The 144,179-nt window shown below is 31.7% G+C and overlaps 6 protein-coding genes and 1 non-coding gene across 10 annotated transcripts; 2 read left to right on the top strand and 5 right to left on the bottom strand.

Annotated features, from left to right (window-relative positions):
* Positions 1 to 22,435: 22,435 nt before the first annotated feature.
* Trnam-cau (transfer RNA methionine (anticodon CAU)) lies at positions 22,436 to 22,507 on the bottom strand. Its single transcript has one exon. It is a non-coding gene; the product is annotated as a tRNA-Met (tRNA).
* A 33,897-nt stretch (positions 22,508 to 56,404) lies between these two features.
* On the top strand, positions 56,405 to 58,850 carry LOC116766330 (protein ARV1). Of its 4 annotated transcripts, none has more exons than XM_061522858.1 (7): positions 56,405 to 56,780; positions 57,025 to 57,144; positions 57,294 to 57,427; positions 57,689 to 57,804; positions 57,882 to 57,947; positions 58,015 to 58,179; positions 58,686 to 58,850. In XM_061522858.1, exons 1-7 carry the CDS (start codon positions 56,688 to 56,690, stop codon positions 58,796 to 58,798), a joined length of 807 nt encoding a protein of 268 aa, XP_061378842.1. In that variant the 5' UTR covers positions 56,405 to 56,687; the 3' UTR covers positions 58,799 to 58,850. The 4 variants fall into 4 exon arrangements, with proteins under 4 accessions (XP_061378842.1, XP_061378841.1, XP_061378843.1 ...); XM_061522857.1 differs by having other exon boundaries at positions 57,671 to 57,804; XM_061522859.1 differs by having other exon boundaries at positions 57,668 to 57,804; positions 58,038 to 58,179.
* A 2,462-nt stretch (positions 58,851 to 61,312) lies between these two features.
* LOC116766339 (uncharacterized) lies at positions 61,313 to 62,899 on the bottom strand. Its single transcript, XM_032656170.2, has 5 exons — positions 62,800 to 62,899; positions 62,520 to 62,659; positions 62,238 to 62,448; positions 61,958 to 62,048; positions 61,313 to 61,854 (listed from the first exon to the last, which is right to left on the bottom strand). Exons 1-5 carry the CDS (start codon positions 62,801 to 62,803, stop codon positions 61,743 to 61,745), a joined length of 558 nt encoding a protein of 185 aa, XP_032512061.1. The 5' UTR covers positions 62,804 to 62,899; the 3' UTR covers positions 61,313 to 61,742.
* Positions 62,900 to 63,548: 649 nt separating this feature from the next.
* On the bottom strand, positions 63,549 to 66,266 carry LOC116766556 (uncharacterized). The gene is made up of 5 exons (XM_032656445.2): positions 65,948 to 66,266; positions 65,619 to 65,799; positions 65,316 to 65,536; positions 64,191 to 64,321; positions 63,549 to 63,909 (listed from the first exon to the last, which is right to left on the bottom strand). The coding sequence occupies exons 1-5, from the start codon at positions 66,089 to 66,091 to the stop codon at positions 63,723 to 63,725; spliced, it is 864 nt and encodes a 287-aa protein (XP_032512336.2). The 5' UTR covers positions 66,092 to 66,266; the 3' UTR covers positions 63,549 to 63,722.
* A 161-nt stretch (positions 66,267 to 66,427) lies between these two features.
* LOC116766557 (uncharacterized) lies at positions 66,428 to 70,491 on the top strand. Its single transcript, XM_032656446.2, has 5 exons — positions 66,428 to 66,720; positions 66,877 to 67,048; positions 67,455 to 67,675; positions 67,869 to 67,999; positions 70,008 to 70,491. The coding sequence occupies exons 1-5, from the start codon at positions 66,589 to 66,591 to the stop codon at positions 70,192 to 70,194; spliced, it is 843 nt and encodes a 280-aa protein (XP_032512337.2). The 5' UTR covers positions 66,428 to 66,588; the 3' UTR covers positions 70,195 to 70,491.
* A 3-nt stretch (positions 70,492 to 70,494) lies between these two features.
* On the bottom strand, positions 70,495 to 74,651 carry LOC116766558 (uncharacterized). The gene is made up of 4 exons (XM_032656447.2): positions 73,822 to 74,651; positions 72,138 to 72,357; positions 71,472 to 71,664; positions 70,495 to 71,150 (listed from the first exon to the last, which is right to left on the bottom strand). Exons 1-4 carry the CDS (start codon positions 74,452 to 74,454, stop codon positions 71,009 to 71,011), a joined length of 1,188 nt encoding a protein of 395 aa, XP_032512338.2. The 5' UTR covers positions 74,455 to 74,651; the 3' UTR covers positions 70,495 to 71,008.
* Positions 74,652 to 79,630: 4,979 nt separating this feature from the next.
* On the bottom strand, positions 79,631 to 143,435 carry LOC116766301 (protein O-mannosyl-transferase TMTC1-like). The gene is made up of 14 exons (XM_032656117.2): positions 143,146 to 143,435; positions 111,152 to 111,329; positions 88,160 to 88,233; positions 87,231 to 87,365; positions 86,450 to 86,620; positions 86,164 to 86,353; positions 85,761 to 85,882; positions 84,876 to 85,031; positions 83,667 to 83,780; positions 83,447 to 83,590; positions 82,783 to 82,982; positions 82,013 to 82,157; positions 81,123 to 81,240; positions 79,631 to 80,391 (listed from the first exon to the last, which is right to left on the bottom strand). The coding sequence occupies exons 1-14, from the start codon at positions 143,433 to 143,435 to the stop codon at positions 80,095 to 80,097; spliced, it is 2,334 nt and encodes a 777-aa protein (XP_032512008.2). The 3' UTR covers positions 79,631 to 80,094.
* Positions 143,436 to 144,179: the final 744 nt, after the last annotated feature.

Genomic DNA, 144,179 nt, shown 5'->3' with positions numbered 1-144,179 from the left:
AAGCTAGATATTTTGTTTTAATCTTTTCAAGACAAATTTTTGGAGTTTAAAAAAGTGGAACCTCTGTTGGACATATTCAGCAATCCTTTCACGATTTCAGTTGAAAATGCGCCAGAGTCAATGCAGTTAGAAATTATGGACATTTAAAACGATCAAGATTTACGCAACAAATTCAACGAAGGAGACTTGCTGAACTTTTACCGCTGCATTGATAAAAATATGTACGAAAAGTTGCGCATAAACGTTCTGAAATGTGCCAGCTTATTTGATTCTACCTACATATGTGCACAAACTTTTTCAATACTTAATAATAATAAAACAAAAATTCGAAACCGCCTTTCAAATGAAAGTTTGGAAGCAGTTTTACGTGTTGCTGCAAGGAAATTTGAGCCAAATATAAAAAAGATTGTAAGCACTATGCAGTGCCACGCTTCAAATTAGTAAATTCTTTTAGAATTTTAATAAATTATTATCAATTCTTTATTGTCTTTAATTACCTATACTTCTGGCGGCCGGCCTGCCATCAGTAAATGATTTGCCCGAGTGACCACTAGTTTTCACAAGTCTGTGCAACCATGTCGTAAGTGATATCATTACATAATATATATCAGCCACACAATATCCAAGCTGCTCGGCGGCTCACGACTCATAACTGCCTGTAAACTTCTCTCAGTTCCGTGACTCTGAATAGAGAATGCTTTGAATAGAAAATATTTAAAGGATATTTTCCTCGACGGTGAAGCAGACAGATGAAAGAATGTGACCGGAGTCAGGGATTTCACGTATTTTCATTCATATTTATAAATATATCATATAAGGACAGATCGTCACATTAAATATTTATATGTATTGAACATAATTAACATTTTTGTGTTTTTTTATTAATAATAATGATAATAATATTTATTCTATGAACTTAAATGAAACCGTAAAATAAACAACTGTATTAAATTTACAAGAACTCGTTAAAGAGCTGTTGAATGTAAGAAGTTGGATATTCTGAACTTAGAAAGAGTTATGTGGGTTATCTCTAGACAAATGTGTGACACACGACCATTTATCACTGACCCTTCCTGCTACCACATCATAACATATAGTATTAACATTGTATATTGGTTAAATTTAGGAACTCTTTTATGGAGATATAATTTAACAAATATACATATAGTAGGCCCAGAATATTATCAATTATTCCTGGCACAATATCATAACCTGTATCTTTGACGTATGTATATGTCACTGACTACAGTACACAGTAATGCTGTCACTAAGTCGTCATCAATCCGTAATGTGTCTCGTGTGTTTGTTGCGGATTAGGAGCGATGTAGAGGTTTGTTGTTATTCAATTGATGTGATTTATAATTGTGTTGTTTACTTTGAAAATAATCCAGATTCAACTTTAAACCATTACATTGGACTCTGATATGTTTACATATATTGATGAAAATATAAAATGTTACAACAAAGTAAACATTATGAAATAATATAAATATTTTGTTATGTAAGAATATAAATGTCACAAGGGGCGTGTGTTTGTATGTGTAATTAACCACCATCTGTAATAAGCGAGAATCATGTCTTTGAATAGGTTTGAATATTTTATTACCTCATTAAATAGACCGCGCACGTCATGCTTATGTTAGAAATAAATTTATACAACATATTATTCGTTATTTGTTGTTACGAGAAATTAAAACAGATACAGCTTACTCCTCGACATGTTTCAGGTCTTTACTCTTTAATTCATAATATTATAAGTTTGACGAATATTCTGAATCACACCGAAGCCTTTTCAAATAAAAGTTTAGTTGGAAAAAAAATTCGCATATTATTTATTTTTTAAACACCGTCAAAGTATCGATTAAATTATCCAATTTAGTTAACGTTCGGATTTGACTCTAATTAATGATGGCGCCTATGAAATTAGGTAGACAGCTGCATTTTCCCCAACATAGCAATAAGTATTGGATAATAATACTAAAACTATCATATTTGATTTCCAACTAAATATTGTATGGTTCATAGTCGATACACTCTTTACATTTTATATTGTCGTGACATCGTAAGCAAATGTGTTTCTACGTGAAGTACTCAATATTTGCCCCTTGAATGTTGGCTCTCGAAACCAATGAAAATTTAAATTATAATTTAAAAGTAGGAATGGTTTTTGAATACATTAAATTTCTATATTTATTCAGAGCGAGGAGAGTTTGCGGGAAGCCGTACAATGGAGCCGACCGAATGCTTTTCATTTTATACATGGCAGCTTTAAGGAATATATTTTAGCATAACTTCACTAGTCTCGTTTTGTTATAAACTGAAATATCTATACATATAATAAAATCGTTCACGGGGTCAATTCTGGACATTGAAAATAAATGAGAATAAATCCCTATTAGGGGTATTCCTAGAAGAAACAGATGCCAAAAATATATTTTTGAAATTTTTGTCTGTCTGTCTGTCTGTCTGGCTGTCTGTTGTACTCTTATAAATTAAAAACTACTGGACGTATTTCAATAAAATTTCATATGGGGGTTGCTGATCACCTGCTGCAACATTTACCGCGGGAAAATGCCTCATTCCCATGGGAATATTTTTAAACTACTTTTGAAGCAAACTTATGTAAAGTTACTTGCATTGAATACTTAATGGGTTTAATAATGACATGTTGTATTTAATTAATGTACTAATTTCCGAGGAAAAATTCAATCCAATCGGTTCAGTGGTTTAAAAGTTTTTATGCCAATGGCAGCGCCACCTACCGGAATTTGTTGTAATCATCCTGAAAGCCAATTAACTACATTTACAAGATAATTAAATCATATACAAGGTGGTTAAAATTTTACAAAAGATGCAAATTTTAAATAGTATTTAACAGGAATTAAAAATCAATAGACAGGTACACACCACAGCGAAGTAAACAAATTTATATTTTGAGACCATGCCGACAACAGTGTCACCTACCGGGTCTAATAGTAATAGCATTTAGAACTAACTCAAAACTCTGCTTCTTATATAGATAATTTTTTAACCAAATCAGCCCAGGAGTTTAATAGCTTTCACACCAACAGCAGCGCCACCTACCGGGTCAAGCTGTAACCGTCCTGAAATGAAAAGAAATATTTATAGGTACATACGAATTACCAACACACTTACGCCCGTTATTCCTAGGCCTTATCAGTGGTTAGCAAAACACGTACACAGCGTGAACTTATATGAAGATATTTTGTAATAAGGTACATTTTGTACGCGAACAAAGTCGCGGGCACAGCTAGTTATTAATATATTAACTCAACAAAATGTTTTTATGTAATTTCTCCAGTACAGTAATATTCTTATGCTGTTTTACGAATATATATTTATGTTATTGCTCCTCTTTATTCAATAATATGTTAAAAGGTACAACAATTTCACGCCTTCATAAAACTCAGTTTTCCGGATATCACTACGCGTTTTTTATTACTTTACAAATACATTATCTCGACGTTTCGGTTAATTTGCAGCAATTGTCATCACGGACAGACGACATGAGGGTCGTAAAAAAGTGGTAAATTTTTGTTTAATAGGAGTACAATAAGATGTTCAGTATTCACATATCTGTTGTATATTCTGATGTATTTTAAATTTCATGAAAATAATTTGGCCTGATTGTAAAAAAATAAATGGGAATTGTTAAGTAAATAAAATAATATTCATTCTAATTAAGGAATCTGATAGCTTGAGATGAAAAGATTAGTAGATATTATATTTAAAAAGTTTATTTATTTCCATATTCTTAATTATATATTGGCGTAATTATTTTATGAAGAAGAAATCAATTCTGTCATGAGAACTATGTGTCCTTAAGCGCCCGGCTTATGATGTTGCATAAATAGGTAATTTTAAAATGACTACTTTGTAAAGGCGCATTAATTTTTTTATATATATAGTAATACCTAATGGTATTTAAAAACAATATCTGCATAAAATTTATTGTCATATCTTTTTCGTAATAATCTATCACTAAAAAGCGTTGAAGGACTTTCTGATAGAAAGCTTTTCCTCTTGAGACCAACAAAGCGCAGAGCTCTCACCGATAATTACCGAGTTCCTTTCGAATCTCTATTGAAACGACATGAATGTAAGAGAGGACTCACTTTACTATTGATTATATCGAAAGAGCTGGCTAGAACTAAATATATTATATAAATTGAGATCCAGTTAAAATTGTGAACTGTACTCTAAAAGTTCATAAACGTGATCGTTATGTCAAACAACGTTATAAATGTTTACCTTCACTTTAAAGAATCAATAAGATTTTTTGCAATATGAATCGGTATCTGAAACGTATCACAAAAGATTTGCGTTATAATAAAATCCTACATTCTATGGATTTGTTAAGATGACGTCTTTTACACCTGATGTTTTCAAAGTGGAATTTAAATTTACTTTTCTGCAGTCGTTTAGTGCTCATTGTTTTAAACTGTCAGGCGCTGTCTTAAAGATATCATAGTGGAAAATATGATGGATACATTCGAGATCCAATGTTAGTAATGCCATGGTTACTGAGGTGAACCGAACTTGTAGCTGAGAAGATAATCCTGAACTGTATTAATTCCTTCCTAACAGTATTAAGTATTGTTCTGATGAACATATTGAATGTCTTGTGAACTGCTTTGTTCATTATATCATTAAACTGCTGCACACGATTACATTACGCAGCGTCTGCTCAGGGAGATAAGCTCATATGTAGCACGCAACTGTGTGCTGTTCTGTTCATGAAGTCTAATATCATTTTCAGTGGATAATTATTTGCGACGACTGACGAACACTCCTACTTTTTTTGATATCAATACTTTGGTCATAAATAAAAACATAGGTTTCAATTACTTTATGCGACACATAATTTAATTGAAACCTTTTCTCATGCCATCCCATAATATATGAACATAAATTATTAATACTTTTGTTTTTAACACTAAGTCTTGTTTAAACATAGTCAAATATTGAAAGACGCTGTACTTTTTACATAATTAAACATAAAATTTTATGTAATATACAACCTAGTGTAAAATATAATTTCGCTGTTTCATTCTTTACTACCAAAGTTATGGAAAGATCTTATTTCAAAACAGTGTGAGGTTAATTAAAATTTTGCGGTAGTTACAAGTTTTGTACTTGGCGGTGAAAGCGTACTCGTATATGACAAGAGTTGAATTAGATTCTAGAAATGTCACACAAAACCAACTTTGGATTGTTAAATTCTGAGTTATGAGTTAAAACAATCTTATTGACGGTTTTGGTAAGTGTAAGTTTTACATTTGGTATTTATAAGATGACTAAAGGTAATTGTTTTTATAAGGTAAAGAAAATATTAGGTCTTATTAATTTCTTAGAGCATAGGAAGTATTAAAAATAACAACACAGCATAAAGAGACATATCAGTCATATGATAACATTTTAAGTTGACAATAAGCTTATAGTCTCAAATATTATATAAAAATGATAATTTATCCTTCAGTCTATTTAGGTTACCGTCGTTTCAATTATTGAGTTATTTATTTTATAAGGTTTTATTAAAACTCGTGTGAAATTTGACAACAGACTTAACTTTTATTTTACTCTTATAAAGAAACCACAGATAAAAACAAAACACATTATTTTGACACAAATATTCTCATAGATGGCGCTAATGTATATTTTCTTACTTATATTCTATTACATTTAACATATTTTTTCTAGAACAAAATGCCGGTTACTGCACTAAAGTTATCGCATTTGGATTTGTCTTAAGTATTACAAGACTACAAAAATTGTTAAAATAAACTATAAGATTGTAGAGCAACAGAGCTTTGAATACTTACAATTCTGAAACCCCATAATTTTCTTAGAATTTCTTGAAATTCTTAAAAAGGTTGACAGCATCTACCTGATGTATTTCTTTTAGTTTTTGGTCAAAATTTGGCACAACAATAATTTGTGAAGTGAAATCTTTCAAATAAAATGTTCTTTAAAGTTCATTTAAGTCAATTATTTTTCTTTTACACAAAAAAGTTACGTTCTTTTTTCTTTCATTGAAATCCTGTAACTATAGAAATATCAAGGAGATATTCTGGGACTATTAGGAACACTCAACCTTTCTTGGAAAATAATACCTATTAATTGACATTTGTGTATTTTTGGACAGAATTAACAAGTAGGTCAAATTAGACCACATCCAGTAGTGAAGGTTTACAGTCGTTCCAATATTAAAATATTATTTCTGATAACTTTCGTTAAACAAACTTTAGCAGTGGCGTGGTCTCCATACTTGCATAACAGCACCACATACCTTACCCTCCACCTCTAGCGCCGCCTTCTTGCCAGGGAGATAAAAGCCATAATCAGTATTACTCTCCATACAAACATGTCACATCAAACCTCGTGTTATATACAGAAAATAATTGTATGTGTGGGTAAAGACTTATGTATGTGTTATGACTTGAAGGCGTCTAGTAGTCTTGTTGTTATCCGATTCATTTGTGTCGTCAAAACTGTACCGTTTATTGTAAAGTAACTATTTGTGTTAGTCGGTTTACCGTTTTGAATTTTTTATTTTTGATATTCTTTGTTGATTTGACTTCTATTTACTGACTTTTAAAGACTGTTTAAATATAACTAAATACGATCATACATTTTGTTTTTCCAGCCCAAATCTCACTGCCCGCCTCTGAGGACAAGTTTAGGTTATCTTTAATGTATTAAATAACGATGATATGCTTATATTTTTATATTTTTTACTTGTATGATATTAAAGAGCGATCTAAGAACACGTCTCATCTGCCACAAAGACTACCCAAGCACATTTCTAGGCCATTACGTTAGCGCTCTGAGTATTTTTGAACCAGGTATCAACATTTGATATAATATTTGATAGAACAATATTCCTATACATTTTACATTACTCTGTGTGTGATTAAATAAATGTATCAAGCCATTAATACTTGTTGAGGAGTAATTTGAGATAGTAATGAAATGTTTTATTTGTAAATAAATTAAATGAGAACGTCTCATACCTGGTCCATTAACACTAAGTGACGGTTTCGTCTCAGTTTTCATTCACACGTCAGATTTAAGTAAAACATACTTTTTGTTAATTAAATTGTTCCAAACTCAATCAATTTCAATGTTGATAATAAATGAGCCTTAATATGTAACAAAATTATAAATCATATTTAGAAGTTACACAAATCCTAAAATTATGAATGATTCTTGTCATAAACATATTTTTATTATCTATTTAACTTTGACTGATTTTTATTATCACAACAAATAATGTTTATGAATTGTTACACTCAAAGACGGATTTCCACTTTAATATTCATGCATAATACTCAATCAAATTACAAGTCACTCTCTTTACAACTTTCAATAGTTTCTCGTTTTCTGAGAATTATTCTTACAACATTAAAAAAAATAGATTTAATAATAATAATATATATAAAATTTTTATAATACTATGACATATATTACGCCGACAACACTCTTATTTAATTTATATATTCTATTAAAATAGAAGAGACGCTTTGAATTATCTGTCTTCTTTATTTAATTTGCAATCCTGTTTTCTTTTATCTAAACTGTCTCAAAGCTAAATCTTTTTATCGCAGCGTTTAATTAATTCATTTTACAGGATCGTCGGGAAGTAAACCAAGTCACAGGAATAATTATATGTTCTTAAATATTATGTAAAGTTTTTAATTATTTTGAAGATATTTCAGAAGTTTTCAGTTAGAATATTCGCTTTTCATTGTTTCGTTCGACTGGAATCTGTCTACTTAGTAAAAAAAGATAATCAACATTCTTTTATTTACAAAGAAGTTAGTCGGTAAACTTCTTAACCACACGTTAAACTTTATAAAACTAATAAAAATTATTCGTTATAATATTAATTTAATTAAAAACAACGGTTTCCTGTATGTCGTGATGCTACTATTATACATACAATATACATATATCGTCCTTTAAATTACAGTCATTCAAATGACACCAATTACCATACGTGTGTATTTCAGGTAATCGGTGGAAACGACTAAACTGAATTTCCCCTTAAGTCTATCCTCTAGGAACGAGTAAGCCTTAAGAGTTATGTAACTATGCTTACATAGATAAGTCTGAATATAATTTGTCCATCAGACTTTCCCTTATGCACTGATCATACAATAGCTACCTAGTAATAGAAATGTTAAGAACTTCAAATAAATTGTATGTGATCTGTATAGTTTACTAACAGGCAGAAAAAATGCAACGTACAATGAATTATGTATTGACTTGTTACATATGTAAATTGTCAAAATAGAGGCACTTTTCATATTGGATTAACTTTGATAAATTTATAATAAAGATCTTATTTGTTTGAATCGAACACTTTCCCCGAGGCTTTCACTTGAATACGTACGATATGAAATGGTTTTACGTCCTAGTTTCATAAAACCACATGTAATATTGTGACATTCATTCCATATTTACGAACTATGTGTGTTTGCGGCTTCGTTTTGACTGTGGTAGTATAATTTTTTATTTATATAGAAAAAAACACATACAATTTCAAAATAAACTAGGACTAGATTTTCCGATAAATTTAAATTTTAACATAACGAATAAAATATTTATTCTTTCATTTCAAATGTATATGAATTGCTTATCATAAGAATTAATTTCAATTTTTAATATTTATAATAAAAGTGCAATTATATCCCATAGTATTCATAAGAGACAAAAGCTTTTTAGTTTTTTCACAACAAAAAAGGAAATTCAAAGCAACGTTATATTTCATAAAGTACTATCGATCAGTTTTGTATCTGAAACAATAAATTGCTTTATGATTTAACCCTTGTTAGGAAAGCAGCTTGAGTGCGGGTTACATTACATTTCCTTTGATTTATTAACATTTGGATGAATTAAGGAATAATAACGGACAAGACAAAAACAGTTTATAAAATGAGATCTAAGATTTTCGCGAGTATTCATTTAAATGAAACTAGTGTTATTCGGATTTACTACGCGGATTTTATTATTTAAATTTGACGAGATGACTCTCGTCTGCCCGTGATCACGGTTGCTGCAAAGTAACCGAAACGTCGGGATTATGTAGTTTTTAAATAATAAAATCCGCGTAGTAAATCCGAATAATACTAGTTTCATTTAAACAGTTTATAATATTATGAGATTAAACGTGGAGATATTATTGGGTCCATAAACATCACCAAAGAACGTCTGTAATAATAAGTTGACCTCTATAATCTGGCGTAGTACTCTGGTGGAATGCAATCTATTTATTAAGCCAATTAGGTATAGTTGTATTGTGATAATTGTTGGAGAAAAAACCAATTAGTTTTTCCTAAATGTCGTTGCTACTTAATTTGTTACCTCATTAAGAGTTACATAACGAGAGCAAGCCGTTGTTCTTACTTTAGTTCCATAATATTTACTTTAAATAGCAAGTTGTTAATAAACGAAAACTTGCAGAGAAACTTTCAGAAAACGAAAACTTTCAAATTAAATATTTTACAATAAAGATGAAAAACATTACACATAATGAAGACTTAAAATATTTTATTCGGATATAATCGATATTTGTACCTAATTAATAATTTGCTAATATATTTGGTTATAAAATGTATGTAATATTTCATCTTCCCCTCCTTTATAATTTATAGACGTCTTCTCTAACACAGTATGTTACGAATAAGCCATAAGAAGATAAGCATGGTAAATCGGCCCAAAACAGATATCTAATTCATTATTTCAGAGTACGTTAATACTAAAAAATCTCGTATAAATGAAACTTTTTACAATTTTAAACCGAAGTTTAAAACATCTGCCTGTAACCGAACTGAGCAAATCGAAAAAATGAAAACAATTACGCAGGAAACTTGTGAATGGATTGAATAAATTATTGATCGGTTAAAAATCGGTTAAAGATCACTTTAATAAAACTTGATCAACACTTTCATACCGTCTTAAATTTAATATAATAAATCGCTTAGTGAAACCAAAAACCATTGTTTTATTTGTACATAATCAAGTTGTGAGTTTTGTTAACATGAGGACTATAGATTTTCGCGAGGTCATTAAATCTCTTATTGTAATTTTATTTCTGTGCTCTGGTTACTCAAACAAGGTGATATCAAAGATTTTACAGTACCAGAAAGATCATTTGGTTTTGATTTGAAAATATTGTGAAGAATATATAATCATTAGAAAAAGATTATTGCCAGATATACTACATCTACATATATATATCGGCGTTCTCAATTTTAATGACGGGTGCAACATGAAACTAACGAGGCTGTCATCAATTATTATAAAAACTTATTGGTAGTCATTACCATTGTTAAGAGTAAAACGCAATCAAAGACTATTTAAAAAGGAGAATAGAACTATGTTTGCATTTTGGTATAAATACGACGTTTGGACGCACGACAGCAGAGTTCAGTGAGTGCGGACCATCGAGGAATGTGATTATGAAAAGCCTTCCAGGAATACAAGGACGTTTAGGAGAATTGAAGTTTCGTTTCAAAATATCATGAAACGTACTTAAAAAAGTGACATTAATGACGTCAGCGATGCTGGCGTCTCTCTTTGTAAAAACAACGAATTTGTATTAAATCCGATATATATGTTAAGAAGATCTCATACAATTAGATTTTTTCTATTCAAACTTAATATAATCGATATTTTAAAAGGATAATGGATTAAGGGCCGTTATATTATTTATTACGGAGTGGAAACGCTTACATGCGCTTCTTTCAATAATCAATCACCGACCTGTGATTAATTGAACTTGGTTACCGCAACCTACGATAGCTCCCTATAAATTATTACACTAATAAATACATTTTCTTTAATCGTCCGAGGGATAAATACTATCTTTTATAAACAATGAATTTAATATATAGATTTTTATACATACTATTTATTTCCATGTCTCTTCACGGAGCAAAAAAAATTTATATTACGAAATGGGGGATAAAAAAAAATTGTTTCATTATAATTTTTTACGATTAATTGAATGTTGTTCAAAGTAATCCCAGATTTTTTTTAACATTTATTGTTTTCTTCCGATTAAAATTCAAAAAGTACTTATTTATATAAGACTTGACACAAGCAGTCAATAATAGACTAGAGATTAAGGAATATTAATACTAACAACTCCTTTGAATTCATAGAGAATTTTGTAATACAAAGCAGTAAGATACAGCAGCTTTTAGAGGATCTCCACAGTATGTAAGACAATTTAGAAAGGCCCATGACTTTGATAATTATATTAAAAAGTCTTAAAAAAATAAGTTAAATTACATTGTATGCATATCAATAATTTCAAAATAAAATTATGACGCTAAAATAGTAACACAATACGCATCCCACAAAAAATATAAATAATTGAAAGGTAGTACTTAGACCTTTATTTTAAATCGCAACTTTTTTGATACTTATTTTCTGTGGTAATATTGACATCCTATATAGCTAAGAATTCTAAGTATAATATTCTAAGTGCAGGATCAGGACAATCAATGAAATCAAGTCCTCTGATACATACAAATACGTAGAGCTCTTCGAAAATGCGGCAGTTGATACATCTTAAACCGAAAGATATCACTCCAAGACCACTAAAGTGGAGAGCTGACCACAGCAGACTACTTAGAGTGTGTTTACTTAGATGTTAACACTAAAAGGATTATTACTTTCAAATTATAAAGAAACTGGTAATAGTAAATACAATAATTCCGTGATATCCAAAAAATGAAATTATTATATGGGCGAATGAATATCATTCTCGGTTATCCATGTAATGAATGAGAAACGTACATGAACATTTTAATATGAAGTGCGTTACAAAGCAGTTAGTCTAATTCCTGGTCTTTTATTAAGTGAATGAATTCTGAAGAATTTTTACTACAACAATTTGCTTCGATCACTTTTTCAAGTGGAGCAAACAGTTTCTCATAGAAGGTTTTAATACAATTCGTATTAATTTTATAACGTTTAAAAAACAAAAACAACTTTTATAGCTGAGTGATAATAAGAAACATCAACTTTCATCATAACGATAAAAATAGTTTTAATAAATAAAAACTGTCTTCCAACGGGAATCACAAAGTGAAAACATTTACAGCAAAGTATTTTCATTTAGTGAAAAATAAATTGTCAAAAACGAATATTTATTAACATTTATTTTCTGTATCAAAATCAAAAAAGTCTGTAAATGTCTTCAAAGCGGAAAATTGCAATTTAAATTTCAGACCTCGATGTTTACTGCTATATAATTAAACTAGGGACCAGCCCCGGTTTCGCACGGACTCTTTACAAAAAGCCTATTTAATTTTGAGAATTATTAAATTTATATTATGATAACTTACAAATGGTACGTCTGATTTAAATGATTTAAAAAGTCCTTTATTGGTACTGATGTAGGCTTGAAAACGAAGTAATTTATTTTGATAAGACTCAGTACCGTACCGTATTTATGAAAATAGCTTTCCAATAAACGCTTTAGAAATTACAATTTTTAAAAGTTGTAAAATGAATATATTACGTTGTCCTTAAGGTATAGACATATGCCACCGCGGATTTTTCGTTAGACCTATATAAGATACACAATTCTACCATACATTATTTTGTAATATCTCAAAGCCTTTAGGCAGCGTTTTCGTTAAAAGATCTCAGACGGTTCATTTTTTCCCGACATGTTCAAAAAATATCGTTTAAGTACACACAAGTAAATACAAAAACTTAACAAATTATATGCGAAAACCTCAAAAATCACGCTACCGAGTGGTGATAACTGTTTGATAATCGGTGCAGTAGTTTTTCCGTTTATCACGAACAGACAGACAGACAGACGCGGCGAGAGACTTTGTTTTATAATATGTATTGTCGTCAATAATATTTCGTTATGTATAATTTCATGCCACTGTCGTTGTTAACAGCTATGTTGTAAGCTATCACGAGGTATATTTTATAACGTTATTAAAGTAAGATTTTTCAAAATTCAGGAATGGGTTCGTAACTCAGTCTGGACTTTGATTTTACTAATAATTTGTGCTAAGTTAAAAACTACCAAAAGTAGTCCCCCCATCCTTGTTTTCAATAACAAAGGATTTCCAACATATTTGGAACAGGTGCGAAAATCGATTTCGGGATGCATCAATTCTTATGATACTTCTGTCTTTAACTGACATAGTTTTGAAAGTAATTTAATAAATTTTGTGTAATAAAAGGTATATACTCTGTGGACCTTTTATTATAAATTACAGTGTTTTTTCTTATATTAAATATAAAGATTACAGTCAAAGTATGCTAAATGCTTAACATTTAATGAATTGAAATAGCTTAGTTTGTTACAAGCACTTTAAAGTTTTTTCATTACAAAAAATTGCTAAACTGTCCAATTAAATATAAGCAGATTTTTTAAAATTATTATCTTATTTATTACAATTTAGTTAAAAGAGCTATCTATTAGGACATATATATGATTGTTAATGAAAACATATGTGAGTCGAGTCACTTACAAAGTATAAACAGACTTTTGAGTATAGAGGGCAGGTATCGCCAAAGTAAATATGATGCTCCACCCTTTAATATTAAACATGTCATGTCTAACCACATTTATACGGTGGAATTACATAAGTTGTATGGGAACTTCAAAGTTAGTTTTCTATTTAGAGCTCGCAGATGGTAAATGAAAACAGATTTATATGTAGCATAGAGAACTGAGGTTTTCAGATATATTTTCCCTTTATTTTTGCCAACTTCCTGTGTTTACGTCAACTAGCCAAACCTCATATGGAAAAGAAGTATATTTATAGAACTATTAATGTTTGCTAAAATCCTTGTTTCAACAGAAGTTTTTATGGTACTAATGATCTTAAGCTAAACATTTTAACTTGCTAAGTTAAAATTAGAAGAATCTAGGCTAACAAATTTCTTAGGTTTACAGATCGGAACTGTACACCAATCTATGTGGAGCTCGACCTATGTTGCAGTACATTATAATTTAAAGTCAATCGATGATATAGTACGAAGCTGTTTATAGTTAATACATTTAAAACATTCCCTGTACAGAATGGTTAGGGTCACCAGAGACCACACAGGAAGAAACTACACTTGCTTTAATGAGATCTAAGACTTTCGCGCTTATTCATTCATTATTACGCGTATTTTATTATTTACAAAAAAAAAAACTACATACTCCCGACGTTTCGATTACATTCGGTTCATGCACATCTCGTCTGCCCGTGATCACGGTTGCTGCAAAGTAACTGCTTGCTTTATTTTGGTTCAAGTTTTCAAACTCAAATCATTTCAGAATTTATCAAAATCACATCTGATAGCACCCCGATCAAAGCTTCCATTGGGTCTTAAGTTCATTGACTCATCGGCAATAAAGCATCATCAGAGCATGCCTGGCATCCATCCATCGAGAAGACATCCATATTTGTACTTTATTAGCAGGCTGCGACCTATTCTAAAGTTTTTAAAATGATATCAAGAATGAAACCTCTCGAAATCCTTACTTGGTGTTAATATTGCTTTTTCAATTCTTAACATGTAATGTAAAAATAAAAATTATGTTGTATACTATGAAAAAAAGATACATAAAATTAAGTTCATCGCAATTGACAACGCATCTTCAACACCCCTTATGTTGCAAATGTCCACGGTCGACGGTGACCCTTTCCCATCAGGTTGGTTGCGGCTCGTTTGCCCCTTTGGTACATAAAAAGAACCTAATTATTGTTACAATATATTAGATAACGTTCAAATCTATTTCAGACTTGGTTTATTGATTCTCCTTTGAAAGCATTCCTAATTTTCTTTAATATACTCGTAGATATTAAATTGTTACAGACTAATATCTATAATCTGGATGAAAGACTGTGTGGAGTTTAAAGAGATTCCGTTCTGAAGTGAACAAAAGAGGCGATAAAATCAAATGTAGCTCGAAACTGCTAGTGGAAGTGAAATTGGATATAATATGCATTATATTACATGACACAAAAGCATTTTAATAACAGAATGTCACCGAAGAAAACATGGAGTACAAAAGATGACCCATATATTTATTTAGGCATTTAATTGTATTGTGAGTATAATAAGTGTTTTAAGTTGTATCGTTATAGTAACACCAATTTAAGAGGAAAGTACCTAATTTAGGGAATTTATGTCTGTTTCAACGATTTATGTTGAAATTGGATTAAGAATAAAACGGTTTCGAAACACTTACCTACTTACATAAAGTATTCGCCAGGAAGATGAAGTTCTTGGTGCTATTTTCATGTGTCAAATCAGAGCAGCTATAGAGGAACAAGTTTCATACAAATGCGTTATGTTTCTACTAGACTGTGACTACTTGTATTTTTTTGTAAAGATATACTTTCAGCTGGATGAGGAAAAACTCGAAGAGAATGCGGAGTGTTCTTGCCTGGTTCAAGGAGTTGGAACGATTTTACTTATTTTTATAGCCCGTTAACGAGGAACTGGTACATTGAGTTAACTTGAAAGTTATAAAATATCTTACAATACATTGATGTCGTTTGCCCAAACACGATAGTGAACATCACAATGTTCACTATAAAAAATATTCACATAATGAAATTTAAGACTTTCGCGAGTTTTATTCATTTAAATGAAACTAATATTATTCGGATATACTAAATTTTCACATTCACATCTCGTCTGCCCGTGATCACGGTTGCTAAATAGTAACCGAAACGTCAGGACTATGTAGTTTTTTACAAAAATAAAGCACGCGTAGTTTATCCGAATAATATTAGCTTCATTTAAATATTCAAATAGCTTTCTCAATAGTCCGAGTTGAGAGACGGAAAGCTATCCATTATAACCTTATGAAGGTTTACACTATTTAAAATAAGTAAGAAAAATAATATAACAAATATATGCTCTTCCTAAATATTTAAATTTAAAATGTAATACATAACTGACTGACGTATATTATGAATATTTTTTCATAGATTTTTAATGTGTTTTCAAAATTATGTCGACCTTAAATTGTGAGTTAACCTATTTTGTAAGCGTTCAAAGTGGGATAGAGCCAACAATTTAAATGCAAATAGCTACAAGTTTGAATACAACTCAACGAAGTCTGTTTAATGAGCTTATAAATGTGGTGTAGAAAATAAAGTTCGTTTGATAAAACATTTTGATGGATAGTTTTATTTTTGTAAAGAAAAACTAACTTTTTATAATTCTATTGGTTAAATTATTATATTCAGAAGATGTTAAAAAAAATGTTTGATTTCAACGAAAGAAATTGAATATATATTCTTAAACTTAGGAACATTCAGTGTTGATGCTTCTAGATTTTTTTAAATAAAAAGCAAAAATGACTTTTACTGCCTAAAGTCTTCATTTCAACGGATTTTATGATTTAAAACAAAAAAAACTGGGTAGGTACAAGTTACTCAATTAATTTTAAAGTCTTTCGACTACTAGTAAATGTAAACATTTGTTATATTAGTGTATATTAACAGATAACTTGTACAATTACAGTCCTGCAATTTTCAGACTTTACTCGTATATGTTGGTAAATGTGTTTTACGACTTTAGATTTACATTTTAAAATTTGCACAACAATAAAATACATAAATTTATATTAAAATTACATTTTGCCCACTGCTTTTTCTGTGTGGACTTCGGAATTGGGCTCAAAAAGAAATGAAAAAAGGACATATGTTACAACAACCGATATTACTCATACGCGAGATGATAAAAATATTATTGCAAGATATAGTCTTCTCAATGTATTTATTATACTTAATACCATAAACACTAACATTGTTTTCTTGTAAACGTTAATAAATTGATCACCTTTTGTGCTTGATAAGGACTAATTAAATTTCCCAATTTCGTTTCTATTCGATACAAGGAAAATAAAATGTTTTCTGTCTCTATTTAATTAATCCGTCGGAGTGATGCTGACAGCGTCTTTGGAGATTAAACAAATTAGAGGAACGAATTTATTTAAATAAATAATTGTTTTATCTCATTGAATTACAGGCAGAGGTACAAAGATTACATTATGTTCGTTATTTTAAATTAAAACTCCACGTTTGTAAGCATGAGAAGTATGAACATTGGATTTGATGTAAATAACACAAAAACGTTTACGCTAACAGTTGTGATACTGACCCCTTTTAACGATCCAGAATTGACTATAATGCATTAATCGTTTCAATTTTTTAATTATTTATCTTTTAAATATCTTATAAAACAAATCAATTATGATTTTTAAACAAACGTCTGGAGTAGTGGACTAGATAAATGTCACAAATAGTGTGACTGCATCTACCAACCAACAAATTATTGGTACAGACTTACGTCACAAAAGTTACGAAATATATTAACGGTTTAAAGTTATGTACAAAATGATAAGCGAAATTTTACTTGGCGCAAATAGTTATGAAACTTTTTTGGCTCTCTCCATTGTTGTTCTGTTAATAGTTCAACTAAATTCATATAATTTATAAACACATGTGTGTGCTCGGAATGAGTATTCGTAATAACAGGCTTCATTCGTACAATGAGCTCGCAGAATGTCCGAACAAAGAGTCTATAACATTCCCACTAATACAACCAATTAACCCTCAATAGCTGTTTTTGTTAGTCTCTTAACTATTGTAAATATCAGACTCTTTGTTCATAACCGTCTTAAACATTTAGAAAAATTAGTTTAGAAAATATAAGATTATGGCCATGATTTTATTGAATAAAAAATAATAATCAGGTATAAGATATATTAAGATATTTAAAAAATCCTTATCAATTCCTAATATTGGGTATTTGCATGAAAATGATTTTGCAAATAAAGTTCAGTTAATAAATTCTTTGATACACATAAAATACGTTAGTAAGATTAAAATTTAATTCTTACAAATAATTTTTAAATAAATAAATGTGGTCCAATATGATATAAAAATCACGTGATGTAAGACGTGACGTTATTGGTCTGACGTCATTGTGCATATTATTGCGTGTTTATAAAAACATTCTGTGAGAGGATTGGCGGGAAAAAAATTTAATGGAATATGTACAATGACGTCACATACGCAAGAGAGAGCTACCTTTTTATTAGGTAATAGTTTAAATTTTAACAATTTTATTATTGTTAAACAAAATTTAAATATTTATAAACAAAAAAAAAATCATAAAAATACCTATTCATGGTGAGAGAGCCTAGCTGTGGTCGAATTGCTGCAGCTCGAACATGGGCTGGCTCAACCGGGGAAGTACCACCCTCTCACAGAAGATCGGCGTGAAGCAGTCTTCAATGGCTGCGTTTCGTCTCATGAGTGAGATAGCCGGTTTCCCTTTCCTTTTTCCCACCCTTTTCCCTTTTCTCCACCTTTCCTCTCTCTCTTCCCCAAACAAGGATGGCAACGCATCCGCAAAATTATTTTGCGGATTGCCATGGACGACGTTACTACCTCCATCAGATGGACCGTCTGCTCATTTCCTCCCTCCCCCCCCCTTTTTCATCGTAAAAAAAATATATTTAATCGATTGAAAAATCATGCAAATACCCAATTAACGATAACATCTATAGAATACTTCGAAACTTCGAAGCTCATAAGTGTTTGACATAACAATGACTACAACTAAATATATAATGTATTAGGTCCTTAATTTACTAATTTCTTTATGTTATATCAAAAAGATTTCATTGCAATTATAAGTTGGAAAATTATGAATTACTTATATCAACAGTATGTCAAGCTATTCGAAAAAATAATAGTAATCTCAAACAAATTCTCGGGACAAACATGTTCCTTAATGTTTTCTTAACCACAAAAGAGAAAAATATAATGGCATATAGTGAAGCAAATGTTCTTCCTCATATCCTAATATCATATTTATAAAATATAATTAACGTGACATAATACACAGAAGAACATTAACTTATATAAGCCCAGCGGTTTCAATTCGTTACTACAGGAGTTTTATATTTATCTCTAGCGTTATTTTATTATGTAAATATAAGTAACTGTTATCTTCTAAAGGAATAACATTAAATATAAATGTTAAGCTTTCCAAATTATAACACTGTTCCACTTTGTCTCTGTTTATACAAAGCGTTCTTTGACTACAGACACCAAATCATCTTATCAAACAACATCTGCAATGCTTTTGAAACAATTGTCTTTGCTCAGAGTGTTATGTTCGTTCATCTACTTATTTATTTCCAAAGTCATTAACTAAATTTAACGAATATATCCAAAATTTTAATTAAATAAGTATAAAATATCACACGTACATACATCTTAAAATATTTTTTATATTAAAAAAGTAATAAACAAATCGTAAATTATCATAATTTAATAAAAACCCACTTGTCAGATTCTATCGCCCATTTTTGTTTCCAATATCAAATGCCCTTTTCTGGTAATCTTCGTCTTTTTCTATGTCCGAATAATTACAGAATACTTTCAGTATCTGATAAGAAAATGTAATTTGTAAATTTTTGCAAGTCTTAAGGAGTTCATAACAATAATCTCTCTTTAATCACCAACTGTTTTGTCACGATTTTACATTATTATTATTTAAGTATTATTCTACTCATCTCAATACAAAATATAAGCCTTTTTTATTTTAAGAAATCGCTTAAAATTTAAATAAAAACCCATTTAACCTTGTTTAATTTTGATTATTTTGTGATATATTTTTTTCAAGGCGTCATCGGTGACATTCCCTGGCAATTTAAGGCTGAGGTCAATTGAATTAATTCAAACCACAGTTTTAGTTACTTCTTTATGGTTTGAGAATAACGTGACGTAGTTATGCCTTTAATTAAGGCGAAAAGTTGCGGCGATGGTAGACATATAGACACTGGACACTTTTTAGTACGAAAAGATTACATTTTATTTTGATGGATACTTTAAAAGGTACTTTTAAAGGTAATGAAATATTTGGATTCTGTTTGTTTTTCTGAATCTTTTATTTAAAGCAGAACAATTAAATGAGTCCAGTTCAGTTTGTGATTGTCATTACATTGCAATAAACTATGTGGAGTACCCTCGAAGTTGGAATTGTAAGAAAGAATACAAAGACCTTTTTGCATTTTCATTTAAACTTAAGATACATAAGTAGACAATACTAGCCATTGTTAATCCGTAGCCATAAGCCGTAGCCAAACAGACTCTTATAAATTGTTTCTATTTCAGTCTCCTTATTTTTTATAAAACATACCAAATAAAACTATAGAAAGATAAACTAACAATCTTCTAAGGATGTAATATATCAAAAATATATGAAAAGAATATAAAGAATTGTTTAATAAAATAAAGTTAACCAAACTAAGCCGTGGAAATGCTTGTATATTACAAATCTTTTGAAAAATAAATATTTTTACGCAAATTTTTGTTTATTTCATCATTTTCTAACACATATAATAATTTTTTTTTACTATTTATTGCGAATAGTAATGTCCTGAGCTACTGCAACTTATGGAAATTTACTCCGTACACATTGTAAGCCTTCACGTTGATAACATGATTTCATCAATGATCCAATATTGATAGAACTCTTAAAAGCAAATTAACTTCTTTAAAATATTATTGAATGTTCGTAAAGAAATCACTTACTTTTATTTGAATGATATTTAGTTTAATAGACAAATATCTGCTAAAAATATATCGCTAGTTTATTCAACAATGACTTGTTATTTGGATGCCAGGAGTGTGCATTCAGTAGTCCATAATATACATACAAGTACAGTAGCGCTCAAAGTGTTTTGAAAAATATGTTTAATGGTTTAATTAAAAATAAATATGAAACACCATAATCATTTATTTATTTTTTTAACACCTTTTGAATAAACTACTGAATAGTATCAAAATGGTGCTTATTCGTAATAAAAGAAAGTTTAATTATTAAAATATTAGAAAAATGGTGGCTCAAAAGTATTTTGACATTTTTGAAAAAAGCTAATTTAAAGCATAATTATTATTTACAGCAATAAATATATTAGTATTTAGTGGCATATCCTTTGGCTTTTATGGCAGCCTTGCATTGAGTCGATTAATTTATTTAATCGGCTTACTGGACTTTGATCCCACTCATTTTTTAGAGTTTCAAACAAAGCGTTTTTATTTGGATAATTTTGGGTTTTTACTCTAAGTTTTAATTCTTCCCAGAGATTTTCTATAGCATTCAAGACGGGATTTTGACTTAGCTACTTAAGAACTTTAACTTTTTCAAGATTTAAGTCACTATCATGCTTTGATCTGTGTTAGGGATCATTGTCTCGTAGAAAATACCACTTAGCTGACATGTGATGTTTAGCATATGGTAACATCTGAGATTTTAATATATTTGCATACATGAACCGATCCATTTTCCTTCTATTCGAACTAATGGTCCAACTCCAGACCGAGAAAAACATCCCCAAACCATCACATTCCTGGCACATTTCGTCACTCCATAAAACTTAAGACCTTTCTAAACTTGACTACGATATATGCCGTTTTGCGAACTCAAGACGAGACTGCCTGTTTTTTTTTCGATATTAAAGGTTTTTTAGCCGGTCTTCGGCCATGTAACCCTTGGACTTTTAAGCGTTTGACAGTTGAAACATGAATATTTATTTTTCTCGGAAATCATTTTTATCATTACAGCGGACATCCGTATATCATTTGCTGATAATTTTTTTATAATATGATCGATGTAAGAAGAAGTTTTTCTTGGACGGACTTTATTTCATAAGCTAACTAACTGTCGAGACACTTTAAACAACCGAGCAACTTCTGTTTGTTTCAATCCTTGTTTTAATTCATTTATAACGGCTTTTTTGAAGTCACTAGAATATTCCCTGTACTTAGGCATATTGAAGTAGGCACAACAAGTAAATAGACGTAAAAATTAAAACTAAGGAACAAGTAATCTGTGTGAGTTTATCAAGTTAAATGCGTCTGAAAATACTTTTAAGCTCACGGTAAGTCAAGTACGTTCGGCGGCGCGGTGTTTAAACAAACAAGTTGAAACAAGATAACGATTAAATAGTCACAGTTACACTACTCTACATTATACTGAAAACATTTACCGATAGGCTTTTATTTTAAAAAAATATTATGTTGTCAAAATACTTTTGTATGTATGAACATAATATAGTATAAATATGAATTAATTACTAAATGGCATAAACAGCAATTGTGAGCAATAAAATAAATTACTTTCGTCAATCTTCATATGTTTCTGATATATTTTATGACATAAATAGTAATGACATAATTTCGTTAAAAAATTAAATTGTTCCGATTACTTTGTAAATTTAATATTTTGTATTCAAATCGACGATTTCAATATTTTTTAACTATCACTCCCATGAAACACAACAGAAATATTATCTGAGGATGACAATTATGCTATTCAATTTTATGATTTATTTAACAAAATATTCTAGCAGAGCGTGGTTTCGATCCACGGACCTCTGGGTTATGGGCCCAGCACGCTTCCACTGCGCCACTCTGCTGTATACCTATTCTTATAAATCAGGAATAATTATTAAGTTATATGAAATCAAAGTCTTTGGTGCAGTGATTTTTATTTTACGTTATTGATTAAACAACTAAAATATTAAACCAAGGCCTGACATTATTGAAAAGAAAATGTTTTATGATTGAATACATACTACATATGTATTTGTTATAATTTTGTTTTGGTTATTTGTAAAACATTTCTCTTTTAACCAACTGTTTATTTTAATAATGTATTGATATCTTTAGAATTAATAATGAAATCCGCGTGGATTTGAAGAATGTGGAAATGATGGTTAGGTAGAGAGGGGAGCTTGGACGGTGGAACTGAGCGTTTAACGCACGTTAGATAGGGGCCCCTTAAACCTACACCTGGGTCGCAAGTACCAGACACTGTTGTAGCTCCTATCCCTGCAACGCGATGGACCCGGCACCCGCACGGGAATCCATGAAATGCTGAGACGTTTCGTTTCATATTCATCATCATCATCATCAGCCTATCGGAGCCCACTGCTGAGCAAAGGCCTCTTTCTCGCATGGAGGAGGTTTGAGCATTAATCACCACGCTAGCTCAAGACGGGTTGGCGATTTCAGTTTTATAATTTGAAATTATAACACCAGGTTTCCCCACGACGTTTTCCTTTACCGTCTGTCAATGGTGTTTAAATACTTTTAGAAAGTACATATGACTCAGAAAAGATCACATTGGTACTTTCCAGATTTCGAACCCGAGCGATCACGTATGAGAGGCGGGCCTTCAACCGGGCCTTTAACCTCCAGGCCACCACGACTATATATATCATATTACATGGTCTTACGTTTTGCCCTTTGTCAGTATTGTTCTTATTTGTGGAATTACGAAGTTAAACTGAATAGTATGTAAATAGTTTATATCCTTTACAGCTGAAAAGTACATAAAAATTATATGGTGTGTTTATCCGAGTATTTTTGTTCATTTTACATAACAATTTAGATATATTTTCAGCTATTTTAATACGAAATCACCCAACAATCTCATGTCTTGTTTTGAGAGACAGAGCCGCGTTTCTTTGTCAGATCAAATTTATAAAACTGTTGATGACACTCCGTGCTGTTCAAATATTAGAAGCGATCTTCTATCTACGTAAATAATTCAATAACAAATATTATTAATAAAGATTGACCGATTGACCTGCAAATCAAACATCGCAAGTGGAAGTGGATCGGCCACACGCTTGAAGGGACCCGGAAGGCATACCGATGCAAGCCCTAGACTGGAATTCCCAAGGAAATTATCCCGCCCTAAGCAGACCTGGTAGCAGACGATCATTGCAGAGGCCAAAAAAATCGGAAAGACTTGGAGCGACATGAAACACGAAGCTCAAGACCGAACGGGAGGGACGTGTACAGGGCACAGTACACTGGGCACATTTAGGGGACATAGGACTAAGAAGAGAGAGAATAAAGATTGAGCAAACGAATTTCAATAAAAATACAACACAGATGTGATAAAAACATAACGAGTTCAGTTAATAAGTTTATATATATACATATATATATCTTTGTATGTAATATGAATGAACAGTTATTTATTAATAGAATAGGTATCCTCGTAAACGTATCTGGAGTAAATTACATTTCTTAATATCCGTTTCGCGTCATCGTAAATCTTTGATGTTAGCATGAAAATGTCATCACATTAATGAACATATCTTACATATTATCTTAGAATATTATTATATTTTCTCATATTTATCTTAGAATTCATCTCTAGATAAGTGTTTAATGTACACGTATTTTCTCAGCCGGAATTCAAACTCAAAAACACGTAAAAAATATTATTTAACCGCTACTTGTCGTCAATAAAGAGCAAACCTTCGTTATTGTTTCATAAAATTTGGCTAAAATAAGGTTATTGTTTAAATCTCTTGAAACTATTGAAGAGAGATCTTTAACGTAATACGTAATAGTATGACCACACAAAATGAATCATTGAAATTGTTTGAACCCGGCAAGCTTATTATCATTAGCTGATTTCATCTTCTTGTTACTATATCCACGTTATATTGACTATTTCATATTTAATATCGCGTTATATTTATAATTTGCAATTATCTTATGTTCTCAGTTGCGTGCCCTTAGTCAAAGTTGAGGCATTTGACATCTCGTCATGTCGTGATCCGTGACCCGTGATGACGGTTGCTGAAAAGTAACCGAAACGTCGGGAGTATGTAGTTTTTTACAAAAATAAAGCACGCGTAGTATATTCGAAAAATATCAGTTTCATTTAAATGGATAAGGATGTCGATGAAAATATATTTAACATTTCTGGAATATGGAACGATATAAACAATTAATGCATATTTTATTCTTTTTATACAACTAAAGTAGAGCAAAAATTTAACGTCCTCTAAGCCTCTGCATTGCGCTCCACAAATAATTCCTATTCAGCAACAATGCTGTGAAATATTGTTCATAAAACAGTTTTTGTCGGGAAACATTTTTATATAACAATTAAATTTTGTTGTTGAAATCCATCCATTATTTTGTATAATTCTGAAAATGTGCAATTTCCTAGCTGAACTTTAACTGTATACTATTAATTTCGTACGTGATTTAGCTTTTTGTAGTATTTTGTAGATTCATTTTGAATTAGTAATAAACAATGAAATAATAAAAAGAATTTCAAAAACTTTAACATATTTTTTTTAGTAATACAGCTTTCTACTGGAAATTGGACGAATAATAATTAATTTATTTATATTTTTACGCTTTCCATTTAAGTATTAAACAGACTTTGATATAATCCGATTAAAAAGATTTAAAAATAATTTATAAAACAGATTCGATCGATTCTGTATTTGTTTTTTAAATTTCATCGGGCGACTTAAGTCGAAGGTAAAAAATTGATTGACATGCATATGAAAATCTTAAAGACACAATTTTTTTTTGAATTGCTGTTTTGAAAAACAGATTCAAATCATTAAAAAAATCACTTTAAATAGAGATGCAATTTCTTCTGCTATTTGATAAAGGTCTGTATGAAACGTATATCAATATTCATGTTTACTCCCGATCGACCTCTTGCCAGCACAGAGCACATGTACGCTTGATTAATTTAATTTGGCCCCGGATCAGTTCATTTGTCGATATAACTTAACTGAATATAATGGTCATGTCTGATTTCATAGAATACATTACATCTAATACCGAAATTTTAAAACTCCGACTGTTACTTTTTTGTATGTATGAAATACATTTATTTTTTTATTAATCGAATATACCGACAACAAAACCGATATAACAGTTAAAATTTCTTTAAGTTGACGATCATAAATCGTTATTAAATTACGCTCCGGAGACTGACGTCAGCGTTATAAATGAAGCATTCATCTTAATTTCATCACGGTTTTTTCTGAAAATTCTGTATAAGACTTAATTACTCGAGGTCATGACCTCCGACGCTCCTAGCTTAAGTAAGATATTTTTAATTTCGAGTAAAACAAATAAAGTAACAGGATGAACAGTGATTCTCCCTGTTCAGTCAGTTGTTTGAATATCTGAGTCAGGTGACAAAGCACATCACTATTTAGAGATATTTGCAATAGTCACAATAATTACAAAATAAAAGTTCTGTGGGCGGTTTTATCAGATAATAAAATTTTCGTTATAAAACTATTATGTAATAATTCTAGTATTAAATTCCTTTCACTAATTTCTTTTTTATTTACATTTAAATGAAGCAATGGAATGTTATTCTGTTAAACCATGAACTAATTTGTCCTTGTTGTTATGTCTCTTGAAATGATCGAAGGTTCGCTAAATTATTCGTTTGAACAGAAATGTTGTTTTATTTTTAAATTCTTTTTCCAAAGAGGACATTGTTATTGTCATTTATTATAGATGGGAATTTGTTTAATTTTATTGCATTCATAAGTTAATCCCGGATCGTGTCTCCTCCATTCTACACGACACTGGCAGAATATACTGTGCATGACTTTGTACGAATGAAGGCCACATTTAAGACAACCAACCAATAGATGGAAATACACCATTCATGAAACCATTCGTTATAAAGGTGGCCTTTAATTATTTGAAACCATAAATTTTCAAATTCCGTTATAATTGATAATTGGTTCCAAAACGTACGTTTTAATATTTTTACATTTCTTTCCATTAATTGTTATAAATATTAATCATATTTTATATAATTGTTTTCTACATGAATTGTAAAACTATAATTATAATACTAACTACTTGTAATAGTTTTAATTATCTATTCCTAGAGCGAAATATTCATGATGCTAAATAACCATCAATCAATTTTAATTCAAACAAACCTGTGATCTGCGAGGTCTCCAACTAATTCAATAGAAGAAGTAATCAAAAGTTTAAAGAGATAATTCACGGTGAAAGGGATTCATCATAGTCTGATCGTAATGATTTCATTTTATTACTGTAATAAAGATAAATTAAATAAAGTAAAAATATTAATTTATTTATTTTTCTTTTTAACTATTTCTAAACTAAAACTGTAACAAATTTATTGTAGTCTTTATATATTAGGATACAAGTTTGACTTTTTTTTTTTGTAACAAAACAAACGTTAAACGTAATCATCAGCTTAATTTCAATCGGTTACGATTATATCCGTAACCGAAAGTAATTGAAACGTCGAGAACATGTATATATAATAATAACATACATTAAATGACTCGTAAAAAGAAATTAAACTAACATTCTTCAAACATCCAGCTTACCTTAAAAATAAATATAGAATATATTTTAGGAAATCATAACCTGACCAATGAATTAATGGACAAAGAAACCGCTTGCAACCGTGATCTTTTATAGACTCATATTAAAGTATTGTGCTGTGTATACTGACAACAAAAACTAACAATAAAGGTTTCAGCGCCGTCTTCATATTTTGAACAACTTGTGTTGATTGATGTACGAGGATTAAATTCAACTGCAAATAATTATTTTACATTTGCGGTTGTAATTAGAGACAGCGATCCTAAATGACATCCATTTGTCAGAAGTATTAACTCTGTAATAGACGCGCTGGAACCTATTGTAATTAATATACGTAATATTACTTTGTACCGTCCTCTCTCACGTAATATAACTGTAATAAATAAACTTATTCAAACTCACTGTCATAAGATCTTATCAATCATAACATATTGTAACCCACAAATATTGCGGTAGTTTTATAATTTCAAGTAAAAAACTTCTGAATAACTTTCACACAGCCTCTCACATTCAGATTACATGTATCGTATCCTCGGTAATGCGATAAATCATTCAAGAGTTATTGGTGTTCCTCGGAAGGGAGCATTCATCACACTCATTGATCAATTGATAGCTATTTTGTTGCAGGAAGCAGGAAAATCAATTTAATTATTGGGGTACTTATTGTGATTCTTTAGAAGCAAGTCGCAGGTTAAAATACATGTTAAAATTTCCAACGATTCTTCACAAAAAACAAAAGGTTGAGAAAGTAGAAAAAAAGTATAAATACGTATATATATATATATAGTGCAACGGAATTTGGCCAAAATTAATATATATTGAAATTAGTTGTTGATTTTCGTAGTTCCACTTCTAACTCGTGTTTGTTATCATATAATTCAATATACAGTCGTGAAGGTCAACAGTCGGGAATATTACAGTTTACTTAAAACAATATTAAAGCGTTTTTTATTGTTTATTCTATTAATATTTGTACTCTGTCCTATTGTTCTCAATGAGTTTGAAAACTAAAAATAAAATGAAGGCCATCTAACAAGATAATGTAACAGATATATTTTATTTAATATAATCTTGTTTTATTATCTATCCAAACAATTGTACGTTGTAAATATGTTTAGCCAGATTATTTTTCTTTATGACTTTTATTCATACTAATGATAACTGTATTCAAATTCAACTGGTTTTATTTAAATAAAATATAATTTCTCATTTCGAAAATTGCTGAAAAACATTTTTTATTTCTAAATAAATATTGGTATCAAGAAACATACGTTGTTCGATTGTGAAAATTAAAAGTTCGACGAATAATTCTGTTTTTAATTTCATTGAAATAAAAAACTCGAGGTAAAATTTAATTTTAACAGATTGCCTAAATATAGATATTGTTTCTTTTTGATACTAACTTTTGAAATTATTTTATTTTTCGATTCGTGTTAAATTTCAAGATATCTGCTTAACTTTAAAAACATGCAACTAATTCTTAAAAGTGTCAAAACTAAATCCAAAAGAAAAAAAAAATCCTTTATTGTCAATAATAATAATTTGTGGCGTTAATATCTTTTACTGTTTTTTTTTCTCGGTTGAAATAATGTTTTATCCAATAGTAGAATCATTCTATTCGAATGCTTTGTTTGATGATCTCGTAATGTTTCTTTCAACCTTCAATAAAAATTACTTTTTACTTAGCTTTGTAAGATAATAAAATACTGATCGGTTCCGCTCCCACACGAATAAAGTATAATGTTCTTATAATACTTTTTGTTTGTTTGATAAGTAAAAAGTTCCGTTACTGTTTCTAATATCAATTGTTTTTACTATATACTTTTATAATGTCTGTCTGTATTTTGATCTATTTCTGTCGAAACTTTAAATAAAGAAAGATTCTTTTAACAAAATACTAAATACCATTCTATGAATCCTAGGTTTCTTTTCAGCGTTCTTATTTATATTTTTAGAGTTCATATTCCTAATAAAAAACCTTTCTAAATTAGCCCTCCACTCTTGAAATTCACTCAATATTCCTGGTGAGTGGTCATAGGTAATTTTATTTACCATATCTAAAAAAGTCCCCTTTGCAATCAAAGTAACGAAAGTGGCTAATGGAAATTGAGATAGCGATACAGAACCCAAATTTTCATAAAAAAAGACTTTTCATCTTTTTACAAAAGCACAGCGAAACAAGATATACACCTAAGCCACATGGCACCCTAATTTTGCCTAAAAAAATAAGACTTTCTTTGTAAATAAGACAAAAATTTTAAAGATTTACAATGTTTTGTTAGAGTAACCTCTTTTTCAAAATAAAAAGATAGACTCAACCAGAGGTGAAAAGGGCTTCAAAACTTTACAAGTTACATTTACTATGGAATATGAACTGCAAGAGACATTTCTATACCCAAACCTTTTCGTTTCTTTTCAAAATCACTCCTATTCAAGATACCGTGCAGGTGCTGCCTAAAACAAAGTAACAATATTTGTTTTGACAACCTATAAAGAAGATGAATCTTCAAATAGTGGTTCCAAAATATTATTCTATTATTTTGTTTGTCACAACAACAGATACAATTGTTATCATGGTTCAGATAAATATGACACAAGGATCTGTTCTAGTTATCCTCAATATGTAGATGCTGAAAAGCAAAAGTTGTATTTTTGTTGACATACACGAGAAAAATTGCCTCCAAAGGGGTGTCGAAGGAATTAATTTGGAAGTTTCCTGATGCAATATCACATGAAGATCAATATTTCAGACCTCGTAATACATATGTAGTTAAACAGGAAAGGTTCCAAAGCCTGTTTTTCAAATAAACAATGTAGGGATGTTTTTTTTTCGTTCTATACTCTGAATTGTTATGATCTGTGTTTTGTTGTTTATTTTCTGTGGTATTCGCATCGTGATTGGAATGTGACAGTTGTTTCAAGTTGCGGTTACATACTCATAAACAATATTTTGTCATTGTCATTGTGCTTGTTTATATTTTTGTTTGTTTTCAATTCTAAAATGTTGGAGTCATGTATGATGGATATCTTAATTAGGTTTTTATAACGATTTTTTTATAGTTTGCATATTATATGTATGATAGTTTAATATTAAGTCAAGTTACAATTAATAATGTTTTACCTCATAATTAAAATTCCTGTAACCCCGTACGTATGAACGTATATAGAACTTTTTGATATAATTCCAATCTTCTCACATTTTTATCACCACAGCAGTTGACTTCAATCTGGTCTCCAAATTATAGCTAAAACCTTTTCTTCTCTCCTTTCTTTGCAATATTCTGGATTTTACACTTTTACAAAGCGACAAGATTATTAAGAGAGAAACTTACATCTAACTGTAACCACTTGTCTTTTCATACATTTTTACAAACTTCTTCTAAACCAACCTTAGATACTTTTTGACGTAGATATCCCCTATTTACAACTTTTAAATGTTTTTCGGTGTTGCAATCCTTTTCATAACTTTACTATTGTATTTTCCTACTTCATATTTTCCTCCCGATAAATTTTTCCGTCTTGTGACCCGCTACTAATGGAAGACCTAAATACCTGCCTAATTAGGTAATAAATAAATAAATTTAAGTCCTTGCTCTCATCTTTAAATCTTTCACTCCTTCCTTAGATGTAACTCACTTTCCTCTACGCACTGCACCTACTCTAACAAGGAGTGGATAGTATTGATTCTTCAGGACTTCAGTAATGCATTGTAATCAGTGGAACTTGTCATTTTGTTGGGCAATCTATACTTTCTTTATCTCCGACTGTTATTAACTTCTTTAAATCGTCACTCTTCAGGCTTCGACGGATTAATTACGATATCTCTGATTGTATGTACACATTTGCCGTGGAACTAATAAGTTGCGTTCTATCTCTCTCATTCTTTTCTTTTTTCGTTATCAATATTTCTGATTGTTTCTCCTCGCTACCAGCTTTTCGCAAATGATTTTCACCTCTCTGGACATGCCCAGCCTTCTGAAGTTAAAGCACCAATCGCGGCTACTAATGAGGAGCTATTTTTATATACAAGTGATCTCTAAAGATATAACGGTTTGCTAATTAATCAAAATAAATAAAAGGCAATATTGATAAGAAAGCAGGTACATGTCGCTACAATCTTATTTTTGCCTAAGATAAAGTACTTATTATTATTAATGGATTGTCGTGTGTTTTGAACAGCTGAAGTAAATAAAGTAAAAAGACGAATTCACACATCCTTATGTTCAAAAATCACATTTTGAAAAAGGGACAGTACTGCAAGACATAAGATGCCACTTTCGTTAATTCTATATTATCATATTTTTTTTTATTGTCTTAACAATTTGAGTGAAAATAGAAAGCGTCAAACATTTGGCATTACTTAATAATAACTCGAAATTTATATGTCATAAAAGAGATTAGTTATTTGGAACTGGTATGTAGGGGACATCCCAAAAGTGCGATTTTGGCGAAAATGCCCATAAATTTTTTAAAGGTCTGCAAAACTTTCCGCCTTTCAAAACATAAATTATTCTTTTGCAATCTCTATTTCATTGATTGCGGTGAATTTTGCTACTCAGATGTGACTAGTGAGCTGCTTGATAAATAAGATTGGCTTTCAAATAAATGCAACTATTATTATCTTCGGCTTGCCTAAATGCCATCTTTTATGTTAACTCATTTTATTGCATCATTGCATTGCATCCTAAATTAAATATTGATGAGCAATTCATTTTATTGAAAATCAAATTTAAATATTAGGACGATAATATTTTAAATATACTTTAGTTAAATATGAATAAACAGTATATATTCAGTGTAAACGACATTAACTGCTAGTGTTTAAAATCTGGTTTTCAGATAAAAAAAATGGTTAAATAAAATTCGACCTATGTTAAATCAACATGTGTTAAATAAAAATCAACCTATTTTTCATACCTTAGAATAGCTTTCATTCTTCTTCCAAGTAACTTTTAAGCCATGGAACACAGCTTCAGTGTAAAGGCTTAGGTGAGAAAAGTAAGGATAGACCATTAGTCTGATTGCAATAATCATTTTAGGATATACTTTACAATTTAATACTTTAACCGACATTAATACTTTACATTAACCGTGATCAAGGTCAGACTTGCTGAAAGTGTCTGTAAGATAATCTAGTTTTTTGTCATCTGTGGAGAAATAATTGTTTAGTTTTTCTTGATACTTTTCAATTAAAAATCCTGATAATACTTTGTTAAAAAAAAAGTCACACATAAAAACATGTGGATGTTACCAGTTAGCTACCATTGGCAATTCTTTATTTCGGAGGGCCTAATACCTTTACGATGATAAACAAGTATGACTGAGATGTAGTAATGTGAACTGTGCTCTCACTACAACAACTTAAAACTTCGCAAGAAAGTAAGCCCATTTTTCAGGCCAAATTGATTGCCATTCTTTTACAATAGGCGGGTCTATAGAAACTTTATTGCAACTATTAGACATATGACAAACAAAGGTCAAGCAAGCGTCGGTACAAGGGTTAAAGGAACATATCGCAAATATTAAAACTAAGTGTGCGTCGTAGTCAGCAGTATGTGAACACACAATGGACAAGCCAAACAAATGTGAGTTATCTGGTTTGGTAAATCACAGACCCTTTGGTACACAAAAACTGAATATATACCGAGATTCATCTGCGAGCAACTCAAAATAAAAAAAAAAACTAATTTCAATACAGAAAACGTCTGCCTTTTTTTAATGAGGAAAGGAGGATAAAAACCGACGGCCTACCCGATGGTAAGTAGCCACCGTCGCCCACGGACATCTGCAACATAAAGGATTTTGCGGATGCGTGGCCGAGCTTTATTGTGTTAATTATTTAATACCTAGGATACATAAAAAATATGATACCTCAAATAAGTACACATATAGCGCTGGAACGGTAACAGAAGCAGTTTAAAGATTATATTAAAATTATTACGATGCAAATGAATAAAATCCAAGCGTTCTTAATTATTTTAAATTGAGTGACCTGGTGTAAGACCTATATTTAATGTTTTGTTTTACATTAAGGGAAATCCATTATAAAGAAACAGTATAGAAACATTTAAAATAAATTCATTAAATTTTAATATTAATACCTACATATATATTTTTTTCATTTTAACCATTTGAGTGTGTATTTTACACATTCAAGTTTTTTTTTAAGTTACTCTGATCAAAATATTGGAATGTTATGTTACTAACAGCTAATTGATTCTAGCTAACAAAAGTAAAAGCATCACAATGGTATAAATTATTTAATCTATACTCCCATGAAACTTTACAATAGACAAGTTGAATTGGTTCAAAGTCATCATTCGATAGAATAGAATAGAATTCTATTATCCAATTTGAGCAAAGTCAATTTTGCAGTCGATCGTTGGAATCGAAATGTTGCAGTGACTTCGTGTTTGGCGAGATCACATCGAATTGCTTAATACACAATAACTAGAAGACACTCGTCCAACAATACATTATAGAAAGTATTCCCCTTGATAATATTATGAACTTTCAATGAAAAGCAATTGTATAAAATTAAAACTTGCAAAAACGAAACTCTTTAAGATCTATCCACAATTTTTCGTATTATATAATGACTGAAGTTATTAACAAAACTTTAGCAGTTGACCAGAGTATAATATTTAAACACTTCAATAGACTCTTTGGTAATATTGTATCAGGAATAACAATATAAATAATTTTACAACATAACAAACCCCAACTGACACTTACTATAAAATTGTTTAGCCAGCATATAAGGAACTTTAAAACAGTCGAAGGTATGTTTCTGCTAAAATGGGGCTCCGTCCTTTAAAACTATTAATATAAAAGCGTGTTGTACTTATCATATGATTAATTCATTATCAACTTTTCTTTGGAACCAGACATAGTATACTTTGTATTTTTATATTAATTTATAAGAAAAAAAAAATATTTACCAACAACAATAGCCACATGCAATGTTATCTGATATGACCTAGGTTTACGAATAATTAGTGGATTTAACAATTTGTTAAAAGTGTTATCAAAGAAATAAAAATATTTATAGAGAATATTAAGGTTGTGACAAAACTATTAATAACGAAAAACAAGTAAAGAAATACGATAAAGTTTAAAACTGTGTTAGACTCGTGACGTTTCGTAAAATAAAATCAACAAAAGGAAAGCTTGGAAAAAAACTCGTTACAAATTTAAAGGCATTGTAAAGAAATGTGTATATTGTATATTTTATATTTTATGTCTTGTCTGAAAAACTATTTCTGTTGTTTGCCTTTTTGACTTAATGACTACTCTTATAAACCTATTGATTTGAAAGCCTTTTATTCATCAACCCATCTATTGGCATTGTATTATTTCTGAATTAACAGAAGTTTATCTCAACAAACATGCGTTTTACGATTTCACACTTTAAAATTCAATAGGATTGTAAGATTAAAGTATTTCTCTTTCATTACTTAATGCAATATCTCCATACATGTCGTAAATTATAAGTGGACAAAATTTAAATTATCTTCAATTAGTTACTTTTAATATAAGTTGAGCGTTTTGTTATATTATAGGGATTTGTCGCATGACGTATTGTAGCCAAAGAGTAAGGCTTAAACGAAATAAGCTGGGGTCGTCTGCCAGCATATGACAATGTTACGTATATATTTTAATATAAAATACAAATGCGTCTTCTCGTTGCATAAAACCACAATACAATTTCTTTTCTGCTCGTTTAAAATTTTACTTCTTTTAAAAAAATATTTTAATTTATTATAACTCTTGGTATAATTATGATACTATATAGAGAAATACTTTAAAAATGATTAAATATTATAAGGATCTTAAGTCAGATATATCCTCGGATGTATTAATACCAAGTATGAAGACAACAGAAAAGCATAAATGTCTAGACATTCTTTATTAACTGTGGTGTTTCGGTCCTAACATTAATTGTTTGTAATGATTTCACAATATTAAGTTCTTATTGAGCGTCTTAGAGACAGTTTTGAAACACTCGTCAAACCTGACATTAAATATCGTCTTCTAAAACTCAATAAAAATATTTCTGTTAGTTTATTACTCACTCCATAATGAAAGAATTTGTCAATTGGAGCACATAAGAAAAAAACAAGGAAACGGTATTCATAACAAAGACTTCTTTGATAAATCAGTCTTGTGGAATTTGTAGTTGAGTATAGACTGATATGTATGTACATAGTAGGTACATTTTTTTACAAATAAGTAACAATTTTTTTTCCTTAATAATATCAAGATTTTTAACATGTTTTGTTTGTTTAACAAAAAAAAATATTTTGCTTTTTAATATATGTATGTAGTATAAGAAAAGAAAGGTAATGATAAAGAAAATTTATATTAAGACTTTATTTAAGTAACATAATAAGCTGAAATTTCCTTTGTTACTGTGGAATAAAATAAGTTAACTTATCAACGATCAACTTCTCGTTAGTTAACCCCAGTGGCGATAAAAGGGCTCTGAAAAAGTAATTTTCTTACTTGGCGGGTCAAGTTGTAATTTGTTGTAATAGACTTCGCGTCTCCTGTTTTTATTATGGGATATTATTATAGAAAAGTAGGTTATTACAAATTCAGACTTTAAAGTGTTTTATTTTTATTCTAATAAATAATAATATACTATAGAACGGGTATTATAAATGTTAAATGAGATAAACGGGTTTAAGAACTATATTTCCATGTTCAAATTCTATAACTCGTTTTACACGTTATAAGGATAATTATTAATACATAAGATTTAAAATTATATATTAAATTTAACATAAAATATTTACGCTCGCGGCCTGCCCTCAACTTTACATGGTACGTCAGATATTTTTTTCTTATATTATAGCCTTTAGTTTAATAGGCATTCTGGTCTGAATCGTTTTTTGCATTTTAGGCATCCTAAGTTTATCTATTTCGTAATAATGTCGGAAATAGATAAACTGGTAAAACTAACACTTTGACACGTTTTGACTTCATCGATTGCTTGAATACCTAGAGACATCACCGAACCTTGCACTTCAGCGTAATAACTGCATGTACTAACTATGTCTGTGAGTTCTGTTCTCTGGCGTAAGACTCTAATTGTGTCTCATATCAGAGAAATATCGAGCATTACACGCTCCAAAGCTCGATGAGTAGCTGCGAATAATGGTCGATAGTCGAGGTTCCGATGGTATTGAAAACTACAAACGGAAAGCATACTGGATATTTTCTTCGGTCTTTTGTACATTTTGGTGGAGTTGGTAGAATATGATCCATAGTACTTTTAAGTCTCTTCAGCCATCCTTACAAATCGCTCTGTTATCAGGTGTAAAATACCACTTATCTACGGTTATTTCATCTGTTACTAACAAAAAGATGAAGTTTTTAAGCAAACCCTTCATGCAAGTTTAACAGATACATTGTTACTTTGTTAGAAAACAAGTATGGTTTGCCCTCAATGTATTTTTCAATAATATCGTTGGCCAGGTCCAGCCAATTTTGACCTACCCTGTATGTAACGTTATCGGTCCATCTACAACCAAATTCTTTCTGGTTTCTAGTGACTCGGACCATTTAAAGATTCTCAATGACTCTAATTCTACAACATGATCAGCCCACTTTCTTTTCTTTCTAGTGAGAAGGTGATCCATCTGTTACGTTGGTTGCCCTCTAAATTTCTACATTTCTCACTCACTCTGAATATTTTGCTTAAACCTGCTAACGTAAATCAAGAACCCTGTCTGAAGATACTAACTGATAAATGGTCATGTTTCGGTATCCACAACAATTTTCTTTAAAAATAGTGAGAGTTAGAATTAAAACTACTTAACAATATTTTTTTCAGGTGAAGGCAACTTTCCTGTCTACTTTTTCGTGATTCCTGGTTTTTAATTAATGAGGATTGGCTCACCTAGATTCTTCTCAATCAACTTTAATATTTCCTTGTTATAAAAATCTTCTTGAGTATGAACTAGGAAAGCAGTAGTCACCACACAATTAAATCCGCTGTCCACACTGATGCATGAATTAAAAATTTCACGAATTACATAAATTTATAAAGTTATAAATGTAACAATCAAATTAACCTCATATTCGAGTCACGTGTCACAATCCTGTAAGCGATCAATTATCTGGCTTGATTGCGTTGCGTGTTTCAAATTGAGAACCAAAGATTAGTATAAATATGGAATAAATCTACACAATGCTTACACTTTGTCTGCAGATCAACAATCATAAACACCTTTACAACTGTGAGTACCGGATTGTATCTAATATATATGTATATATGTTACTGGAAACTTCTGTAAGATCTCAAGAGGTATGTTTTTAACGTATTTGTCTTTTCAAACTTCACTTCTAAGCCAACTGCTTCACTAACTACGAAGGGATCGTTAACTGTGTTGTTTATTGTTATTTGTTTTCAGAGAAAAAAAAAAAGATGTCGTTGACGAATCTCCGATCACCTATGTTTATATATATTTCCAGTCTATTTGATACCTCATTTTTTACCATAATAATCACTACATTTTATTTTGGAAGATTGCAACTATATTACTTGTCGATCACCTTCTATCCAGCTTGACTCTGCTTGAGGTGAACTCTGGAGCTGGTGAGCTGTGTTTGCATTTACTTGTAGCATTTACTTTTTTGACGTATTCGGAAATGCTAAACTCAACAACAGTAAAATTTAGCATTTTGAGGCAACGGCTCCATCTATAGACTTATGTAAGATCTCGTTTCTTGATTTTTATTTACTGGAACTAGACAGAAGTAAAAATATACTATATATACATATATATATATATATTTATTATTAAAATTTACTTTTTACTTTTAAAACTAAGTGATTTACTTTTAAAACTAAGTGATTTTTTACCGTCACCAATAACTTTGTAGTCTTTAGGTGGCATTGGGAAATCTGGACTATAATAACACATAAGTAGTAATCTTCACAACATTAACGCAACATATCATATCTCTGTAAGGCTCACTTTTGATGTAACAATTATCTCGAAAGCTGTAACAAACCTTTTACACTTAACGCAAGCGCCAGGTGCTACATTCATATCAAACATATTCCTAAAGTTCTGTCATAAATATTAGCAACCGACTGCTTGCCTGAAACCAATCCTTTTTGGGCACGCTTTCAATTGATTGAAGTAGTTGGTGTAAAATTATGAGATTCAGGTATTCTTTTACACTGGAAAAATTTTACATAAACAGTTAATACACACATCCTAATATTATAAACATATTTTATATTTATATACATATGTTAGAAAAACAGTTATTTTACTTTGATTTACTGACGTTAGTACAGATATTTAGATATTTGTAAAAAAAATATCGGTTTTCATCGACGCGAATCATAATCTTTTGGTAATATAAGCAGAAACAGTTATGTTTCTCATCACGCCAGTTGGGATGCCTTTCTCCGTATCTACCTCAAACCAGTGACCATCAAATATTTATTTTATTTATATTGACAGAGGAGCTTGGACAGTGGAGGTGAGCGTTTAACGCGCGTCAGATAGGGGCCCCTTAAACCTACACCTGGGTCGCAAGTCCCAGGCACTGTTGAAGCTCCTCTCCCTGCATCGCGATGGACCCGGCACCCGTACGGTGAATCCATGGAATGCTGAGAGGTTTCGTCTCTCATAACATTTATCTACAGGCTAAAACTTAAAACACTCTGGCCTTAGCAGACGATTTACCAATAACTTAAAATATTTATTGCTTTATCTGTTTATAACCGGTCTAACGCTGGATGAAAAACTGAAGGTCTTATAATGATGTTTTATTACTTCCGATAAAATATTTTTTAAGTTAAACTACTAAACAACAAAGCCATTAATTATAATATCATACCATTCGGTGAAAATTGAAAGTAAAAACTATTTAGTCATAAATAGTTCACGAAGACTTCAACAACAGTGTCAGGATACAAATAAAGTTTCTTTAATTTTTGAACCATAAAATAGCGGTTCAAGTGATAATAAAAGGTTTAAGTATTAAGTACCTTATTAATAAATAAGTTTTTAAATCCGTATCATAATGATATCATTATAAAATATATATCAGCCACACAATATCCAAGCTGCTTGGCGGGTCACGACTCATAACTGCCTGTAAACTTCTCTCAGTTCCGTGACTCTGAATAGAGAATGCTTTGAATAGAAAATATTTAAAGGATATTTTCCTCGACGGTGAAGCAGACAGATGAAATAATGTGACCGGAGTCAGGGATTTCACGTATTTTCATTCATGTTTATAAATATATCATATAAGGACAGGTCGTCACATTAAATATTTATATGTATTGAACATAGATTACATTTTTATTAAATTAATAATTTTAGTAACTTTCAAATAACAAATTTGAAAACTAAGTTTACAAGGGGAAGTTGATGAGTAGTGGAATGTACAAAGTTTTGTTCCGAGCTTTGAAAAGAGTTATGTGGGTCAACTCTGAACAAATGTGTGACACACGCCCATTTAACATTGACCCTTCTTACAACCACATTGTAATGTATATTTTATAGTGCTTAAATAGCTGGACTAATAAATAGGTATAAAACGATAAAACTAAGCTATTCATGGATATTACATAAAATACATATTATTTTGTTTTTGAATGAAAGTGTTTAAACTACGTTTTTTGTTATCTATTTCATTATATTCGCATTTTTGAAACAGATATGACTTAAACTATTTATCAACAAATCTATTCTATTTACAAAAAATAAGGAACACATTTAAAATATTACATTTGAAAATAAGTGACTAAGCTGACATTAAAAGAAGTAAACTTCTTCCCTAAAATCTATAAACCCATGATATTATGTTATATGGGGTTTTCCAATAGGGACGCTTGAACTTTGACAGCTGATTGCGGCCATGTTGTTTGAGTGACAGCTGTCAAATGCAGTGTGTTATATTCATTCCGTCCTCCCAAACCACCATGGTAGGTTACAGTGTCGAGCAGCACGTGCAAATCATAAAATTGTTTTATGAAAATGGGTCTTCAGTTCGAGCAACGTTCCGCGCACTTCGCCCGTTTTACGGTCGCGATGATCGTCCTGCCGAGTCGACTATCCGTCGATTGGTGGACAAATTCGAGTCAACCGGGTCAGTTAACAATCAGCCGGTTCCCGTGCGTCAACGTAACGCGAGATCTGCCGAGAATATCGCCGCTGTGCGCGACAGTGTCCTCGAAAACCCGCGGCAGTCAATTCCGCGTCGCGCACGGGAACTCGGCCTTTCGCAGACGACAACTTGGCGAATTTTGCGTTGTGACTTGAGCCTGCACCCGTACAAGATCCAGCTGACCCAAGAGCTCAAGGTTAATGACCATAGACAGCGCCGTGTGTTCGCTGATTGGGCATTAGAGCAGTTGGAAGTTGACGCCGATTTTGGCAAAAAAATCATCTTCAGCGACGAGGCGCATTTTTGGATGAATGGCTATGTCAACAAGCAAAATTGCCGTATTTGGGACGAGACCAATCCACACGAGGTTCACCAAGTGGCAATGCACCCGCAGAAAGTGACTGTTTGGTGCGGATTTTGGGCCGGAGGCGTGATTGGTCCGTATTTTTTCGAAAACGATAATGGTGTGGCCGTCACCGTCAATGGTGAGCGATACCGGTCGATGATAACCAACTTCTTTTGGCCTGAAATCGAGAATATGGATCTGGACAACATGTGGTTTCAACAGGACGGCGCTACGTGCCACACAGCACACGCTACGATGGAAGTTCTGCACGAGCAATTTCTGGACATGGTCATCTCGCGCGGAGGCGACGTGAACTGGCCACCGAGATCGTGCGATTTGACCCCGCTGGACTTTTTCTTGTGGGGTTTTCTTAAGTCGCAGGTCTATGCCAACAAGCCGCAAACCACCGATGCCCTCAAAGTCAACATACGCCACGCCATCGATCAAATACAGCCCGATTTGTGCGCCAGAGTCATCGAAAATTGGACCTTTCGTGTGCGCGCCACCAACCGAAGCCGTGGCGGTCATTTGAATGATGTCATATTCCATACATAATGGGGTCGATATCCAAATAAAAATTTCGCAAATATCTTTCCTACATGTATTTTTTTTTGCATTTCAAAGATCAAGCGCCCTTAATGGAAAACCCTATATTATATTATGTTATATATTATATTATTTTAAAATCGCCTTCGCTGATTGTTAGTAGTTGATATTATTTAGAAAACAAAATGTAATACGTAGCCGAGACATTAAAGTTAGTTTATATACTTACAGGAAATTAAATTTATATAATTTGCGATAATATATAACACAAAGGAATCTTCACATGACAGTAGAAAAAGTAACTAATTTGTAACAAATTATTTTGAAATATTGCATATTTTAGATGGATAATGTATTGTTTAAGAAATATGTGCACGTGATTAATTTTTTTTTGTATTTAATTTTGCAAAGATTGGATGAAAATTAAGACTTATTTAATTGTGACATAAAAATTAAGTTTATTTGACAAAACAATAATATGCTTAATACATTAACATGTAAGTATAACTTAAAGAAAGATTCTTTACCAAATACTATTCGGATTGTTAATTTCTCGTTTAATATATTACTATTTTTTTATGTTAAGGTTCACGAAATATTATATTTTTATATTATGTTGGTCATTTATCAATATATTTTAGCTGAATTTATCTCTTACTCCTATTTCTTTGTGTTGTCCAACAAGCTTCCTTCCTCACAACATAAACAGAGCCTTGCCTGTATCAGTCTTCCGTATACTTTCAGTTTCACATAAAGATAGCTATTATAAAAAAAAATCTACTGTAAACGTAGTCCTCATAAGAAACTTTTTTGATTCCAAAAATAAACCCATTTAATTAATTAAATATATTTTCTTTAAACAAGTTGTCGTGGAAATTCAATGTCGAGTTATTAATAGTCTCTGTATCAATAAAAATAACAATATTTGTCATAAAATTCGATTTCTTTAATATACGATAATATTTGAATACATTTATCCTCATTATTAGTTAACAAGAAACGTTTGTAAATACATTGTAAGTCTGTGAGGGCTACAATATTATTTCAATGTTTAAGGATACAAACATTTTCAATTTATCTTCATTCACTGTAAATAAAAACAATCGAAACAGAACAACTTTAGGGCGAAGTAGAAAACGCTTAACACAGACGAATATTCGCACTGACGAAGGTAAATAAACTGATATTGTTTCGGTACGAATCCAAGCAGAAATTATTTTTGGACCAAAAAACTTCTTAACTTTCAATAACTGTTGTCCGTATTGTTTAAATTGTAAAAACTGAATGTGCTCTTTCTCATTACATCTGTAATAACCCGAATATAACGAGAACCGATTGTATGAGACATTTTAATTACTTACTATAGAAAATTATTTAAAATGAATGAAGGAGGAGATACAAATTGGTGCACCGATACAAATGGATTTATTCATCTAGTGCAGCAGTTCCCAAAGTGGGCGATAAAGCTTGGTTGGGGCGCTGCAGGCCTAAAAAATGGAGGCGTTGTGAAGGCCTAGGGGTGAGGGGTGATTTTTAATTTCATTTATCTAACTTATTGTGGTTTTTGAGTAGATCAAAAAATTATATATATTTGAAAATTATTCCTGACACAATATCATAGCCTGTATATATCTATGTACGTATGTATATGTCACTAACTACAGTACACAGTAATGCTGTCACTAAGTCGTCATCAATCCGTAATGTGTCTCGTGTGTTTGTTGCGGATTAAGAGCGATGTGGAAGTTTGTTGTTACATAGCATTGTGATTCATAATTGTGTTGTTTACTTTAAAAACATTATGGGTCTGTGTGTTCAACTTCAGTTTTTGGAATATTTAATCGCTCCATGAGTTTCTTATTTTTTTAATTAAAATAACGTCTTCCCATCCTACGTATGATCCCGTCAGCGTAAAACAGACTAAAATTCTCACAAATTGCCGACAAATCTATTTTATATTTATTTCTTTGTTGTAGCACAAATATAATAAAAATTTACAAAAAAACTCATTTCATACACACATAATAAACAATTTAAACCTTTACGAAGTAAGAAACGCTTATGGATCAAAGCTCTGTTTTTGAATACCTTTAAAAAGCTTATCTATAGTCATACAGTAATATAAAAAAATACTATATATATATATATCGTATATGTATATCATAAAAAAACACACACAGAAATAATATATATGTGTATTATGAAATAAATTCATGTCGTTGTTTAAGTGTACATGTGTGTGTAAGTAAGAAACAAGTGGAACAAGCGCCAGTCATTTCCCAATCGGGAGTCTCCGAGTTTATCACTGACGAGTTTTTCTCTTCAGTAAGGAAAGTACACTTATCATGATGCCCCGAGATCTACTGACACTGATTTATGGTTCACTTGATTTATTCAACTTGGAATTGAGCTTCTTTTGAATGTGTTTGAATATTTTATTAACTTAATAAACAGGACCTTTGACGGGATACTTAAAATGTATAAGTGTTTATGAATTAAACTATGATTTACGTTGCCATGCGATACATTAAACTTCATTTTATCACTTTGAATAAATATGTATTGGTGTAACGCTTGCCATAATAAAATACTGATTGTAATTAAAAGTTTTAAGTCTCTTATATGTATGTTAGAAGCTATAGTGATATTTAGATGATTATATCTTTGTTAAAACTGTAAATTTAGTATTTTTGCTTCATTTATTTGTACATTTGTTTGATCGAGGGAAATTTTTACTTTATAACTAAGACCCCCTAACTACTAGAGTATTGTATAACAATAAATCTAAAGTTTAAATATACGAATTTATTTTGTATGCGTTTTGTTATCTCTATAATTGTTTCCATACTAAACAGCAACGTCGTTTAAAATAAAATAAACAGCAACATTTAAATTATAAATTAAGATGAAAGCTTTGTATTAAGTGAATTTAAGTATTGCATGTAGGGAAGGTCATTCAGGCTATTTACATTTAACCAATTTTGGAGATATGTAAATAATGTATTTGCTCATGGCTATAGTTTCGTACTTCTCATATAAATTGAGTTTAGTTTCAGGCTTCTCGGATGCCCCTCGGAAAACTGAGACTTGAAATACAATTTAAATGTAGAAATATTTTTTGAATTTGTTGAAAATTACTTCAAACCTAAGAGGTCGTTCCGAAAGCCACACAATGGAACCGAAGAATGCTATTCCTTTTGTAAAACAGTGTTAAGAAAAACGTTGTTGTATTTATTCTAACAGTGTTATTCCACTAAAATTTAAAACTATAGATGTATATCCAAAAGCAATAGAAATATGTTTTTTATTCAATAAGTTAAACAAATTAGATTTTTATTAATTCGTAAATACAAACGTATTTACGAAATTATAATCAGTTGAAAACAATATTTTGAATTTTGTATATTGAAAAGCCAACGAAACAAGATAAATATTGTATATAAACTTTTCTTCAGTGTATTATTTGATTACATTCTTAATTCTTCTTTATTTTTACTTTTACGATACAAACAAAGCCTATATTATCCCGCAAACAGCAAACATATCAAAAGAATTTAACTTTTGATCTTAAAAAGTTTTATAGAAACGAAGTTGTTTAGCTTGTATTTATTTTACAGTTAGTTTTCGATATAGATTGTATTAGAATAGTAAATTTTATGAAACAATGGACATAATAAATTCATATTTTAAGAATTTATAACCTTGTGAAGATTAATTACTGCAGACAGTTACATTATACAATATATTACAATATATTACAACTTCAAATTGTTATTAAAACGGACATTTAATTAATACTATATTTCATATTCTTCACGTCTTCCACGGAGGCCGAACAAACTTTTAATGGCTAAGAAGTCTCTGATTTAAGGAATCTTGTATTTCCATTCACGTAAAGCAAAAGTTTCAATGGCTTTTGAAAATAAACATCCTACATCCTTCAAACATTCTTGAGAAACGCACCTATTGGTCTTTACGTTACTACTTACGTTAATATTTACGTTAATACTTTTTCATAGGTACTTTCTAAGAGTATTTAGACACCACTGACGGACGGTTAAAGAAAACATCGTGAGGAAACCTGGTCATATAATGTCAAATTATAAGATTGAAATCGCCAACCCGTCTTGAGCAAGTGTGGTTAATTGCGATTAATGCTCTAACCTTCTCCATGTGAGAAGAGGCCTTTGCTCAGCAGTGGGCTCCGATAGGATGATGATGATGATGATGAAGATCCTTAACCATAATATATGTAGGTATATAGTGAATGGCTCTTTGTTCAAGAGACAACTTTAATATTAGTCGTCACCAAAAAAAGGTGTAATGGGTTTTAAAATAAACATTTTGAAACGAAATATATTTGCGTTATATTCTTAGTATTTTTTTAAAGTTCGTATTAGATGACAGAGCATTCAAACGTGGTGACGTCATTTTAAATACAACATGGCGACATATCCAATATGGTGGACTAGATTTTTTTAAAGCACTTCTACTAAAAGATTATTAAATGAAGGGCTTCTAAGTCAAAGTGAAAAAAATTAAAAAAATATATATATTTTATTTCATAACTGTTATTATCAATAGATATTATCTATAGATGAATACATGACGCTATCACAACATTTAAATGATTTAAATCTTTAAGTGACACTTTTGTAGGAAAATCAGTAAATTAAATAAGTGTTGATTGATATCAACCATAAAAATATTGAAGCTTAGTCAATAAGAATACTTAAATCCCTATTCAGCGGTCTCTTCTGGTCTTGTCTATTACATTCACATATTTTTTATAGATTCTGAAGCTCCAACATTAATTTAAATTTTTTTTTCAGCGGACAACTGATATTATTAAAGGTTCAGATATACCTTGGGAAATATTTGTTAACAGATTAAACGTCTGCTAGCTGGTCGTCTTAAATAACTGATTGACAAAACATTTACCGAATACAATATTCATATCTCGTTCTCTTCAAGGTTTCCTTATTTTCAATCCCATTGTTATTCCACTTGTCCGTAGAAACAAATACTGAAAATCTGTTATATTAATGAACTTTACATGAGATTTATCGCATAAATATTGCAGGTGCAAGAATTAAATATTTTTCAAACATAAATTTATTTAACAACAGGCGCTTCTACTTCGGTTGCAAAAAAAAAATACCTAAGATATGTTTGTATAATTAATTTAAATTATTTAAATAACAAGCTTATATAAAGAAATCAAAAAATACATTAAAATACATCGACGGCATTGTATTAGATTAAGTCGAAAAGTTAAAACTCAACTTCAAAAATCGTTTTGTTACTCTATAAATCCTCCTATTCTTGGTCCCTTCATTATTCAAATCATTGAAATCGAGAATTTATTTTTAACCTCGTATAATATTTATTGCACAATACGAGCGGATTATATATTATTTTTAACAAGCAGCGTTTTTACGGCATTGTAATGGTTGAAAAGTATCATTTAGAATTCCATTGAAATATCTAACAATTGAAAGTCTTCTTTAAATATTTTTAAAGGATAAATAAAAATACGTTTTATTCAGGGCGTTATGAATTTTTGGCGTTTCCTTAAATGCCCGCGTAATAACAATGAGCGCGGTAATGAGTCCTAATTGTGTGTCCAGGGACTTGCTGTCGTACCTTCTTGCTGTTTAAACAGTTTTAATTTATATACAAGCACGCTAAAAAGATATTCAGGTGAGAGATTGGAAATATGTTAGTTAAGTATGATCGTACCATATTCTAGTTGTTTAAGCCTAGTTCAGAAACTACTAAACTGAACATCATGAAAGCTTTTAATGTATGATGATTTATAGTGTAAAACATGAACGTGCAATTTGGTGCCGTGAAAACAGGTAGATTTCATAGAATAAAAATACCTCTATATTTATGTTCGTGTAGACACAGCATTAATCAAATACGCAAGTGTTTTTTTAGGTGAGGATTTAACGAACAACACATTTAAAATCCAAAAAACCTTGAAAACGTGTTTCATGTATTTCTTTTAAAGAATGATTGATATCATTTTATATAGAATAAAAATTTTTGTTAATGAATGAGGCGAGTCAACGAAATGGGTCATAAGTATGTATATGGTTGTGTAGGCGAGCGTGTTCAAAATTCGCTTCTAATAAGTTTGCATGTTCTATTAACCTGCCAACTTATTGGGAGCGGAATTAATGAGTTTGTATTTAAGATTAAAGAAAGTATTTCCTCCGACTTGTCAATCTATCGAGTTGAATAAAAAATGAAAACTTTAAAGTAAGTATTTCAAGCAAATTACCAATTAATTAAAACGTTTTATAAAAGAATCGTAATAAAAATTTCCGTCTCATCAATAATATAATTAATGTAACTAATAAAATATTACAACATTCGACAAAAAAATGCCTGAAAGCATAAATTCGAGTTGTATCTCGTTGTAAAAATGTGAATTACTAACAAATTTAAAATTTATAGCACATTCTAAAACTTTTTTAATTTTTATACCTATATGTGATTTTAATGAGAAACATCGAAGACATTGTGTGTTTTTTTCTAATTTCAGAGAAAACAAATTTCACATGTTAAAATGAAGATGTTTTTTAATCATTAAGAAAATATGAAATTATTATTGTAAAATACATTGAACTCATTCTAAACTTGTATCTGATGCTAACGACATCCTAACTACTGTTTCCTTTAAATGACATCTGAGGTTTTAAAGGTATAATTGCAACATATATAAAATTATTAAAGAATCTTTATTGTCATATCTTTTTCGTAATAATCTATCGCTAAAAAGCGTTGAAGGACTTTGTGATAGAAAGCTTTTCCTCTTGAGACCAACAAAGCGCAGAGCTCTCACCGATAATTACCGAGTTCCTTTCGAATCTCTATTGAAACGACATGAATGTAAGAGAGGACTCACTTTACTATTGATTATATCGAAAGAGTTGGCTATCACAACAAAAAACTTATAGGAATTGAGACGCGATTTCAATTAAAACTTCCATTGTTAAGTTTAAAAACATCACAAAGGCTACTTTCATTCCTCCATCAGTTTTGGTTCTACTACTAGCAAAATATACATAAATTATTTTATAGCAAAATACGTGAGAAGCCACACAGTTAAAGCCGCCTTTGTTCTTATATATAATTACTCTATTAACCAATAGTATCAATGGGTTTGCCAACTCGATACTCACATTGAAACCTTGTCGACGTTAAATGTAAGGAGATTATATATTTTTTTATGAGACCTCTATTAGCTATCACATGTTTAATATTATTTCAATAAACTTATTACTATTGTTTTTATTCATTATTTGTTGATATGAATAAGATAATATTTGTAGTCAAAATATATACTAAAATTAATGTTGAACAAACAAAACTTAGGTCTAAAGTCGACTCAAATATTTGATATAGAAGCGAACTATGCATATAATAAACAGATTTCTCGGTATAAATAAACTAATATAAAAAATATTTAAATACAGTTAAAATGTTAACGATACCGCCAACTAGGAGTCCCGGGGAATCTGCGGAGACTGGTAAGAAATGTATATATCAGTCCTGCGTTTAGTGTCCACGTTTCGGTTCCGTAACATATCTATACAAATTATAAAAAAACAAAATTGAGGTAGTTACGACAACCCATACAATATCCTAAGGACATATAAATAAAGTTGTTAACTTTATTTTTAGAAAAATTAGTTTTCAATTATGCAAAATCACAAACACTCGTACGTATTAAATACATCGTTTGTTGCATGAACTACCTGATCAAGAAACAAAAGATAAAAGAATATTTAAATGAATATCAATTCTTTTACCTTCACCTATCTTGAATGCAAAACACTTTAAAACCTCATGCCACTACATGCCACTATCAAAGTTTTCAGTCGAATCTTGAATCGAAATTAACCGAAAGAAGATTATTCGCGCTGAGAAGATCGTTGGACGAGTCTCTAGGAAACTTATGTGCCTACTTAAGTCTTAAAACTCTCTAAGAATAAGATGAGTGGTTCATGTAGCAAACTATTGAAGACCACGCGAATTATACCCACTGTTAAGGTGCTATCGGGATTTTTTGTCTGATTTATATATAACAGTTAACAAATAATTGGCATAAAGATTTTATTTATTTGTATAGTTGAAAAAACATGACATAGACTATAGATGGCGCTGTCTCTTGATATTATTGTCTCTTAATATTTGTTGCCATAAGCACACTTTCACTCCTCTCTGAGCCTAATTCACAAGTTTCGTGTGTAAGTCATGGAGAAAAATAAGTTAAGTATATATCATTTCTTACTCCACAATGCGTTTCAATACTAATTCTTCTTCTAATAATAAAATTTTACATCTGTAAAAAATACTCCTAAGAAACCTTTATTAGTGCCACGGAGCTGTTGAAAGTACCTAATACTCTATAAAAACCCCTCAGACTAGGCATTTCTGACTAAAATCTTCCTCTCCTAAATGTTGATATTGCTAGGACTACACCTTAAGGGGAAGTTTTTTTTAAACCTTATAATAAAAGACAAGAAATATATAGCCAAGTATTTGGCCCCCGATGTTGCAGGCGTAGCAATGGCAATTTTTTGCTAGCGTTCACCAATATTTCCTGCACCCAAAATCTGTTCTATGTTTTTTCACAAGCAAATCAGATTTTTTTTAATCCAAAAAATAAATTCGGTATTTAGGAATTATATTAATAGTGAATTTAATTTAATGTATACAAAAGCGTTTATAACACTCCAAATTACTTGTAATTGGTGCACCGTTAAAAAAAAATTCTTTTCTATTTAAATATTACGTATATGCGGTTACTCATGTGTGAAATTAAATAAAGCCAAAAATAATTTGAGGATTTAATTTTATCTGAAGCATATTCAAATTACTACATTAAATAAAGTAAATGAGAACCATTCGTAGCGGCACAATTAACACAAAGTAAACGTTTCATCGCAGTTTTCATTTACATGTCAGATTGAAGGACAACAAATCTGCAACTATGAATAAATAATTTTTAAATCAATTCGTGTTGCTGGCGACCAACAAAAACCAAACATCATAAATGTGTAACAAACTGTTTTAATTTAATTTGGCCAATTACATTATTCTTGCTCTACAAAAATGTTTTTTTTTCAATATGATAAATATACCTATTTATTCATTTAAATGAATCTAATATTTTTCGGATATAATACGCGTGCTTTATTTTTTGTTAAAACTACATACTCTCGACGTTTTGGTTACTTTTCAGCAACCGTGATCACGGTAGTAGTAGTAAGCGTAGTATTATATCCGAAAAATATTAGTTTTAAAGTCTTAGATCTCATTATACCTATTTAATAATATAATAGAGGTTGATTACGTAATAGGTTGGACCATAAAGTTGTGCGGATTACAAAAAAAACATAAAAAGAACTATAGAGCTTGAAAAGAAAAAAAATACTTATTATAAAGAATAAAAATGAGAATTTTATTTTCTAAAATAATATCGCTGAGATGTTTGCCATCTACCCGTACACACTCTTCCAACCTAGCCCACAAATTCGTGAAAACTCGTTGGCTCATGACTTGTTACATCAGTTTTCTATTAGATATTTCGTTTGCAACTGCCAAAGACTCGTTAGATGTATGGGATGTCGCGCCATATTGTTGTTACTTTTTTTTTTGGTGTCGGGTTCGAAAATCCTCATGGACCCCCGCCGCCCTCGGGGAAGGGCGAAGGGGACTTTCAGACTCTTGCGGCGTATACCAGTGACCGTAAGACCTCTATGTAGAGTTTCCGGCACGAGGAGTAGCCCCCCCCCCACAGGTTGGGCAGCAAGCGTGAGAGTGTAGAAGCTGTTACCAACAACCTGGGGGCGAACCGTGTAAAGAGCGGCCCGATCTTGTTGAAACTAGTTTCTGCTGTTAAAGGCTTCAAAATTATGCAGTTTGTGGAAAGAAAACACTTGTAACATTGCTGTGTAGCGATCTGAATTTAATATTTTCGAAGACATGTGATCCGATGATTCCATGAGCCCACATGGATGACCCAACTTTAACTTTAAGCGAATGTAAAGGTCTTTGATGTTTCAATTGGGGATATTCTTTGGCCAATAAACTGACAATTTTGTTTATTAACAAGTCCTCTTAAATGAAAATGAGCTTCATCCGAGAAGAGGAAATTGTTCAAACTTTGAAAACGCTCTAACATTGTTTCGCAAAATGTACGACCTAAATGTTGGTCATTTGGTTTCAATTCCTATACCGATTGGAGTTTATGCGGGTGAAATTTCAATTCTTCTTCAAAATAGACCTAAAGGATGTTCTGGCGAGCTCAGCTGATTTCTTTCGGTCCGACTGCTGGGGATCGCGCCGTCCCTCCGTTCTTATCGACCTTGAAACCCGAAGACTAAAACTTTATGACCCACGGTCTAATCAAACTTTCACTCGGACATTGGTTTAAATCTTTTTAACTAAAGTAATACTGAAATAGACGCCGCGCAATAGTGCACGAAACACCATTTTTGTAATATGCTTTAACACAAAACGCACGCTGCTCATCGGTAAAACCCTCCATGGCAACAAAATTTTTGAGAACCAAGCTACCTATTTCCACCACCCGCATCCCGTCTCGCGTTCCTGTGGCGAGTAATGTGATTTTGAAATTTATAGGCCCTTATGCTCCACCTTGTATATAAAAAACTCATATATATATAAAATCTCTTATATATAAGAAATAATCTTATTTTTTAAAATATAAGTATAACAGTATATTTATTTACACGTATATTCATTCTAAACTTTTAACTTCTTTTAATAAATTGTCCCTCTAACAGTCTGTGGCTCGCTCGGATGGTTAAAATATCTGTCACAACTCACAGTCGAGCGACTACCTACCCTATCTTATGTAAAAGGGGTTTTTTGACATAATAGATAATATCTTGAAGAAGGTTTGCATCAAAATAATTTATAAACCACATAAAAAAAGCGAACCAATTTTTTGAGAACAATTAAGAGAATCATTCTTCACAAAAAGCGGGTATATACATGTGATCGGTTGATTGATCAATCCAAGAATCAGAAAACCATTAGACATCATACATTTTTTAACATTCTTGAAGTGCTCACTTTCTTCTTACAAACTTGTAAAATATTTTATTTTAACGTCAAGTTTCAAGTTTGAAGTCCTACATTGGATAAACGAAGAGGAGCTTCGATACAGTGGTCCAAGAACATATCTCAGATAGCAAACATAGGTGTGAGTAGCAGGCAGCAGTTTGGGACCACACAGTCATTAAGCCAAGGCATTATATGGGGTTTCAGAAACCACAGATCCTAGCTGATGAAGTCAGGTATAGACGGAGATTAACTCTGAGATCCTAATTTTAATAAAGAAAAAGGCTGCCAATTATTTAACACCTGGGATTCCTTCCTCAGAAATATAAAAGCCTATACCATAAAAAACGAATTTTAGATGCTACCTGAACAGTATGGACGAGAAAATTAAACAATTGTTGTTGAGATCAAACAAGACAGACTCTTTGATCACGGGTGCTGCAAAATAATAGAAACTTCAGGTTACAAGTGGAATAACAAAAACAAGTTAAGTAAATCCATAAAACTACAGCGATATTCATAATTTTCTTTAGAGCCGTTAATAACTCGGCAATTGTCTCAAAGGATATATTTACTTCAAATGTTGCTTTAGATCCAATTAGTACCTCTTAGAATTATTTTCTTGACAATTAATTTAATTTGTAATATTGTGTTCTTTTATTCAGGGGATGTCGCCGAGTGTAATGTTTTTATAGCTGTATTTAATTAATTCGTCTGGCAACACCGTTGGGAATAAACGAAGCTGGCGGAATAATAATACATTTTAGACAGCTAATTAATATTTTGATAAAATAAGGGTAGTTTGTTAAAGAATCATTGGGTCAGAATGTGCTCGTAGGTTTACAAGTTATGTTTATGGTCATTTAATTGGTTTACAATCTCTCAACCTCATAAAATACGAATAACGTATTTATTTAAGAAAAATCTTCTTTATTTCGAGATACTGGAAGCATAAAACTAGAATATTTAAAAGAAAATTTTCATCACTAACTGTTTACTGAATTACGTGACTATTTTACAATATTCATAATAAAACTTTTTATTTATTTGAAGTGAAATGTTTGCCTTTTATTTACGGTTCAATACATAATAATTTTATGTTGACGTTCCTTAATTTTTCTTTGAGAATTATAAAAATGTTTATTTTTTTATTAACAAGGATTTCATTAATTTCAATTTTGTTCCTAAGATGAGTAACGACATTTTTCTTCTGTATTTTCTAGGTCCAATCATTTCGAATGATTAATAAGTTTCGTTGTGAAATTATAAAATTATTATACAATTTCTACTTTTCACATTTCGTTCTTAATTGTGGTAATGGTAATATTATTTAGGGATATAATGTTGACATCACGAACCTAGCTCTTGCGAATACTCTAATTACGCGAGGTTAAAAGTCAGTGATTGCCGCACAAATGTTGATTCAAATCCAACACGTTGAATTTGCTGATTTTGAACACGGAGCGCTCTCATATTGGAAATTGTGGCAGTCCAGGTTTTGTGTCACCGAAAATGCGTGTAAGCGAAGCCGATAACGAAGGTTGAAACACGGTTAGGTATTTTGCTCTTTCTATGCGCTCGCAAATGAACATTTCGTCCGTTCTATTGGCTGCCCTGTATCATAATAATAGCTATCTTTCGGTCAGAGCTGTTGTAAAAGTGATAAATAAAAGTGATGAACATAGATATGATATATATTTTAAAAACCGGCTAGTATCTTCTTTATGTTTCTTTATCTATTTAACTATTTATAAAAACTTGTTACTGCTCTACTCTAGAAACATATTTTCAATCAAATATAACGTTATTTTGTTCTCAGTATAATTATAGAAATTTAAATTGTGAAATTATAAAATGATGTCTCGGAACAGTAAGGAAATCTTAAAAGAGCAGGAAAATATTCTTAAAAAATGGTTTTTAATGAGAAGTCTTGTGTTACAATTTCAATATTAGTTACTAATATATCAATATTTTTAATTGCAATGAGGTCTTCATTGCAATTCATTGAAATTCAGATTTACACGATTATAAAATACATAAAATTTTTATTTTTACGACTTAGAAAAGAGTAAAAGTTATATAATTTTATATAATAATAATAAACGTTCCTTTCATCTAGAATCGTTATTGAATGAAATCAAAGTTCAAAATAACTCGTATGTAATTTTGAACTATTCAAAGTAACCTCTTCCGCTACAGACCTATTACGCACTGAATAGCATCGCCATTAGCGTGTGTAGCTCGTTAACACGTTATATATGAATATTGATACAATGTGAATGTTTTATTATATGTTAGGACACTTACTGGAGACCCGAACTATACAAGAGTAGTTAGAAACGTTAGAGGTAAATAATTCACACTTTAGCAGTTAACAAGTTTCGAGTGCTTTAATGAAGACTAGACATAAAGCCGTTAAGTGCTCTGTTGTTAGTTGTCTGAGCGAACATTGTGTGTTGTGGATTACTATCAACTTGTTAGTTTGTTTTATGAGGATACACTTAACGTGGACCTGACGGGGGAGTGAATGGAGCTGAATTAATGAATAGCTGACTCCCGGTGGATACCAACCCTAAAAATTAAGGTTAACATTGATTATCAAGATCCTATACATCGATAAAAATAAAGTCATAACCAAGTCAGCAGTTAATTGATTAGTAGTCAACATGTAACGATTTTTAATTGCTTCTTTTAATGTTACTCAATAAATATAAATGATATATTAAAGTCAAGATAATTACATTTATAATTCTTATTATTATGGCAACATTTCTGGAAATTTTAATTTTGTTTTGGCCAAAATTACGCAGTATTGGTAGCGATATTATTCAAAGACGGTAAAACTATAGGCGAACGATTAAGTGTAAAAGAAAAATATTATTATATAGGGAGACGTAAGTGTAGCTTCCTAACATTATAAGGCTAAGGGTAGCTCTTGAAAGCTTTATAAAATTGTTTTATATTTATCGACCATCTATCGTATGTCGCAGCCGTTGTACTGCGTTGAAACTTGAATTATGTATTAGGCGCTTGGTAGAGCAGCCATAGAGAAATATGTCGGTACAATGCGAATACTGAAATTTAAATATACTTCTAGAACCACCACAAACTGTTTGTTGTATGTGTTGCTGACGCCTGCTCCTTTGCTTGCATATTATACGCCCATCAGCCATTATAATACGCATTATTAATTATCATTATCACTCGATTTCTCGAAGATCCCTCAATTATATGCTGGCCCTAAAACAATGGAATTACTGAACTGTAGTTACTATACGTGAGTGGTCTGTCGATCAAACAAATGGTTTGAAAATTATTCCTTTAATTAAAGGGATAATAATGTAACAAATATTTAATCGAACTGGGAACTTCCTGATTATGAAGCCTAGAAAAAGTAGGCAAGTTAATATTTATGATATTTCGTTCCAGAGGTTCCAGAGGATAACAGAAACAAACTGACAAACAGATAGACAGACGAACAAACATTTTTAAAGTAGGATATTTGATGCAGGTGTCGTGTATGCCGTCATATGCGTCTAATGAAACGCTGTTATTTTCCAATTACAAACGGAAATTTATATTTATTTAAAGGAATTACTGTCTACAGAAGTAACTCAATTTAAAAAGTAGGTATGCAATTTATTTGAAATTCCAAACAGCAAAAATTTACATGAAATGTAGTTATAATATTTACTGAACTTCAAAATGGATTCATTATTTCTAATACATTTAGTTACTAATTTATTTTTTTATTATTAGTGACATCTAGACAACTGTACAAATGTCACGTCCGTGCTGATCTGCGCCACTGTATTGAATTAAATAAATACTTATTTTTTGTAAAGATGGCTCTGAAATATTTGGTTAGAAAATATATGCCTATTATAATGATTCTCAACATATCTCATTATTTTTACTTTATAAATATTAAAATTTTAAATATATTCTAAATTATGTGTAGCAATAACTAACAAACCTCATAAATTTTACACTTCAAGCGACAGAAATGTGACATTTCGCGATGTCATAGTCATACAATCCCTTAGGTGACGGCTATCGCTTTCAAGTAAAGTAAATAAATAACTTCTAAACAACGAATAAACGTTATGAATTTTCCGAACAATATTTAAAAATAATTATTAACCCTAATTCCGTTGTTACACTACCTAACCATAAAAAATCCGCCAAGTAATATTATCATAATTATAACGGTGAAGGATCCTTTTCGTTGAACTTTTATGTTATTTTATATCATCAACAATCAATGAATTTATAAAGATAACATAGTATTTAAAGGTATAATGGAGAATAGGTACAAATGCGTCAATTGTGGCGCCGCAGCCGGCGCTTTGTATCGAACGTATGGACCTTCTGTATTGAAACTTACAAAGTGTGTAAGTGAAACTTTCATACTTATAACTTTATTTTGTGCTTGATACGTTGTACTGTATAAAAAATTATTTATTATATTTTTCAACTATCCATGCAGGATTTCTAAATATTTTCCGTAATATAATTAATAACATACAGAATTTATCCAAATGAGTTCAAAACCTAAAAAATATACACAAATAAGAACTTTAGCACCAATAATTCTATTAGGCCGGTATTATTACATATTACTGTTTATAATTCCAGGACACTTGTAAAGGATTAGTGGACAAATATATAGAATATGACTCGGTCATAGTCATGATTGACCTGGTGCTGATGTCCAAAGCAGCACAGAGACATATCATTTACAATACAGATTTTAAGGTATTTTAAACACTTTTAATTTAGATGTATATGAATTTAATTGTTACAGAAACATTGTAAGAGTAATAGTTTTATTCAAAACATCTTGCAGAGTACATGTAATTAATTATAAAATTCTTAGTGTGATGTGGTTTAATCTTTCTCGTCAGATATATTGGAAGCTGTTCATCATCCTCATGATGTTGGAGACTTATGGAGTGTGGAAGAACGACAGCCTTTTTAACATCGTGGTCACCACAGTGTGTGACATTAGAAATAAATATACACTTAATACAACCCACATGTAAGTCACATTGTTCTGAATAAAGTTATGTAGAATTCAATTATAAAAGGATTTGAGATTGAATTTACATTCTCATTAAAAAAATAATTTGGTAAACGCAACATACGCGTTACTAAAGATATTTTTATTGGATTATAACAATATTTAACAGAGAAATATTTAAAGATTACAAGTGTTTATGATATTTGTGTGTTTTGACGTAATTTTTACGTAATATATTTGTATAAATAACTATTTCAGTAGCCTACCGATAGATTTCAGTTTACCTGAATCATACCAAAGCAAATGTCGAGGGTGGGAGATCGAAGACAGAGATGCTGTAGACCTCTTCATATGGGAGAAGAACTTTTATATACAATTTATATCTACTTTCATTGGTATATACATATATATATAAATACATAAATAATTTCTACTAAATAAAGTACTTACTGCATTTAAAGTTACATTCCAGGCATTGTGATATTTATTGTATCAGTACACGTCACTATGAGTATTTTAAGGAAATCTAACTATGAAGGTTGGTTTATACGTACATTGGATAAGCTCCTTATATTTTTAATGGTTATATTTGTATTGTTTTTTAGTGTCCATTAAACGTATTATACAGTGTTTCTCGTTATCTCAAACGAGTCTTCTGTTGACGTTGCCTATGTTGGTATGGGGCCACACGGACACACCGCACACCAGGTTGTTGCATTATACCTTAGTGTTTGGATACAGCCTCGTGTTATATTACAATGTGTTCTACGGTAAGTATTTATAGTTTTTAGGCAGCCCTAGTAGGTTTTTTCAAATTTGGTTAGGTAGGAAGAGGAGCTTGGACAGTGGAGGTGAGCGTTTAACGCGCGTCAGTTAGGGGCCCCTTAAACCTACACCTGGGTCGCAAGCCCCAGGCACTGTGGAAGTTCCTCTCCCTGCAACGCGATGGACCCGGCACCCGCACGGTGAATCCATTGAATGCTAAAAGATTTCGTCTCTTAGTGTTCCTCAATCTTGACTAATAATAAGAAATAGTGAAGTGTTCCGTTCAAGAAGCTTTTAAATATATACATTGTTTCTATTCATGAAAGTAAATATTTAAAAAAAAAATCGGAAAAATTATAAAATATCAGTAGTTTTCGCAATTCAATGATAGACTTATCTATCCTTAATTATACTGTATAGAAGTTAGGATTCATTAATATCCAGTAAAAAAGTTCTAAAAGAATATTATAAGCCATGTATCTGTATTAATAATGTGAATTTATTTTTCCAGTGCTTTATCAAGGACCTAAGATATTTATCGTTGTAGCGCTTTTAATGAGCAACTGCCTCAAATACCTGGCAACGTTCCATGCTACACCCATGATACGACAACTATTGAAGTGATTCTGTATTATATGTTGATATAAGTCAATAATATATTAAACTATTTAAATAATAGTTTGCTGTAACCACCCACTTTGAACCTAACTTGTAATAACATATATATGGAGAATTGATTGAAAATAATATACATTTATATCACAGAGTATTTATTTTCAAAATATAATGAATTTAACACTATTTCGATTCACAATTTTCATACAGAGACTTAGAAGAGAAATCACGATAAATGAATTAAATTAACAATTACAATGCGGAAGACGAGACAATACATTTAATACTTATGACAGTTGATAACATAACGGAACTGTCTTAAAGCTATACAAAGAATAATAAATAGTACATGCAAAAATAAATTATACCAACATATATGCTATATACAGGCAAGAGCATTGTTGTGATATTGATGACGTAAATCATCACTACTTACATATAACAATACTTATAAATTAAAATACCCTTCACATGCTCTCGTGATCTTTACACATAACTTGATGGCATATTGTCTTTGATGCTTTTGCGAAGGAAATAATTGAGTTTTGAGATAATTTTGACTTCAAGGCCAGATTTTATCTTCATTTTAATAGTTTTTTCTTTAACGTTTCCTAATTTTTTTATATATGGGAAAATATTATTTATTTAAAAGAAGCATTATCAGTCTCCCATTGATATAGCTAGTAGAAAAAAATATTTGAACTTCTTTACATATTTTTTCAGCAATAATTGATAGCAAATAAATTCTAAATTATCCTTGAGGAACATATATTTACAATATATTAAAGACTTTTGGTGACAAAAAAATCTAGTCCTCAAGTTACAAACAAATAACCAAAAATATATATTTTATGAACATAAAAAATTCATCATCAAAAAAATTTATAACACATTAAAGCTGAAATTTGTTAAAGCATGTAAGATGAATGCTTCGCTGGTTTTTACATTAATACCTACACACGAATCTGTAAGAAGCTCAATAAAACTACAGAAGCCAATATGATGGTGCCGTTGCAACACTCGGAATAGATTTTATTATTTATACATACTTGATAACAGGAAAACTTGCTCATAAACTCAGTCAACAATATTAATATATCACTTTGTATAATGCACTTTACAGTAACTCTATGGAACTAACGGCGGGTCATCCTGACCGATCATGACGTCCTCATACATTATGTCGTGGTTTCGTCTTAAAACAATTTTCTGACGAATATATTCTATTAAATTATACTTCCTTATAACTAACACGAGGCCGGCGGCAACTAGTGCGATAGTGAATATGGAAACGACTGCGGCAGTCACGTCGTGATCAGAAGCCGGTTTTGAAAATTCTGATATGCAATCATCTCCATCCTCAACAAAGCCTTCTAAACACTGGCATTGCAGCGTCGATTCGTCACATTTTTGATTTTCACGGCACGAATTATTGAACTTAGAGACGCTGCAGGACAGGATATTCTCTGTTAAAAAGAATAAATCTCTCGTATCACGTCCTGAATAAATTGATTCAATTAAATAATTGACTACTTACCAGTGTTCGCATAATGCATAAAACTCAATATTATCGTGGTAATTATGTCTAAACTTCTTAAACCCATGTTTATTGCGTTTTAGTTTTGAGGACACACATCACAATTTGTAACGGGACGATGAATTTTTTGTCTATTTTGCTCACCGAAACTCTTAAGATATCAGTCGCGCAAGCAAAACAAATGTCATCCTGTCAATATGTGACCAGTGACGCACATACATGGCAGGACTCTCTTATACAGCGTTTAGTTTCTGCTTTCTACTTAAGTTAGTTAAAAACGACAGGCCGAAGAAAATCTAAGAATTACTCCAAACTACGTTTATTAATTAAAATTAAAGACAATGCTATTCGGTGTATGTCTGTATAATACAATGGTTCGCAAAATTATAATAGAAAATTTATATGATTCATAAGTTGCGATAAGTTCATTCCTAATAAATGTACATACTTGTTTGTATCGACGGAATTCTATATTAATAAACATACTGGATTACGATGACAAATTGAAATGAATCAACAATATTTTTAAAACTGATCTTTATTACAGTTTAAAACTAAATACAATATCCGAGTCTTAGTAAGAATATATTAAAATGTAGTCCCAAGTAATTGTATTCCAATTTAAGTTATTTTTATACTTTTTATTCACTGAAATTATAATTTAAGTGGTAAATATATTCAGAAAGCACTGCCAAATACACATATCACGGTACGTTTTTGGTTTTACTGAGTTTGTTCTTTTTGTTTCCAACAGTAATGGACAGCGAAATGAAGACCTTACTTCACAAAAAGTGTTTAGGAAACTGGTTCAAGTTGACACTTTACTTTTAGGAGGTTGAATGAAGGAATATTTTTACGTACCTGTACTGCATCAATTGAATGAAGCTTTGCAACAACATTGCCTATGATGAAAATTCATATAGCAAGGCAATTGAGAACGCTATTAAAATAGCAAGGAAATAAAATATAGCAAATCTGATACATCTAGTTTATAGCAAAAATTGACGCAGACATGGTAATGTTGGGTGGCTATTGGATAGGTGCTGATTTTATACATAAAACTCCCTAAGATCTAATCTAATTATTAAGGCAGATTTATCTTTAAATAATCAAGATTGATTTACTGCTCGAACCCTTTTTTGTTTTACGGAAGATTCTTGTTAATTTAGAGAAATCGTTATTGGAATGACTTTGATAGCCCTTAAGCTGCTTGGACATTGCTGCTACAAAGATTATGCTTCCAAAGAAATTATTGCTTTTGAATTCTTAAACAATTTAATAATTGAAGTGCGTTACTAATAAGCGCTCCTACAATGATGAATGATGATGATTCTAAATGTTTTCTTTTCATATTATAATAAATCTTATATTTATATATGTACAGTCTTTTACGGATTAATAAAATTGTAGTATCTATTAGAAGTTATATTCTTCTCCGGAACCATAAGTGTATTTTTCAGGAAGAACGTAATCTGCGGGATCATGACCGTAGGCTTCAATTCCTCCGTTGCCGTCACTTACACCTTCCCTAAAACAATTTAATATATATCTAGTATAAATTAACTAAGGATTTTCAATGTTAAAAGTTAAAAAAGTAGCATAACTTAATACTTTTCCGAAAATCAAATGACCTTAATTCTGCGTGTCCTCTTTCGGGCTTTGGTTGTCTTTTCGATTTTTCTTCCTCAATTTCTTCAGCCTCAGGTTCTTGATACCGTTCAGCTAAAAATGTTTAATTAAAGCATTAAAGTCAAGCACGACTCATTCAATTTAAACAAAACTTTAGTGCCACCAGCCTCAAGAACTTTTATTTCAGATTAAATACTATTTTCTTGTAGTTTATTTCTTTTTAATGAATTAAAGCTATCCTAATAACGCTACATTACAGAAAAGGTTTGATTGTCTGTTTACCTTTCCTTTCGTTCTTATGGCTGTGTGCCCCTGCTTGACCTTCATCATCGAGTCCAAACGAGTCTTGAGTCTCAAGCTCGTAATCATCTCCTGCCTTTTTATGGTAGGAATCGAAATGTTGATATCCCTTCTTGCCACCACCGTTCTTCTTACGGGAGTATCCAATCACACCGTCACCCTCACTTTCATAGGACCTCTCGTAGTTATCGGGCTGAATAAGAAAATATATGCAGATTATACCATTTCAAACAAAGCATTTATGCGGTTAACTGGCTTACGTACTGGTGCTGCTCTGACTTCCCGAACATAGGTTCCAACAGAGGTCGTGTCATCTACCATTTCCAAATCTGTAAGTATCGGCACAGCAACTGCTATATGCAGTAATCCAAGTAAGAAGAACTTTAGTCCCTTCATCATATTAACTGAAAACAAATGACCGTCAAACATCACTTTTGCAGGCTTTTTTATTCCAAAACCTTTTGCAATACAATATAGCGAAGTGGGGGTTGTAACTTTTTTATTTTGTTTATTACTATATACATAATGTTTACATAATACCTACACATGTACAATAACTTGCTATTCGATACCGCAGTGCTTTAGAACTCTAAAGTATTTTCCAATTCTTCTATTTTATATAAGATTTGATTGCGATTTCTTACTCTTTCACAACTTTTTCTTACTGACCGACTACAAATGCGATAGTCGCTTACTTATTTCTAATACCCTTTTGTCGATACAATACTTCATATTTTTTGCTCCACTACAATAGTCCATGAGCAGTTTTGTGTTACGATATAGAAAAGGCCAACTCGTATAGACGAATGTACCAAATGTGCGAGCATTTTAATTTTAATAGAATTATGTACATTTATCGGGTTTATTTAATTTAAGCTATATTATCTTTATTTGCCATCTACCTATATGTATTTCATAATAAGTGTCAAATCAATAAAATCAATAAACAAATTTCATTGCTTAAGATGTTTCGCAGGCGCAGCAAAAATTTTATTACGAGTAGTTGTAGTTTTATTTGATGAAATTGCTAAACCAATAAACGTGATACAATTTAGTGATTATAATACAAAGAACCAATAAAGCATATTGTTTAGTATGTTGTAAACTGAATTCGTAATATGATTTGTTGTAATTTTTTTTTCATAAAAGATAAAATTGAACATTTGTTTAAATATAGATAGAACTAAAACAAGAAAATTGGAATGACAACAAAAAAAAACAACAAATTTATACTTATACCTAAGGAACATCTTTCTAAGGACCGGGCTATATAAAGGCCGACTATAAAACACATTCAATTTTTCAATTATTTATTGGCTGTCACCAGTTTAAAAATTATGTATAATGTTACAGGGTACATAACGATGATCTAAGCATATAATGATGTTGTTAATAAATGTATGAACTGTAATTAACTTCGTCGTCATTTATATGAACTCATAGATTCCGTTGTAGATTCTTAGAAATTTATATTTTTTCAGCACCAGGAAAAGCAGTATACACGGTGACATAATTTTTTTTAGTTTCCTTCTTCTCGTTGCTCGATTTTTCATCCTTATTTAAATCCATTCTGTACACCCTTATATCAGCCGGTAAAACTTCATAGTTAAATGCGTATTCCCTTTTCAATTGCAAATGTTCCAAAATCTTTGCTCTGCGGGAAACCGCATACAATTATTTTTACGCGTAATAGCTTAAGAAGATAGATTAATATAATCACATTTCCATAAAGACAAGTTGGAAAAAATGGAGTCAAGCTAGCATCACAATATTTATTGTACAATTTTAGGAACTGAGTACTTTGGAATCTATGTGGAATCTTTTGAAATGTATATGTTTCCTGCCGAATCAATCTTTGGATCAAAACAATAGTATAACCAGCCATCTATGTAGTATATATTACTTATATTTTTCAACTCATTGTCAACTACTAACATTGGTTCATCGGTGACATCGAACCGTAGCAGAGGAAAGCCAAGTTCACGACCGCGGTGGATGGACTTCTTGGCTAGCATGTAGACCACTTCTGCAGACCGGGGAGAGTCAGGCGGCACCAACAGTATAACCTACAAGGAAACCATAATACCTTTGAAACATAAAAACTCCTCCCAATTAAATATAAAGAATATTTAATTCAGCGACTCGAATCAGTAAAGCAATTGGTACTCGACGTTTCGGAGGCTGTAGATTCGAATGTTGCTTGTGTCTATCGACTTTTCTTTCTGTTTGCCCTAATTTCTGAGAGAAGCATATATAATAATAATAATAATCCCATCGATGTATATTATAAAGGAAGAGCTTCGCTGGACGTAGCATTGATGGTTTTCTATAGATTTACTGATTAGTATGGGGGTAAATACATTATAATTAAAAATCTTTTTAAATCCAAACAGTTTTGTATATAAACCTGATTTGGAATTTTTTTATATGGAGTTTGATTACATAGGGCGTACGTCATCATGGATATCGGAAAAAACCTTACCTTAAAACTTTGTTGATCTCATTTTAGCTTAACAATATTTTGGACGGTTCACGTAAGAATTAAGGAAATTGCAAATATTAAATTAAATAAGATACAATTTAAGACGGAAAATCCGTTGTTTTGAAACGGTATAAATTAATTATTGTCGGTTCCTAAGCAAACACAGGAGTTCTCTTACTAAGCCCATTAAGATATACATTTTTCTTGACCATTTTTGTAAATATGAAAGGTGGCAAACGAGCCGTCGGCCTACTTGATGGGCAGTAGTGATCGTCGCCCATGGACATTCGTAACATAGATGTTGTGGAAGCGTTGGCAACCTTGATTGTTGAGGAAAAGGGAGAGGTGGGAATAAGGAAATGGCAGGAAAGGGTGGAAATAGGGAAAGCGCAACCGGCTCTCACTTATCGGATGAAACGCAGCCACTAAACGCCACTTCACGTCGATCTTCTGTGAAAGGTTGGTACTTCCCCGGTTAAGCCGGCCCATGTTCGAGCTGTAGTAACTTGACCACAGCTAGGCTCTACCACCTAATGTATTGCAAGTTATGGGAAAGTAAATCAAATTCTACAACAAACCTGCAATATGTTTTGCACTCTATATTTGTCATGTAATTCTGGCGCCCTGAGACAGTGAGCTGTGAACAACATCATTTTCTTTGATTGAATACATCGAACACATTTTGCCCACTTTTCCAACAGCGAGGCATCCCAAGGACACACGCAGGTATTGATAGCAACTCCGCGTATTTGTGACCAGCCACGTTTACCTTCTTGCTGTTCAGCTAACATCGAATGTCCTATAATTATAATTGTACTTTTTAAGCAACACTCTTGTTAGTTTCTAGTAATTGTTCAGGCTACTCATGATTGCGGATGTACCTTGAGCGAGGGTTCTAGCAACGAAATCTGACATCACAACATGGTTGCTCGTCGAGTTCTGGTTGACCAGCCCCGGCCAGGCGAGACGCACGTTATCCTTTACGAACCGTATAACTCGCGTTATGTCCGCGGGACGGGCGCGGCGCACGCGCAGCACTGGGTCGTCAGCTGTTCCTTGAACCTACAAAATTATATATATTAAATAAACTTCTACTAATATTTTGTCTGTTCTTAAATAAAAATACGTATAGAACTTATCAAATATATCATTCATGATGACGTGATCTCAAAATTAATTGTAAAACATATTTTGTGTGTGGGTCACTCACCATGACTTGCTTGGATGTTGATTCAACTTTGGTTGAATCTGCATAGTTTCTATAGAACTTACAGATTCTAGACTTGTCGAGATCTGTTCCTTTGATTACGCTTCTGCTAGAGAATAGTTTTAACAAACAGAATTTGGAAGGCATGCTAAAGTCCAGAACTTGTAATTTTCTCTAGACTGATGAGATTACAATCTCCCCTATTTACGTTTGTTGAACATGATTTTTGTTATTTTAAGCGTATTTATATAAAAAATATTTATTTTATGTACGGGCCCATGATGACAGCAGCTTTGACAATTAGATTTTTAATGTTGTTAATTTTGGTTCTAATTTTGAAAAACCAGCCAGGAATACAGTTTGTGCAGACATCCATGTATTATGTTTTTTATATTGTATGCGATTTTAATGAAAATATATTTGAAATACTTTATTAATATATCATGTGTACCTACCTTAATTTGGTGTTCACAATTTTGGATTTATAAAGATAAGAAAGAAACATAAAATGGAAACTATTTAAAACTAAACACGTCCGGCTATCTTCTGTCAGTTGTAATTAGTATTCAATATATCTAAACATGCTAAAATAAAAAAAAATATATAAAATTTCTGTACAGTTATTAAAGATGAAGTGAATCACAATGAACTGCATCAAAGCCCTACAAAGCGGTATATTTTCGTTTCGGTCACTTCCAATAGTAAATTTACCCTCAAAGCGGTTCAGGAGAAAATTTCCCTGCGATGTGTGCTGTCATACCCCTTATAAGAAACCGGTATTTTTTTTCCTTTTTGTCCTTTAACCAAAAATCATTAAATTTTCTTTAACCATCTAAAATTTTAAGATAATATCTGTTCTGCAAGAAACCTTATAATCGATTTAACAAGGTTAAACAGGTTTAACTAGTCTTAACAAGCTTACTTGTTTTCAGTGTTTTGACATAAACAGCGTTACTATTGAACGAGCAACTGATAACCATGGCAGACTAATAAAATCATTTCTCTATAATCACTATTGGCCGAGAGAACCCAGTGTCGTTGGACTCTGGATGAGTCTTGACTGTCCCTACCTTGAAATAATCACGGATAGATATTCTTTTTCTGGTAAAGAAGGTTTTTTGTAGTATTTAATTCTCATTATCAACAGTGATTGGTTCATTACGAGTATAGCGATTAATGCTGGGATTACATAAGGGAAGAAGAAAAGTAACATCCGACAAACATTCATAGTTTTAAAGAAATTTACATTCTTCATATTTATTTCTAATTTTTTAGCATTGTTCATTTTTACCAACGTTTCAGTTACTTTTTGGTAATCTTAATAAAGTACAGACAGGATGAAAGACACATGCTCAAAGTAAAACGAAAAAAAATACATAACTGCACTGTATAGTCGTGAAAAATCTTGGATTCATATTTTCTGAAGCTGATTATATCTTCTTTTTTGTTTGTTAAGATTTATTTCAATCACAACCTATAAATTAATATTTTTTTTTCGCCTTTTTGTTAGGCGACAGGTTCCTGGCCTTTGAGTTAATAAAGCGCACGAACGAAAGAAATTTGGCGGGTGTCTGCGTTGCTAACATGACATTCCCATGGATGATCGGCGAGCTCGAAGATTGGGCACACTTCACAGCATCCCAACCTGAACGAAACAGAATGTACTTCATTGCCCATTGCTTGAAGAGTCCTAATTTATTTGCGAAATACAACGTGGACTATTTGTATGATGTAAGTTATGTTACAATCCTTTTAAACAAATTTGTTTAAAGCATACCAGTAATGAAAGGAATTTTAATGAAACAAACAAATATTAGTTCATCGATATTATTGTGGCGCATTATAAGTATAGGCACAATTATAATGCAAACAAAATATAAACAAGAGACAGTTTAATTTTTGAAATATGTATGCTTTTGGAAAGGTTGAAATTCTTGGAACATCAGACGAGGTAGCAGGTCAAGGTGTTGGTCGGCTTCTTCTGCAGACAGTCCTGAAACACGCAAACGATCTCCGACACGCAGTGGTTCAAGTGATTGCTGTTAATCAATATACGTAAGTCGGATTCTATGATAGTGACCAATTCGTACATGTTCAATTCCTTATGTGTATTAATTCATATATTTTGATCTCCCTTCTTTAATTATTCGTTTTACACACATGTGTTGGAATACTTCCGCACAATTTATGAAATAATATAATTCAATGTATGTTTCATGATGTGCTTAAAGAATACTAGTAGACCGACAGACCTTACATAAGTTAGACCAGAACATTCAGACCAGGGAGCAGGGTAAGGGATATATGGGGTTTTCCAATAGGGACGCTTGAACTTTGACAGCTGATTGCGGCCATGTTGTTTGAGTGACAGCTGTCAAATGCAGTGTGTTATATTCATTCCGTCCTCCCAAACCACCATGGCAGGTTACAGTGTCGAGCAGCACGTGCAAATCATAAAATTGTTTTATGAAAATGGGTCTTCAGTTCGAGCAACGTTCCGCGCACTTCGCCCGTTTTACGGTCGCGATGATCGTCCTGCCGAGTCGACTATCCGTCGATTGGTGGACAAATTCGAGTCAACCGGGTCAGTTAACAATCAGCCGGTTCCCGTGCGTCAACGTAACGCGAGATCTGCCGAGAATATCGCCGCTGTGCGCGACAGTGTCCTCGAAAACCCGCGGCAGTCAATTCCGCGTCGCGCACAGGAACTCGGCCTTTCGCAGACGACAACTTGGCGAATTTTGCGTTGTGACTTGAGCCTGCACCCGTACAAGATCCAGCTGACCCAAGAGCTCAAGGTTAATGACCATAGACAGCGCCGTGTGTTCGCTGACTGGGCATTAGAGCAGTTGGAAGTTGACGCCGATTTTGGCAAAAAAATCATCTTCAGCGACGAGGCGCATTTTTGGATGAATGGCTATGTCAACAAGCAAAATTGCCGTATTTGGGACGAGACCAATCCACACGAGGTTCACCAAGTGGCAATGCACCCGCAGAAAGTGACTGTTTGGTGCGGATTTTGGGCCGGAGGCGTGATTGGTCCGTATTTTTTCTAAAACGATAATGGTGTGGCCGTCACCGTCAATGGTGAGCGATACCGGTCGATGATAACCAACTTCTTTTGGCCTGAAATCGAGAATATGGATCTGGACAACATGTGGTTTCAACAGGACGGCGCTACGTGCCACACAGCACACGCTACGATGGAAGTTCTGCACGATCAAGCGCCCTTAATGGAAAACCCTATAGTTCCTTTTTAAAAACAAAGATCATGGGCATCAGTAATAAAGTTTTCAAATTTCAATAATAAATTGTTAATTTTATATGTACTTTCCGCGAAATTATCATAATTTTTTCAACGAGTCTTTTCCTGACGATAACAATCACAATAACACAAAAAATTCAAATAGTTCTAGCCGTTCACGAGTGATGGCGTGACCAAGGGAAATATGGTTTAATTTATATATGTATACGTACATTGATGTTGGCCGCGACTCAGTTCGCGTCAATTTCAGAGTTACAACTGTATTATACTCCGCCTTGGAAATCGTAAATTACCAGATTTTGGACTTCATTAAGTATTTTTTTTCTCTTTTCGGTGTCGTTGTTCTAAACTAGTACCCGCCAATTTTCAGCCAAATCGGTACAGTCGTCCTTGAGTTATGTAGTGTTTCTATCACGACTTTCTTCTTAATAGATATAGATGTCAAGTAAAATTAATATTTTACGGATTTTACTATGCGTATTTGATTATTTTAAAAACTACATACTCCCGGCGAGATCGTCTGGCCGTGATCACGGTTGCTGAAAAGTAATCGAAACGTCGGGGGTATGTAGTCTTTTAAATTAATAAAATACGCATAGTATAATCCGAAAAATATTAGTTTTATTTAAATGAATACTCGCGAAAGTCTTAGATCTCATCAGATGTAAGGTGCGAAAGGATAAATATAAATAAAATCAACTGTATAAGAATTCATAGCACTTATAGTAGTTAAAAAAGACTGTCTTTTAAGAGAAAGTCAAAAGAAAATGATATCTTTTAAAATAAATCATCTTACAGTGCTAGGATCTGTGAAAAGTGTGGGATGAAACGAGAATGGTCGATGGATTACTCGGAGTTCGTAGACGACGCCGGTCAAAGAGTGTTCTTTCCACGGCGGCCGCATCATACGGTTGCTGTTTATGTGAAACATTTTGAACCTTCACTGGGTGGTCGCTTACCGTGCAAACCCCCATACTTGAAGTAGACGATGGCTCAAACGATATATGAGTTCCTAAGGGAGAAGTATTACGTGGTGGTAGACTTCATTATGGATATGATTGACACGATTGTGAACTTCATTACGGGTAGATCTGACAATGCATTAGACCGCTCAGCGAGACGAGCGCGCAGAGCTATCGAGCGGCTTTAAAATTTTAAGTTTGCTTTACTATATTTTCGATATACCCTTATAATTAATAACAATATATTATATAATAATTTTTTAAACTTATTTTCTAAAGCAATTTTTTTATAATTAGAAGATGAAAATAAAGTCTTATTTAAAATGTATTTTTTTAATAAAAATCACTCACCGTCCATCTTAATTAAAGACTACAGTTTTCACAACTGGTATTGAAATATCGGCATGTAGTACAAATAAATAGAAAATGAAGTTGTTTGTAATCTCTAAAAAAGTATCAAATTAACTGATTGTACAATCTTATTATAAGAAAAGAAAGTGTGAACGACCTTACCGCGGTTACAACAGGTATGATTTGTTCCAGTAAATTGATCGATAACATACCGTTTTTAGTTCAAATTTAACTTTTAATATTTTTATCACTATTAATAGGGAAGTTCGTTCAAAACAGCCTACATTATAAAATGATATCAACACAAGTTAGTCTTTAACTATACATAATAAATATAACCAACCAACCAACAATTTAAGGACCAAATATTATAACATTAATCATCTGACTTGTAATAATGAAGAACTTCAAAAAACTCACTACTACCGCAACAACTAGGTTACTACCATACCATAACTTATCGAAACTATTAAAGTTAAGTAAATGCTAATTCTTCTTGGCGTATCCCCACTGGGAGCTTCCTTGTTTGCCTCCTTTTTTGCCATGTTGTGAATGTTCCTGGTGATGTTCTTCATGACCCTTTTGTCCTTTGTGTCCTTTGTGGTCAGCATCCAGATGACCTTTGTTACTGTAGAGTAAAATAATTATAAATCGCTTGTAGTCGTAGCTTGACGGCTTAAACATTTCAGGAAATAAGTTTTTTTTTTATATATTGGAAATTTGAAAGATAAGTAAATATGATTCTAAATTATATAAATTCTAATAAAACATCCGCTAAGCCCAAATAACACCTATTGGCTATTATTTGAATATTAACATCAAATTATTTTTTTAACTTTTTGACAACACTCACGTCGTAAGAATTCAATCGCTAAAATTACAAACTGAACTTCTATCAGAACCATTCGCTTTCATCTTTCTGTTTGGATGTAACAACTCTTGGTCTCACCTGTAGCCTTTCTTTCCGTGTTGGACGAAGTCATGTCCAGCGTTCACGTGTGTGGCCTTCTTCTTCCCACTCTCGTTACTGGCGTGTTTGGCGTTGAACTTGCCGAAGCGATGGTGTTCACCTCCCTTGTGATAATCGTCGTAGAATTTGTGCTCCTTGTGGAATTCGTCCTTGTGGTATTTGTTGTGATATCCTTAATAACGGAATAATATTCAATATAATATATACAAGTTAACAGCAACGTAACGTAAGATAGAATATTACAATAATGTTGTAATAAAACCTGACAAACACAATAGGTAAGCAATGCAATATGTCTTGGAGTTCCACTCCAAATATAATTAGATGATATCGTAATGTACGCGATCTGACCGACTCAGGTTTTTTTTTCTTTGGAATCTTTTGTTTGAAGATAAATTTTGCGGTCGAGTGAAAGCGGAGCAGATTGTTACATAAAGTTATTTGCATCGATCAATTGATTGCATTCTGTTATTTTATAGTTCTGGAGTGTTCTAATTCGTTTCATTTTCCCGTTAAAATAATACCAGTTATTGTCTTATCTCTGACGATAAACATACAATATATATGAATATTTTACATTTCCTTTAACTTAGGACTAGGAACTAGGAACATTTTATCTCGTTAATATTTCATATATGTACGTACCCTTTGTTTTGTGTCCTTTTTTGTGTGCTTTCTTCTCTCCGAAGTGAGCCCCTCGTTGTCCGAACGCTTCTTCCTCGTGGCTGCCCTTGTGGTTAGCTCGGTCATGATGTTTTTTCTTTTTTCCCGCAGCTTCTTCATATTCTTTTCGATGATTTTCATCTTTTTTATGACCTTTTTGACCTTTGTCTACGTAATGATTACTGTGAGACCCTTTATAGTTCTGTAATAGAGAAGCATAAACTATAATAATCTTTATTTTTGTGGAAACACTATTAGTTTTTATATTTAATTTATGCCTAAATTACTATTTTCATATTGGAACTAGTTTAGAGTGTTTGAATTATATTGTACGTAAATAAACACGAAATACTCCAATATAAATAGAAGGTAAACGCCCGCAAAACTGTTACGAGTACGTTTCTACTTCCCTATAATATCTACGCTTTCCTAAAACCAACTTCACACTTTGCAATATCAATACTAGTTTGTTGCTACATTCTATATATCAATGTTATGTAATAATATAAAAAAATAATAATGAGAAAAGTTCTGTTAGTTGCGTAACATGTAGGAATAACAATAACACATAAAAGTTAGTCCTAACTTAAATTTATGATTGACTCTCTAAAACGTTAGTTTTAGATTTACGAAAAAATCGTAAACGACTATTTATCTACATCATTTCTTCATTACTTATACAGTACATAACAAATAATACTCTTTTGTTTTTCCAACTTGTGTTCTATATATATTTTTTTTTAGCTCAGTTAATCGTTTTCATTGGAATTGATACTTATTATTTTATGAGCTTAAAAATAATTATTATGAACTCTGAAAATATATGGAAAATAAATTAAAATACGTATCACAGCATAAGTTTATAAAAATATCTTTAGTATATTAAACATGTATTTAAACATAAATATTTCAAAATTATTCTTAAATGTTTCTTTTTAATATTCATTAAAAAAAATACAGTGTATTCACGAGTATCTTCGTTAAGTACTGGTTAATATTGTTACAAGGAACCTGCAGTAAATACCTTCAATCTTTAGGAAGGGAAAATCCTTAGAGGATGTTTAGAATTTTTGATTTAATGTTTTAAAGTCACGGAAACCTAAAACTTTGAAACAGAATTTTGATCGTGTTCTCTGATGTTACCTTCAGGCGTGAGAAATGTTTGTAACAAAATACCTTCCATTTGTTGTATCGAAATAAAAAGACGAGTCGTAACCGTTAAAAATATACAAAACTTGATAAATCGTATAATACTTATTACTTTTATGTTATTTAAAACTAAAGTTAACCCTGATGACTCCTTTCTTTCCGAGTGATCTATACGAATATAGTTGGTAATGAAATAAAACAAAAAATCTCTTAAGAATGTCGAAACCGGTTAAACAATTTTAGCGAAAATTAAATTTACCTGCCGCATTGTTGTTACGTCACTGTAACAAAAAACTCATTAAATTTCAAAATATTAACCTGAACCTTGAACGTTGGCGGTAAGGAAAAAAATCAACAAAAGGTTGAGGTAAAATATGAGATTTAACAATTCATTTAACTTACCTATAATTTGTGATGTTATACAGAAAAATATAATACTTAAACCGTGACATTGTATATACGTATTGTCGGGTATGTTGTATATATATGTGATGTAAGTATCAGAAAAAATACCTACCTTCCCACCGCTGGCGATGTAGTGATTGCCTTGATTTTGATGTCCACCTCCTTTGGAATACCCGATAGAGTGTGGAGCCTTTTGTTGATGATGATTACCAGCTGCCGGAGAAGAATCCGCTGCTAACGGTTCATTGGCGTTAGCGACATTAGTTACGTATGAGGACTGAAGTGCTGGTGGTTCCACGAGTTGTATTGGATCTAATGCTACAGGAGTACCGAATGTAAGTGGACTAGCTTTCAATTCGGGATTCAGGCTGCGTCCTTTAGGTGCGGGTACGTACACTTTATGGTAGTGTTCAGCACTAGCTGCTAACATTTCCTCAAAAGGTGGAGAAGGTAAAGCAGCTTCATTAGTAGCTTCATGGACCTCATACTGGTGAACTTGCCGTGGTCTCCTGACGTTCTCCACTGAGCGCCTTTCCCTCTCTCTATCTGGTGCTTCTTCCTCGCACCGTCTTTTTATTCTTATGTGTTCTTCAAAGGGTCCCTCGACGTAGGTTTCGCGCTTAGACCTGTCGTGGTCATCGTAATCATTCTGATCTCCTAAATCCTCTTCTTCCACCCAGGGTTCGTCTGCTATTTCAGCGACCACGATAGCCGCGAGGGTGAATACCCAGATAGCAGTTCGCATCTCGGACTGTGCCTCTGCTTACAGTTTTTTGTTATATACTTCCCACCTTTCACTGTTGCCAACAGCTCGGTATTGCTCTATAGCAGGTGTAACTGGAGTTTATATCGTTTTGTGTCCGCACATTTTGTCAGAGTTGTTTGTTTAACGTTCGTACACGACTACAGCGGCAGATGAACTGTGCGTGGCCGATGTAGAAAGCGTTCATAACACGATACGAATGGTTTAACTTTTTGATTTTTCAGTGAAATTAAATATGACGGTCGTTAATAATTTAGTTTATACATGTTTACATTAATAAAAATTATGTTTTGACATTCTGAAAAGTCACTTTGTTTTTAATTAAACTTACGTATTTTTTTAAATATCTATTTTTAATGAGGTAAATAAATATTCATAGCAGCAATATTAAACACTGTTTATATATAAAATGTAAGTTTATTTGTAGTCATTCAACAATAAAATTTTTGATTGTCTAATAACTTATATTTATAGTCTAAAGATATTTTTTATTAAGTAAGAATGCTCAAAGTTTGTTCTTATAGTGTAATGTTTTAAATTATATACATACATACATACATATACATACTATAGCTATAAGAGATATAGTTTTACTTGAAGAAAAACAAGATAAAGCATATTAAATTAACTTTTAAAAAATTATACAAAAACTATTCCGAAATTAATGAAATTCGACGGATCACCCTCGAATCGAAGTAAAAATTTAATTGCAAATTTATTGAACCTTATTGTATTCCACAATCATCCTTGACAATAATCGTTAAAATTATTCGTACTTTTTGTATTATATTGTAGGCTCGGGGTCTTGGAAATCGTATTAATTTCACAATAGTGTCCCACTTTCTCAAATTTAAAAATACATTAGGTATCGTTAATGGTATTAAATCAATTTAAGAGATAAAACGCATGACTTGTCTTGATGGTATTTTGTCCCTTCTGGGTTGAACTGATCTGGATATAAGATTTGTATTGAAACCATAAAAGTTAAGGGAAAATAGTGAAAAAGGTGCAACAATTTCCACGAATAATTCACTTAACTAATGCAGATGCTGAATAACGTCAGGTAGATTTGATTATTTTTTATATTGTAAGAGATTGATTCAAATTACCATCTTCAAAATAATAATTTTCATAAAGACCTTCTGTATATAAACATTAAAGATGATGCATTTTAACTCTGAGATACTAAATTAGTAACATCAATAACGAATAATACAGATATCACTTAAAAGTTTAACTGCATGTTAAGGAATCCTAGCAATATAATTTGAGTCAATGAGAGCAATGTTTTGAATCGAGTCGCCGGCGACAAATTAAGAAACAATTAATTGACGAAATATAAGTTTTTTGCACAAATTACAAAAGCACCAAAGACTGATGTCTGTAATAATTGCGATACAATATAGAACGTGGGCGAGGCGTTGCGGACTGAGGAATCAGATAAATTAAACATTACTTGTTTACATCTGTTACGTAAAAATATTTGCTTCTTGGACTGTAAAATAGAGAACTTTTTTATACATTAAATGCGATTTTTAGGCACTAGAATTGTCAATTGTCAATGGGGTTTTATCGGCATCAATAAATATGGATAATGAAGATGAATTTTTCATTCATAAATTATCGTTATACTATTAATTTCTATCATTTTAAAGTTGACAACGTTAAAACCGTTGGCGTTTAAGTAAACAATGTAAACAATACGAGTTGTATTAAGGATAAATACCAGATAAGTTAGTGCGAGTCACAGCTAGTATTCATTCATCAATGTGTTGAACATGTTCCACGCGTTGGACCGGTGGTTGTGCTGAACGAGGCGGCCCTGGAGAAGATAATGGCCACCCGTCTCGTTCGGCACCTGGAGGAAGGCTCGGGCCCGGGACTGTCAGAGTCCCAATTTGGGTTCCGAGCCCGTCGGTCGACCGTCGATGCCCTCAAACGCCTGAGGGCGGTGACGGAAGAGGCGGAACGCAGAGGAGAGGTAGTGTTGGCAGTGTCGTTGGACATCGCCAACGCCTTCAACAGCCTCCCACACAGCGCGATACAGGTGGCACTCGAGTACTTCGGAGTGCCCCTGTATCTGAGGAGGCTGATAGGCGACTACCTCTCCCAGAGGAGGGTGGCAGTCGAGAACCGGAGGGGGTCCATAGAGTGGTGGACAGTCGAAAACGGCGTTCCACAGGGTTCGGTCTTGGGACCTGTCCTGTGGAATGTCGGGTATGACTGGGTCCTGCGGAGTCGCCTCCTCCCCGGGATGGGTGTCATTTGCTATGCAGATGACACCCTCGTCTTATCCCGGGGACGAAGCTACAAGGAGGCGGCGCGGCTGGCCGAGGTCGGTACTGATCTCGTGGTCAGCCGCATAGAGAGGTTGGGGCTTCGGGTCAGAATCGACAAGACCGAAGCCCTCCTCTTCCGCGGGACTGGGCGGAAAGGACCCCCGCCGGGTGCCACCCTTCTCATAGGAGGAGGGAGGGTCAAGGTGAGCCCGACCATGAAATATCTGGGGCTCACCCTTGACGGAGGGTGGACCTTCGTGCCCCATTTCAGGGAGTTGGGGCCGAAGGTCATGAGGACGGCAGGTGCGCTGGGGAAATTCCTCCCGAACCTCGGAGGACCCAGCGCAGCTTGCAGGCGGCTATACTCTGGGGTCTGTCGGAGTATAGCCACGTACGGTGCTCCCGTTTGGGCTGATCGACCGATGAGCCGCGGGGTCAAGGCCCTACTGCGCTCGGCGCAAAGGGCACCCGTGGTGAGGGTGATTAGGGGGTACCGTACGGTCTCCTGGGCCGCAGCGACGGCTCTTGCTGGCGATCCGCCCTGGGATCTTGTGGCGTCGGTTCTCGCCGAGGTGTTCTCTTACGTCTCGGGTAGGAGGGCTCTCGGAGAGAACCCTTCGTCAGAGGAGATCCGGGCGGTTCGCCGGCAGGGGGAGTCGCGCCTTATGCGGGAGTGGGGGGAGGACCTGGCGGGCCAGCCGTACGGTAAACGTACAACGGCTGCGCTCCGTCCGGTCCTAGAGCGTTGGATGAGGCGGAAACGCAAACCCCTTACTTTCCGTCTGACGCAGGTTTTCACTGGGCACGGCTGTTTCGGTGACTACTTGTGTCGGGTGGCCAGGAGAGAGCCGGGAGGAGGCTGCCATGAGTGCGGCGCTGCGGTGGACTCAGCCCAGCACACCCTCGAGGTGTGCCCGAGATGGGCTGCGCAGCGCCAAGACCTTGTGGCGGCGCTCGGCGGAGTGGGCTTGTCGCTTTCGAGTGTCGCGGAGAAGATGCTTGAGAGTGACAGGTCCTGGATGGCGGTGTCCTCCTTCTGTGAGACGGTTATGTCCACGAAGGAGGCATCTGAGCGGGAACGGGAGGTTGCGGCTGATGCACCCTCCCTCCGCAGACGACGGACGGGGGCGCGCCGGGGGCGATATCAACGCCTCCTCCAATAGCGCCCCTGCACTCCGGGCTGGGGTCGGGCTGGTAACCCGGCTCCTGTGAAAGCCCGGCGTCGTCGGGGCGGTCCTAATTGCCGGGATCACCCCCTTTCTCCGAGGGAGTAAGTCCGGTCTTTGCCAGGACCGGCCAGTCGCTGGTGTGCCCTGTCGCTGACAGATCCGGGGTGCACCAACATAGCGGCCGATGGCTTTCGCAGTGGTTTTAGTGAGTAGGGACCTGCCCAGGTCGAGTTTCACACATCCTCTCCGGCCCCACCAAGGCCGGTGAGACGGCTCGTAAAAAGAGTTTCCCTGCGTCATCAAAAAAAAAAAAAAAAATGTTCCACGCGTTGAAGAGACGCGTGCGAGATGAAAACGGAAGTGTTACAGAATTCTAGCTTTATTATTGTAGTAAATTAAATATAACAAAACAAAAATGCTTTGGACTATATACGATTATTAATTAACATCTATCAATAAACCTTAACAAAATGCCTCCAATCAAATAGAATGCATTTGTACTAGTTATTTTCGGAACTATTTTTGAACTTAAAAATAAATGTCATTGTATCTATTATAGTTCGATTTAGTAAAAATAATCGAGCACTTGAGACGCTCATTCAAATTATGTGTTGCATTTTGGTTTCAATTAATCACTTCCTAAAATATAACAGGTGTCTAAAATGAAAGATTCTTTTAGACTACATAAAGACAGAAAAGATGTTACTTACTTTTAGGTACAGAATTTAGTAACGGAATTACTTAAAATATTTAAATTTGTCAACCAATATTATTGTTTAACATCCGAGTCATTAAATAAAGGCAAATGATTATGATGATTGTAGAGTATAAATAGTTTACAGACAGACTGACAGACATTCACGTATCGTCTGTCCGTGATCACGGTTGCTAAAAAGTAACCGAAACATTGGGATTATGTAGTTTAAAAAAATACGCGTAGTATAATCCGAAAAATATTAGTATTATTTAAATGAATACTCGCGAAAGTCTTAGATCTCATTATGAGTATAAATAGTATTTGTAAAGCGTTTAAACAAAGTCAACTGAATAGTTTTTTATAATATTAATAATATTGTTCATATCTCCCGTATAATTTATTAAAACACCCGTAGTTCCCGCGGTTACCCCAACGTTATCCCCAAAGCAACTTGTATATAGTTTCGGTATATCGATCATAGATGTCACTGCCCGTCGGTTTACTGAGTTTGTATTTATTTCTCTTTGAATCTTGTAAAGTCTTATTTTATGAAATAGCAAAAACAAAGTCAAAACTTATCGTAATTAAGTTAAAATATTAATATAAAATTCCAAATTGAATAATTATTTCATAAAAAAGATCATCCTTAAATCCTGCATGTACAATATTTTCTTTCCTTTAAGCTATCTATACTTGTGTCTTAATTTTAAGTAATAGTCTGTCAAGCAACGTATTTATACTCATATGTATATGTAGATGATTAAATTTTTTAAGTCATCTGGATGAAGACATTCCTACTTACTTTTTTAAATACCTAACGAAAAATGTCAACGGACAACTACCCTTGGTTTTTACATTCTAAATATAGGTTGTAATAGAAAAATAATGTATATTTATATCTTTACAATGACCTTTTATATCTGAGAGAGGTTTTTGTTAATAAAAAATGTATATATTTTATTAACAGATTTTATTTCACGTAAAAATAACAAATACTTAGATGTTTTCAGCGAAAAGTATGTTTTGTTATTGTGTTACATTATGCCGAGATGATTGCATTCTTGTTCTAAACACAAGATTGATTAAAAGCATAACATAATGGCCAGGTATATGTGGAGAGTATTGTATTTGTAGACAGTAATGAGATAAGTTTTATATCTTAACCATAGAAGATATTGTTTGACTTAACATTAACTATTTACATTACATTAAGCGTACAATTAGTTAATTATTCAAATGGTTTGTGACCGAGTTAGCTTTCTTAATGGAACTTTAATCGCTGAAGTTTTCAAAACCCGCTCGTTAAGTTCCCATACATTATCACCATCAATTAATACATCGATAACTCGCATTAATCTAAATATTCACTAGCATTTTATTTACAAAATATTTTACAATTCCAGTATGGCACGCAGTTTCGTAACTATAAACATTATTGATAAATTAAACATGAATGAAAATAATCTTTGGTAAGTATTTAGGATGTTTTTATTAAATGATCGCTAACAAACGGCAGGGGATCGGGCTCTTTGATTTTGTTTTTCTTATGTAAAGGGCAACTCTTCTGTTTAGGGCCGGCTTCAGATTTATTGTGAATAGGTTTATATTGAGCAGATATTGATACGCTTTTTTTATTATCTAATTTTTGGCAACTTGTGTTTATATTTAAATCACTGGATACAGTTATTGTCCTCGTGTGTTTCACTAAACTGTTTTGTTTAATGGTCTCCGGCGACACCTCGAGTTGACTGTGATGCAAACAAGTGGACGTCATCTGAAATGAGATATGAATCAAATAAAGCTTTAATTTAACAGCTGCCTTTATATTCTATAAGTACTATATACATCAACTTTATATTATATACATCAACTTATATGTGTACGATTTTTTAAGAATAATCTATATTTGCAAAAACATAAGCGACAATATAGTTTTGCAAGACATATTATAAAAAAAATAACCTTCTTTTTCGATCGATAAAATATTTATCTGTCAAAATTTAAGAAGTTAAAGTCTTTATATGTAACTGTAGATGGACGTTAAAAATTTATTTAGAGTTGTAAATAAAACTGAAGTATCTCAGTGTAATTTCATAACAGTTTTTGTTAAACTAATATGAAAGTATATCTTTTCTCTCTGTCTGTCTGTTTGTTCCTCGTAATTTCTAGAAAGTCTGAACCAATTTTGATTAGAAAGGAAATGTCATAGGGACTTATTTAGGCTTCTTTTTACAGACTTCAAAAAATTTTAAGTTGTTAATTCGTATGTTTCCTAATTTAAAACTTGTTAAATTAACCATCGATATAAAAGATTACAGTTTTAACAGAAATAACATGGTAGTTTCAACGACACCACACATGATTCAATGTAAGAATGAAAACCTCATAAGGACGACAGCGCTTATCTCAGAGAAGGTCTAATTTGCCAGATCCGCAGGCTACAATAAAAAATATCTTTATATATTAACAAGGTATCGGAGTAAAGTAAAATAGCTATAATATTACTACAGGAGTCCTAGCGTATCTAGCAGCTCGGCCTTCCAATTCACTGCGGAGTCTCCAGGCCGCGGCGGCAGCCCGACGTCGTGAGGCTGCCCCCTCACCTCCCACAAGGGTGTGCCAGCTGAAAGATGGAGTATTAATCTAGAGTCTCTCATATAAACTAGTATTAAACTTCCATAGAAATCACAATAAACTAACATATACTTTTCGTTTTCTCACTTGAAGCGCGAATACAGTGTCAAGTGTTTTTTCCGTCTATTTTTATCATATTCCTAAAATATAATAGTCTATAGAAGAACAACACACCAAGACATAGGTGGGTTATGTAATTGTCAACTCAATCGTCGACATTCTTTACTTAATGCAAAAAAAATTATACATTTTTGTGTCAACTTTTGATATAGAATATTAAATTATATATTTGATCAATTAATTATTCAGAGAACATAGTCTTTCTCGCCGGATAAGTAGGGGATACAAGTACATGACCACTTTTAATATTAGCTACGAGTGTTATCAGTCTTCATTTTATATATTTATTATATTATAACCGAATTTTTTTATATGAAGTAAGAAGGTATTATGATAAAAACCAAAACATTTATTAATTTTTATTTGAAGTCAAAAATTATTAAAAGTTAATAAATGTATATGTGTAATTGTATGCTATAATGTGGTTATAGTGAAATAATATTACTGGGGGTACATTTGTATTTCAGTGTCGTGGTTATTGGAATAAGTAGAAAAAATGAAGTAGACAGTTTCTTATAGTAAAAAATATGTAAGTTTTTGAACAGAATCTAAATTATCGGTTACCTGAGATGACAAGTAGGATGAGGAAGGAGTTCTTGTTAAAAAAAAAATAGTTTATTTTTCTCTGTTATTAAATTTACCTCGTGGTTAGCTGCAGAAGCCGTACTCGTTGACCAGCAGACCTCAACAGAAGGCATGCTGCCCTCAGCGGCGGTAGTGCTCCACGAGACAACAACGACACACGGATAGACCGTTTATAGTACGAGAGAGACAGAGGCCAAAGACCTGAGGAAAAATGCTTTCTACAATATAGACAGAACATTAATAAAGTTTCCGGACTTTTGTACAAATCAATTTAAATGAAACTGTTATTTTTAATTCTATATTAATCAGAGTGCTTTAATAAAGTTGTTTATTACAATAACAGATCTGAATCATTAATACTATTTATCTTGTTAATTGTTAAAATTATTGAACATATCGTAAACCTATAATAATTATTTATTATCGAAATTAAAAATGGCTGAGATATTTGAATAAAAAAGTGTGAAGATAAATAAGGTTTTACTAGAAAAGTACGAGTGAATTTTCTAGTGATTATAAAATATTATAATTTATCTGTTATGAACATAAAAATAATATAATTAGTGTAAATAAAAAAATATAATAATAGTATCTAAGATACATTTAGCTTCTCTCTTATAATAAACTGTTTTGTGACAGCATTCATTTTGAAGACTAGTCGTCAACCAAATCAGAAAATGGTTTTCCAACAAATAACCACACTTAGTAAGTTATTAGTGATGGTGACTTATAATAGCATCTTGGATTTCTTCTTTGTTATGTTTATGTAAAATGAAAAATATTGTTGCTAAATATATTTTTGGCGACAGAAAGTCTCTTAGATTACCTCTTCCCTTCAGCCAGTTTCCATACAGGTAGTAATGTTCCCAATTCATCGGTTCCAATTCAATCAATCTCTCTAGTGTGGGTCTCTTCTCGTTTTCGGGGGTGATGTGAAGAAGTTCAATGTAGGCCAGGACGAACCGCGGCTCCAGAGTTATGCAGCGTTCCAACATCTTTAATGATTCAGACACGCGATTCTTTTTCCTGAAATTTATAACTGTTATTAAAAAAAGAATAATAATAGACACTCACAAATTTGTTGAATTCTCTGGTTAAAGTTTTTTACGTAAAAAACCTTAAAATTATTTTTTCTTGTTTAAATTAACTTGAATTTTCGCTATACCTAATTACTTATTCAATGCCAGTAGTTTGTCTTAGCTTGTTTGTTTAGTTAATATAATCCTCCGGCATGATAGAAATTGCGTTAGCCTCAAAGTAAATAAACCAGTTATCAGTTATTCCTTGCATCTAATAATATTACAACTCGGTTCCTCTCCCGCGTACACAACCTATTTATCTTTAGCTTCACACGCGAATTTATTAAACATAAATTAAGTTGTCGCGAATATACAGTGAGTACCTAATGTTAACGAAAAATAACAAAATTTACAAATTTATTTAAATTTATGATTTTGATAACTTTATTTGATGATAGTGAAAGTGATCACCGGTATAATTTGGCCAGGTTGTAATGAGCATTCACGTGGTCCTTATTGTATTTAAGAGCTTGTAGAAAATGATGCTCCGCTCGTCCTGATGCCAGGACCAACGTGCCTAAATTATTGTGAGCACTCGCGTAACTTGGCCACAGTCTGAAACAGAAAATAACAACATTTTCATTACAAAATATATTAGATAAAACAAATAGATATGTCTTTTACAACATACTTAAGCGCTTCTTTATAATGTTTTATAGCGTTCTCCTGTTGCTCGATGTCTTTAAGGAAGTTTGCAAAATTATAGTGCAATTTTGCGTTGTGCGGTAAAACCGCTAGATCCGCCCTGCAATTTATAAATAAAACAATTGATATTAAAAATGAATTCGGAATAAATATTAAATGAATAATAATAAACGAAGGTAAAAGAAATAACGACTTTATAAATTAACTACTACGCTAATAAAAAAATTCCTTCAATAAAATACATGACAATTTTTTTAATATTCAGTACACAATAGTATTTAAGTGAGAAGAATACTTTTTTTATTTCTATGTTATTTCTGTTATTACTTGCTACTCTTAGTAGGAGTCTAACTAAATTCCGAATATTAAAATATATTTTATTCTCCATCTCCATATGCGAGTGTTATATCATATAGATTTATGAATATAAAATAAAAACGGCTTTAAAGATATATATCATACGACATATTATCGTGCTATGATCTGTACGTTTATATACTAAGTGATATTTTACACAAATATATCAGTGAATGCATAAACACAACGTCATCATAGAATACAATAAACAATAGGTCTATCACAGGCTCTACCAGTAATGAAAAATGAACATCAGTGACGATTAAAATACAAGAATTAAAATAGTATATGTCTAAATAAATCTCTCATCGTCATTTTTGTAGATAATGTTCAAAATGAAAGAAATTAAATTAGTGTTGTTATTATTTCAAAAAAAATATCTATATTATTATTTATACGTATAAGTTTATATATATATACAACTGTGTAATTGTGAACAGACCTTTTATTGGCAATAGTGACGATAGAAGCATTTTTTATTGAACAAACAATGATCAAAACAGTCATAAAATGTTATAACTCAGTTGAAAAGCTTTTAAAGCCAAAAGAAGCAAACTCAAGTCACGGTTCCTTGTCACCTGTCTCTATCTATATAAATGTTATGTCAAAAAAGCATGGTGATAATAAAGTATAATGCTTTTATTTTAACGATTCATTATTAATAAAGAATGTGTTAGTTGATCCTCAAAAAAAAAAAAGCATTAATTTTATACTTATGTCATCGTTTTGTAAATCTAATATATTGTGCCATTTTCCTTGTATCTGATTTATTTAACACTTCCAGTGAAAAATATCCGGTAACAATGTTCCTTACGTTTCTTTTATCTTTAACCCTTACCTCAACAGTGTCTCTCTCGTCCTCCAGTCTCTATTCCTATCGAAGGTCCTCGCAGCGCCAGCAGCTACAAGTATTGCCAGTCCTAGTGCCAGCCACCTTCCACCTCGATGACACAATATTTGCACACCGTATACCGTCAAAAGAACTGACCCTACACTGGAGATAAAAAATCAACAGGTAAATAATAACTGACATGTGTTCAGTTTGAAATCTTTCTATTGAATCATTTTTAGTACTAAATAAATCTTCAAGTTAAATAAGATGAGAAAGTTGATATGAAAATTTCCAATAAATTGTAACTGGTTGCCCAAATATCTGGATTGAAAACTTATGGTGTGTATTTTTCAGATTACCAGACAAAGACCGGACATATTTTGATATTCGCGAATTATAAAGCGCATTGTGATAATACAGTTCACGGTTCCTTGGGAAACCAACATCCCCAAAGACCACGCCATCAAGGTCAACAAGTATTACGAGCCCACTAACGAACTCACTAAGAATTGTAAATTTGTACGCGGTAGAAGTAGAAGCGAGACGTATAACAGCCAAATCTCTCTACAACCAGCTAAAAGACTTGGGCCTGTCAAGAACTAACATCAGTTCATTCTCCGAACATGCGTCGAAGGTACCTAGTAGGTTCGTTCCAAATTTGGTTAGGTAGAGAGAGGAGCTTGGACAGTGTAGGTGAGAGTTTTACGAGCATTGAATAAGGGCTCCTTAAAACTACACCTGGGTCGCAAGTCTCAGGCACTGTTGAAGCTCCTCTCCCTGCAACGCGATCGACCCGGCACACACACGGTGAGTTCATGGAATGCTGAGAGGTTTCGTCAAATCAATAATTCCATGTAATGTGTTTTATAACTAGAATTTTAATTTCCTTACCTTGGTATATATAGAACGCGTTCAGCTACAACAAATCCTACAGTGACCAGTAGGTTGGATGCTGGTAGATATGGGATTACAAGGAGCATCAATCCGACTACCAGAGGAGTATGTCTCTGAAGCTTCAGAAATAAAACAGAGAATTTTATTAAGGTGTAGATTTTATTATACTTTTATTCAATTTGAGTTTAATTTAATTTTGGTTCTTTTGTTACAGTTGAGAAAACATTGTTTTAACTAAAACGCCTTTGCAATATAAAAGTACGTGATAGAAATGTGAAAGATTTGCATGAAATGTTAAATAATAAAAAATATGCTAGTGCTAATACAAAAATAATAAAAAATATGCTACAAAACCAGTGATTTTAAAAAATATAATTTTAACAAAATTAATATCACCTACCTCCAAGTCCATCAAGAATCTATATGACAGCGCCATTAGGGCTACTAAGGCTGCCCCAGTAATAAGATTCCTTGGATCCCAACCACTGGTAATCAGAGGTATCGACCCCATCTGCCAGTCGTGACTAAGAGTCCAAGGACACAGGAGCAGCCACCAATTGAAGGCTGCTAAATAGCAGAACGTCATTAATCTGAAAGAATTTAATATTGAGTAGTATTGTTCTACCACCTCTGTTAAAAAAAATTAAGCCCATCAAATAAGACACATTAATATACTTCTAGAATACCTGACAATGAAGGATGGATGAAACGCCGGTGGGTTGTCTTGCGGCGAGAAAGCTGGTAAGGATCCTTGAAGCAAGGCGAGCCTAGCAATGGCTAACATGATCAGGACTATGAGACCTTTGCTCAGTCTGCTCCACAGACCTTCGTGCCGCCAACGGAATTTCGATGGCGACCTGTGGTTGGATACATGTCAAAACAATAGAGGAATAAAGCAATTTGGCCTGATGAATTTTGAAACTCAAAGGACAGAATAGAAAGTCTATTAAAACTATTTCAAAGTGCAAGTTTTTAAAGAAGTTGCGATTCTATATTTTTGTCTATAAAAAACTACTTATGAAAGTTGTTAAGAAATGTTTCTTCCGATCTGTTTATATTTTTAAACATTTATATTGCAAACTAACTTTTAATTATTCTCAAAGCTTTCTCAGACCATGAGGAGAGGCAAGTGAAAATTAAGGAATATTTTAAAGCTAGTACGCTGTGCTTTAATTGGACAAAATATAAACGATGCGAAAGCAAGTATTTTGTATGTACTTCTAAAATATTCAACGATATTCCTGGACAATTTAGTAGCTTCCGACATGCATATCAAAATCATGTGTTCCACTTCCTATTACATTAAAATTAAGAAATGAAACCTGTAATGTTATAGATTGCTGTAAAAGACAAGTATAAGATTGGTTTGATGTTTCTCTTTACCGAAGTATAATATATCATATAAGGAATTTAATAAAGCTGTTTTTAATATGATAAATGAATGACGATGAACAAGTTATAAAATACCTTGTGACTGAGCTCCAACTTCGATAAATGTCAAAAACTAAATTAAAAAGCAGTGCAGTCAGTCCTGTCTCTTTGGCCAGCATGCTGAGACCAGCTAACACAACACTTGACCACACACGCCTGCGACTAGAAGATCTGGAAATTTATTCAAATTTAAATAAACCGCGTTTGTAATTTCTATTCCTTTACGAAAATATTTTGGAATAAATTTAAATATGCTATAAGAAAAAATACAGGGAAGATTTAATCAAGTTAAATAAACAACAATAAATTCCATTCCCTAATAGACATTGGCCATGTATTGAGGGGTTTTCTGACACACGACTTCCTAATAAAATAAAACAATCCCTAACCTTTTGGGCGCTGAAATACGTTCATCCAAAGTTTCTGGGGGCCGCTTCTAACATTCTTTTCAGAGTTTCTTATAAAAGGGGCCAAGACGGTAACAACATTATCGAAGTGGCAAGTAAGCTGTTCGCACGGCATTAAAGTGCTATTTGTAGGGTTTCTTTTAGGATGTCAAGAGAATTCCTGTCCTAGATAACGCATATTATCTTGGCATGATACCAGCGGAAATTATAAATAATGATATTTTTGCATATTAATGGAGTTGGGTAACCTACTTCACACTGGGTTTGAGGCCAAATAGTACTTTAATTAGTTTCTCACTTAATACATTCGTCAGCTTAATGTAATATATATAGAAAATCTCCTCAATTTCCTAAATAAAATATTTTTACCATTTTATTTCAACGGTTATTTTGTTCACATTAGTATTTTTTTTCCACAGTTGGAATGGGACAAGCTATAGTCGCCTATTACATTTATGATAGTTGTTAAGACTATGTTATACTTTAGTAAAATTTTACACATTTCTTAGTATATAAGTATATAAAACTGTTAAAAAGTTAATTGTTTCAAAATCTCACCCATGATACAGAAGAACAGAAGACAAGAAGAATACGCAAGCCAACACATCTGCTCGGCCCACCACACCCGCTACCTGCAATAGCCCATTAGATATTGTTCATCTCCTCATATACACTTGATATTTCAAGAACTTACGATTCTAAACAAATTTAACAGTTACTTTTATAAAGATATCATTAGTAGAAACTATAAATTATGCGAAAGCATATTTATCCGGTAACTTTAATGGCGTAACATTTAATGTAAGCCGGCAGCGCCTACAGCGCAATTAAGGAGGCCCTAACTGCATCGGGCTTTCGTTTATTTTCTCTAAATAGGTCAGTTTATCTCCGAGGCCATTAGGAATATAGGATCTATAAATACCTCGCAGATAAAAACAAAAATGAAATTGTTTTTGTATACATTCATATTAATTTGACAAATTAATTAAATAAATACAATTTGAACTGATATTCGGTTTGCCCTTAGTTGAAATAAAGGTACCTCATGCTATTTTATTTACTTCTTTCACAATTTCATGTAAGTAAATATTTAGTTATATTCTATTATCAAATGACCTGACCGCATACTATGTACACTATTTTGGTAATTCCAAAACAAGGATAATCTCACTGCGTACTAAACAACAGTATAATTACAGTCCAGATAAACTAGATTTACCAAAAATTAACTAAATAACTTTAGCGTTAATGTTGTTCAGAAACAATGACGTTAATATAATGTTAGACGTTTTAATTAGCACATAAATCGTTACATATTATTCCGTTAGATTATAATCTGAATAATGATACTGTTATAGACATTTAAGGACGATTTTAGAACCAGTTTTATTAAATATAATCAAATTCGCATCCGTTAATTTAATATTTAATTTTGTATAACTGTGAAACTGTTCAAAGTACAGTCGGCGACATCGATTAGTACAATCAGGCGACAGAATTAATAGCGAGGAAACCGCTCGTTACCCGGCCTTTTGTAGCCTATCGATTATTTTGTTTTAATCACGGAGGCTTATTAAAGTTGTCCATGATTACATCGTCTGCCGCGCTGCTGTTATTAATTTAGACAAATTATTGCTTTTCGGAAGCAACTCTACATTCAGGGCCTATAGAATATCAGAAAGATTTAAGAATTCACTTATTACGTCGTAAAGAATCTCGCTATAAAACAGTAATAGCGAATAATGGGATATTTCATAAAGTCAATGTCAAAGGTCGAGCACCTATTTATCTTAAATAAAAGTTATTCGATATTTAAAGAGGTGGTATTTTTTGTACTACAGGTATCAAGACAAAAAAATCCTATGCGAATTTTTTATTTAAATTAAACAATAACAAAATGTGGTTCAAATAGGTAGAAGTTAATCATTTCCACAATAAAGACAGGTGAATTTCATGACGTTCTTAAAATTCCCAGATTTTGATATTTTTTATGGATGTTATCACTTAATTAGCAATGAACTAATGTTAATTTTATTTCTCTTTATTATTAGTCTAAGAGGTCAAGTGCACGTTCAAGTCTGATTTCTAGAATCACATAGAAAATCCTAAAATTTAAAAAAAAAGACCCTAATTAGACGACTCCAACAATCGAACTGATTCAAACAATAGTAATTACCAGTTAGTATAATGTATCATATTTTTGGGTATTAAAAGAAAAAAATAAAAGATTGCGGTAATTTTTTTTTTAGGTACCACTACAAGTAAAATACATACATACTGTAGTGGCTGTTTTGAATGGAAAGTTGTTTCCGAAAATAAAGAAAAATCCTGTACAAAATCCAAGAGGAGATTAAAAAATATTAAAATGAAATTCTACGGAGAGATTGCAAATTCTGAGTACAGAAAATAGTGAAAACCGAAAATAGTGAATAAAACATACATTGATATAGGGGATGGGAGAAAAGTATCAGAAACTATAAAATTATGGAAAAAAAACGAAGAATTGAAAGAAATTTTTTTTTAAATTTCTGTCAAAATATTCGGCATTAATTTCAATACCTCATGAAATGAGTCGGTAAAAATCTATTTAGATTACACATTGTTGTATGAAGTGTGTCAAATGAAGGGTACGGGAATTGTATGTATTATGTTGTACGAGACCAGTTCTCGAGTTCTGAGAGGAACAGAGATCTAAAGTTATTATAAGTTTCAGTGACAGGAGACAAAGCTGTTATATAATATATAAATAGTGAAAAATGACTGCAAAAGTTTCAACATAAATTGCATAGCAATGGCAACTTTTCAAATTAAACCTCAAGTAAGACAAGACCGGCAATCAGGTGGTAATAGGAAAACTTTAAGATTATTGCCTTCGATGTTTCACACTAATGTTTGACATTCATCGTATTTATTTCTACTGATTAAGTTTGTTTGAAGCGAAAAGTTCTGACTTGTATTTATCATTTGTATTAAGTAATACACGAACTTTCTTTTAATTCAATTATAACAGTTATATCAAAACTTTTGATGGTAAATCTTGCTCGTTAATTCGATATCAACAAAAATTGCGTCCAGAATATTTAAAAGGTCAACAACTCGACAATAGCTGGATGACGAAATCCGAACCTATGTATATTTATTTTAGAATGAGGCTTATAAAATATGAAACAGGTAGCTATTATTACAGCTGATATGTAAACCCGTCTCAAACGAGTCAGGTAAAAGCAAAGTCGTGTCACGTTCCGACCCTGGCTTTATCTAATGTATCTTGGGTTTTATTTGTCGATATAATTCCGAAGTTTTCCTGGATATTTTTTAATAAAGGGCAAGTTTTCTTATAAATAATAATAATAATAATAATACTAATGGAAAATGAGGGACAGCGACGTAGATGAAGACGTTACCCTATTATTTATTAAATAGTTACTCACGACGTGTAACTATCCCTGTAAGTTGTTTTCGTACTTACACATAGAAATTTTTAATACTTATTATATTTGACGTGTTGTTTTGAAACAACTTAACGAATTCAATATAACGAAGCGAATGATATTATAAACATAATTTGAGCAAAACATAACCCAAATACGAATCTGAAACACATTTGGCTTAAATTTTCAGAAGCTCCAAGTGCTTTGTAGAAACCAGAAACAATAGACGGGAAGAAAGCCTTAATTAACGCAGTCGAGTTTGAGTCGCTAATCTTGTTTTGCGTTTCTCAGGATAAGTTTGTTTGATGAACTGTGCCAATAAAGAGATGAAACTAGAAGGTACGTTTGTGTTCATTCATCAGTAAAGCAATTAACACAGATAGTCATATATGAATATAAATGATTTATTTTATATTTTATTACATAAACATAAGAGGATATATATTGCCTGTATCATCCTGGATTTAAGACGACCCGGTTAGTGTGAATTTAATTATCCTTTGCCGTTTTAGAAAACAATAGACGTCTAGAAGAGTGAAGCCTGAAGTGGCGAGGCTCAAGTATCATAAAGAAGTTTTATTATCATGATGTAGGTAGGTTAGAGGGTTTTATAAATGTTTGTGAGCTTATTGCACCAAGGTTATTAATTTTTATAATGAAAGATTAAATTTTCTGAACGTAAGAAAAATTTTAAATCTGGTTTGCAGTGTATATATTTAGATTCAATTAAATTTATTATATAATAAAAAATCTTTTATGGGATCTTAAAAATACCGTGTACAGTAAGATAAAAGACGTAAAGAATTTATGAAATCTCAGATCTCAAAATTGATCGGTCCCGGCGCCGACTAATCTTCCCTTAATAATATATAAAGGAGGGTAGTAAAATAGTTTACGATTTGTATCGGCCTTATCCTGAGAGTAAAGCCTCCCGAGGCATAAAGTTTTGATGGCGAACATTATGAAATATCGAATGACCTAGAAGCAATCGAGATAATGGGTAGCGTTATGTGTCCTAATAAAATAATACATTATTATAGTGACGGAATGAGATATAGGATCTCAGAGTTTACGAGCGAAGATGAATTTCATTTGTATCTTATTCTTGGAATTGGGAAATGTAATGTTAAAGTATTAGTTCAATAACGAAACGAATCAAAGAAAAGAATATCAACATATGAACAATTCACAGAGCAATGGTGGATCCGAGGCATTAAGTGAATCGACAGTTATTAATGAAGGATATATCTAGAACCGTCCCGGTCATTACACAGTATTTACAGCTGTAATCTGATACGACCACTTAATTGTCCGCTAGGAGTATCATAAAATAAATTTCTTTTTATTATCTACATATAAAAGGTCACTCGACTGCCATATTTTGTAATAAATAATTGCTTTTTAATTGAATTAGATTTTTTAATGCTAACTGTAATATTCGTTTGATTATTCAGATTGTTTCTAAAACAAACAATTAATTCGTTCCACTGTTTGCTAAATGGTCAGTGAAAGAATGGCGGAACAATTCAACTGTCCTGTTCATGTCAGTCCGTGATGAATGTTCACGTTAAAAGTTTGCTACAAACACCATTACTGTTTTTTCGTATCATCATCTGTCCATAATTAAGTAAGGATTAATGTTTTCAGGAATTTAAATGTTTGTACAAAGCTTTCGTTAAAGCGGTAAAGGTCCAGATCTTAACCGTAAACTTTTGTAGTAAATAACTGACGACGTCTTTGAAAAAATCTATTTAGATTCTAAGTCATCAAATGATAGTTTTTATGTGGTTGTCGTGATTGTAGCAGTAGTATGTAAAGAATTATGTGTAAATAAATCTTTAATATAAGTCATTTCTAAAGGCGAATTGAAAATATACGAACGAAACAAACAAGCAGTGGGCCAAGGCAGCCAAGTTGTGTATTGGTATAAAATTTTTAATGCATTTCAGTTGAGAGGTGAAGTGCGCGATTGTTGGCGAAACAATAGCTCTAGCATTAACTGAGTTCTTTCGTATTTCCCCAACTTAATATTGTGCTCCAAGTTTTCTCTTCTTTTTTAATATATTTTTTTTTTAGCTTATTATAAGTTTATTATAAGATCAATAAAACTGTCATAGTAAAACAAGGAGTGTTAATCGGAACATTATGTTTTTTGAAACTTTAAATTAGATTGAATTGCAATATTCAAAAAAGTACAGCACATTTTATTATTAAACTGATACGTAGCTTTGCGTAGCTTTTGTATACCTTTGAAAATGCTTGCTTTTTAATTAAATGTACAAATATCATTAGAGGTCATAGCCGGTCTATTGATGTCAAGAGCACTTGTCGCGGACCGGCCCACTTATCTCGTTGCCTCACTTTATTACGAAAGTGCATTTTACGGATAGCGTCAGAATGCTCCGAGTAAACTTTGTTGCATGCTATTTTATTAATTTGTTCATAGTTATTATGTGACTTGAAAAGTTTATGATTAAGAATGCTCAATATCTGATCGACATTATATAATATGAACAGAGACCTTTAAAAAAATATTTTTTTTAATGCCAATAGAAAAAATATATGTATTTGTAATATATAGCAGGACAAAGAATTCTTAATGTTAAATGTGAATTTACACATTTCCTTCCTTATTTGTTTATTTTCTTTAGGTGATACTTTGCTGAGTAAGCTTTACTAATTAAAGTGGAGATTTCTAAGTGGTGTCTCTCCGCAGCGGATTAATCTTCAGACGGGTAAATACCTTTAGTAAATGCACTGCAGCTTCTGATATATTAAACCGCTTACCTTGGGTATTTTTAATATAATACATATTTGTAACCATAACACTATTTTCAATTTGACTTTGTTTCCACAATTTATGAATAATAGTTTTTTAAAAACCTCACATAGTCCAAAAATATCTTCTGGACTTTAATTTGCGAACGGAAACAAAGGGAAAACGTAATGAAAAAAACCCTTTAAAGAATTTCAGTTCTTTAGAGCTTAATCCAGCATTCAAGTTTCAAATTCAAGAACCGTAGTTAAAGCAAGATGAATATTCATCAGGATGGTAGCGATAGAGGCTTTTATTAGATCAGCATTTTGTGCTTAACCCCCATCCTCCTAACGCCCCCCACCGATGTCAATATTAAAAGGTACAATGAATTCTTTTAAAGTCAATTTCATTATTAACTTACATAAATTCATAATTGATAAAATTTATATATTTTCCCAAAAATCAATGATTCCCAATACATATGATATAAAGGATTATGTTTATCTTGAAGTACACTTCTTGAATTCGTTCAATAATACTTTAGAAGTTATTTTGAAATCCGATGCTTTATTAACAATACATCAAACTAAATCGTCAGCTTGATTCGGGTCACGTCTGCGAGCAATTAACGTCCCCCAGGAATGAAAGGGAACTGTAAAATGACTTACCATTCTATTGTTTAAGGCCCAGTTGCTGAATTTTAGACCGTTATTTGGTGCTATTGTGTGAAATTTGCAATATAATTTAAAATGGGGATGAAATAACTAAACAGGAATTGTTTTAAAATGGACAAACCGGTCTCGATAATCTATTAAGCTTTTTAACTTTGGGATTAATTACAGATTAGTATTTTTATATTTTCCACATTCGTTATATGTAAATTTCAACATGAAACAATAAATATTCATCCGCCTCTCCAAACAACATTTATAACACTACATGCTGTTTGATAAATAAATTATCAAGTTTCTAACTCCAGGCGGAACAAGTCAAATACAAATATTTGATTACTTTCTCTCTGATTTCAAGCAGACGTACGTTTATATTAATACAATGATTTTAAAACAATTTACTTGTTAATTTATATTAATTTGTTACTAATTTAGTTAGGCTGTAATTAGCTTTTTTGCTATTATTATCAATGAAATCTGTATAATGAAATATATATGTTAATACGTATTTTATTGTGTAAACACACCTCTGTTACTGTGTTTAGATGTTCGGTCGTAACTGGGAAACGGGAAACACTATCTTGATAAATTGTACGTCACTACATTTAGCTAGATGGCGTCATCGTCGCTCTATAAACTAAAAATGAAATGATTTTAGTTTAGTAATTATTAAAGCGATTGCAGTGATGAGTGATAACAATAATGGAACTAAAACAGAATACTCGTAGTAATCTGAACTTCAAAAATTTGGTTGTGTAATAGACAAAGTAAATAAAGAGTAGGTACCTACTGGGTTTAATAGATCTGTCTGTTATGGAGTGTTTTGTTTGTTACACTCCAAAGCCTCCGAGAACCCATTAATTAATGTTTAAATATGATTTCTATCTGTTAAGGATTTTTTTTCAAATGTTATTCTTATTCTATATACTAAAATAAAATCATCTTATCAGTGAGACTTAGATTCAAAGGGTAATCTTTGAAATGCATAGAACAACATTCAAAACAATGAAATATATTCCAACAGATACCGACACAATGGGAGATGCCAGCGTCACCATACCAACAAGATTGAACAACGCGTATAATCCGTTATTGGATCTCTGAGTAGCGTTTAATTCGACAATATTTATTCATGTGCGGGTTTCATTCTTGTTTATGAAGTAACAGTTATATTTTATTCAGTTTTATTGTTTTATAAACACTCAAACCGACAGGAATAGCTTGAAAATATACTAAATACATCAAATTTTTAAAATGTTTATTCAACGGCGATGAAATATGTAATTAACTCTTTACTTTTTTTGTATGTAAAAAGTGCCAAACGAGCAGACAGCCTATTTGATGGGCAGTAGTCGCCGTCGCCCACCGACATCCGCAACAGAGATGTTGCGGTTGCGCTGGCTAACCTTGGTTGTTGAGAAAGAGGAAGGGTTGGGAATAAGGAGATGTAAGGAAAGGGTGGGAGCAGGGAAAGGGCAACCAGTTCTCTCACTCATCGGACGAAACGCAGTCATTAATGGCTATTTCACGCCGATCTTCTGTGAGAGGGTGGTTTTTTTTTTAAATAAAGGGGTGGGGGGGAAACGATCAGACGGCCTACGGCCTAACTGTTGGAGGTAGTACCGTCGCCTATGGACATCTGCAAAATAATTTTGCAGATGCGGTACCACCCTTTTTTGGGGAAGAGAAAGAGGAAAGGTTAGGAAAAGGGAAAGAGCAACCGGCTCTCTCACTCATCGGAGGAAACGCAGCCATTAAAGACTGCTTCACGCCGATCTTCTGGGAGATGGTGGTACTTCCCGGTCGAGCCAGACCATGTTTGAGCTGTAGTTATTTGACCACAGCTAGGGTCTACCACCTGTATGGTACCACCACTTCTTGTTTGGTTGCAATGTTTATTATTGGTCCACATAACAAGTTTAAGACTTTGTTTGAAAAACTTTGTTATGTGCATTGTTGAAAAAGAAATGTTGTTAGCTATAAACGATTGAACGATAGCTTACGAGCGAAGATGAAAATATTTGTTTAATGATATTTAAGATTTTTGTTTGTCCAGAACCAAAGCAGTACGTTAGAAGATATTGTTGGTGGTAGATGATAAATAAAAGACTAACTAAAATTTACTTCCATCTCGTCTGTCCGTGATCACGATTGCTGTAAAGGAACCGAAACCTCGGGATTGTGCAGATATAAAATAATAACAAACGCGTAGTATCCGAAAAACCTAGTATCATATAACTATTATTTGTTCGAATATATACAACTATAAACAAATACATTAATGAACTAACTTTAAAATCGCTATATGTGAAATTGAAGTCACCGTTATTTTTAACTAAAGCTCAATTTGAAATAGACAAGAATATTATGTTGCCAACATCATTGTATCATTATTCGATCCATGCATTAATAATGTGAAGTCTGACTTTTCCCGTATTTATATTTTAATCAATACTTATAAATAAAGCACCTAGATACTGTCGGTGATTAGTTTAACGAGCAAACTCATACTTAGGATTAATGTTTACAGAAAAACAGGATCAGACAAATGGAGATATAGACATGTATTGTTTATTTAATAATAAACGACAGTTTCTATACATCATATTATTTAAAGTTGTTGGATTTGAAATGTTAAGCATTCGCTTATTGTTATGATTACAAAAAAAATATATAATAAGAAAATTATTGTAAAGAGAAGAGAGTAATAGCCTATTAAGGTTCTTTTGCATATCAAAGGATCCAAAACAAAGATTTATTCCGATACGAAAGTTATTGTAACATTCCCTATTAGCGAGTTTTTCTTCAAGAGAAATTATATTCACAAAATAAATAAGTTGCTTTTTTTTGGTCGGGCATTAAATTTTAAATAAATACATTTATGTATAATATTGGTATTTAGTTTTTATAATTCAATAAATGATCACAATCGTTAAACAGATCGTTACTGACGATTAGTCAACTTATAGTAAGGTTAAAGTTAATGTTTACACAGATCTATCACCTAGAACCAACTTTCAAAATTTGCTATTCAGTAAAAGAAATAAGGCCGAGCACTTCAGATAAATTGCCGAAAGACTAGAGCGTCTTCAATATGGAATTCATGCGTTTGGTCTTTTTTGCCAAAACCTGAATATTTTCTGTAAAAAATCTCTACCGCCACTGCATATTTCAGGAGACGAGTTGCTAAGCCATGACGCCAAAGAGAGCTTAAATTAGGTCAAACTCTTTGTATTCAACTCGCTTCTGGACTATCTTTAGTCTGTTTGACCATACCGCGACGAGAGAGGAGTAAGCCGGGAGTCCGTTACCATAACTCTTTGTAGAAATAAGTTGGATTAGAGAAATACACCGCTATACTGATATCGGTACGAGTTAGTTCGTTCATGTTATACGCTATATATAGCGTTTTTATCAACTCACTCAATGAATCAGAGCAAATGGACATGTCCAAACCCATAAACACAAGTACAATAATTTTAAGTTCTCGTTGTTAAGAGCAGCCTCGCTTTTATACATCTGAGAAAATAATTAAAATTTAATAATTGACAATTTAATTACTGTTTTAATTGTTAAAATATTGCACGGTTTGAATGAATTTAATTATGTATCTTCTATGGTGAACAGAGGAGTAAGTTAATTCAACTCTACTGTTCAATAGTAATGAATAAAGGACCCTTCTTTAATAATGACCACACTGTTGATGCTTTTTTCTTTGCTTTAAAAATAATTTTGTTTTTTAACATTTTCTGAACTAAGATTCGAAGCAAACAAACTTGAGTTTGAATCTGGTTAATTAGTAGCCACAGACACCTCAATATATAAATCCTTGCACTTTTTTGAGCTCATAAACAACCAGACAATCTTTTTGTTTAAATAATAAACACACTTTCATCATATCAACTTTTGTTTATAATTTCTAATTTAATGTAAAATCCTTTTGAAAAATAAAATCGGCTTAGCTCGGAGAACGTAAACAAAAAGCCCAAAATATTTTTTTCCGAATTCTAAACAAAGTTAAATGCAAAGGCGCTTTAAATTACATTAAGGCTATTGGAGACAAAGGCGGCAATTAGACAAGCGCGAAAAGAAATCCATTTCGGCTCGAAAGCGCATTGTTTGAACCATTATAAGCGCTTTGTCTCTTATACGAGAATTACTTAACGGCTTCTAACTATACAAATACGCTAATGGATTTTGGTTGTGACTGAATTAGGCGGAATTAATATTAACATTTTGTTTTGAATAAACTTCTGTTTAATATTCTATTGTGTTTTAAAAAAATGTTTGCGAAAAATCTTCTAGTAACTTCTTTAATCAGCAGAAACGGAAATTTTCTTTGTAAGATTTATACCAAATAAGATGTTACAGATAATTATTTGTTATAAATTACTTTAGTTGATGTTTAAGACGTGGTACATATTAAACATATGTATGTAATTTCCAGAATTATTTCTAGTCAGCATATTATAAGAAATATATATAACTTTAGGAACGCAATACATGTGCAATGTCAAACTTGAATATACGTAAATTAATATTCAAATAGTCAAGAAAATATATGTATATGTACTCTAATGGGATTTTCATAATTTTGACTCAAACCGAAACGAATTGGGACGTTCGTATGTTGTCTGTTAAATTCATGTAGAACATTTCAAATATAAATAATATAAATGTTAAGAAAATGTTAAACTTAAATAAAGCCTGGCCAGATCTATCTAGCGTACCACGAGTGGCTAGTAAAAGCACTATAAATATTTTAAGTCACGACTCAAAAGCTTTCTCTTGTACTTATTAATGTATCTTAGGTTCGTGTATTTGTGGTAACGGAAAATTTTATACTGGAACAACTTATTAATAAAACTCTCGATTCATTATAAAAATAAATCCTATCGAATGTTTTCATATATTTTATAAGTATGTACAAAACCTGACAAACGGCTAATTGACATTAAATAATAATAAATTAATTTTTAAAACATAAAATGAATAGAAATATTGTTGAAATTGTATTTTTAATTAAATTATCTTAGAATGAAATCAACCTCACAAAAGTCAGACATCAATTCAGGCTGAAGCACTTAATGAAACGTGTCCATCGATTGCTGCACTAGCCTTCACAACGCGTTGACACCGTCACCTGTTGTCAATGATCCGCGACGAGTTGGGACAACTAGTACAACAAAACTAATTTATTTCACAACTGGCTTTTTCTGACTCGTTCCCCAATCTGTGGCTAGGTTATCGTGATATAAATTCGGTAAAAAATAACTTTATTTTTTTTTCTATACATTCGAATCTCAATGTTATTGAATATTACCTAAAAATTGATAAAATATTGAAAATATAATTATAGAATTTTTAATACAATAACAATAGAAAAGAAACGTTTGGGTATTTGTTACCGGCAGAAAGGTCAACATTATCTTTTATCATTTTTAAATGCGTATTGATTGAATAATTAACTTAATATTCCATGATTACATTCGCTGTCCCACGACTACGCGCTGTATTATAGTTATAATAGATATACATTAAGTATCTATTCATATTTTTCAATCAATCAATTCAAATCTAATGAAAGTTTTAGTTCAAGGAATACCGAAAAAGCTTATCAAAAGCCATTAATATTTACGGTAATTTTGGTCGATAAACATATTGTTATGTATCAGCCTCGCCCACAGGGTTTATGAATGCGCCAACAAAGGGACGGAACGCAGTATCAGCGGTTGTTAATCGGTTGGGACGCACCGAACTCGTTAACGCACCTGCCCATAACTCACCTGTTAACGACCACTTTGTTAACTTGCGAATTAATGTCTCCTCCTAACTGAGAGAGCTCCGATCTTATAATTCCGATCGCTAACTCATTTACGACAGTTATCAAAGAAATGAGTTTAGTGTCATGTATCAAATATATTTTCATGATTTCTTAACACAACATATTTCGGAAGAATTGAATCCACTTTGGAAAATATTTGACTATCAGATTTGATGAAAACAAAAGGCAACATTACATAATGAAATTGATAAAATGATTCATAATATGTCAAATTAAATATTTGCAATTTCAATGACCAGTAAATATGAAAGTATCCTTTATCTTATTTCTTACAATGTGAACAGCGTATTTCAATATAGTTTAATTGTAAAATGGTATACAGCGCTACATCCGCTTAATATCATTTATTACGTAGCCATCAACTCAACACTCTGTAACGCAAGTTACAAATATTAAGCAAATTACTTTTACTCAGCTTAGTCTCCAAATCCAAGGTTTAATAAGGTACGTGATCTCGCGTTTTAATATTTTAAATATTCGCTGGGAAAAGTTCCGAATCGCGAGCAGAATTATTTAACAGTTTCGTACCACTCAGACCTCACTTGAGGTAATTACGAATAACGTTGGTACGGACGAGTTCTACTTCATAAGGTTTTGTATTAATCATATACTGAATGTTCCGTTCGCATGTTTTATATCATGTGAACATATTAATTATTTCATTTTATATTTTCCTTTGCGAGATTTTATAAACCATAATTCTACAAATATCCATGTACCGAAAAGCTTAAACTATTTTTTATTTCTTTGTTTTTCGAATTGATTAAGTATGAAAATGAAACAAAAATAAATGCAATATAAAACCCTTACACGTTCTTATTGTTCTCGAAAGTTTGTGAGTCAATTCGATGAACCTTTTAAAATAATGTCATATTAGTTTTTCAGAAACATATATTTTGTATTTATAAAGCCTTTATAATATTTAAATTATTGAAAGTAACAAAATTTAAAGTAAAACAAGTTAAAAGCAAACAACTATTATGATCTAATATTTACTTATATTTTATTTCAAATAACTGTACGATTAGAGTTCTCAGTTTTTTGGTAATTTTGTTTGGAAAAAAATAATCATTTTATTATCTTGAAATTCCCATAATTTCTTCTTTTTCTTTATTTAGACTGGATCTTCCTTGACTGTCATTCCACCAGTAGGGAAGTCGGAAATGAAGACATAGGTGGTGAATTCACGATTGCAATAACAGCCTATTCACCTTTTTCTTTACCCCCAAATTATATTTTCATTATTGTTATAGCGCGAATAAGATATATGGAGGATGGAAGTTTATAGAGACCTTGAAAATATTATCCAACAAGCATGGCATTTTGTACTCGGCTCTAATTAGGCTAAAGGTGGTTGAGCCTAGTTGTGGTCAAATAACTACAGCTCGAACTTGGACTGGCTCCACCGGGGAAGTACCAACCTCTCACAAAAGATCAGCCTGAAGTAGTCTGTAATGGCTGCGTTTCGTCCGATGAGTGAGAGAGCTGGTAGCCCTTCCCCTGTTCCCACCCTTTCCTCTTCCTCAACAACCAAGGTTGGCCAACGCATCCGCAACAGATATGTTGCGGATGTCGATGGGCGACGGTGACTACTGCCCATCAAGTAGGCTGTCTAATCCTTTGCTACCTTTCACAGAAAAAAAAACTACAGTTTAGCTGTTCAGACCCATCCTTCACACAGCTTGACCAGAAAACTTGCCGAAACCCGACAAGTTATTTAGCGCCATAACTTTGCCTGACGGGTGGCAACTACGCCAGCAGCAGGTGTCGTGGCCTCTCATCGATTTCTAGAAGAACTGTAACTCTTGTACTCTTATCTAAAATGAATTGCTTTAGGTGTGTGAAATACATAACAATAGCTTCTCACAGGAGCAAATTTTAAATCAGTTAATTAAATGATATATGTACATATCTTATGATATAACTCGCAACCATAGAATTTATCATAAATAATAAAAGTATTATATAGTAATAATACGATTTTGATTTTTAACTTAAATAGTCTATACTGTAATTATATATTATTAATTATTGTTATTATTCTTAATATTTACTACTAAGCAATTTATTTCAATTAAATTTATAATTTCTATTTCAGCGGAGGGCAGCGTGGTTTAAAGATAAACCAGCTATAAAACGCTTCTGGAGTAATATCGTAGTGAAATATCGTGGCTCTGTTTGAAACTAATAATAGTACTACTTGGGAGTACGCGGCAAGTCTGCAACACTCATATAAAAAACTACACAATTCAGATATATTATGAACGTGATAAAATTTACTTTACTACTTCATGAACTACATATTCAAAAGTTTTCAAAAATAATTACAACGAAGTAACTATTATTAAAGTACTATTAAAGCTATTACATAAATATAATCGAAACGCCGAATATAATCTTTTAATTACCGTCTATATTAAATGTTATTTAAGCAAACATTCTTATTATGCAGACTCTCAAAGGCGTCACTTCAAAGGCGGACATCCAATTAAATTTTGTTTTTCAAACTAAATTAGATAGCGCTTTGCTCCGTAATGCTGAGATCTGGCTTCTGTAATTTGCTTTTAAAATGCAAAAGGTTTACGACGAAAGAACTGCCGTTTTGATTATCTCCCTTTAATTGAATAACAAAAAATTAAGGAATTAATTTTATTCTAACCTATTCTATTAAAGAGAAAACTATTCTCACATGTACTCGAACCATCACATTATTAGGTTCATAGTAAATTATCAAGACAACGATTGGCGGTTAACGGGTGAGTTATAGCTAGTTGTGTTAATGAGAGTGGGTACCGAACGATTAACGGGCCTTGCTCCTGTGTGTACTACGTTATGCCCTTTTATATCTATCACTTGATGTAGTGATATCGTTAAAATACCCAAAGGGAATGGAATATATATTTTATGTTTAGACAATATTTATATTTTATTCTTATTTTCAATGTTCATTCATATCTATCCTTCCTGAGATCCTGACGAATATGGATTTCAATTTTTACTTTCGTATGATTCGGCAAACTTTTCTCGTAAACTCGTATAAATTCATATTAAACGGAAATGATCTAAAAATTTAACTAACTATTGCAACGTACGAAATAATTTAAAAGTTTATTCCCATTTTTATCTTCACTTAAACGTTTTTCCAAAACAACGGCCTTTTTAAATTTTTCATAGTTATTTTTACTAAACATGAGTGATGAAAACATTTTTATTGTCTTTTCGTTATTAATTCGCATAACAATATATAAACTTCAAAAAATACTTATTTACATAAACAATCTACGTTCTATGTATATTTGGGTACAAATATAATAATATTATATTAATTTTGGTCCAACCCTTTACAAAACGCTCGTATACTTCATATATAATCCTACACTTATATTTCAGCCTGATAAAAAGTAAGTTCTAACAAAAGTCGGTTTATCACACACGACGTAAACTCCACTCGAGTTTAATTTATCGATATCGGCGACAGCGCATCTGATTGTAAATCACTTACAGGGTCGTCTGCTTCCGAACTACTCATATAGATTATTTTCTATCAATCACACAAGCAATTCTTCCTCGTGTTAGTTCTCGCTGTAACATTTGTCTGGAGATACAAACACTTAGAATACAGTGACATAAGATTTCAATGAATAAATAACATTGGATGTTTTCGTGTTCACAAAACCTCCTCATCTGATTGAACGTCAAACGTTGGAGTGGAGCGATTTAAATTCAGACAGCAAATAAATCTTGCTCGAAGAGTCGTTGAGAAAGAAACAGCCGTCATTTTGAATTCCTACTCGGCAAATGTTTGTCGAGAGCTCTGAATAACGCCCGCAAATTAAAAGCCTGTACATGGATTCGTCAAGCTATTTGCTCATCTTTAAGTCCCGTACCCCATGTAAGAAGGACATTAGGAAATTCGGAAACACTTTTATCACTGATATAAGTTTATTAAAGATAAACTTCACGGTACCGTGATTATTTATTCATAGAGTCAATAAAAGCTATGGGCGTAATGAAATATTTTTTATTCATATAATAATTATTTTATTATTAATTCGACATTCGACTAAAATCAGGATAGCAAGGTCAGTGTTTTAACTTATAGAGATTTCGTTATGGTTTATGTACTAAGCCTCTATTAAACATATATCCATCGGATATGGAATACATTGTAAATATAGACTACAAGTAAAAAACATTAATGGTTCATTTTAATGTCACATTATTATAGTATTTCTCTTGTCACAATCAATTAGACAAAAACAAATATAGGACAAATGTATTTATATTTCCATGATAAATACCTTCTATGGAAGATATAAGATATCGAAAATACGAGAAAAGGAATATTGTTATTATTTTGTTAAAAATAATGAAGAATAAGAATTATATTTCTTTGTTCCGTTTCGGGAGTAGATCTATAACAATGTTGGCCGCTGTTCTTTTACTTCTCAATGTTTGTGCTTAAAAAATATATTTCGCTGCACAGAATAAAGTACTCAGCGTATAAAAGTCTCTGCTGATTATCGTGTTCGGCGTTTGCTTTATATTTAATAAATGAATTATGTATTTTTGTTATTTGATTGTATTGGACATAACTAGAAGCGAATTGTGAGTAATGGACGCTCTCTGTGTGAAATATTAAATTTATTATATAAAAGTATTATCATGTTGCTATGTTTTGCTATCTACATTATATGTTATTCAAGAAAATTATGTACAATAATTGCAGTCACAATAATTTTCAGTTTGACCTAGTTTTTCATCGCTCTCACATATTCCACTAATTAATTGGAAGTCAAACTAATAAAAAGAATACTGATATATGGATTCAAGTAATTTTTTTATGGTCATTATTGGTTTTAAAAAAATTAAACACGTTTGGATACTATTAGTCTACACATTCAAATTCGCATTGGAAATCCTCAACAAAGAATATGTATGAGAGTTTTGCAATAATGAACATTGTACAATATTTTCTTCTTAATTATTAAGACCTTTCTTTTTGTTCGAATTAAGTCGCAGCTGGTTTGGGTATAGAACCTCTGAATGACGATTATGATTTCCTCCTTTATAAGCTACGAATTAAAATTTTAATACTGTTAGAATGGTCTTTAATAAAGACTGAAAAAATAATTAATGTCGGTCTATCTAGTATGTAATAAGATGAAATTATATTTGAAAGGCATTTAAGGTTCTTCGGTATTTTATACAATAAAATTTTACCATCAAAAATTATTCATTTGGATGATATTTGTATTTAAGTCGCCAATTGCGTAAATAGGTCGAATATCAAAATACTTAGCTTCACAAACGTTAACGAAGTTCTTTTATAATTTTGTTATAAAAACTTTTACAGAGAAATTAAGTTTATTGGAGTAATGAAAACAATTAGTAACACTGGAAGGATTATAATAAACATTGTTTGATAAGGAGTGGGTGAAGAAAACAAGTAGTATGATTTTTTTCTCATAAGTGCAGGAAAAAGAAATACTACATTATAAAAAGCTGTATAAAGTTAAAGCGATTAATGAAAATTCTTTGATCGTAAACTTTTTGCATGTTTAGGGCAAATTACAGAAGTCAGATCACAGCATTACGGAGCAAAGCGCTGTCTAATTTACTTTGAAAAACATTTTTTTTTTGGAGTGTACGTTTAAAAGAAGGAATTTCAATGTCTGCACAAAATAGAATTTTAAAACTGTTTTTCGATGAATTTTAATTTAGTTAATACAGACGAGAATCCCTCGAAATCCCCTCGTAATCATTCAAATATAATTTTGAATATGTAGTACATGAAGTAGTAAAGTAAATTGGATCACGTTCATAATATATCTGAATTGTGTAGTTTTTTATATGAGTGTTGCAGACTTGCCGCGTACTCCCAAGTAGTACTATTATTAGTTTCAAACAGGGCCACGATATTTCACTACGATATTACTCCAGAAGCGTTTTATAGCTGGTTTATCTTTAAACCACGCTGCCATCCGCTGAAATAGAAATTACAATAATATTTATTTGTTCGTGTTTCTCTTTGATAAGTCATATGATGGTTTTTATTTGGCTTATGTTTGAGTCTACCTTATATTATACAGCAATAATAATGGTTGATATCATTTATTTACATTTCATATATATACAAAGAAATATTTGATTTAATACTTGAGTAAACTGGCTTAGTATGATAAAATATATTTTAATATACATAAATAATTGTTATTCTGTGTGTTGGTATATCACACAGAACTCGTATTGTGATCAGTAAGTAACATTATACTAGACAATTCATTTCAAAAAATGTCAAGTTTTATTATCAATAAAGTCGTAACGTTTCATGTATTACTATTTTATTTCATGAATTATTGCGTAAAAATTTTCAATTCTATGTCAACACAAAATCGATTTGAAAAGCTCTTTACATTTGATCTTCACACTATGTTAAGGGACCAAAGATCTATATAATTTAGGTTACCAGTTGATAACTTCGATCTAAAAAGTTTTTTGTTGACAAAGGAAATCTATCGTACATTTCTGAATTAAAATTAATCTAAAATGTCATCGAAATCAGAATTAACTTCGTGTTTGTTAAATAAATAACATTAACTTAAAATTAAATAATATGTTTTAGAAGCGTTAAATGCTACAAAGAGATATATATATTTTAATATGAAGACGGTCATAGTTTCTGTGATAAAAGAGACAATTCTGCGCGAGTAGAAATAGTTTTATCTCAGGGATGAGAAATTGCATTGGAGTATTTAGTCTACCGATACAGTGACACGCACGCTTGCCAGTATCAGAACCACTATTACGAATTTCACAAAGACTTCACACTGAATTCATATCAGTGGCATGGGCGCTTTTTTCGCAATATTCCAGGTGAATATTTATTGAATTGTAGTTTATACTATAAAATTAACAAGACTGCTGTAAAAATCCAATATTTTTGTGTGTTCATAAAAACTCTCCATATGAAAAAATATATGCAAATGTTATACTGTCGTGGATTTAAATTCAGACAGCAAATAAATCTTTCTTGAAGAGTCATTGAGAAAGATACAACCGTCATTTCGCATTCCTTCTCCGCAAATATTTGTCGAAAGCTTCAAATAACGCCCGCAAATTAAAAGCCTGTACATTTTTCGAGGATCTGTTATGCTGTTCCATCATCTGCAAATCTTTAACAACTGCTGAGGTCGGCCATTCGCGTAGTAATATTCAACCTTTATTTAAATATAACTATTCATATAATAAAAATCTTATTTCCCGACTGGCTGATATAAATTTTCAGGTGTGGTATAAAAAGTCGCAATGACTACTTTTTTGTTATTATTTAATGAAATACTTTTTTTTCTAGTCTGTCTGTTTCACACGTTAGATTAATTTTATTAACAGGATAATTACTATTGTGATCAATTATTTATTAATATAAAAAGATATTAATAATATAATTTTCTTGTCGTTGTAAACCTTGTTTTACTTACCGAAGGATATGTTAATAATAAAATTACAAAAAATCTGCATAAATTTACAAAAAATCTACCTCCCATTTCATTTTGATACATTTTTTTAACTGTGTTTTATTTCTGTGTGGTGGTTTTAACCTTATACACTTCAAGTTTGTCGGATTTTACCCAACGTTTCGATTACTGTTTCATTTTGATTTCGATCTCATCTTCCTGATCACGAATACTGAAAGTCGAAACGTGGGTTTAAAAATAAAATATGTAAGTTACTCGAGCTGAATCGGAAAATGTAGTTTTATTTTAAATCGCTACACATGTTATATAATTGTTCTTTATGTAGCGTTATGTCAATGTATATTTGAAATTTTTGTGGGACTTAATACAATTGAACTTGCTTACTTACTTACTTTCACATTTCGGTTGTCTTAAAGAAATAATCTATAAAATATTACTCAAATTAAAATTATATTTCTTCAATTATTTGGAAATTATTATTAAATAGCATTTCATGGAAACCGGATACATAGGTCGAGATAAATGTACTATAATGTGGAGAGAAACTGATAAGGATAATAATAACCAAGACGGCAAGTAAACCAAACAAGGATCGTCTTATAGAAAAAAGTAACATTGGAAAAGCTTTTGAGAGCATCCATTTCTATGCCCTGAAGAAAGAAACGAGTAATATAGGGTTTTCCATTAAGGGCGCTTGATCTTTGAAATGCAAAAAAAAATACATGTAGGAAAGATATTTGCAAATTTTTTTTTTATTTGGAAGGTCTATCGACCCCATTATGTATGGAATATGACATCATTCAAATGACCGTCACGGCTTCGGTTGGTGGCGCGCACACGAAAGGTCCAATTTTCGATGACTCTGGCGCACAAATCGGGCTGTATTTGATCGATGGCGTGGCGTATGTTGACTTTGAGGGCATCGGTGGTTTGCGGCTTGTTGGCATAGACCTGCGACTTAAGAAAACCCCACAAGAAAAAGTCCAGCGGGGTCAAATCGCACGATCTCGGTGGCCAGTTCACGTCGCCTCCGCGCGAGATGACCATGTCCAGAAATTGCTCGTGCAGAACTTCCATCGTAGCGTGTGCTGTGTGGCACGTAGCGCCGTCCTGTTGAAACCACATGTTGTCCAGATCCATATTCTCGATTTCAGGCCAAAAGAAGTTGGTTATCATCGACCGGTATCGCTCACCATTGACGGTGACGGCCACACCATTATCATTTTCGAAAAAATACGGACCAATCACGCCTCCGGCCCAAAATCCGCACCAAACAGTCACTTTCTGCGGGTGCATTGCCACTTGGTGAACCTCGTGTGGATTGGTCTCGTCCCAAATACGGCAATTTTGCTTGTTGACATAGCCATTAATCCAAAAATGCGCCTCGTCGCTGAAGATGATTTTTTTGCCAAAATCGGCGTCAACTTCCAACTGCTCTAATGCCCAGTCAGCGAACACACGGCGCTGTCTATGGTCATTAACCTTGAGCTCTTGGGTCAGCTGGATCTTGTACGGGTGCAGGCTCAAGTCACAACGCAAAATTCGCCAAGTTGTCGTCTGCGAAAGGCCGAGTTCCTGTGCGCGACGCGGAATTGACTGCCGCGGGTTTTCGAGGACACTGTCGCGCACAGCGGCGATATTCTCGGCAGATCTCGCGTTACGTTGACGCACGGGAACCGGCTGATTGTTAACTGACCCGGTTGACTCGAATTTGTCCACCAATCGACGGATAGTCGACTCGGCAGGACGATCATCGCGACCGTAAAACGGGCGAAGTGCGCGGAACGTTGCTCGAACTGAAGACCCATTTTCATAAAACAATTTTATGATTTGCACGTGCTGCTCGACGCTGTAACCTGCCATGGTGGTTTGGGAGGACGGAATGAATATAACACACTGCATTTGACAGCTGTCACTCAAACAACATGGCCGCAATCAGCTGTCAAAGTTCAAGCGTCCCTATTGGAAAACCCCATATAATTTCAATGTTGCATTTTCGTGTCCTAACAAAAAATGAATCTAAGTGCATTGCTAGAAATAAAACCCTGAGGCGGAAGGCGATAACAGAATCTCGACAGAGGAACTCTCATGTACACGTGATTCTCCAGAACATTTTTTATTTGATAGAATTTAAAACCTATATACATACATAATTACAAATCTACATAAGGACTTAAAAGCATCCGCGTCTCCATGTTCCTTTTATTAACATCGACTGTTTTTTATTTAATTCTCAATATATAATAAGATTAATATCTCGCAACAAGCTTTCGAATGTTGAATTTTTATAAAATTTTCTAATCTTTTCAGTAAAATGCTACTTTAGATGCCCGTTTCATTAAAGATCATAAAAATAACATGCAATTTTGGACCGACTGTGATAATTTCATTCTTCTGTTTGTATATTTTTAGTTTAATACCCGATGAAGGTTAGAATTATTTATTTTGCGAAAACAAGTTAAAGTGAATACTATAATTTAGTTTTCATATTTGGTTTATTTTGAAAAACTTATAGTATTTAAATTACTTGCCAATGAGAGGCTTTACGTAAAAGTCGTAAAAATGTCCGCGACGTATAGTGAGCTGACAGTCGCTTAACAACATGTCGCTAACTTTCCTCTATAATTTTGTTGTCTCAATATAATTCAACTCGAATTGAAATTTCTTGACGATATACATGCTTAAAACTTACTGTTGTTATTGATTTTTTGTAGTATTGTGAGCTTTACGATTATTTTCACGTTAATATAAAATTGAATATTATTTATATATTATATTAAGATTTGGACAGACATCAGGACAAAGTCATTTGATATCACAAAAGTAATATCTTCGAGTCTACTCATGTATAAGTCTAGACCTAAAATAAATAGCGTACCTGTTCTATTTGTATTGTAAGAAACGGAAAATAAATTCAAGAAATATTTTCTGAGAATAAGCATTTTATGAACACGGTAGATTTAAAATGCACATCTCGAGAGAAAAATGACTGAAAATAGTAATATAGAACTGCACAGATATTAAAAAATATTATTTTCAAGAAAACAATTAGCCTGTATTTATAGTATATTTTTTAGAATAAAGATTTTTCTCGATTTTATTTATTTTTAAATCAGTTTTACACAGATGTGGTATGAAAATACACATAAGTATATTAAATTAGCTTTCAGAATGGAGCATCAAATATTCTCTTTCAGAGGTCGTAATTTAGTCTTTATGACGTGTTTCATATATAACACGAGAAGTTCATCTAATTTACTTAAACCAACTCATCCGATTATAGTTTTGTAAGCTTCGCTGTTTATGATAACTCAGTTGTAAAGATAAGCAGAGGTAAATGTAAGATATATGTTGAAAGACGACTCACCGCCTCACTATGTATGGGATGTACGGCGAACAGTAGAGCGGCGAGTGCTGCGAAAGGTCGTCTTAGCCGCGCGACGACCGCACCCGTGCGTGCGACAAGGACGCAGCAAGCGGCGTGTAGCGCGATGTTGCATGCGTGCCACCACCACACCGACAGCCCGCAGAGCGCAAAGTTTAACCTGCAATATATTTTTTATTTAAAGCTCAGTTCTATACGGTTGAAAGATACCGTGGTTTTAAATTTTATAGGTGAGGTTGGTTTGGGTGTTGATAATTTTTATCACCATTATATACTTTACATCCATTACAGATATCCGAAAATAAAGATAATGTTTGAATTTGTTTCAAGGCCTGCCGACCCAATTTAAAACTTAATTACAAAGGTTGTTGAAGTTCTTTTCATAAAACTCTAGGAAACTGGAACGCTACTAAGGTTTTATTTTTTTATGTTTTGTATTTTATTATTTGAAATGATAAAGGTTAGTTTTTTATGATATTTTTTCAGTTCATTCTAACAATTACGTTGAAATGTACGATGAAGCTCAAAATTGAAATATCAAATTTCATTACCTAGAGACAGCAGCAGAAGTTAGACAAAATAATTCAAGTCTATATTATACATTCCGTATTTCTGCTTTATCCCGAGTCTCGCTTAGCAGACAACACTTAGAGCTAAAGGCTTTCGCCCCAAATTTCTACATTCAAGGATGTATGGGCGACATCTTAAATGGGCATTGCATTGTCTTCCTAAAGCTCTAATGGTTCTGTGGTTGGGACAGAGATTTTCTTTTCGTGCAGCACGTCCTTTGAACGCAGGACTTGTTAATAGTGTGCAATATTTTAAAACAAAATTGTATACTTGTTTAATGAAGTAATTCGTTATTACTGTTTTGTTTGGCTTCGATGAAAGACTCTAAGTTGTATAAAGGTAAAATAAATATTTATCTTATCAATATTATTGTAAATTTTTATTAATACATACATATGTAGGAGAAGAGGAAAAGAAATACATACGTAAAGAGTTTTTATGAATTGCTTAAGGTTAATGTTTATGGAAACGTGGAATTAGAAAAGTGAAATATTTTAGTAATTGTATGTTTTATATTTTTTACATTAAAACGTATATTCACGCCTTTATTTGTATTAATGGGCATTTTGCAGCAGGAGCAGCTGCAAGAATTATACAACATTATTTATTTAATAAATTGATGACCTGATGAATTTTTTATTACATACAAAAATCGAGTTTTAGACATTTTTCATTCCCATAAGCTTGAATGTTATCTGTACATAAATAGTCCTATTACCAAAAAAATCAAAAGTGCCAAAGATAGTCCTTGACTGATAGTCAAAGAAATACTTTTCTCATACAAAAACAGTATTATTTTAAAATTATACTATCACGTAAGAATTAAAAAAATATAATTTTACATAATCATAACAAAGCATGGAATAACTTGAGTAGAATTGTAAATTGTGGAGAAATACTAAAATGAATTTGTCAACATGCCTTCAGATGCTTTTGTGAGCCGAATCGTTGGCGTCTGAGGTTAGCCGTGTGCTTAACGTTTGAATTTACGTTTTGTTGATGTCAAAGCTTTAGTAACACGTGAGATGCCTCGGGCAGATGAAACAAAGCCTTGTCACGTCGCCCGAAGACAGCTGTCCCGGCCTGAACTTGGGGCGCCTCTTTAAAATTATATAGCCTCTAGTATACATGACGGAATCTTTCCGTTTTAATACGATTTAAAGGTAGTTAAGACTTTGTACAGTTTTTAAGGAAAATGTGTTTTAAAATTCATCGTTTACTCGACAAGTTGTTTTTATTGAATGAGATCAACTATCGTACAAAGTTTGAACATTATATTTAACACGAACTTATAGTAGTAACGTGAAAAATTATTAACATCAATTTTGTATATTGGAAAAAAAAAACGCAAAAAACACACTAATAACTTGAAAATTTGTTTAATTAGCATCAAGTTCTACAATTTTATTAAAATAATGTTGAAGTAACAGGGAACATCAAATCCAGCCTCCGACTATTAAGGTTACGTGCATGTAAGTTTATTACGCCGAGCTGTAACATAAAGACCGTTCATAGAGCATTACCTGCTACATTAAACGTTATATTATCTTACACAGAACGCTTAATATGTTTATGATTCTACTTATTTACAATTCCAGATAACGAATTTATATTTAGAATTCAAATTCACATTAACTTTTCACAACATCAATATGCAAGTTGTAAAACTGTCAAATGTTTCGGATTATTAAACTACCAAGTTTCTATAATATACATTTAATATATTGTTATACCTACTTTTAAAAAAAAAATGCTGTCTACAAGATTTGTCTTACACTAATTAAAACATTTCCTCGACTTGGACCTCAACGTTTCTTAGACTTCTTTCTCATTACAAATAACTAATACACTCGTATCTACATACTCTCAGTATTATTTAAGTTATGATTCAACTATATAAACTTTTTGAACTTTAAAACTCAAAACTTTAAAACTCATGATGTCTATTCTTTCTGATTGTCATATTTTTCGTATTATAATTTGTATGGGTACACTTAAATTTAAACTTTAAATAACGCCAACGTATAACGTTTATATACATCTATGAAAGGCAATGATTTAGTACGCTAACTGGCAGAACGACTAGGAAGAATCATTAAACTACAGGTACGAACCCCGTCCGTAGATGTTTCATTATATTCTACTTATATAACTTTGTTTCTTTTAAATAAAAATACATACATTCTTTCACATCTAAATACAGCATCTTTTTGAGTAAAAACACATTTAAATCGTATAACACAAGACTGCATTTCATGATCCGCACAACATATTTTTCCAAATGTCCAATAAATATTTGATACAAGAGCCCCAAATATATGTAAAATGTCATTAAGATCTTTCGTCAGCATTAGTAAGTAGAGGAGTTCGTAGCCAACGTGTACTCGTAAATAGTGAAATGAACCATTAGTGTCTTAAGTTTCACAATTTAAGCACGTATCTTAAACATGCGTGTTGAATATTTAAATTGAAATTATTCTGTCTTATTTATTATTATGACTTATAGCTCAGTTGTTATTGCAACTGGGACGCTTTATATCGTGAGTTGCAGATTTGAATCCTAAAGAATGATACAATAAAATTGGACCTCTCATATACATATTAATTATATCGTGTGAAATGTGAAAGTCGATCAAATGTTGAAAGTCATTTATTCAAATAAATTAAGTTAGTAAGTTAGTCAATTATTTGTTAATTAACATATACTGTGCATTTCATCCACATCTCTATCGTCGCTTGAATTGTTCTATATTATACATTTAAATTTTATGAATCATGTTCATTTTATAATTCATGTTTACCTCAACATTGCTTAAATATTCAAAACGTAATTAGAGAAATTATTCCTTCCGTTTCAAATAATTGCGGCATTAAAAATAAATGGTCATAGCTTTTATAGTTTTTTTTTTCATAATTTTAATTTGCATTATTTTAAGTATTACCAAATTAGTTTAAATTTAAATATACATAATGTTTCCTAACTTTTATTCATTTTCTTTTATTTCTTTTAATGATTTCAGTATTTATTTATATGAACGAATACATTCGATTCTAGATAGAAAGATTTCAATATTCTATTTTCTTTTTATATCGTTAACATAAAATTGAATTTTAAGGCTGTACGAGTATACTGTACGAGTATACTGTCGTGCACTTTTACTATGAAAGAAAAACAAATCGTATAATCTCTTTAAAGACACATACGAAGTAATAGTATGAAAGTGCTCGTATCCGGTATAAGTAGAAGTTATGTTAAGCTTCCATGAACACTAACTTCATATTATAGGAGCGCTTTCTCTTAGCAGAGGAATAAGAAATAGTTAATAAATGTAAATTTAAATTTTATTTCGTTAATATTAAAATGCATTCATGCTGTTAAGATAATTCCTGCACAGTTAACTATTAAGCTTAAAAGTTATAAATCCATTGCGAAATAAAAGTAATTCACGATATCACATCTCCCCAGAACTTGACTGCTGTAGCATACTCACTCGCCGGCTCAGTAACTCTTATGTTATTAGAGACGCATTCCAAGCTTGGACGTAACTTACGCAAGGTGAGGCTAGACTGGAAAATAAAACGTAGTGAATGTGGGACTTTATTAAACAGTATAACCTGATATAGTGTGATAAGATATTTTCTGGTGAGTACGAACGATGTATTAGGCATGTCCATGAGGACATAAAAAATACCTTGTAAGTTTTAATTATGACAACAATACGCTAAGTACTAAACGAAATAAAAATTATTTAATAGCTACTTGCATGACATATTCATCTTCTTTTACACATACGAGTACAATTTAGGGAGATATATAGATTGAAGTATAATATTTGATACATAATAATAGCTAAATAATGTTTTTGTCAATTATTTATATCACATTTAAGTTAAAAAAAATATTACAAGCAAATGAAACTAATATTTTACGGATATAATATTTTTGTAAAAAACTAACCGAAACATCGGGAGCATATAGTTGTTTACAAAAATAAAGCACGCGTAGTATATCCGACAAATACTAGTTTCATTTAAATGAATAAAACTCGCGAAAGTCTTAGAACTCATAATGTTAGAAGTACTTTTTAATCTAAAATTTAAAAAACGCTGATTCTTGGACAAATAGTAGGACATTCGTCTCCATTGTGACCTCAAAAAGCAGTAATATAATAAAAGTTTTTGTACCGCGTAATTCTCATCTTCATAGATGAGATTCGTGGAGAGCCTCTTAACCAGTACTTCCGATACTGTAGCACGGTATTTGCCAGTCTACATGTATATAGAGCCGTTCGCGTCTCGAGCGAGCCCCGAGGCTTTCGCATAACAAATTTTATTGGCAGGAAAACAGCGACGTGAGAGTAATACATGTCATTTATAGTATATTTTATATAAGAAACATCTCACAAATAAAACGACAGCGAAAACATATCTATAAAATGTCAACATTAACAATACAATTGTGAATATTACATATTTTAATAAAGGAATAAAATAAATAAATTAATAACAAATTGATACATCTATTAACTTCGAAGAATTAAATTTCAATAAAGATTTTAATCTCTGTTTGTGAAGATAGAAGCTGAGGAAACTTCATTATATTAACAATGGGTGATCTTCCATAGGATCCGATGTTTTCATTAAATGAAGGCTTAACAAGAAATCAAACCGTACCTTAATGTATCTGGCTTTGTGGCAAACGGGCGTGGGATGCTTCTACGTGTCTTGAACAAACTTAACAATAGAGATTGCAATATCAATATATCTTTGGAATAGCGTACGAACGGAAACAAATGGTTGAAATTGACCTTTTATGTTGATAGTTATCTTCATCATATCACTGATATCGCTTGGACGTGAACTATTCATTGATACAAACTAATATGTCTAAATGACGTTCCGGTCTGATTTTCGATATATCTTTAGGTATATATTCATGTTTTTAACGTTAAAGTTATCGGGCTAATTTAAATATAAAGTATATGTAGAATGAAAAATTCAATTACATATAATATGTTTATTTCACCGATTCGTGTAAAGTCACTGTAGCTTAAGTAGGAAAGAAACAGGAACGCGATATTCCGGACTTTGCAGATTCGAATCCTGTTTGAGTTGTCGAATTTTTCTATTTAAATTAAATTTTTGTTATGTAATATTTGAAAAATGTACAGAGTTGATCGTAAGTAATATATGATTTCAATGTTCCCTTTCTTTATTATTTAAATCATACAGTAAGAGAGTCTTAAACTTCGAAGTAAAGCTCGTCGTAATCTGTGATTTCAACAGAATGATCATCTAGGTCTTTAAGTCCCTAATAAAAATCATTGTTATCACTTAGATGCTAAAATTAATACCACAGCGTTTTCAGCATGTCCTGTGAATAATTTTTTTTTTCCAAAAAAATTACCCCTTACATCTGAATAAATAATAATCTGACGGTGCAAAGTCCGGACTAATTTCTGGATGTGAGAGGAATTCAATGCCAGCAAGTTCTTCGATCGTATTTCACGTAACTTTCGCAGTTTGTGGTTTAGCATTGCCTCCTTGGAAGAGAACCCGTTTTCGATTAACTAAACTGGGATATGTCTCAGATAAAACCTCATACACTCACATAAGCTGCCCATTATTTATATTTCAATAATTGCAATTTTATTCAAACATTATAAATTTAGATCTCGACATTGCTTGTTCAGCCTTGTAGAATGATTTCGAAGTATACAAAACCTTCCTAATTCCATCAGACATGCGACGCGTCTTTCGACTCCAAACGACCTATGTACCCAACGGCTTGTGGTAATCGTCGTTTTCCTAACCACAGATTTTCTATTTTCCGATTTTCGATCTATGTTATCTTTAGAAAGGCCAAGGGTGACTTTTATAATTGGCGAGTGCTGGTACTAGGTTACTGCTACCCATACAACCTAAATGTACTATCTGAGGGAGAGCCAACTTCAAGCGTTAAATCTCCATTATCGATGAAATCAATGCTACGTCGTTTGCTCGTTCAGTGTCTCTTCACCTTCAATTTAAAATATATTTTTATTTCTATCACAGGAAACAAAAACAAACAAATTATTATGGAGAACTTGGAAACTAATATTTTATCTATAAAATTGAACAAGTTCAGTTGTAGTACATTAGTTATTATAATTAAAAACGTTCAATTGTGATTGATTTGTGAACTTAAAGATAACATCAAAAACTACCCTAACGACAAAACTATTTAATCTTGTTACTACGTTAAAAATATACAGTTATTTCATGTTTAAAAATTAAGACTCCTAATATGCGCCTACTCGTTGAATTCGTGTGTCATAAATGAATAGGATATGGCATTAATTTTAACAATCACGAAAATATTGCGATTTCTAAAAATCTTACTTTTACTTAAATAATGACACTCTAATTCACTACAATCTATCCGTAATCTCAGAATTCTTAAGAAAATTCAATATCTATTCTCAAGAAGCTTTTCTTTTGTACTATGCTTATATAAATTAAAGGGCTAATATTCTATATTATTTTACGAAAGTCGCAGACAAAAAATAATATCAAACAAACATTAACCCTGTAAGTAATAGCAAGGAAAATAATCCCACCGATTACAGAACTACGGTAATATCCCAAGAACGTTCATTTTCATGAGCTCAGAACTTAAAGGTCGCGCTGATTAAATTACAGGACGCATTAAAACGTAAGGATATTGTTACAGTAATTTAATTCTGTTTTTGTTTTTCTTATAACAATCTAAGGAGTAATATCGAAGATGTTTTGTAGTCATGTAATTTTTTAACAGATTTAGCCATCTTAGTGAACCGTGGGTACTAGGTAGTATTCATTTTGCTTTCATAAACGGAATACTGGTTCTGCTAATGTTGACAAAATCATGGTTAAGTAAATTGAAAAACATTTAAATTAAACCTTTGCTCACTTTTTGTTGCAAACGCTTAGTTTTTTGTCTTTTGTAATATTTCTAATTGTACTTTTTCGGTCGTTGTAAAACGTCCAACAACTTAGAAGACAATTATAGTCTTTCAAATATTTAAATGTTAACCCTGGTTGTAAATGTGTGTCTAATCGTTTAAATAAAAACGGTCATAACATTATTCATGTTTCTATATAAAGCTACAAGACCAATTACATTTAAGATTAACTACATCCCGTCATAAATTATAATATATAAATTACAAACAAACTTTCCCATAAAAAGTACTAAGTACAAAGCAGCATACAAGTGAAGTTATTTGCTTGCAAAGTATTTGGTAAGAAGAGAATCGCAGAAGGTCAACAAAAACCAATTCCTCTTTTTGTAACTTATTTCTCAGCGTGCTCATCTAACTGCAAATGAAACTTTAAAGTAGTTTCTGGTCCTTTTGAAGACTTTAATTAATTTTCAGGTAAAAAACAGAACACTTTGGTGTTTGAAATGTGCAGAACTTCGAGACTGAGCGCAGCTGTTGTAGTTATCTTTGTGTAAAAAAAATTTCTAACATTGTCTTTGAATAAATTGCAATAACAAATTCAATGAACTGTTGCGAGCCGGTGTCACATTATTAATATCCTACTAAGTACCGAAGGTAAGAGAAGGATTATTTAAATAGAAAGTTTATGTAATATGATAATTTTAATTATTAGACGATAATTTGTCAAGCTAACTAATACTAAGATTTTTTGATCTAATCAGCATAAAAAAAATTACAGAACGCATTAGTGTTGGATGACCTAACCTAACCCTACGACTGACCCTTTGGGTCTGAAAAAAGTGATCAACAATAAAAAGGTTATCTTAATTAATACGGGACACTATAAAAATTGCTTAGTATGACAAAAAAAGAGAATAGTTTTAAGATAGAAGATGAACATTATCTAAAATATGTGTTGCCAAGTAGGACGTCTGCTCCTTTGTCACCTTTGATATATAAAAAAAAATCTCTATTACTCCAAAATATTCGATACGAACGGACGGAATTTTAAACCGAATTAATAATGCCATTGGCTATCTTTAACGGCAACTGAGAAATAGCATGATTAGTTGAAATACACTTAGATACTTTTGTAGCATTTTAGTTAATTAGTGAGGTGATTTTATTCACAAGCGTTATTGATAATAAATATTCTAATGAATAATAAAACATCATTCTGAAATTATTACCGATTGTTTTTTTAAATCCTTATGTTTTGAATTTCGCAAAACGAATTGTACTTTTGTCGGATTACGTAACACAGCGTTATTCGTCCGCAACAAATCAACTCGTCTCCTTTGTTATCAACGAAGCATTATAAAAACAAGGAAAAAACAAACAATGCGAAATTCTATTTTATGATTACGTGTGAGCTTTGTGTTTTTTACATTTAGCGTGAATTGTTACCTCTACAATTTTTTTAATATTATTTAATTTATACGTACATTTTAACTCTTAGAATATAATTTGTTTAATGAAGAATTCTTTATTCGCTGTTAATATCCTTATATAAGTTTCAATCGTTACTACATACGTAGAATTTTCAGATTTCGATTCATAAATCTACTTTGATGACGTCATCATTGAATATTTATTAATGATTAACTGAAAACTTTCTGTACGTAGTTGATGATTTAAACATGTGTAAATGGTCTCTATGTGTATCGTTGTACTGTATCTGCGGACGTAAACTTCCACCTCAGTGAAACTTGTGAAATTGAACTACAACCAAAAGTTATGTTCTGCTTTTACCATATAGTTAGTTCTTTTGAAATCAAATCAAATTTGAATTTTGAAGGTGGCAGAGCCTAGCTGTGGTTAAATTACTATAGCTCAAGCATGGACTGGCTCGACCGGGGAAGTACCACCCAGTCACAAAAGATCGGCGTGAAGTACACTTTAATGACTGCGTTTCGCCCGATGAGTGAAAGAGCCGGTTGCCCTTTCCCTGTTTCCACCCTTTCCTGCCATTTCCTTATTTCCAACCCTCCCTCTTCCTCAATAACCATGGTTGGCAACGCATCCACAACATAATACTTGTTGTGGTGTCTATGGGCGACGGTGCCTATTGCCCATCGAGTAGGCCTCCTGCTCGTTTGCTAACTCTCTCATAAAAAAAAATTAAACGTCTAGTTCGCAACATTTTCATAAATCAATTTAATTATACATAAAATAAAAATTGATAGTTTTGATTTAAAAATTCGTTACTATTGAAGGTTTTCATGCTTTGTAAATGTCAAGTTTTTTAGTTTATCATAATTTTGTTATTTATATTATTCATAAATTAACAGATACAGGATAAATTTTGATATTTAAGGCATTTAAATGAAGTTCAATTTAAAACAGCGAATATTCAGTACATTTCTACAACTGCGTTCATTTCACCAACCGACTGTAAAAGCTGTTCCGAGAGCAAAAATTACATTACATCTGAGACAACTTTAAAACGAAGCATTGGAACTTTTGCACTATTCCTTTTAAATATATTTAGTTTTATATATGCATTGAAGTCGGAAATTATAAATTTTGTGAATATAGCGGAGATGAAGAATTCGCTTACATTATAACTTGAACTTTAAACTTTATTTAACGATGAAACTGAAATACACTTTTCTATATAAATTCATTCATTAAAGTAAAATTCTCGAAACCTCTTAAATAAAATGACTTTGTCCACGTGGTTCATTTTAGAAAGTGCTCCTACGTTTGAAGTGGATGTTTCGTATACGGACGTGAATGTATCGTGAAAGGATTACAGATAAGAAATAGTGATTCACTAGTGAAAACTGACTCTAATAGAATAAATAATTGTTAAATCCTATTACTTTCTTTGTACAATACCAAGTAAGTAATACTATTTTTTGAGGTCAAAAGTAAACATATTTTAAAGTAATCGATCACTATTTCTTTTTTTATTTTTTTGTAACAATTAACACTTTAACAGACGCACAAAACTCACTCATTTCGAATAATAATATTAAAATCAGATCTATTCTAGCATAACCTCATTATAAAATATTCAATAGTTGCTAGAGTAACCTTTAAAAAGTATTTAAGACAAGTCAGAATGTAAGTCAATAAGTCAGAATATCGTAAAGCACTTGTCATTAGTGCCGCGTCACCGCTGGTCACGTTCGTTTGTGGTGTGGTTCGGAGCGAGTCAGACGCTGACATAATGTATACATAGCCGCAGGATGACGAACTGCTAGATGACTTGTTTTAAATGGCTAAACATGTATTGAGTTTTGAACTTGTTTGTTATGAGAAATAAGATATTTGATACCTTACAAGTACCATACTAGAGTACAGTATTTAAAGTGAGATGTTGTTTTATGGTTAATGGAAATGGTAAATAATTTTTAAAGCCTTAGCGCTATTAGACTTTATATAACATTATGGTTGCTATAAATAAAGTCAAATGGAAAATTGTAAAATATGTCGAATTGTGACGACTTTCAAAGATAACAATCAATTAAGTTTTATGTAGTATATTTGTGTTGAAATACAATCATATTTTATGACTACAAATATCGGGTTATACTTTGAATATAGTTTTCCTGAACACCATTTTCATTAGTTTCAGTGAAAATTGCGGGAAGTCCATATTCGATGAAGGGTTTCATATTCGCGATGTAATTAATAATTTTTTCGTCAATAAACGGTAAAGTTCGAAATAATCTGAAAATCAAAACGCTATTTAAAGTGGTGGGTTTTATGAGAGAAATAATTACTTAGCACGTACATTTCTGTACAGTTATATAACGTTAATGGTCATCATCAAAGTTTTAAAAATAGCTATAAATCTTGAAAATTTAATTCGAATTGATTATTTATCATTGAAAATGACATTTTTTAAAATATTATATTTTTTGATGCAGTTTCCTCATTTAACACATATAATTCTGATAGCGATTGGACAGTTGAGGTTGATTTATGATCTTGATTTGCATAAGAGGCGGAGATCAAATGTACCATTTTATTCGATTCACTTTGAAATCAATCACAGTCAGTTGTATGGTTAGTTAGTTAGGTTTTAGTACCCGCGTGTGCTGCGACATGTCTGCTTCACAAGTGAAGCTTGATTGTAAATCGGAGCGAGACCAACGGCTTATATGAAAATTTCATCAAAAAAGAGAAGTACAATATTGAAGATACATTGATATTATATTTTTTCGGTGAAATCTAGAATAAAATTGAATGAAATAAATAGCATTTATATATTAAATAAACAAGGTAACGCTAATGTACAAGGTACATATAATATTATGTTTTTGCACAATAATGGTCCATCATATGATGGTACAGGTTCAGGTCATGTGATGATACGAATAAAATTCTTTCATGCCGGTTAAAAAAGTTAAACCTGATAAGTTGTGCTAAGATTCATCCGATGCGTATAATCAACTCCTATAACTAAGGGTTTATTGCATAAAACCAATGAGTGATTGTGTTTTTTATAACTGTTGGTGGACATCCATCAGTGTCACGCGCCGGGATACGAACGTGCTCAGTTTTGAAGTGATATAACAGAATTCGATTTATTTTTACGTCATTGTCCAGTTTTCAAAGTGATAATATTTAATATGATAATTTAAACAATGTTGTAATTTATTTATATTAATTTACATACAGACGTCGAAGGTATGATAGGGGGGATTGATTAATAGGTTTAATTAAAGCCGAGGGCATCGAACGTGTGCTCCTATATCGGGGATTAATATTTTTTCCCGAACTGGCCTGTCAATTTTATTAATGACCTTCATTGTGCGACCGCGAGTCGGATTTTTATTGGGTGTTTTTTTAATCGCTGTAAATTGGATTTTTTCGTCGAGTGTAATTAATCGCATTCTTGTAATTTCTTTTTTATCAGCTAATGGTTTTTATACGGGCAGCTTTTTTTGTGATTGTACAATAATTTACTAATTGAAATAAATTATGATATATTTTGTTGTAACTTTTCGCTTATACATGTTTTCTTTCTAGTATTTCTATTTGTATATATGTATCTGTGACGCCATAATTTTGATGCTACTTCATCTGTAGGCTTGACGCTCCCGGACCTCCCAGTAATTTATGACCAGTAAAACTGAAAGCCGTAAAAATTGTTGTTTCTGTTTTCATTGCGAACGAAACAGTTATACCTATTGAAGAGGAATTTCTTGAGCCACATAAGAGACTTAATACCGTATTTATAAACGGTTTAGGAATGCCAATTTTTAAAAGTTCAAAAATTGATATAGTATGTTAACTTTAAGGTATAGACATATGCCACTGTGGACTTTTCTGTAGACCTTTAAAAGATACACAAGTCCACCATATATTATTTTGTTATATCTCAGACGGCTCATGTTATCCCTACATCTTAAACAAATATCGTTAATGTGCACACAAGTAAATACAAAAACTTAACAAATTATCATAACTGTTTGATAATCAGTGAAGTAGTTTTTTCCGTTTATCGCGAACCGACAGACGGACAGACGCCGCGAGGTACTTAGTTTCATAATTCGTATTGATATATATATAAATCAGATTGAACGGCAATAGCCACCAAAAAAGGATGTTTTGCATGACTGCAAAAATTTCAATTACCATTCAATTCAAGTCTTTTCTTTACAATTCTGAAAAAGTTTGTACTAAGGTTTTCTAAATATGTTTTAAGAATATTCTATACCAAATCCTTACTTATTATACAAATAAAGCAAATTTTTGATTCATCTCACGTATATTAACCATTTTTTTTTAACCCGACTCTTCGATTACTTTACAGTAGACGTGTTCGTGAGAAGGCAAGGTATTCGTCAGGAAAAACATGGAAATAGAGTTTTAAATAAACCATATATAGTTTGTTGGACGGTATATAGAGATTATTTTAAACATGTGAGCCAAGTTTTTAATCTAATATTTTTTTAACAATGATATTTTTATATTGTATATTCTCAAAATTAAAAAACATATTAAAAGATCCTTTTTAGTACAAGAGCAATCACCACCAGGTGAACCAACTTGATAGGTACAAAAAATATTCAAAGGACCGTCAGGTGTAAACCTAATACATAGAAATATTATTTTGCAGAGAGGTATTATATAACATATGTTATTCATGAATTATATATTTATATATAAAGTAAGCTACTTATATCTTTAATAACCTGGTACTGATTGTGCTCAATGTTTGATAAGAAAATATTTACATAAAAGCAATAAAACGAACAAGGTCCTTAAAAGGTAGGTTATTTAAGGAATAAAATAAACAGTCATGTATGTCCTTAAGAAACTCACAATAGTTCTTCAGATAAAGAGAAAATTTTGGCTGAAAACTAAAGAGGGAAGAAAACCGTAGATCTTTCTCGCATCCGAACGAAACGATACACTTCCTGCTTCCTAATCCAAAGCAAAGGATTCGTATAGTTTGTCTGCGTCTGTGATTCCTTCGCATTGTAATTTAGAAGTCTTAGAGGATAGGGTGGATAGCTTGTTACTGAGAAAGTGATACACCGCCTACGTCTTCATTTCAACCTACCAATGTGCTGGTGGAATGACGACTGTCCAAAACTATAATTATAAAAAAGAGTTATCTACAGAATATTTAAAATTTATCTTTGAAATACTTACTTATTTTAGAGGAATAAATTAATGTTGTTGTGGTTTTTTCGCGAATGATTTAATATAAATAAGCAAAATTGTCATTTAAAAATAAATAAAACATTTTTAACGAACGCGACCTCAGCGTTAATAAATTGGTGTTATTGTTAGAAGGTTGGAGAATAACTCGGCAAAAACTGTTTGTAAAATTAGAGAAACAACATATAGAGAAACAACAAGATATGTTTATGTATTTAAAAAGTGTAAACCTAAAAAATATTTCTCATTATAGTCACTTCATAATTCTACTAAATAAATAATGTAAACGTAACAACTTTTTAAAAATAATATCCAAAAAGTATGTATTGATAATAAATAAAGATTTTGTTTCATATCAGCAGTCAACTGATCACATTTCTGTGTAGTAAAAGTTCGGTTAATATTCAGTTATTGGCTTTATTCAGGAATTAATTATTGTGTTCATTCACCTGGAAAACGAGGATAACAGTTCGGGAAAATAAATTTAAATTTTTATGCAACTTTAAATTCGGTTCCGTTATTCAAAATTAATTATAACTTAACAATTACTTCAAAATGTTGCAGATACAATAACTTAGGAATCTTAGAGACATAGTGGTCTTATTGTCTGACGGGGCGGTCGGAACGCGACCCTTTTACATTACCCAGGCTCGTTTCATGACAAGGTTAAAGGTCAAAAGTTTGGGAACATTCCTGTCAGCTGTTGATAGTAACAGAGATATAATATTTTATAAATCCGATCAAAACAGAAGTTTTCCCAATTCATTTAATATGTTTTATTAATTTAGTTTTATGAAGCAACGAATTAAACAAATAAGAATTCAATATCGGTTTCTATACGAAATGATTTTTCACGCAGGATAAGTCTAATGCAGCGGATGGTCACGATATTGTTTAATAAAAGCTAACATTATACTTTTGACATGAATTAAAATAAATTGTAAGATAATAGTCATTTCGTTGTAACCATTATATGCTTCAGGTAATACATTCTGTATCATTTTTAATGCATTTAAATGAATAGTCTCCGTGTAGCGGTATTTCAGAGCACCGTCAACAAGATACTTCAAACGATTTAAAAATGACGTTCGTTTATGGTTTCGACTGTTTGAAATTATAAGTACTAGTGACAGTCTGCGTCGGTCTAAACGAAAATTGTTTTATACCGTATAACAATTGAAGTAACTAATACGGAATAAGTCGATAAATTATTCACTATTAAAATTCACATTAAATCGATGTATTTAAGAATGAATTTCCACGAGAAGAGATTAATGAACACCCCTAACAACATTAACATATTCTTCGGTAGGGTTCGAATAAAAAAAGGTTTTATTTGACATGGTGTTTCGTATATGTTATTTATTAATGATTACATATCATAATTAAGATGTTCTTATTCATTACATATGTCTTTAAAGATGAACTGATACTTTTAGGCATTAAACATCATTAACGCTAGATAGAAAATAATGATTCGTAAAATTTATGTATAAAATAATTTTAATTGGATGTTTCAGAACGCAATTGTGCTGGTATTTAAACGTTTCGATATTATTAATAGCAAGGAAGGTAAAGTATAAGTAAAGAAGGAACGAACAAATACGAATAATTTAACAAGCTTTAATATATTGTGAGGTAATTTTTATCCTTTATAATAATATACAGTTTTAACAATAATTAAATTTGGTGTCGTCATGAAAAAATTTGGCAAGGATTCATTGCTATAATTTATATGTATAAAACCTATATAAAAATAATGAAAAAAATATAGATACATAAAGGAAACTCTTTACGGGAAGCTTTATTCAATAATAATAGTGATTAATAAAAAAACAACACGATATCTGTTTACATTTCTTTAATCCCTCTAATTTAGATTTTCAGAAACGAATTGTACTTTTGTCGGATTACGTAACACAGCGTTATTCGTCCGCAACAAATCAACTCGTCTCCTTTGTTATCAACGAAGCATTATAAAAACAAGGAAAAAACAAACAATGCGAAATTCTATTTTATGATTACTTGTCGGCTTTTTTGTATAACAAATTGTCACCCCTACCAGTTGTTGTCATATTGAATGCTCATTTAACGAAACTGAATATAAAAATGTATAATTTCGTTAGTTGTAGCCAATGCAAGTATCAAGTTATTTGGTATCTTTTGTACAGCTTCCAGGGCTCTATTTCGCACCGGCGGGTTCTATGAATGTAGTTGTAGGAATTCAAACTTCCAGCTTAGTTTAGCTTGTTAAAGCGCACTACTACAAAAGTTGTGCATTATTTTAAACATGAATATATCCAGGTAAAATTGTTAATATTTTATTAATATTCTATTATTTTGTATAAATTAATGGTTTTTAAATAAATATTTTAGATACCAATGTAAGCACACAGTAAATATCGTCCTTTTATTATGTAAAGTTAATTGACTGGCATTATTTATTAAAAAAAAAAATTTCTCACTTATTTTTGCAACAAAAGCCATAATAAATCATAACCATGCAAATAATTAGTGCATTGAATCTAACAAAATATTATTTAGTACCGTAAAATATATTATTAAGGGTAATATTAAATTGGAGAATTGTCAGTCCAAATATATATATATATATTATATATTACAAATGATAATATCTCTACAATTCCAAGTACATTCATTTCTGACTGTAAAATCTGTTAAAAGAGCAAAAATTACATTACATCTGAGACAACTTTGGAACGAAGCACAGAAAATTTTGCACTACTTTTATTAAATAAGTTAACCTTTAAGATAGTACTGGACAAAATGCGAGTGATAAGAATTTGGTCTTAATATATACAGCATTTTTTTAGGATTAGATTTATATTTAGAAGTCATGTGTTAAGAGAGTTTTTAAAAATAGAAAAATTACACGCGACAAATCTTAATTTGCTTAAGACTACTAATTGATTATTCAAGCCGGCTCATGAAAAAACTCATAAATAATTATAGGTACTATAATTTTTCGACAAAAACCTATACATAAAACGAATATCGCTATTTCCTGGACCTCAAAAAATCCAAATTTGATGGTATTTAAAAAACAACAACAATATTTGTATAATATTGTCAATGAAGTTCTTTAAAAAAAATTTGTCTATTCGGTTTCGTTTTGAGGGAAAACTTTTCCACAGCAAACTTATTGGATGCATTGAGAATAATAGAATTCGGCTCATAACCAAGATATTACGCGCAATAATAATGTCAAGTAGATCTTACTCTTGGAAGAACAATAGAAATAAATAGAAATCTATATTCTGTTACCAAATAATCATTTTTTAGCAACACCTCATTCTTTTTGGGTATTTTGGGTAATGAAAGATTCGTCTCAATCTGTAGTGTTGCAATGACGAAATTATTAATGCAAGCTGATGTAGTCATTATAAACACCACGTTTTTAACCAGAACCAATTCAACACATAAGATGTATTTCTTTACACTGGAATATTTATCATTAACATAACACTTATATTAAACAGTTTAGGCGGAACACTAACGTTGACGTTCATTACGCACTCGTCATTAGTGACGCGTCGCCGCCGCTCGGGTAACGTCTGCGGTGCGCTGCGACTCGAATGTTCCAACGGGGACACAATAGTATCATAACATACGTATACTAAACCAGAATAAACAACAGAAACACACGCGTCACTTGCTTTTAAAAGAATAGTATATTGGAATAGAGATTTAATATTGAACTTGTATAAGTAAAAATAACAGACGAAACATCAATGTGGGCGATGTATTGATATTTTTTTGGATTGCTGTCATGATTTCGTCTACTTTTATTATAAAGATATCTGCATCACAATTTTCATGGAAAGATTTTCTTTTCAGAATCTAATTCTAGTTACTTAATAATTCTTAGTTAATAAGCTTATTTTTAATTAATTAATCGAAATGATTCTGTAGATATTTCCTTACATATTAGTATTATTCTGATATCTTTGAGTAGATGGTTTATTCCTTTTTGATTTGATTAGTTTGATCTAAAATATATTTCTCTGATTTAGTAGAGACAGCAATGAGGAATATATCTTACGTAATAAGTCTATAAAATTCAAAAAAAAACGACTTCAAAAAAACATCATGTTATATTGGAGATAAACGAACACTATTACTATTTTCTTTCCAATAAGCTAATTTAATATCTACCTAAATATATACAATATCACATCACCTTCTGATGTCGGCGCCTTCTATGGATTAATTAAAATATTTAGTTAGGTACTAAATAAGATTATATTTTAGGTGTTTAGTTTATTTTCGTGCAAATGTTTAGAATTTATTATTAGATATGTTAGGTTAGGAAAGAGTATTTAAGTGTACTATTATTTTTTACTTTTTAGTTCCTATGTTATTATTTTGAAGTGCTTTTTTTTGCTTAAAAATAAATTATTTCTAACTTTTTAGTGTTATTATTAAATAGGTACGTAGGATAGAGTAACTTTTCAAGAAGGGGAGACCTTCATTACTTGTTTCTTGTATAAAGAAGAGAGGAGCCCAGGAGTCTGGAATTGACAAAAATGAGCGTCTAAAGCGTAATAAAGATATAAATACAGGATGACGTCTTCCGGAATCACCCGGAAAACGTGTAGACATATTTTTTCAAAAGCCCATTTATATAAAAACAATTGATTTCCTTCAATATTTTTTGATATCTTTGAATTTTTAGAGAATCCCATTATAAAAACCTGACTTCGTGACCACAAGACCAACGGAGTATGCAATCTTTTAGACAACAAAAGAATTTCTTGAATCTGTCCAGGAGTATTAAAAAAATTTGGGAACATACAAAAAAAAATATTCTGATGAACCTCCTCCTACTTTGAAGTTAGTTAATATCAAGATTATAAAATCTGTCTTTTGACAATGAAGGTCAAACAAAATACACCTTAACTATTACCATTACTTAATGTGTTTTATGTATGCCTACGAAATTTAAGGATTCCTCTAAATTTTCCCAAGATTTCATAATCATGTCTTGTTGCAATCATCATGAAAGACTTGACTTTACCATCAGTGAAGTTCGCCCTTAAAAATAAATAAATCGAAATCGGTTGGTGTTAAAGTCACTCGTTCAATTATCGCACACATGCTTAATGTTTATTTTAGACTTGTATGGTTTTTACCATGGATGCGATTGACAGAACTGGACCAAATTGAAATGGGACGAAACGGTAAGCACCAGCTTTCAAATAAAAAATCTTTAAAATCGCTTCAACCAGTCGAAAGTCATAAGGTAACAAACACTTTTTTATGTTTGTTACCAAATAACTTTACTTAGGATATAACACATAACCTTACATACGTAATACTGACCAATTGATGACCTCCTCCTTTTTTGAAGTCGTTTTAAAAGACTATAAATTTATAAAAAGCAAAATTTTGCAGTGTTATAAAATTTTCTAGACTTTATCTAAACACAAGTTGTGTAAAGAGTATTCTATGTACTAATGTAATATTCTCCTATAACTAAGGGTTTATTGCATAAAAACAATGAGTGATTAAATTTTTTATAACTGTTGGTGGACATCCATCAGTGTCATGCGCCGTGATACGAACGTGCTCAGTTTTGACATATCATCTTTTTTTGTATGTTTTCCTATAAACTTTAACTGAAACATTTATTATAATAGAAAAACAATAACGCGTAGAGTATATTCAAATATAATAAGTTTTCCTGCCAACGTGAGAAGGAGTTGGATAAGAGATATTAATTAATAGGTTTAATTAAAGCCGAGGGCAGCGAACGTGTGCTCCTATATCGGGGATTAATATTTTTTCCCGAACTGGCCTGTCAATTTTATTAATGACCTTCATCGTGAAACCGCGAGTCCCATTTTAATAGGCATTTTTTTAAAGATATCCTATATATTAATTTTCGTATAAGATATTTAATTGTTTTTTATATAACATTTTGTTTTTAATTAGAGGTACATATATTTATTGGAGCTTTTAATGTACATATTGCGTTATTACAAATGTTGCTAATAGGGTGTGTGCTTCTATGTTAAAAAAGGCATTAGTTTTACAGAAAAACCTATAAGAACTTTAAATATAATTATGATTAGTATTTTTTGTTCTTCAATTTGTTTTGTTATTATCATGAACTCTTACTGACATAAATAAAATTCACAAAACAAGTTAAGAAGAAATAGAATATGCGAATTTACTATTTATACATATATTACTTTTAAATAAAAGTAATCAGGAATGTAGTGTTCAAAGTATTCTTTCTTATGTGACAAAGGTTTTTATTTGAATCGAGTGGAATACACAACTTAATATACAATAAAATGTTTTAGATGAGACTAAGTTTTTCGGATGAATGATTTCAGTTTGTCTGCAAGCGATCACGTTTGCTGTGAAGAAATCGAAACGTCGGAATTATGTAGATATAAAATAATAAAAAATGCGTAGTATCCGAAAAACTTATTTTCATTGAAATGTGTACGCGCGAAAATCTTACAAATAAATTCATGTATCAGAAATCTAAATTTACGTCGTCTTAAATTCCCAATATTACAGACTCACACTTGCAAACGCTCAAAATGATTGAACAAATATGTTAAACCTTTAAACATTGACAGAATGTTGTAACAGTCTCTTTAAGTTTGATTTTGTCGTTCTCGAAAAATCTTCTATAGAAAATGTATTGGTTCTTACATATATGACAGATATCAAAAACGATACTAGATTAGCCATTTTCTAAATTTAGATTTTTATTACGGCCAAAACATAGAATGATCTAGACAAACGAAAATAAACAGAATTTCATTGCAGATAATGTCCAAGAATGGCATGCGAATGGAGTTTGCGACAAGTCAAAGTTAGATATCTGCTGTGAGGCAATTGATGGCCTATTTTTACATGGAACAAAGGTATCGGATAGCAATAAAAATGGCATAAAAATATTTGGAAGAATTTTAAAATAAAGTTGGCTGCACGTATTCTTTCAAAAATTTTATTTGCGATATCTCATATCAGAGGATGGTGTCTGGTAACATAATATAAATTTTTTTTGGAAACCAATACATTTCTAGTTCAAACGGACAAAGAAATTTGCTATATAAGCTTTTGCCTTAAAGTTTTAATACAGTCGAACAAAACTATGAAATGATTGAAAAGACTTTCACTATAGCTGTTAAATATTATAGGAATAACTTATTTACATTTTCAGTCCTACTTTTAAAACACTTATAGACAATACTTTAGATTTTTTAATCGATAATGAAGCACCCACACAGTGAATAATTTGAAAGTTATATTTTTTGAATGTTAATAATTAAATCTCAAATCTTTAGTTCTTTAATAACTTTAATGACAGGAAACACTTGATGCACTTTATGATTTTGTTTTGAGAGCGGTAAATAGGTTAAGTGTGTATAGCTCAGGCAATATAATGCCGATACAGCTTTAAGAGGCTTGATACTCACAACCTCCTATGTAATTTATGAACACTAAAACTGAGAGCCGTAACGACATATTTTCTTTCTAGCTTAAGGATAAAAAAAATAAAAAAAATCTATTTCCGACATGAAGATTATAATTTGTTGTGTTTCTAATCTTGTTATATTAGCAGATATTTTTATTATATACGTATTTTTAATTAAGTAGCATTTAAAAACGGGTCAAAATAATAATCCTAAGCACTAAAATAAGAGGTTCAAATATAAGTAAGTTTAAGTATCGAGTTGCTTGTATTTTTAAATAACCGATAAAATTTGCATCAATTTTTTGTCTAATTTAATATTCATACACAGCGACTTCAAGTTATTGAATAGTTGAATAACTAAATAATACTTAAATGGTCACTATATACTGTATACCATATATTTTACACATCTATAGTGTTACTTTCTTTCAATACCTTGAGTATTCCTTATTATATTTATTTAACGCATAGTTTATAACACCGCGTTCCAATGCCGGTGTTCGTGATAGTAAAGATTCACCTTATACTCATGTAAATTAATCTTTCATTCCATATGTACATAGTTAAGAGAAATTAATTTTAATGTATGTTAAATTTAATGTGTAGAGAGAGAGAGAGAGAGTTATGAATGAATATTTTAATATAAAAGATTGAGTTCCGATTACACAACAGTCTTTGAAAAATTAAATACTATAGTCATAGTCAACTTTAGTATCATAAAGGTTATGGGAGTGTTTATGAGAAAGAATATAGTAATCAAGATAAATTAAGAAACAATATTATCAAATGTAGGCGTGGGAAGAACGAGAATAAAACGACCACAGTCCTTGAACAATATTTAACAGGAGAAATTTACTGACTAAGCGATGTGTACGTCACCAATTACTTTGTTAATACATTTGATACTCTTGAAATACTCTTAAAAGTGTATATCATTGCTATAAAATGAACATACTCTTATGTATCTTATTCTCGTATGTAGTATAAATGAGAGGTAAACACTTCAACGTTGTATTTTTCTTTTCTATTACCATAGAGTGTAATCAAAAAGAAAAATTAGCAAAAAAAATAATAATAATCGGTTAAAAATTTTAAGTTCACATATAACATTAACAACAGTTTTTGTTGAGAAATAAATAAAAAGTCTCGGCTTGAAAGATGACTATTGTGACTTTTTTAAGTAAAGCTATGGTTTCTTTTTAAGTTCTACAGTGTTAATGTAATAAAAATTAACATAAACTTACAATATCACAGATACTACAAGTAAGGGTCTTAGAGACCTCATGCTCTGATAAATAGACAGAATGGAACGCGACTTTTTCACATAACTGAGACATGTTTCATGTTGAGGTAATTTTTTTTATATATTTTTCTCTTCTGCTAATAATCGTAGAGATATAACATCTACCAATATTATCAAGTAAACATTTTCCTCTTTATTTACTGTTGATAAACAATTTAGAATTCAGTATCCTTTGACAAAAGCAAAACATTTCTGACTGATATTAAAACCACTGTGGTCTAACACATTTTTTTAACGTATAAGCCAACACAACATTTCAATTATCAATTCTATGAATAGATTGTTATATAGTACGTATAAATGAATAAAAATAGACTGAAACGTTTTGAACATTTCCATGTAACCATTAACACGACTTAATACCTTGTGGATCAATTTTTTGCATTTCAATAAATATACATTACGAGATTCCAGTGTGCCATAAACGAGAGATGCTCAAAAAGGTTTGAAATACTCACGCATCTGACATGAGTTTTTTTTAATTACTATTTGACGTTGTAACACGTTATGCTCTTGTTGTAATATATCATATTATAAGTATTTAAATCAAAAAGACCTGAATCAATTGTCACATCTGTGGAATATCAACATCATTGGAACTTCTTAAACACATCATTGCCGTTTAAAGGATAAACTTAATTTAGAGTATTAATTCGTTAATTAAATACAATTCAATCGATTAATAGAAACATGGAATATTCACGAGAAGGGATTTGGGGACATCTCTAATAAATTTACGGTATTCGTAAACAAGCCCTAATATTATAACGAGGTGTGGATGTTGAAGATGAATGAGGTGAATATCATGTAATATCTATGGCTGTAATATAATATTATTAAGTAGGCACGCCACTTTCCTACTATTCTAGATTATTTCATATAATATCTTTATTGTATGACGTATATTTCTTTGTCTAGACGACACTTGGAAACGCTTTTGTCTAATATATATTTTATGTGTTAATATTATTTCTGTATGTTTTTGTAGAATTCCTTTCTAATTTACTGAAAGTTTATGTTGTGTTAATCTGACAAACGCAAAGGAAATCCCTCGTTTGCATTCTTAATACAAAGATTAAAAAGAATATTTAGATTTCTCGGGTATAATTTTAATAAGCTTCTGTCCATGACGTCATTTATATTTTTTATTGAATATGCTACTTACTTATAGATAAAACATTTTAGAAATCGCCATTTTTATTCAAATTATTGTTGAAAGAGTTCCATTTCGTAGCTTCAATCTAAGGACTTTATTAATGAGTTTCCATGCCTCCAATATTAATTAGTTAATAATTTCACAATGAATTCATTGGAACCTGAAGAATTCCGAAGTTCTTGGAAAGAGCTCTCAAGTTTATATCCGAGTGCTGATTTGATATAATTTTATATTTCAAGTTTGAAAATTGAAAGGTGTGACGATAAACTTTTATATTAATAATTCTTTGAATTGTTTAAGAATCACAAGTTTCAGAGTTTAAGATAATGATCATTCTATTTATTACGAAAATAATATAAACGATTCTTGTGTCTAGTTTGTTGCGTTAAAATCAAACTTAGCTCTACGCTGATGTACAACAATACAAAAAAGATTTTTATCTATATAAAATATGTTATGAAAATAATTACATGGGAAACATTTCGTGAGTGTTAGTTATTTACAACTACGTATATTTTAAATTGTGACAAAGAAAATTTTGGATTAAATTTTTTTAGCTCATAACTGTTTGTAACTTCAAATTAACAGCGTACTAAAGACATTTTTTTATAATAAAATACGGTATCTACATCGAAAAAAAAATCTATCTGCTTGTCTGTTTGTTCTGGCTTATCTCTGGAAGGGTTGTACTGATTTGGCGAAAATTTCCTGAGGTTACTTTTTAACCGACTTCAAAAAGGAAGAAGTTCTCAATTTGATTAAATGTTTGTTAAGGTCCTTTCAATTAAAGGGCAATTAAAAATATATTTCTTTATTTAAAAGAGTATTGCTCTTTGGTAGCTCCACTATCGCTTATGCTGGATTCCAATCCTAGAAAATAGAATAAAATCTTATAATAGTATCCTCTTATAATGCATACCTTCGGCAGGGTTTAATATGCGGACAGAGCCGGAGGCAACAGCTGTTTAGTAATTATTATAGAACCTTCAAAGACTAATAGATGATATTTCTTCACCACCATGGAGCAGACGTGAATTAAAATGGTTGTTCATACATTTTAATATTATTTCTTAGTTGCTATTCAAATAAAAACTATGAGGATGAAAAATGAAAATACTTAAGCTGCATTTCTGTACCAAAAACTAATTATTTAATAATCTAGCAAAACAAAAAGTAATTAATCATGTTTAACTCCAGTTTGTATATAAATACACTTCCTAGTTATTTAATTAACATTTATTAAACCTAGTACACAGCAACTGGCTCACTGTTAATGTTGAATGAAATTATTCAGGTTATAAAACTAAGCTGCTATTTACACAGGACATTTTATTTTAGTGAGCTCCATACTGAAACTTTTCTTAAATACTCTACACATACAAAAACAGGCATTATGAATGTATACTCTTACAACATACAAATAGTAAATATGAATTTAATATTACGCTTAAAAGGTTTTCCTTTCACTCTTTGAATTACTTTAAAAAACTAGAGTTACGTGCAGCTATACGATCTCGACGACTTATTGGGAAGTTTAATTAATTTCTTAATTTAAAATTCTCTACTTTAATTTTACAACAACAACTGTTTCCAAAGTCACTACTGTTACGATATAGAACGAAACATATTATAGAATAATATAGCAAGAAGAGAACTAGAGAATCGTTTTAGTCTCAAGACCAAAACTTGGTTTACCCACAAGAAATATTAATTCAAATTTAATGGACTTCCTAATAAAATATCTTTAACAATAATTGTAAAAGGCATTTAATGGCATTCTATGTTTTGATTATTTTTTGGTCACAATTTTATTAGTGACTATAAGTACATATACGTCGTGGTGGCCTGGAGGTAGAATGCTCGCCTTTCATTCGTGAGGGCGCGGGTTCGAAACCTATCAATTACCAATGTGATCTTTTCCTGAAACCTCAGCAGTGGGCTCCGATAGGTTGTTGATTATGATGTTAATTCCAAATTATAGTTTTTCCGTATAATTTGTTACAATTACCACTTATTTAAAAAATATAAACAAAATAACAAAAAAACCCTCTCAGGATTCTTTATCTTTGGAAAGGCTGGGGGTGCTAATGTAGGTATCAAGAGATTTTGTCAATCAAATTTCTAAGTCCTCAGAATCCAGAGTTAAACAGTAGCGCTCCGTTTATTTCACATATTTCAGAGTTTCGCAAGGAACTCAAAATATCATAAGGATTTCTCACTAACCTAGAATTATGATATTCGGCTAGACACTAAAACATAGCGAAAATAAAGGAAAATCTGAAAACTCTAAATTTCCAAATAAATTACGAAATACTCTTTTCTTTACAAATAGTAAACTAATTGGATCCTGCATCAAAATACAGGAGCAAGCGCTTTACGTAACCTAACGTGTTCTTGTTAAGTATTGCAAGTAAGTAATAGTCATATTTTTGGTCGTTTTTTGAACATGATTGAGGTACTAACTACAAAAGTTTCTTAATCTCTTGCACTATACAATAAAAAAATAAAAATAATATTAAAATATCATAGACTACAATATGAAAATTCATTTCATAAGTCGGGAACAGCTTGTAAGATAATAAAATTCATGTCTCCAAAGTTCGCAGGCGTCAGAATACTCATAACGAATTTCATAAACATGAGAGCTAGTTTATTTCATCACAATGCAGTGAAATTTTAGGCAAAATTCGAAAAGAAAGTCACATGGACACTGTCTTTACCAACTTTTTTACCAAGTATTGACATTATTTTTTTTATAGCTGATATGAGACTTTTTATTTATACAGACATGTTATTGTGTTGCATTACGTTCTCAGTTTCGAAAACTAGCAACTACATCTGGTAACATATTTAACAATATGCAGTTGGGTGATTACTGTATCGATCCAATTGCCTCTTAGGCGTTTTGCCAAATTTTGCTGGAGATTATCCGATACTTGGCTGTTCTCTTGGACCAGTTTCTTAAATTTATATTCGTTTTCTCAAATTAACTTCCCCGATTACTATGTGAATTTTAAATATGCAATTCCTGAGATATTCATGTGCATTTTGATGAATACCACTTTTATTAAAAATGTTTTGAACAACGTAATTTTTTTCGGAAATAATTAAGTATCAAATTGATCGAATAATGTTTAAAGATCCATTATTTATTTAAAAATTATGACATTCCGATATCAAGCGATAAAGATTACTATGAAAAAAAGTTCATAAAAAATATAATGTACATAACTTCAGCTCCGACAGTCTGTGTGGTTATGGAGCCGAGTGAATGCCAGCAAAACGTATTGTTCAAACATGACACAACATTTAACCCGTGATATAATTAAATTCATAAGAGTGCATTGGTTGGATTTACGCGAAAATGTGAAACTAGTAAATGTTAATGATCTTTTTATTCTAAAACTCATTTATTTGAAAACATACAAATTATTTGACACGTAGGTCGTGGAGTGTCGTGGGTTTAATAATTGCTTTCATCTACAGATGTCTCGTTTATTACTGCACATAAGTTGACTCCCTGTTGTAACAACCCAATACGCCATACATCAAATTTGAATAAAACAACGAATGTGCTAGTTCATTCGGAGCGGTTTGCCGGCCATTGCGTTACGATGAAAATATAATGGTTTTAACATTCTATGTTTTAATGGTTTTATTTAAAACATAGAATGTTAAAATATTTTACCTCAAACGAGAGGTTCTTTTGAATATGTGTTTATTTAATAACATATTACTAAAGACTAAATATTTTTTTTTTATAAATATACAAATCTATAAACTTTTAGTAAATTTTCGTATTAATTATTATTCTTATTCAGTAAACTAGTTTAATCTTTATATCTTCCAAGACACATAAACTTCCATGTATTTTCCTTTAAATTGAATGACGCAATGCTTTGATTTTGCACTTTTATAACAGTATTCTTCCTGCTCTAATATATTTTACTGCACATTAAAGTTCAAACATTTCTACTTCAATCTGGCTCCGAGAAGATACCATCTTTTATGACAGGACTACGTGCCAAAGGAGTAAATAGCAAACGAAAAGATATCCCCATCTATAGGTATATAACAAAAATAAAGATTGTTAGCATTCAGAAAGAGGACTTTAAAGGAAATAATAAAATACGACACGTTTATACTATTAATACTGTTAAAATACCTCACTTTTATAGAAATATTTTGGAACGACTTCTATAATTTATGGGCTAGCTAACTAAAACGTCAAACCCTAATATATGCATGCGGAGCTTCATTTTTATTCAACAGATTTGTATAGCTCGTATAAATTGTGGCATGCAGCGATTGTGTCGTAAGTGCTTTACCTTCCACAATAACAGCGTACCAAAAACCTTTATTTGAAAGCTGACCATATCAACTTATTTTACTGAAAATTTCCACTACATATAGGTCATTGGCTTTTACTCGTGGGAAGAAGCGCTATGTGCTAATCGTAGGGAGTAATTTAAGGACCATAGACATTTCAAAGTTTCAATATAGAAAAGTCGTGACGGTAACATACAGAAATACATTCAGAGAAACGCTGAAAATTTTCCTGGGTTAAAGAACCTGATAACTTTAAACAATCTCAGAATAATAGTCGACAAGTTTTATTATTTATATAATACTTCCGTTTTTGTTAAATAAAACTGTTTTTTATTTTATACGTACTCGTATATTGAATACAAACCTAATATGTAAAAGGAACATGTAAAATAACATTATTAGCCTAAACTTTGTATTGAAAAAACGCTCTTTTTTAATTGAAAAAACTATTAATTCCATAAGTGTGGCTTGATTTCTTAAAACAAAGATTTATTAGTCTTCTCAGTATTATAATATTCGAGATGTTAAAATTCCAAATTATTAAATGCTAGTCTTGTTTTGTTTACTCCCTTTTATATAATTTAGATTCAATTTACCTTAACAAGAGGAATATTCACAACCGCCCTTAAACTTTCATAAGAATATTCTGTTTCGCAGAAGTTAATAAATAATTGTAATAAGTTAATGGAAAATATATAAGTCTGTAAAACCGACAGAAGAAATCGTGATTGAAATTAACATTGAAGGCACTTTAGAATCATGAGAAGTTTAAAAAAATCACATTGATGAATTTATTAATTTTTTTTTTTTGGAATTAAACGATTATAACATCTTATATATAAAATATAGAGATTAAATTTAAGATATTATAAAATACATATTTGATATGAAATCGTGAAGCACTCTAATATTTACGCGCTCAAAGTTTCAAGAACCCGCATTGAAGCAATTACAGTGAAATGCGGTGAGCGGTGTCATAGCATCGCGTGAGTCTCATTACCGCATTGCGATACAACGCTATAACTCATGAAGCTTACAAATTGCTTGCATTCGTCACTAACTATTGTTACGGCAATAGAAAAATATTGCTTATTTTTTTTATAAAGTACGTGGACTTACTATATATGTATATATGGAATAATAGTGTAGCAATGGACCCTTTTACTTTATAATTTCCTGTACTCAAACATGTGCGTATTTTTTATTGTTGAATTTGGCGTGAATGAGATTAAGTAAAGAAATGTTTTCGTGGTTAATTTATCACGGCTAGCATTTAATTTCCAAGGGTTTTCGAGCTACTCATCGCTGTGTCGTTTATCACAGCTCTGGTCCATTGTCTTGAGAATCTCTGACCTACTTACTGCAGTTTTTGTTAAAACGAAACAATTAAAATTCGACCATAACGCACGTCCTTAAAGTCGGTTTTATAAACTATACGAGAGCGAATGGATGCCACGTTTTCTAGTATCTTCATAGTATAGCTACAAAGGACATTAAAGTAATGGTTAAATGTAGGTTCAAAAACTTATATGACTACTACCTTGTATTGAAAATGTTTTTTTATTTCATTCAGTTGAGTATTAAGGTGCACTTAAATCATGTATTGTACCTTAATTCATTCCGATTATAATTATGAATGAATAGTAATATGTATATAATAAATAGTGCAATAAGCTTGTTGGACTACAACAAAAGCATTTAACCATAAATTATAAAAAATAAATAAATATGAGTCTCAAAATAATTACAGAATTAGTTCTATCGTCGAAAAACCTCGATTTTCATGACAAAATCATATTTTTTATCAAACATTTAAAAAATATTAAAATATCACGTCCAATGATATGTATTTCTCATACTGTAATTAATTTTTCTCTAACGCAACCTTTACGTTACGGCTATCGTGCATTTGACGGCGTTTTATCATTTTATACAAAGGAACATTCACTAAAGAAATTTAATATGCTCCATTCTCCTCCAGGTCTGTGCAATTTTAAGGATATTTAAACACGCCTTTCCAGCAAAGACAAAGGATGGAAATTAAAAACGCTCATCACATTATTTACACATTTCTTAGAAACGTGACCAAGTTTTACATATCACTCTTATACAGGATATCTAAAACTATTTTGTTCAAAACACGACAGTTATTTAAGGTGCTGACACAAACCAATCTCAAAAGGAATAAATATGTATAAGACATGATAAAATCATTTCTGGTTACAAAATGAACACCGTCGAAGAGACGGAAGAAAAATAACAAATAGGTTTCTCTCCATTCACATTTCTTATATTATCTACATCTATAAAAGATATCTGAATCTACATACGAGTATCACACGTCCCATTTCTTCTTACACGCAAAAATTTTTTAACAAAAATATAAGTCGCTCCTTGTAACAGAGGATGGATTTTATTTTGAACGATATAAGGATTCAAATTCCGTGTGCATAGCTATGGAAACTGTTAAATGTTTTTGCTTCACCGCATGTAGCCTCCCTGCACTATATTAGACTTCATATCCTTGTTTGAAACGTATTTGATAGTTGTGATCCACAAAAAACGTGGACATATTGAAAAATAGCAACAGTGAAATTGTTTCAGCTATGTTCTTTTAATATTACACAAAAAATTTGGTAAATGTTTAATTTTTTTCCAAACAGTGAAATACGTGTTTTTAAGCATCTACATCACGGAGCATTTCACAAAAAAATGTTATTTAACTGGTTCAAATTCAATGTCATGAATATCGTTAACGTATTACAAACAAAACATTCCAATAAAAGAAGTCATGAATATTTCCACGAAGGTATATTGATAGTTTATACTTTAATAAAAATAAATTGCCATCACTACAGGAGTTAATAAATTTCGTAAGTTTTATCCGGAATCCCTTTATCCAGCATGGTTTTCGGTTATCGGTCTCACGGGTCAGACCATTCTTTCCACTATTATCGTATTAAACCGACTCCAACATTTGTTTAACACCAAGAAAACAAGATCGTATGATATACGAGGGTGAAGGGGACATCGTGAGACAAAATAAAAACACACCTCAATTTTGAGGCCGACAAAAATCGTAAGTACGATAGATCTGGATCACCTTACAGGTTCTGCCTAAACAAATAGTTTCTCTCATTTTTTCGGCTTCTAAAGTGAATTTTGATAGGCGTTTTGTTTAGATTATAACATTTACCAAGTTTTGATTGAATAGAATTTTCTTTTTTACAACTTATTAAATATATTTTTGTTATTATTATTCTATATATTTATTTAAGGTTTATTTCCAGATATTCAGTTCATCAAACATGTTTTGCTCACAGCGAACCTCTCAAAATCAAATAAAGCGAGGAACGGTAATGCGGAAGTAACACCGCCAACAATACTAATGACACCCTAAAATACAATAAAGTAATACCCAGTGCACAAGCTTTTAGCTATACGTTCTGAATAATTTTGCTCGTGATACCTTTTAAAACTTCAATTAATTAATAAATGTACATCATATTTTATCATAATAATAATTGAGTTCTTCTTGTCCTAGAAATAGAAGCAATATAAATTTAAACTCACCAGAATGTCAGCGTGGTGAGCGGGCGGTAGGACTTGTGGCTGCCCAGATCAGACATAGGTGTTCCCCAGAAATCATTCTTAAATATTCTCAAAACAGGATTCACCCCAGTGACGTCACCGTTGGACACAATTGCCGGGATATCATCGTGCACGAATTCACCATTCAAACTATTGGAATACGTCAAAGCACCGACGGACGCCACCAGTACGTATATCGCAAATTCATTATCGCACAAACTACGCCATGATTTCACATTTGCTCCACGAACCGGAATTGGTCGTCGACGCATGATTGATGCTATTCAAATAACATTACTCACATCACTCAATAAACATGCTAATAGACTTTCAATTGAGAATAAAAGTTTCGGTAACATTACTGGGGTTTCGATTGCAATGAAATATTAGTTCTGCAAAATATATGGTGCTGTCGTATATACATATGTGAATGTGTGATGGATAGGCAGCACATAAATCAACGACGCGGGTCAGCCAAGGACCCTGATGTCATATTCATGATTCGCCTGAAGCTGAAGATTCGTACCAAAGATTATCTTCATCAGTTTTCTACGATTGACGAACACATTAATAGTCTCAAATAATAATTTATTCTTTCTTTCAATATAATTCCACTTTGTTCGGTGTTTTTTATCTGAAACAAAAAAATAATTTTGTAATATAAAAGTTTTTACTAATTACACAACAGGACGTCATTATGACGAAGATATATCGAGAAACTTTTAAAAAATATGATTCTTCTGAACTCGTAATACTTTTCAAATATGTTTTTTCTGGTACAAGGTTTTCTTGATTGTTTAAAAAATTCGATCTCAACGCATTTATAAATATGAACGTCTTATGTTTCAGATGATAGCGAGTCTTATGAAGTGTACAAGTCTGCAGACAAACAGGGAGCGCAGTTACTGTAACTAACGCATTTGAAATGCTAATGTTATGTTTCCCTAATTCAGTTCCGCACCGAACGTATTAAGAACACGCTGACTTAATTTAACGAGAGCTTAATAGTAAGATGG

The sequence above is a fragment of the Danaus plexippus genome, chromosome 15, assembly GCF_018135715.1.
Source record: "Danaus plexippus chromosome 15, MEX_DaPlex, whole genome shotgun sequence".
In the NCBI taxonomy this organism is placed as follows: Eukaryota; Metazoa; Arthropoda; class Insecta; order Lepidoptera; family Nymphalidae; genus Danaus; species Danaus plexippus.
This window is presented reverse-complemented; position numbering and strand designations above follow the sequence as displayed.

Bases quoted from the DNA above. Each gene is read 5' to 3' on its own strand.
- LOC116766557 (XM_032656446.2), top strand. From the start codon at position 66,589: ATGAACTGCATCAAAGCCCTACAAAGCGGTATATTTTCGTTTCGGTCA. The intron at 67,049-67,454 runs GTAAAGAAGGTT...CCTTTTTGTTAG, and splicing joins GGATAGATATTCTTTTTCTG to GCGACAGGTTCCTGGCCTTT. The intron at 68,000-70,007 runs GTAAGTCGGATT...ATCATCTTACAG, and splicing joins ATTGCTGTTAATCAATATAC to TGCTAGGATCTGTGAAAAGT.
- LOC116766330 (XM_032656157.2), top strand. From the start codon at position 56,688: ATGGAGAATAGGTACAAATGCGTCAATTGTGGCGCCGCAGCCGGCGCT. The intron at 56,781-57,024 runs GTAAGTGAAACT...TTATAATTCCAG, and splicing joins TATTGAAACTTACAAAGTGT to GACACTTGTAAAGGATTAGT. The intron at 58,180-58,685 runs GTAAGTATTTAT...TTATTTTTCCAG, and splicing joins ATATTACAATGTGTTCTACG to TGCTTTATCAAGGACCTAAG.
- LOC116766339 (XM_032656170.2), bottom strand. The intron at 62,449-62,519 runs GTACGTAAGCCA...TTTCTTATTCAG, and splicing joins GGGAAGTCAGAGCAGCACCA to CCCGATAACTACGAGAGGTC. The intron at 62,049-62,237 runs GTAAACAGACAA...AAACATTTTTAG, and splicing joins CCATAAGAACGAAAGGAAAG to CTGAACGGTATCAAGAACCT.
- LOC116766556 (XM_032656445.2), bottom strand. From the start codon at position 66,091: ATGCCTTCCAAATTCTGTTTGTTAAAACTATTCTCTAGCAGAAGCGTA. The intron at 65,537-65,618 runs GTACATCCGCAA...TTATAATTATAG, and splicing joins TGCTAGAACCCTCGCTCAAG to GACATTCGATGTTAGCTGAA. The intron at 64,322-65,315 runs GTTTGTTGTAGA...GTTTCCTTGTAG, and splicing joins GAGTGCAAAACATATTGCAG to GTTATACTGTTGGTGCCGCC.
- LOC116766558 (XM_032656447.2), bottom strand. From the start codon at position 74,454: ATGCGAACTGCTATCTGGGTATTCACCCTCGCGGCTATCGTGGTCGCT. The intron at 71,665-72,137 runs GTACGTACATAT...TCCGTTATTAAG, and splicing joins AAAAGGACACAAAACAAAGG to GATATCACAACAAATACCAC. The intron at 71,151-71,471 runs GTGAGACCAAGA...TTTACTCTACAG, and splicing joins CACGGAAAGAAAGGCTACAG to TAACAAAGGTCATCTGGATG.
- LOC116766301 (XM_032656117.2), bottom strand. From the start codon at position 143,435: ATGCGTCGACGACCAATTCCGGTTCGTGGAGCAAATGTGAAATCATGG. The intron at 111,330-143,145 runs GTGAGTTTAAAT...AATATATTGCAG, and splicing joins CTCACCACGCTGACATTCTG to GTTAAACTTTGCGCTCTGCG. The intron at 83,781-84,875 runs GTAAGGGTTAAA...TATAAATTGCAG, and splicing joins ACGAGAGAGACACTGTTGAG to GGCGGATCTAGCGGTTTTAC.